Here is a 144,179-nt window from a genome sequence, read left to right as displayed (position 1 = left end):
ATATAAGCAAAAGAAGGTGGGGTGTTGGTGAGCCATATAATGAGCTCAATGCAGATGAATAGTAATTGTGTGATGGTGGGGGGAGGTTGTTTAGGAACTTGGGTGGCCATACAAAGAGAGGAATGGAGAAGGGAAGTAGAATGTAGTGTATTTTAAAAGTATTGAACTTAACATGATCTCTCATTATGTGAAACTTGCCCCCTGTTATGTGTACAATACAATGTCTACTGTTTAGCAGAAATTGTCAAGTGATAGGATGTTGAGAGAAATGTTTTGAGTCTAAGGTCATAGGAGTGCTGTGTGACTTGGTAGCATCGTTCATATTTTAATGCATCTTTTTACCCTAATATGCATCTTATTAGAACAATCTGCTTCTGCAGATTAAAATGATATGCAGGATGCCTATGTTCTGTGATCCAGTACAGGTGTATTTTCAAGAAAATCACTATGTTAAAGTGTTATAGTCACTTTTAGTATTATGTAACATAAAACATGCAGAAACACCAGAACTGGCTCACAGATTATAGAAATGCTACATATTGTTTTCATCAGCAAAAGCTGCTTGTGCTATCAAATTGATTTGCTGTTTGATTCAGATGCATTTGAATGTAAAAAGATGCATAAAAATGCTAGAACTACTGAGTCACACCATGCCATAACAGAATTGACAAACACCACCAAGTGATTTATTTTTAATCTAATAATAAAGATTAAAAAGAAAAGGAAAAAAAAACTCCCCTTCCATGATTCGAACCCCAACCCTCAAGGTACAAAGCACAGACCTTACCCACTAGCCTACACGGTCTGCCCGTGTGGAGAGCTTCACCTGTGGTGTATGTGATTTGAAGTATGCAATTAAAGCAGACAATGTGTACAGTGTCAATTGCAGGTTCAGCATGCGGCAGCATTGAATAGATGCAAAATAAGGTGGGGTGTTGGTGAGCCATAGAATGAGCTCAATGCAGATGAATAGTAATTGTGTGATGGTGGGGGGAGGTGGTTTAGGAACTTGGGTGGCCATACAAAGAGAGGAATGGAGAAGGGAAGTACAAAGTAGTGTATTTTAAAAGTACTGAACCTAACATGATCTCTCATTATGTGAAACTTGCCCCCTGTTATGTGTACAATACAATGTCTACTGTTTAGCAGAAATTGTCAAGTGATAGGATGTTGAGAGAAATGTTTTGAGTCTAAGGTCATAGGAGTGCTGTGTGACTTGGTAGCATTGTGCATATTTTAATGCATCTTTTTACCCTAAAATGCATCTTATTAGAACAATATGCTTCTGCAGATTAAAATGATATGCAGCATGCCTATGTTCTGTGATCCAGTACAGGTGTATTTTCAAGAAAATCACTACGTTAAAGTGTTATAGTCGCTAGTAGTATTACGTAACATAAAACATGCTGAAACACTTGAACTGGCTCACAGATTATAGGCATGCTGCATAATGTTTTCATCAGCAAAAGCTGCTTGTGCTATCAAAATGATTTGCTGTATGATTCAGATGCATTTGAAGGTAAAAAGATGCATAAAACTGCTCGCGCTACCGAGTCACACCATGCCATAACAGAATTGACACACACCACCAAGTTATTTATTTTTAATCTAATAATAAAGATTAAAAAGAAATGGAAAAAAAACTCCCCTTCCATGATTCGAACCCCAACCCTCAATGTACAAAGTACAAACCTTACCCACTAGCCTACACAGTCTGCCCATGTGGAGAGCTTCACCTGTTGTGTATGTGACGTGAAGTATGCAATTAAAGCAGACAATGTGTACAGTGTCAATAGCAGGCTCAGCATGCGGCAGCATTGAATAGAAGCAAAAGAAGGTTGCATGTTGGTGAGCCATATAATGAGCTCAATGCAGATGAATAGTAATTGTGTGATGGTGGGGGGAGGTGGTTTAGGAACTTGGGTGGCCATACAAAGAGAGGAATGGAGAAGGGAAGTAGAAAGTAGTGTATTTTAAAAGTATTGAACCTAACATGATCTCTCATTATGTGAAACTTGCCCCCTGTTATGTGTACAATACAATGTCTACTGTATAGCAGAAATGTCAAGTGATAGGATTTTGAGAGAAATGTTTTGAGTCTAAGGTCATAGGAGTGCTGTGTGACTTGGTAGCATTGTGCATATTTTAATGCATTTTTTTACCCTAAAATGCATCTTATTAGAACAATCTGCTTCTGCAGATTAAAATGATATGCAGGATGCCTATGTTCTGTGATCCAGTACAGGTGTATTTTCAAGAAAATCACTATGGTATAGTGTTATAGTCGCTTTTAGTGTTATGTAACATAAAACATGCAGAAACACCTGAAATGGCTCACAGATTATAGGCATGCTGCATATTGTTTTCATCAGCAAAAGCTGCTTGTGCTATCAAATTGATTTGCTGTATAATTCAGATGTATTTGAAGGTAAAAAGATGCATAAAAATGCTCGTGCAACTGAGTCACACCATGCCATAACAGAATTGACACACACCACCAAGTGATTTATTTTTAATCTAATAATAAAGATTAAAAAGAAAAGGAAAAAAAACTCCCCTTCCATGATTCGAACCCCAACCCTCAAGGTACAAAGCACAGACCATACCCACTAGCCTACACAGTCTGCACGTGTAGAGAGCTTCACCTGTTGTGAATGTGATGTGAAGAATGCAATTAAAGGAGACAATGTGTACAGTGTCAATAGCAAGCTCAGCATGCGGCAGCATTGAATAGAAGCAAAAGAAGGTGGGGTGTTGGTGAGCCATATAATGAGCTCAATGCAGATGAATAATAATTGTGAGATTGTGGGGGGAGGTGGTTTAGGAACTTGGGTGGCCATACAAAGAGAGGAATGGAGAAGGTAAGTACAAAGTAGTGTATTTTTAAAGTATTGATCCTAACATGATCTCTCATTATGTGAAACTTGCCCCCTGTTATGTGTACAATACAATGTCTACTGTATAGCAGAAATGTCAAGTGATAGGATGTTGAGAGAAATGTTTTGAGTCTAAGGTCATAGGAGTGCTGTGTGACATGGTAGCATTGTGCATATTTTAATGCATCTTTTTACCCAAAAATGCATCTTATTAGAACAATCTGCTTCTGCAGATTAAAATGATATGCAGCATGCCTATGCTCTGTGATCCAGTACAGGTGTATTTTCAAGAAAATCACTACGTTAAAGTGTTATAGTCGCTAGTAGTATTACGTAACATAAAACATGCTGAAACACTTGAACTGGCTCACAGATTATAGGCATGCTGCATAATGTTTTCATCAGCAAAAGCTGCTTGTGCTATCAAAATGATTTGCTGTATGATTCAGATGCATTTGAAGGTAAAAAGATGCTTAAAACTGCTCGCGCTACCGAGTCACACCATGCCATAACAGAATTGACACACACCACCAAGTGATTTATTTTTAATCTAAATAATAAAGATTAAAAAGAAATGGAAAAAAAACTCCCCTTCCATGATTCGAACCCCAACCCTCAATGTACAAAGTACAGACCTTACCCACTAGCCTACACAGTCTGCCCATGTGGAGAGCTTCACCTGTTGTGTATGTGACGTGAAGTATGCAATTAAAGCAGACAATGTGTACAGTGTCAATAGCAGGCTCAGCATGCGGCAGCATTGAATATAAGCAAAAGAAGGTTGCGTGTTGGTGAGCCATATAATGAGCTCAATGCAGATGAATAGTAATTGTGTGATGGTGGGGGGAGGTGGTTTAGGAACTTGGGTGGCAATACAAAGAGAGGAATGGAGAAGGGAAGTACAAAGCAGTGTATTTTAAAAGTATTGAACCTAACATGATCTCTCATTATGTGAAACTTGCCCCCTGTTATGTGTACAATACAATGTCTACTGTATAGCAGAAATGTCAAGTGATAGGATTTTGAGAGAAATGTTTTGAGTCTAAGGTCATAGGAGTGCTGTGTGACTTGGTAGCATTGTGCATATTTTAATGCATTTTTTTACCCTAAAATGCATCTTATTAGAACAATCTGCTTCTGCAGATTAAAATGATATGCAGCATGCCTATGTTCTGTGATCCAGTACAGGTGTATTTTCAAGAAAATCACTTTGTTAAAGTGTTATAGTCGCTTTTAGTGTTATGTAACATAGAACATGCAGGAACACCAGAACTGGCTCTCAGATTATAGACATGCTGCATATTGTTTTCATCAGCAAAAGCTGCTTGTGCTATCAAATTGATTTGCTGTTTGATTCAGATGCTTTTGAATGTAAAAAGATGCATAAAAATGCTAGCACTACTGAGTCACACCATGCCATAACAGAATTGACACACACCACCAAGTGATTTATTTTTAATCTAATAATAAAGATTAAAAAGAAAAGGAAAAAAAACTCCCCTTCCATGATTCAAACCCCAACCCTCAAGGTACAAAGCACAGACCTTTCCCACTAGCCTAGACAGTCTGCCCATGTGGAGAGCTTCACCTGTTGTGTATGTGATGTGAAGTATGCAATTAAAGCAGACAATGTGTACAGTGTCAATAGCAGGCTCAGCATGCGGCAGCATTGAATATAAGCAAAAGAAGGTGGGGTGTTGGTGAGCCATATAATTAGCTCAATGCAGATGAATAGTAATTGTGTGATGGTGGGGGGAGGTTGTTTAGGAACTTGGGTGGCCATACAAAGAGAGGAATGGAGAAGGGAAGTAGAATGTAGTGTATTTCAAAAGTATTGAACCTAACATGATCTCTCATTATGTGAAACTTGCCCCCTGTTATGTGTACAATACAATGTCTACTGTTTAGCAGAAATTGTCAAGTGATAGGATGTTGAGAGAAATGTTTTGAGTCTAAGGTCATAGGAGTGCTTTGTGACTTGGTAGCATTGTTCATATTTTAATGCATCTTTTTACCCTAATATGCATCTTATTAGAACAATCTGCTTCTGCAGATTAAAATGATATGCAGGATGCCTATGTTCTGTGATCCAGTACAGGTGTATTTTCAAGAAAATCACTGTTAAAGTGTTATAGTCACTTTTAGTATTATGTAACATAAAACATGCAGAAACACCAGAACTGGCTCACAGATTATAGACATGCTGCATATTGTTTTCATCAGCAAAAGCTGCTTGTGCTATCAAATTGATTTGCTGTTTGATTCAGATGCATTTGAATGTAAAAAGATGCATAAAAATGCTAGAACTACTGAGTCACACCATGCCATAACAGAATTGACAAACACCACCAAGTGATTTATTTTTAATCTAATAATAAAGATTAAAAAGAAATGGAAAAAAAACTCCCCTTCCATGATTCGAACCCCAACCCTCAAGGTACAAAGCACAGACCTTACCCACTAGCCTACACGGTCTGCCCGTGTGGAGAGCTTCACCTGTGGTGTATGTGATTTTAAGTATGCAATTAAAGCAGACAATGTGTACAGTGTCAATTGCAGGTTCAGCATGCGGCAGCATTGAATAGATGCAAAATAAGGTGGGGTGTTGGTGAGCCATAGAATGAGCTCAATGCAGATGAATAGTAATTGTGTGATGGTGGGGGGAGGTGGTTTAGGAACTTGGGTGGCCATACAAAGAGAGGAATGGAGAAGGGAAGTACAAAGTAGTGTATTTTAAAAGTACTGAACCTAACATGATCTCTCATTATGTGAAACTTGCCCCCTGTTATGTGTACAATACAATGTCTACTGTATAGCAGAAATGTCAAGTGATAGGATGTTGAGAGAAATTTTTTGAGTCTAAGGTCATAGGAGTGCTGTGTGACTTGGTAGCATTGTGCATATTTTAATGCATCTTCTTACCCTAAAATGCATCTTATTAGAACAATCTGCTTCTGCAGATTAAAATGATATGCAGCATGCCTATGTTCTGTGATCCAGTACAGGTGTTTTTTCAAGAAAATCACTACGTTAAAGTGTTATAGTTGCTATTAGTGTTACGTAACATAAAACATGCTGAAACACTTGAACTGGCTCACAGATTATAGGCATGCTGCATATTGTTTTCATCAGCAAAAGCTGCTTGTGCTATCATATTGATTTGCTGTATGATTCAGATGCATTTGAAGGTAAAAGGATGCATAAAAATGCTCGCGCTACCGAGTCACACCATGCCATAACAGAATTGAAACACACCACCAAGTGATTTATTTTAAATCTAATAATAAAGATTAAAAAGAAAAGGAAAAAAAACTCCCCTTCCATGATTCGAACCCCAAACCTCAATGTACAAAGCACAGACCATACCCACTAGCCTACACAGTCTGCCCATGTGGAGAGCTTCACCTGTTGTGTATGTGATGTGAAGTATGCAATTAAAGCAGACAATGTGTACAGTGTCAATAGCAGGCTCAGCATGCGGCAGCATTGAATATAAGCAAAAGAAGGTGGGGTGTTGGTGAGCCATATAATGAGCTCAATGCAGAAGAATAGTAATTGTGTGATGGTGGGGGGAGGTTGTTTAGGAACTTGGGTGGCCATACAAAGAGAGGAATGGAGAAGGGAAGTAGAATGTAGTGTATTTTAAATGTATTGAACCTAACATGATTTCTCATTATGTGAAACTTGCCCCCTGTTATGTGTACAATACAATGTCTTCTGTTTAGCAGAAATGTCAAGTGATAGGATGTTGAGAGAAATGTTTTGAGTCTAAGGTCATAGGAGTGCTGTGTGACATGGTAGCATCGTTCATATTTTAATGCATCTTTTTACCCTAATATGCATCTTATTAGAACAATCTGCTTCTGCAGATTAAAATGATATGCAGGATGCCTATGTTCTGTGATCCAGTACAGGTGTATTTTCAAGAAAATCACTATGTTAAAGTGTTATAGTCACTTTTAGTGTTATGTAACATAAAACATGCAGAAACACCAGAACTGGCTCACAGATTATAGACATGCTGCATATTGTTTTCATCAGCAAAAGCTGCTTGAGCTATCAAATTGATTTTCTGTTTGATTCAGATGCATTTGAATGTAAAAAGAGGCATAAAAATTCTAGCACTACTGAGTCACACCATGCCATAACAGAATTGACACACACCACCAAGTGATTTATTTTTAATCTAATAATAAAGATTAAAAAGAAAAGGAAAAAAAACTCCTCTTCCATGATTCGAACCCCAAACCTCAATGTACAATGTACAGACCATACCCACTAGCCTACACAGTCTGTCCATGTGGAGAGCTTCACCTGTTGTGTATGTGATGTGAAGTATGCAATTAAAGAAGACAATGTGTACACTGTCAATAGCAGGCTCAGCATGCGGCAGCATTGAATATAAGCAAAAGAAGGTCGGGTGTTGGTGAGCCATATAATGAGCTCAATGCAGATGAATAGTAATTGTGTGATGGTGGGGGGAGGTGGTTTAGGAACTTGGGTGGCCTTACAAAGAGAGGAATGGAGAAGGGAAGTAGAAAGTAGTGTATTTTAAAAGTATTGAACCTAACATGATCTCTCATTATGTGAAACTTGCCCCCCGTTATGTGTACAATACAATGTCTACTGTATAGCAGAAATGTCAAGTGATAGGATGTTGAGAGAAATGTTTTGAGTCTAAGGTCATAGGAGTGCTGTGTGACTTGGTAGCATCGTTCATATTTTAAAGCATCTTTTTACTCTAATATGCATCTTATTAGAACAATCTGCTTCTGCAGATTAAAATGATATGCAGGATGCCTATGTTCTGTGATCCAGTACAGGTGTATTTTCAAGAAAATCACTATGTTAAAGTGTTATAGTCGCTTTTAGTGTTATGTAACATAAAACATGTAGAAACACCAGAACTGGCTCACAGATTATAGACATGCTGCATATTGTTTTCATCAGCAAAAGCTGCTTGTGCTATCAAATTGATTTGCTGTTTGATTCAGATGCATTTGAAGGTAAAAAGATGCATAAAAATGCTCGCGCTACTGAGTCACACCATGCCATAACAGAATTGAAACACACCACCAAGTGATTTATTTTTAATCTAATAATAAAGATTAAAAAGAAAAGGAAAAAAAACTCCCCTTCCATGATTCAAACCCCAAACCTCAATGTACAGACCATACCCACTAGCCTACACAGTCTGTCCATGTGGAGAGCTTCACCTGTTGTGTATGTGATGTGAAGTATGCAATTAAAGCAGACAATGTGTACAGTATCAATAGCAGGCTCAGCATGCGGCAGCATTGAATAGAAGCAAAAGAAGGTGGGGTGTTGGTGAGCCATATAATGAGCTCAATGCAGATGAATAGTAATTGTGTGATGGTGGGGGGAGGTGGTTTTGGAACTTGCGTGGCCATACAAAGAGAGGAATGGAGAAGGTAAGTACAAAATAGTGTATTTTAAAAGTATTGAACCTAACATGATATCTCATTATGTGAAACTTGCCCCCTGTTATGTGTACAATACAATGTCTACTGTATAGCAGAAATGTCAAGTGATAGGATGTTGAGAGAAATGTTTTGAGTCTAATGTCATAGGAGTGCTGTGTGACTTGGTAGCATCGTTCATATTTTAATGCATCTTTTTACACTAATATGCATCTTATTAGAACAATCTGCTTCTGCAGATTAAAATGATAAGCAGGATGCCTATGTTCTGTGATCCAGTACAGGAGTATTTTCAAGAAAATCACTATGGTAAAGTGTTATAGTCGCTTTTAGTGTTATGTAACATAAAACATGCAGAAACACCTGACTGGCTCACAGATTATAGACAGGCTGCATATTGTTGTCATCAGCAAAAGCTGCTTGTGCTATCAAATTGATTTGCTGTATGATTCAGATGCATTTGAAGGTAAAAAGATGCATAAAAATGCTCGCGCTACTGAGTCACACCATGCCATAACAGAATTGACACACACCACCAAGTGATTTATTTTTAATCTAATAATAAAGATTAAAAAGAAAAGGAAAAAAAACTCCCCTTCCATGATTCGAACCCCAAACCTCAAGGTACAAAGCACAGACCATACCCACTAGCCTACACAGTCTGCCCGTGTGGAGAGCTTCACCTGTTGTGTATGTGATGTGAAGTATGCAATTAAAGCAGACAATGTGTACAGTGTCAATAGCAGGCTCAGCATGCAGCAGCATTGAATATAAGCAAAAGAAGGTGGGGTGTTGGTGAGCCATATAATGAGCTCAATGCAGATGAATAGTAATTGTGTGATGGTGGGGGGAGGTGGTTTTGGAACTTGTGTGGCCATACAAAGAGAGGAATTGAGAAGGGAAGTAGAAAGTAGTGTATTTTAAAAGTATTGAACCTAACATGATCTCTCATTATGTGAAACTTGCCCCCTGTTATGTGTACAATACAATATCTACTGTTTAGCAGAAATGTCAAGTGATAGGATGTTGAGAGAAATGTTTTGAGTCTAAGGTCATAGGAGTGCTGTGTGACTTGGTAGCATCGTTCATATTTTAAGGCATCTTTTTACCCTAATATGCATCTTATTAGAACAATCTGCTTCTGCAGATTAAAATGATATGCAGGATGCCTATGTTCTGTGATCCAGTACAGGTATATTTTCAAGAAAATCACTTTGTTAAAGTGTTATAGTCGCTTTTAGTGTTATGTAACTTAAAACATGCAGAAACACCTGAAATGGCTCACAGATTATAGGCATGCTGCATATTGTTTTCATCAGCAAAAGCTGCTTGTGCTATCAAATTGATTTGCTTTATAATTCAGATGCATTTGAAGGTAAAAAGATGCATAAAAATGCTCGTGCAACTGTCACACCATGCCATAACAGAATTGACACATACCACCAAGTGATTTATTTTTAATCTAATAACAAAGATTAAAAAGAAAAGGAAAAAAAACTCCCCTTCCATGATTCGAACCCCAACCCTCAAAGTACAAAGCACAGACCATACCCACTAGCCTACACAGTCTGCACGTGTAGAGAGCTTCACCTGTTGTGAATTTGATGTGAAGAATGCAAATAAAGCAGACAATGTGTACAGTGTCAATAGCAGGCTCAACATGCGGCAGCATTGAATAGAAGCAAAAGAAGGTGGGGTGTTGGTGAGCCATATAATGAGCTCAATGCAGATGAATAATAATTGTGTGATTGTGGGGGGAGGTGGTTTAGGAACTTGGGTGGCCATACAAAGAGAGGAATGGAGAAGGTAAGTACAAAGTAGTGTATTTTTAAAGTATTGATCCTAACATGATCTCTCATTATGTGAAAATTGCCCCCTGTTATGTGTACAATACAATGTCTACTGTATAGCAGAAATGTCAAGTGATAGGATGTTGAGAGAAATGTTTTGAGTCTAAGGTCATAGGAGTGCTGTGTGACTTGGTAGCATTGTGCATATTTTAATGCATCTTTTTACCCTAAAATGCATCTTATTAGAACAATCTGCTTCTGCAGATTAAAATGATATGCAGCATGCCTATGTTCTGTGATCCAGTACAGGTGTATTTTCAAGAAAATCACTACGTTAAAGTGTTATAGTCGCTAGTAGTGTTACGTAACATAAAACATGCTGAAACACTTGAACTGGCTCACAGATTATAGGCATGCTGCATAATGTTTTCATCAGCAAAAGCTGCTTGTGCTATCAAAATGATTTGCTGTATGATTCAGATGCATTTGAAGGTAAAATGATGCTTAAAAATGCTTGCGCTACTGAGTCACACCATGCCATAACAGAATTGACACACACCACCAAGTGATTTATTTTTAATCTTATAATAAAGATTAAAAAGAAATGGAAAAAAAACTCCCCTTCCATGATTCAAACCCCAACCCTCAATGTACAAAGTACAGACCTTACCCACTAGCCTACACAGTCTGCCAATGTGGAGAGCTTCACCTGTTGTGTATGTGATGTGAAGTATGCAATTAAAGCAGACAATGTGTACAGTGTCAATAGCAGGCTCAGCATGCGGCAGCATTGAATAGAAGCAAAAGAAGGTTGGGTGTTGGTGAGCCATATAATGAGCTCAATGCAGATGAATAGTAATTGTGTGATGGTGGGGGGAGGTGGTTTAGGAACTTGGGTGGCCATACAAAGAGAGGAATGGAGAAGGGATGTAGAAAGTAGTGTATTTTAAAAGTATTGAACCTAACATGATCTCTCATTATGTGAAACTTGCCCCCTGTTATGTGTACAATACAATGTCTACTGTACAGCTGAAATGTCAAGTGATAGGATGTTGAGAGAAATGTTTTGAGTCTAAGGTCATAGGAGTGCTGTGTGACTTGGTAGCATTGTGCATATTTTAATGCATCTTTTTACCCTAAAATGCATCTTATTAGAACAATCTGCTTCTGCAGATTAAAATGATATGCAGCATGCCTATGTTCTGTGATCCAGTACAGGTGTATTTTCAAGAAAATCACTACGTTAAAGTGTTATAGTCGCTAGTAGTGTTACGTAACATAAAACATGCTGAAACACTTGAACTGGCTCACAGATTATAGGCATGCTGCATAATGTTTTCATCAGCAAAAGCTGCTTGTGCTATCAAAATGATTTGCTGTATGATTCAGATGCATTTGAAGGTAAAATGATGCTTAAAAATGCTTGCGCTACTGAGTCACACCATGCCATAACAGAATTGACACACACCACCAAGTGATTTATTTTTAATCTTATAATAAAGATTAAAAAGAAATGGAAAAAAAACTCCCCTTCCATGATTCAAACCCCAACCCTCAATGTACAAAGTACAGACCTTACCCACTAGCCTACACAGTCTGCCAATGTGGAGAGCTTCACCTGTTGTGTATGTGATGTGAAGTATGCAATTAAAGCAGACAATGTGTACAGTGTCAATAGCAGGCTCAGCATGCGGCAGCATTGAATAGAAGCAAAAGAAGGTTGGGTGTTGGTGAGCCATATAATGAGCTCAATGCAGATGAATAGTAATTGTGTGATGGTGGGGGGAGGTGGTTTAGGAACTTGGGTGGCCATACAAAGAGAGGAATGGAGAAGGGATGTAGAAAGTAGTGTATTTTAAAAGTATTGAACCTAACATGATCTCTCATTATGTGAAACTTGCCCCCTGTTATGTGTACAATACAATGTCTACTGTACAGCTGAAATGTCAAGTGATAGGATGTTGAGAGAAATGTTTTGAGTCTAAGGTCATAGGAGTGCTGTGTGACTTGGTAGCATTGTGCATATTTTAATGCATTTTTTTACCCTAAAATGCATCTTATTAGAACAATCTGCTTCTGCAGATTAAAATGATATGCAGCATGCCTATGTTCTGTGATCCAGTACAGGTGTATTTTCTAGAAAATCACTACGTTAAAGTGTTATAGTCGCTATTAGTGTTAATTAACATAAAACATGCTGAAACACTTGAACTGGCTCACAGATTATAGGAATGCTGCATATTGTATTCATCAGCAAAAGCTGCTTGTGTTATCAAATTGATTTGCTGTATGATTAAGATACATTTGAAGGTAAAAAGATGCACAAAACTGCTAGCACTACTGAGTCACACCATGCCATAACAGAATTGAAACACACCACCAAGTGATTTATTTTTAATCTAATAATAAAGATTAAAAAGAAAAGGAAAAAAAACTCCCCTTCCATGATTCGAACCCCAACCCTCAAGGTACAAAGCACAGACCATACCCACTAGCCTACACAGTCTGCACGTGTAGAGAGCTTCACCTGTTGTGAATGTGATGTGAAGAATGCAATTAAAGCAGACAATGTGTACAGTGTCAATAGCAGGCTCAGCATGCGGCAGCATTGAATAGAAGCAAAAGAAGGTGGGGTGTTGGTGAGCCATATAATGAGCTCAATGCAGATGAATAATAATTGTGTGATTGTGGGGGGAGGTGGTTTAGGAACTTGGGTGGCCATACAAAGAGAGGAATGGAGAAGGTAAGTACAAAGTAGTGTATTTTTAAAGTATTGATCCTAACATGATCTCTCATTATGTGAAACTTGCCCCCTGTTATGTGTACACTACAATGTCTACTGTATAGCAGAAATGTCAAGTGATAGGATGTTGAGAGAAATGTTTTGAGTCTAAGGTCATAGGAGTGCTGTGTGACTTGGTAGCATTGTGCATATTTTAATGCATCTTTTTACCCTAAAATGCATCTTATTAGAACAATATGCTTCTGCAGATTAAAATGATATGCAGCATGCCTATGTTCTGTGATCCAGTACAGGTGTATTTTCAAGAAAATCACTACGTTAAAGTGTTATAGTCGCTAGTAGTGTTACGTAACATAAAACATGCTGAAACACTTGAACTGGCTCACAGATTATAGGCATGCTGCATAATGTTTTCATCAGCAAAAGCTGCTTGTGCTATCAAAATGATTTGCTGTATGATTCAGAAGCATTTGAAGGTAAAAAGATGCATAAAAATGCTCGCGCTACCGAGTCACACCATGCCATAACAGAATTGACACACACCACCAAGTGATTTATTTTTAATCTAATAATAAAGATTAAAAAGAAATGGAAAAAAAACTCCCCTTCCATGATTCGAACCCCAACCCTCAATGTACAAAGTACAGACCTTACCCACTAGCCTACACAGTCTGCCCATGAGGAGAGCTTCTCCTGTTGTGTATGTGATGTGAAGTATGCAATTAAAGCAGACAATGTGTACAGTGTCAATAGCAGGCTCAGCATGCGGCAGCATTGAATAGAAGCAAAAGAAGGTTGGGTGTTGGTGAGCCATATAATGAGCTCAATGCAGATGAATAGTAATTGTGTGATGGTGGGGGGAGGTGGTTTAGGAACTTGGGTGGCCATACAAAGAGAGGAATGGAGAAGGGAAGTAGAAAGTAGTGTATTTTAAAAGTATTGAACCTAACATGATCTCTCATTATGTGAAACTTGCCCCTTGTTATGTGTACAATACAATGTCTACTGTATAGCAGAAATGTCAAGTGATAGTATGTTGAGAGAAATGTTTTGAGTCTAAGGTCATAGGAGTGCTGTGTGACTTGGTAGCATTGTGCATATTTTAATGCATTTTTTTACCCTAAAATGCATCTTATTAGAACAATCTGCTTCTGCAGATTAAAATGATATGCAGCATGCCTATGTTCTGTGATCCAGTACAGGTGTATTTTCTAGAAAATCACTACGTTAAAGTGTTATAGTCGCTATTAGTGTTACGTAACATAAAACATGCTGAAACACTTGAACTGGCTCTCAGATTAGAGGAATGCTGCATATTGTTTTCATCAGCAAAAGCTGCTTGTGCTATCAAATTGATTTGCTGTATGATTAAGATGCATTTGAAGGTAAAAAGATGCACAAAAATGCTAGCACTACTGAGTCACACCATGCCATAACAGAATTGACACACACCACCAAGTGATTTATTTTTAATCTTATAATAAAGATTAAAAAGCAAAGGAAAAAAAACTCCTCTTCCATGATTCGAACCCCAACCCTCAAGGTACAAAGCACAGACAATACATACTAGCCTACACAGTCTACCCATGTGGAGAGCTTCACCTGTTGTGTATGTGATGTGAAGTATGCAATTAAAGCAGACAATGTGTACAGTGTCAATAGCAGGCTCAGCATGTGGCAGCATTGAAAAAAAGAATGTGGGGTGTTGGAGAGCCATATAATGAGCTCAATGCAGATGAATAGTAATTGTGTGATGGTGGGGGGAGGTGGTTTAAGAACTTGGGTGGCCATACAAAGAGAGGAATGGAGAAGTGAAGTAGAATGTAGTGTATTTTAAAAGTATTGAACCTAACATGATCTCTCATTATGTGAAACTTGCCCCCTGTTATGTGTACAATACAATGTCTACTGTATAGCAGAAATGTCAAGTGATAGGATATTGAGAGAAATGTTTTGAGTCTAAGGTCATAGGAGTGCTGTGTGACTTGGTAGCATCGTTCATATTTTAATGCATCTTTTTACCCTAATATGCATCTTATTAGAACAATCTGCTTCTGCAGATTAAAATGATATGCAGGATGCCTATGTTCTGTGATCCAGTACAGGTGTATTTTCAAGAAAATCACTTTGTTAAAGTGTTATAGTCGCTTTTAGTGTTATGTAAATTAAAACATGCAGAAACACCTGAAATGGCTCACAAATTATAGGCATGCTGCATATTGTTTTCATCAGCAAAAGCTGCTTGTGCTATCAAATTGGTTTGATGTATGATTCAGATGCATTTGAAGGTAAAAAGATGCATAAAAATGCTCGCGCATCTGAGTCACACCATGCCATAACAGAATTGACACACACCACCAAGTGATTTATTTTTAATCTAATAATAAAGATTAAAAAGAAAAGGAAAAAAAACTCACCTTCCATGATTCGAACACCAACCCTCAAGGAACAAAGCACAGACCATAACCACTAGACTACACAGTCTGCACGTGTAGAGTGCTTCACCTGTTGTGAATGTGATGTGAAGAATGCAATTAAAGCAGACAATGTGTACAGTGTCAATAGCAGGCTCAGCATGCGGCAGCATTGAATAGAAGCAAAAGAAGGTTGCGTGTTGGTGAGCCATATAATGAGCTCAATGCAGATGAAAAGTAATTGTGTGATGGTGGGGGGAGGTGGTTTAGGAACTTGGGTGGCCATACAAAGAGAGGAATGGAGAAGGGAAGTAGAAAGTAGTGTATTTTAAAAGTATTGAACCTAACATGATCTCTCATTATGTGAAACTTGCCCCCTGTTATGTATACAATACAATGTCTACTGTACAGCAGAAATGTCAAGTGATAGGATGTTGAGAGAAATGTTTTGAGTCTAAGGTCAAAGGAGTGCTGTGTGACTTGGTAGCATTGTGCATATTTTAATGCATTTTTTTTACCCTAAAATGCATCTTATTAGAACAATCTGCTTCTGCAGATTAAAATGATATGCAGCATGCCTATGTTCTGTGATCCAGTACAGGTGTATTTTCAAGAAAATCACTATGTTAAAGTGTTATAGTCACTTTTAGTGTTATGTAACATAAAACATGCAGAAACACCAGAACTGGCTCACAGATTATAGACATGCTGCATATTGTTTTCATCAGCAAAAGCTGCTTGAGCTATCAAATTGATTTTCTGTTTGATTCAGATGCATTTGAATGTAAAAAGAGGCATAAAAATTCTAGCACTACTGAGTCACACCATGCCATAACAGAATTGACACACACCACCAAGTGATTTATTTTTAATCTAATAATAAAGATTAAAAAGAAAAGGAAAAAAAACTCCCCTTCCATGATTCGAACCCCAAACCTCAATGTACAATGTACAGACCATACCCACTAGCCTACACAGTCTGTCCATGTGGAGAGCTTCACCTGTTGTGTATGTGATGTGAAGTATGCAATTAAAGCAGACAATGTGTACAGTATCAATAGCAGGCTCAGCATGCGGCAGCATTGAATAGAAGCAAAAGAAGGTGGGGTGTTGGTGAGCCATATAATGAGCTCAATGCAGATGAATAGTAATTGTGTGATGGTGGGGGGAGGTGGTTTTGGAACTTGTGTGGCCATACAAAGAGAGCAATTGAGAAGGGAAGTAGAAAGTAGTGTATTTTAAAAGTATTGAACCTAACATGATCTCTCATTATGTGAAACTTGCCCCCTGTTATGTGTACAATACAATATCTACTGTTTAGCAGAAATGTCAAGTGATAGGATGTTGAGAGAAATGTTTTGAGTCTAAGGTCATAGGAGTGCTGTGTGACTTGGTAGCATCATTCATATTTTAAGGCATCTTTTTACCCTAATATGCATCTTATTAGAACAATCTGCTTCTGCAGATTAAAATGATATGCAGGATGCCTATGTTCTGTGATCCAGTACAGGTGTATTTTCAAGAAAATCACTTTGTTAAAGTGTTATAGTCGCTTTTAGTGTTATGTAACTTAAAACATGCAGAAACACCTGAAATGGCTCACAGATTATAGGCATGCTGCATATTGTTTTCATCAGCAAAAGCTGCTTGTGCTATCAAATTGATTTGCTTTATAATTCAGATGCATTTGAAGGTAAAAAGATGCATAAAAATGCTCGTGCAACTGAGTCACACCATGCCATAACAGAATTGACACATACCACCAAGTGATTTATTTTTAATCTAATAACAAAGATTAAAAAGAAAAGGAAAAAAAACTCCCCTTCCATGATTCGAAACCCAACCCTCAAGGTACAAAGCACAGACCATACCCACTAGCCTACACAGTCTGGACGTGTAGAGAGCTTCACCTGTTGTGAATGTGATGTGAAGAATGCAAATAAAGCAGACAATGTGTACAGTGTCAATAGCAGGCTCAGCATGCGGCAGCATTGAATAGAAGCAAAAGAAGGTGGGGTGTTGGTGAGCCATATAATGAGCTCAATGCAGATGAATAATAATTGTGTGATTGTGGGGGGAGGTGGTTTAGGAACTTGGGTGGCCATACAAAGAGAGGAATGGAGAAGGTAAGTACAAAGTAGTGTATTTTTAAAGTATTGATCCTAACATGATCTCTCATTATGTGAAAATTGCCCCCTGTTATGTGTACAATACAATGTCTACTGTATAGCAGAAATGTCAAGTGATAGGATGTTGAGAGAAATGTTTTGAGTCTAAGGTCATAGGAGTGCTGTGTGACTTGGTAGCATTGTGCATATTTTAATGCATCTTTTTACCCTAAAATGCATCTTATTAGAACAATCTGCTTCTGCAGATTAAAATGATATGCAGCATGCCTATGTTCTGTGATCCAGTACAGGTGTATTTTCAAGAAAATCACTACGTTAAAGTGTTATAGTCGCTAGTAGTGTTACGTAACATAAAACATGCTGAAACACTTGAACTGGCTCACAGATTATAGGCATGCTGCATAATGTTTTCATCAGCAAAAGCTGCTTGTGCTATCAAAATGATTTGCTGTATGATTCAGATGCATTTGAAGGTAAAATGATGCTTAAAAATGCTTGCGCTACTGAGTCACACCATGCCATAACAGAATTGACACACACCACCAAGTGATTTATTTTTAATCTAATAATAAAGATTAAAAAGAAATGGAAAAAAAACTCCCCTTCCATGATTCAAACCCCAACCCTCAATGTACAAAGTACAGACCTTACCCACTAGCCTACACAGTCTGCCAATGTGGAGAGCTTCACCTGTTGTGTATGTGATGTGAAGTATGCAATTAAAGCAGACAATGTGTACAGTGTCAATAGCAGGCTCAGCATGCGGCAGCATTGAATAGAAGCAAAAGAAGGTTGGGTGTTGGTGAGCCATATAATGAGCTCAATGCAGATGAATAATAATTGTGTGATTGTGGGGGGAGGTGGTTTAGGAAATTGGGTGGCCATACAAAGAGAGGAATGGAGAAGGTAAGTATAAAGTAGTGTATTTTTAAAGTATTGATCCTAACATGATCTCTCATTATGTGAAAATTGCCCCCTGTTATGTGTACAATACAATGTCTACTGTATAGCAGAAATGTCAAGTGATAGGATGTTGAGAGAAATGTTTTGAGTCTAAGGTCATAGGAGTGCTGTGTGACTTGGTAGCATTGTGCATATTTTAATGCATCTTTTTACCCTAAAATGCATCTTATTGGAACAATCTGCTTCTGCAGAATAAAAAGATATGCAGCATGCCTATGTTCTGTGATCCAGTACAGGTGTATTTTCAAGAAAATCACTACGTTAAAGTGTTATAGTCGCTAGTAGTGTTACGTAACATAAAACATGCTGAAACACTTGAACTGGCTCACAGATTATAGGCATGCTGCATAATGTTTTCATCAGCAAAAGCTGCTTGTGCTATCAAAATGATTTGCTGTAAGATTCAGATGCATTTGAAGGTAAAAAGATGCATAAAAATGCTCGCGCTACTGAGTCACACCATGCCATAACAGAATTGACACACACCACCAAGTGTTTTATTTTTAATCTAATAATAAAGATTAAAAAGAAATGGAAAAAAAACTCCCCTTCCATGATTCGAACCCCAACCCTCAATGTACAAAGAAAAGACCTTACCCACTAGCCTACACAGTCTGCCCATGTGGAGACCTTCACCTGTTGTGTATGTGATGTGAAGTATGCAATTAAAGCAGACAATGTGTACAGTGTCAATAGCAGGCTCAGCATGCGGCAGCATTGAATAGAAGCAAAAGAAGGTTGCGTGTTGGTGAGCCATATAATGAGCTCAATGCAGATGAAAAGTAATTGTGTGATGGTGGGGGGAGGTGGTTTAGGAACTTGGGTGGCCATACAAAGAGAGGAATGGAGAAGGGAAGTAGAAAGTAGTGTATTTTAAAAGTATTGAACCTAACATGATCTCTCATTATGTGAAACTTGCCCCCTGTTATGTATACAATACAATGTCTACTGTACAGCAGAAATGTCAAGTGATAGGATGTTGAGAGAAATGTTTTGAGTCTATGGTCATAGGAGTGCTGTGTGACTTGGTAGCATTGTGCATATTTTAATGCATTTTTTTTACCCTAAAATGCATCTTATTAGAACAATCTGCTTCTGCAGATTAAAATGATATGCAGCATGCCTATGTTCTGTGATCCAGTACAGGTGTATTTTCTAGAAAATCACTATGTTAAAGTGTTATAGTCGCTATTAGTGTTACTTAACATAAAACATGCTGAAACACTTGAACTGGCTCACAGATTATAGGAATGCTGCATATTGTTTTCATCAGCAAAAGCTGCTTGTGTTATCAAATTGATTTGCTGTTTGATTAAGATACATTTAAAGGTAAAAAGATGCTCAAAAATGCTAGCACTACTGAGGCACACCATGCCATAACAGAATTGACACACACCACCAAGTGATTTATTTTTAATCTAATAATAAAGATTAAAAAGCAAAGGAAAAAAAACTCCTCTTCCATGATTCGAAACCCAACCCTCAAGGTACAAAGCACAGACAATACCTACTAGCCTACACAGTCTACCCATGTGGAGAGCTTCACCTGTTGTGTATGTGATGTGAAGTATGCAATTAAAGCAGACAATGTGTACAGTGTCAATAGCAGGCTCAGCATGCGGCAGCATTGAATAGAAGCAAAAGAAGGTTGCGTGTTGGTGAGCCATATAATGAGCTCAATGCAGATGAACAGTAATTGTGTGATGGTGGGGGGAGGTGGTTTAGGAACTTGGGTGGCCATACAAAGAGAGCAATGGAGAAGGGAAGTAGAAAGTAGTGTATTTTAAAAGTATTGAACCTAAAATGATCTCTCATTATGTGAAACTTGCCCCCTGTTATGTGTACAATACAATGTCTACTGTATAGCAGAAATGTCAAGTGATAGGATGTTGAGAGAAATGTTTTGAGTCTATGGTCATAGGAGTGCTGTGTGACTTGGTAGCATTGTGCATATTTTAATGCATTTTTTTACCCTAAAATGCATCTTATTAGAACAATCTGCTTCTGCAGATTAAAATGATATGCAGCATGCCTATGTTCTGTGATCCAGTACAGGTGTATTTTCAAGAAAATCACTTTGTTAAAGTGTTATAGTCGCTTTTAGTGTTATGTAACATAGAACATGCAGAAACACCAGAACTGGCTCTCAGATTATAGACATGCTGCATATTGTTTTCATCAGCAAAAGCTGCTTGTGCTATCAAATTGATTTGCTGTTTGATACAGATGCTTTTGAATGTAAAAAGATGCATAAAAATGCTAGCACTACTGAGTCACACCATGCCATAACAGAATTGACACACACCACCAAGTGATTTATTTTTAATCTAATAATAAAGATTAAAAAGAAAAGGAAAAAAAACTCCCCTTCCATGATTCAAACCCCAACCCTCAAGGTACAAAGCACAGACCTTTCCCACTAGCCTACACGGTCTACCCGTGTGGAGAGCTTCACCTGTGGTGTATGTGATGTGAAGTATGCAATTAAAGCAGACAATGTGTACAGTGTCAATAGCAGGCTCAGCATGCGGCAGCATTGAATATAAGCAAAAGAAGGTGGGGTGTTGGTGAGCCATATAATGAGCTCAATGCAGATGAATAGTAATTGTGTGATGGTGGGGGGAGGTTGTTTAGGAACTTGGGTGGCCATACAAAGAGAGGAATGGAGAAGGGAAGTAGAATGTAGTGTATTTTAAAAGTATAGAACCTAACATGATCTCTCATTATGTGAAACTTGCCCCCTGTTATGTGTACAGTACAATGTCTACTGTTTAGCAGAAATGTCAAGTGATAGGATGTTGAGAGAAATGTTTTGAGTCTAAGGTCATAGGAGTGCTGTGTGACTTGGTAGCATCGTTCATATTTTAATGCTTCTTTTTACCCTAATATGCATCTTATTAGAACAATCTGCTTCTGCAGATTAAAATGATATGCAGGATGCCTATGTTCTGTGATCCAGTACAGGTGTATTTTCAAGAAAATCACTATGTTAAAGTGTTATAGTCACTTTTAGTGTTATGTAACATAAAACATGCAGAAACACCAGAACTGGCTCACAGATTATAGACATGCTGCATATTGTTTTCATCAGCAAAAGCTGCTTGTGCTATCAAATTGATTTGCTGTTTGATTCAGATGCATTTGAAGGTAAAAAGATGCATAAAAATGCTTGCGCTACTGAGTCACACCATGACATAACAGAATTGACACACACCACCAAGTGATTTATTTTTAATCTAATAATAAAGATTAAAAAGAAAAGGAAAAAAAACTCCCCTTCCAGGATTCGAACCCCAACCCTCAAGGTACAAAGCACAGACCATACCCACTAGCCTACACAGTCTGCCCATGTGGAGAGCTTCACCTGTTGTGTATGTGATGTGAAGTATGCAATTAAAGCAGACAATGTGTACAGTGTCAATAGCAGGCTCAGCATGCAGCAGCATTGAATATAAGCAAAAGAAGGTGGGGTGTTGGTGAGCCATATAATGAGCTCAATGCAGATGAATAGTAATTGTGTGATGGTGGGGGGAGGTGGTTTTGGAACTTGTGTGGCCATACAAAGAGAGGAATTGAGAAGGGAAGTAGAAAGTAGTGTATTTTAAAAGTATTGAACCTAACATGATCTCTCATTATGTGAAACTTGCCCCCTGTTATGTGTACAATACAATGTCTACTGTTTAGCAGAAATGTCAAGTGATAGGATGTTGAGAGAAATGTTTTGAGTCTAAGGTCATAGGAGTGCTGTGTGACTTGGTAGCATCGTTCATATTTTAATGCATCTTTTTACCCTAATATGCATCTTATTAGAACAATCTGCTTCTGCAGATTAAAATTATATGCAGGATGCCTATGTTCTGTGATCCAGTACAGGTGTATTTTCAAGAAAATCACTTTGTTAAAGTGTTATAGTCGCTTTTAGTGTTATGTAACTTAAAACATGCTGAAACACTTGAACTGGCTCACAGATTATAGGCATGCTGCATAATGTTTTCATCAGCAAAAGCTGCTTGTGCTATCAAAATGATTTGCTGTATGATTCAGATGCATTTGAAGGTAAAAAGATGCATAAAACTGCTCGCACTACCGAGTCACACCATGCCATAACAGAATTGACACACACCACCAAGTGATTTATTTTTAATCTAATAATAAAGATTAAAAAGAAATGGAAAAAAAACTCCCCTTCCATGATTCGAACCCCAACCCTCAATGTACAAACCTTACCCACTAGCCTACACAGTCTGCCCATGTGGAGAGCTTCACCTGTTGTGTATGTGACATGAAGTATGCAATTAAAGCAGACAATGTGTACAGTGTCAATAGCAGGCTCAGCATGCGGCAGCATTGAATAGAAGCAAAAGAAGGTTGCGTGTTGGTGAGCCATATAATGAGCTCAATGCAGATGAATAGTAATTGTGTGATGGTGGGGGGAGGTGGTTTAGGAACTTGGGTGGCCATACAAAGAGAGGAATGGAGAAGGGAAGTAGAAAGTAGTGTATTTTAAAAGTATTGAACCTAACATGATCTCTCATTATGTGAAACTTGCCCCCTGTTATGTGTACAATACAATGTCTACTGTATAGCAGAAATGTCAAGTGATAGGATTTTGAGAGAAATGTTTTGAGTCTAAGGTCATAGGAGTGCTGTGTGACTTGGTAGCATTGTGCATATTTTAATGCATTTTTTTACCCTAAAATGCATCTTATTAGAACAATCTGCTTCTGCAGATTAAAATGATATGCAGCATGCCTATGTTCTGTGATCCAGTACAGGTGTATTTTCAAGAAAATCACTATGTTAAAGTGTTATAGTCGCTTTTAGTGTTATGTAACATAAAACATGCAGAAACACCAGAACTGGCTCACAGATTATAGACATGCTGCATATTGTTTTCATCAGCAAAAGCTGCTTGTGCTATCAAATTGATTTGCTGTTTGATTCAGATGCATTTGAAGGTAAAAAGATGCATAAAAATGCTCGCGCTACTGAGTCACACCATGCCATAACAGAATTGAAACACACCACCAAGTGATTTATTTTTAATCTAATAATAAAGATTAAAAAGAAAAGGAAAAAAAACTCCACTTCCATGATTCGAACCCCAAACCTCAATGTACAGACCATACCCACTAGCCTACACAGTCTGTCCATGTGGAGAGCTTCACCTGTTGTGTATGTGATGTGAAGTATGCAATTAAAGCAGACAATGTGTACAGTATCAATAGCAGGCTCAGCATGCGGCAGCATTGAATAGAAGCAAAAGAAGGTGGGGTGTTGGTGAGCCATATAATGAGCTCAATGCAGATGAATAGTAATTGTGTGATGGTGGGGGGAGGTGGTTTTGGAACTTGTGTGGCCATACAAAGAGAGCAATTGAGAAGGGAAGTAGAAAGTAGTGTATTTTAAAAGTATTGAACCTAACATGATCTCTCATTATGTGAAACTTGCCCCCTGTTATGTGTACAATACAATATCTACTGTTTAGCAGAAATGTCAAGTGATAGGATGTTGAGAGAAATGTTTTGAGTCTAAGGTCATAGGAGTGCTGTGTGACTTGGTAGCATCATTCATATTTTAAGGCATCTTTTTACCCTAATATGCATCTTATTAGAACAATCTGCTTCTGCAGATTAAAATGATATGCAGGATGCCTATGTTCTGTGATCCAGTACAGGTGTATTTTCAAGAAAATCACTTTGTTAAAGTGTTATAGTCGCTTTTAGTGTTATGTAACTTAAAACATGCAGAAACACCTGAAATGGCTCACAGATTATAGGCATGCTGCATATTGTTTTCATCAGCAAAAGCTGCTTGTGCTATCAAATTGATTTGCTTTATAATTCAGATGCATTTGAAGGTAAAAAGATGCATAAAAATGCTCGTGCAACTGAGTCACACCATGCCATAACAGAATTGACACATACCACCAAGTGATTTATTTTTAATCTAATAACAAAGATTAAAAAGAAAAGAAAAAAAAACTCCCCTTCCATGATTCGAAACCCAACCCTCAAGGTACAAAGCACAGACCATACCCACTAGCCTACACAGTCTGCACGTGTAGAGAGCTTCACCTGTTGTGAATGTGATGTGAAGAATGCAAATAAAGCAGACAATGTGTACAGTGTCAATAGCAGGCTCAGCATGCGGCAGCATTGAATAGAAGCAAAAGAAGGTGGGGTGTTGGTGAGCCATATAATGAGCTCAATGCAGATGAATAATAATTGTGTGATTGTGGGGGGAGGTGGTTTAGGAACTTGGGTGGCCATACAAAGAGAGGAATGGAGAAGGTAAGTACAAAGTAGTGTATTTTTAAAGTATTGATCCTAACATGATCTCTCATTATGTGAAAATTGCCCCCTGTTATGTGTACAATACAATGTCTACTGTATAGCAGAAATGTCAAGTGATAGGATGTTGAGAGAAATGTTTTGAGTCTAAGGTCATAGGAGTGCTGTGTGACTTGGTAGCATTGTGCATATTTTAATGCATCTTTTTACCCTAAAATGCATCTTATTAGAACAATCTGCTTCTGCAGATTAAAATGATATGCAGCATGCCTATGTTCTGTGATCCAGTACAGGTGTATTTTCAAGAAAATCACTACGTTAAAGTGTTATAGTCGCTAGTAGTGTTACGTAACATAAAACATGCTGAAACACTTGAACTGGCTCACAGATTATAGGCATGCTGCATAATGTTTTCATCAGCAAAAGCTGCTTGTGCTATCAAAATGATTTGCTGTATGATTCAGATGCATTTGAAGGTAAAATGATGCTTAAAAATGCTTGCGCTACTGAGTCACACCATGCCATAACAGAATTGACACACACCACCAAGTGATTTATTTTTAATCTAATAATAAAGATTAAAAAGAAATGGAAAAAAAACTCCCCTTCCATGATTCAAACCCCAACCCTCAATGTACAAAGTACAGACCTTACCCACTAGCCTACACAGTCTGCCAATGTGGAGAGCTTCACCTGTGGTGTATGTGATGTGAAGTATGCAATTAAAGCAGACAATGTGTACAGTGTCAATAGCAGGCTCAGCATGCGGCAGCATTGAATAGAAGCAAAAGAAGGTTGGGTGTTGGTGAGCCATATAATGAGCTCAATGCAGATGAATAGTAATTGTGTGATGGTGGGGGGAGGTGGTTTAGGAACTTGGGTGGCCATACAAAGAGAGGAATGGAGAAGGGATGTAGAAAGTAGTGTATTTTAAAAGTATTGAACCTAACATGATCTCTCATTATGTGAAACTTGCCCCCTGTTATGTGTACAATACAATGTCTACTGTACAGCTGAAATGTCAAGTGATAGGATGTTGAGAGAAATGTTTTGAGTCTAAGGTCATAGGAGTGCTGTGTGACTTGGTAGCATTGTGCATATTTTAATGAATTTTTTTACCCTAAAATGCATCTTATTAGAACAATCTGCTTCTGCAGATTAAAATGATATGCAGCATGCCTATGTTCTGTGATCCAGTACAGGTGTATTTTCTAGAAAATCACTACGTTAAAGTGTTATAGTCGCTATTAGTGTTAATTATCATAAAACATGCTGAAACACTTGAACTGGCTCACAGATTATAGGAATGCTGCATATTGTTTTCATCAGCAAAAGCTGCTTGTGTTATCAAATTGATTTGCTGTATGATTAAGACACATTTGAAGGTAAAAAGATGCACAAAACTGCTAGCACTACTGAGTCACACCATGCCATAACAGAATTGAAACACACCACCAAGTGATTTATTTTTAATCTAATAATAAAGATTAAAAAGAAAAGGAAAAAAAACTCCCCTTCCATGATTCGAACCCCAACCCTCAAGGAACAAAGCACAGACCATAACCACTAGCCTACACAGTCTGCACGTGTAGAGAGCTTCACCTGTTGTGAATGTGATGTGAAGAATGCAATTAAAGCAGACAATGTGTACAGTGTCAATAGCAGGCTCAGCATGCGGCAGCATTGAATAGAAGCAAAAGAAGGTGGGGTGTTGGTGAGCCATATAATGAGCTCAATGCAGATGAATAATAATTGTGTGATTGTGGGGGGAGGTGGTTTAGGAAATTGGGTGGCCATACAAAGAGAGGAATGGAGAAGGTAAGTATAAAGTAGTGTATTTTTAAAGTATTGATCCTAACATGATCTCTCATTATGTGAAAATTGCCCCCTGTTATGTGTACAATACAATGTCTACTGTATAGCAGAAATGTCAAGTGATAGGATGTTGAGAGAAATGTTTTGAGTCTAAGGTCATAGGAGTGCTGTGTGACTTGGTAGCATTGTGCATATTTTAATGCATCTTTTTACCCTAAAATGCATCTTATTGGAACAATCTGCTTCTGCAGAATAAAAAGATATGCAGCATGCCTATGTTCTGTGATCCAGTACAGGTGTATTTTCAAGAAAATCACTACGTTAAAGTGTTATTGTCGCTATTAGTGTTAAGTAAAATAAAACATGCTGAAACACTTGAACTGGCTCACAGATTATAGGCATGCTGCATAATGTTTTCATCAGCAAAAGCTGCTTGTGCTATCAAAATGATTTGCTGTAAGATTCAGATGCATTTGAAGGTAAAAAGATGCATAAAAATGCTCGCGCTACTGAGTCACACCATGCCATAACAGAATTGACACACACCACCAAGTGTTTTATTTTTAATCTAATAATAAAGATTAAAAAGAAATGGAAAAAAAACTCCCCTTCCATGATTCGAACCCCAACCCTCAATGTACAAAGAAAAGACCTTACCCACTAGCCTACACAGTCTGCCCATGTGGAGACCTTCACCTGTTGTGTATGTGATGTGAAGTATGCAATTAAAGCAGACAATGTGTACAGTGTCAATAGCAGGCTCAGCATGCGGCAGCATTGAATAGAAGCAAAAGAAGGTTGCGTGTTGGTGAGCCATATAATGAGCTCAATGCAGATGAAAAGTAATTGTGTGATGGTGGGGGGAGGTGGTTTAGGAACTTGGGTGGCCATACAAAGAGAGGAATGGAGAAGGGAAGTAGAAAGTAGTGTATTTTAAAAGTATTGAACCTAACATGATCTCTCATTATGTGAAACTTGCCCCCTGTTATGTATACAATACAATGTCTACTGTACAGCAGAAATGTCAAGTGATAGGATGTTGAGAGAAATGTTTTGAGTCTATGGTCATAGGAGTGCTGTGTGACTTGGTAGCATTGTGCATATTTTAATGCATTTTTTTTACCCTAAAATGCATCTTATTAGAACAATCTGCTTCTGCAGATTAAAATGATATGCAGCATGCCTATGTTCTGTGATCCAGTACAGGTGTATTTTCTAGAAAATCACTATGTTAAAGTGTTATAGTCGCTATTAGTGTTACTTAACATAAAACATGCTGAAACACTTGAACTGGCTCACAGATTATAGGAATGCTGCATATTGTTTTCATCAGCAAAAGCTGCTTGTGTTATCAAATTGATTTGCTGTTTGATTAAGATACATTTAAAGGTAAAAAGATGCTCAAAAATGCTAGCACTACTGAGGCACACCATGCCATAACAGAATTGACACACACCACCAAGTGATTTATTTTTAATCTAATAATAAAGATTAAAAAGCAAAGGAAAAAAAACTCCTCTTCCATGATTCGAAACCCAACCCTCAAGGTACAAAGCACAGACAATACCTACTAGCCTACACAGTCTACCCATGTGGAGAGCTTCACCTGTTGTGTATGTGATGTGAAGTATGCAATTAAAGCAGACAATGTGTACAGTGTCAATAGCAGGCTCAGCATGCGGCAGCATTGAATAGAAGCAAAAGAAGGTTGCGTGTTGGTGAGCCATATAATGAGCTCAATGCAGATGAACAGTAATTGTGTGATGGTGGGGGGAGGTGGTTTAGGAACTTGGGTGGCCATACAAAGAGAGCAATGGAGAAGGGAAGTAGAAAGTAGTGTATTTTAAAAGTATTGAACCTAAAATGATCTCTCATTATGTGAAACTTGCCCCCTGTTATGTGTACAATACAATGTCTACTGTATAGCAGAAATGTCAAGTGATAGGATGTTGAGAGAAATGTTTTGAGTCTATGGTCATAGGAGTGCTGTGTGACTTGGTAGCATTGTGCATATTTTAATGCATTTTTTTACCCTAAAATGCATCTTATTAGAACAATCTGCTTCTGCAGATTAAAATGATATGCAGCATGCCTATGTTCTGTGATCCAGTACAGGTGTATTTTCAAGAAAATCACTTTGTTAAAGTGTTATAGTCGCTTTTAGTGTTATGTAACATAGAACATGCAGAAACACCAGAACTGGCTCTCAGATTATAGACATGCTGCATATTGTTTTCATCAGCAAAAGCTGCTTGTGCTATCAAATTGATTTGCTGTTTGATACAGATGCTTTTGAATGTAAAAAGATGCATAAAAATGCTAGCACTACTGAGTCACACCATGCCATAACAGAATTGACACACACCACCAAGTGATTTATTTTTAATCTAATAATAAAGATTAAAAAGAAAAGGAAAAAAAACTCCCCTTCCATGATTCAAACCCCAACCCTCAAGGTACAAAGCACAGACCTTTCCCACTAGCCTACACGGTCTACCCGTGTGGAGAGCTTCACCTGTGGTGTATGTGATGTGAAGTATGCAATTAAAGCAGACAATGTGTACAGTGTCAATAGCAGGCTCAGCATGCGGCAGCATTGAATATAAGCAAAAGAAGGTGGGGTGTTGGTGAGCCATATAATGAGCTCAATGCAGATGAATAGTAATTGTGTGATGGTGGGGGGAGGTTGTTTAGGAACTTGGGTGGCCATACAAAGAGAGGAATGGAGAAGGGAAGTAGAATGTAGTGTATTTTAAAAGTATAGAACCTAACATGATCTCTCATTATGTGAAACTTGCCCCCTGTTATGTGTACAGTACAATGTCTACTGTTTAGCAGAAATGTCAAGTGATAGGATGTTGAGAGAAATGTTTTGAGTCTAAGGTCATAGGAGTGCTGTGTGACTTGGTAGCATCGTTCATATTTTAATGCTTCTTTTTACCCTAATATGCATCTTATTAGAACAATCTGCTTCTGCAGATTAAAATGATATGCAGGATGCCTATGTTCTGTGATCCAGTACAGGTGTATTTTCAAGAAAATCACTATGTTAAAGTGTTATAGTCACTTTTAGTGTTATGTAACATAAAACATGCAGAAACACCAGAACTGGCTCACAGATTATAGACATGCTGCATATTGTTTTCATCAGCAAAAGCTGCTTGTGCTATCAAATTGATTTGCTGTTTGATTCAGATGCATTTGAAGGTAAAAAGATGCATAAAAATGCTTGCGCTACTGAGTCACACCATGACATAACAGAATTGACACACACCACCAAGTGATTTATTTTTAATCTAATAATAAAGATTAAAAAGAAAAGGAAAAAAAACTCCCCTTCCAGGATTCGAACCCCAACCCTCAAGGTACAAAGCACAGACCATACCCACTAGCCTACACAGTCTGCCCATGTGGAGAGCTTCACCTGTTGTGTATGTGATGTGAAGTATGCAATTAAAGCAGACAATGTGTACAGTGTCAATAGCAGGCTCAGCATGCAGCAGCATTGAATATAAGCAAAAGAAGGTGGGGTGTTGGTGAGCCATATAATGAGCTCAATGCAGATGAATAGTAATTGTGTGATGGTGGGGGGAGGTGGTTTTGGAACTTGTGTGGCCATACAAAGAGAGGAATTGAGAAGGGAAGTAGAAAGTAGTGTATTTTAAAAGTATTGAACCTAACATGATCTCTCATTATGTGAAACTTGCCCCCTGTTATGTGTACAATACAATGTCTACTGTTTAGCAGAAATGTCAAGTGATAGGATGTTGAGAGAAATGTTTTGAGTCTAAGGTCATAGGAGTGCTGTGTGACTTGGTAGCATCGTTCATATTTTAATGCATCTTTTTACCCTAATATGCATCTTATTAGAACAATCTGCTTCTGCAGATTAAAATTATATGCAGGATGCCTATGTTCTGTGATCCAGTACAGGTGTATTTTCAAGAAAATCACTTTGTTAAAGTGTTATAGTCGCTTTTAGTGTTATGTAACTTAAAACATGCTGAAACACTTGAACTGGCTCACAGATTATAGGCATGCTGCATAATGTTTTCATCAGCAAAAGCTGCTTGTGCTATCAAAATGATTTGCTGTATGATTCAGATGCATTTGAAGGTAAAAAGATGCATAAAACTGCTCGCACTACCGAGTCACACCATGCCATAACAGAATTGACACACACCACCAAGTGATTTATTTTTAATCTAATAATAAAGATTAAAAAGAAATGGAAAAAAAACTCCCCTTCCATGATTCGAACCCCAACCCTCAATGTACAAACCTTACCCACTAGCCTACACAGTCTGCCCATGTGGAGAGCTTCACCTGTTGTGTATGTGACATGAAGTATGCAATTAAAGCAGACAATGTGTACAGTGTCAATAGCAGGCTCAGCATGCGGCAGCATTTAATAGAAGCAAAAGAAGGTTGCGTGTTGGTGAGCCATATAATGAGCTCAATGCAGATGAATAGTAATTGTGTGATGGTGGGGGGAGGTGGTTTAGGAACTTGGGTGGCCATACAAAGAGAGGAATGGAGAAGGGAAGTAGAAAGTAGTGTATTTTAAAAGTATTGAACCTAACATGATCTCTCATTATGTGAAACTTGCCCCCTGTTATGTGTACAATACAATGTCTACTGTATAGCAGAAATGTCAAGTGATAGGATTTTGAGAGAAATGTTTTGAGTCTAAGGTCATAGGAGTGCTGTGTGACTTGGTAGCATTGTGCATATTTTAATGCATTTTTTTACCCTAAAATGCATCTTATTAGAACAATCTGCTTCTGCAGATTAAAATGATATGCAGCATGCCTATGTTCTGTGATCCAGTACAGGTGTATTTTCAAGAAAATCACTTTGTTAAAGTGTTATAGTCGCTTTTAGTGTTATGTAACATAGAACATGCAGAAACACCAGAACTGGCTCTCAGATTATAGACATGCTGCATATTGTTTTCATCAGCAAAAGCTGCTTGTGCTATCAAATTGATTTGCTGTTTGATTCAGATGCTTTTGAATGTAAAAAGATGCATAAAAATGCTAGCACTACTGAGTCACACCATGCCATAACAGAATTGACACACACCACCAAGTGATTTATTTTTAATCTAATAATAAAGATTAAAAAGAAAAGGAAAAAAAACTCCCCTTCCATAATTCAAACCCCAACCCTCAATGTACAAACTACAGACCTTACCCACTAGCCTACACAGTCTGCCCGTGTGGAGAGTTTCAACTGTGGTGTATGTGATGTGAAGTATGCAATTAAAGCAGACAATGTGTACAGTGTCAATAGCAGGCTCAGCATGCGGCAGCATTGAATATAAGCAAAAGAAGGTGGGGTGTTGGTGAGCCATATAATTAGCTCAATGCAGATGAATAGTAATTGTGTGATGGTGGGGGGAGGTTGTTTAGGAACTTGGGTGGCCATACAAAGAGAGGAATGGAGAAGGGAAGTAGAATGTAGTGTATTTTAAAAGTATTGAACCTAACATGATCTCTCATTATGTGAAACTTGCCCCCTGTTATGTGTACAATACAATGTCTACTGTTTAGCAGAAATTGTCAAGTGATAGGATGTTGAGAGAAATGTTTTGAGTCTAAGGTCATAGGAGTGCTGTGTGACTTGGTAGCATCGTTCATATTTTAATGCATCTTTTTACCCTAATATGCATCTTATTAGAACAATCTGCTTCTGCAGATTAAAATGATATGCAGGATGCCTATGTTCTGTGATCCAGTACAGTTGTATTTTCAAGAAAATCACTATGTTAAAGTGTTATAGTCACTTTTAGTATTATGTAACATAAAACATGCAGAAACACCAGAACTGGCTCACAGATTATAGACATGCTGCATATTGTTTTCATCAGCAAAAGCTGCTTGTGCTATCAAATTGATTTGCTGTTTGATTCAGATGCATTTGAATGTAAAAAGATGCATAAAAATGTGAGAAATACTGAGTCACACCATGCCATAACAGAATTGACAAACACCACCAAGTGATTTATTTTTAATCTAATAATAAAGATTAAAAAGAAAAGGAAAAAAAAACTCCCCTTCCATGATTCGAACCCCAACCCTCAAGGTACAAAGCACAGACCTTACCCACTAGCCTACACGGTCTGCCCGTGTGGAGAGCTTCACCTGTGGTGTATGTGATTTGAAGTATGCAATTAAAGCAGACAATGTGTACAGTGTCAATTGCAGGCTCAGCATGCGGCAGCATTGAATAGATGCAAAATAAGGTGGGGTGTTGGTGAGCCATAGAATGAGCTCAATGCAGATGAATAGTAATTGTGTGATGGTGGGGGGAGGTGGTTTAGGAACTTGGGTGGCCATGCAAAGAGAGGAATGGAGAAGGGAAGTACAAAGTAGTGTATTTTAAAAGTACTGAACCTAACATGATCTCTCATTATGTGAAACTTGCCCCCTGTTATGTGTACAATACAATGTCTACTGTATAGCAGAAATGTCAAGTGATAGAATGTTGAGAGAAATGTTTTGAGTCTAAGGTCATAGGAGTGCTGTGTGACTTGGTAGCATTGTGCATATTTTAATGCATTTTTTTACCCTAAAATGCATCTTATTAGAACAATCTGCTTCTGCAGATTAAAATGATATGCAGCATGCCTATGTTCTGTGATCCAGTACAGGTGTTTTTTCAAGAAAATCACTACGTTAAAGTGTTATAGTTGCTATTAGTGTTACGTAACATAAAACATGCTGAAACACTTGAACTGGCTCACAGATTATAGGCATGCTGCATATTGTTTTCATCAGCAAAAGCTGCTTGTGCTATCATATTGATTTGCTGTATGATTCAGATGCATTTCAAGGTAAAAAGATGCATAAAAATGCTCGCGCTACCGAGTCACACAATGCCATAACAGAATTGAAACACACCACCAAGTGATTTATTTTAAATCTAATAATAAAGATTAAAAAGAAAAGGAAAAAAAACTCCCCTTCCATGATTCAAACCCCAAACCTCAATGTACAAAGCACAGACCATACCCACTAGCCTACACAGTCTGCCCATGTGGAGAGCTTCACCTGTTGTGTATGTGATGTGAAGTATGCAATTAAAGCAGACAATGTGTACAGTGTCAATAGCAGGCAGCATGCGGCAGCATTGAATAGAAGCAAAAGAAGGTTGCGTGTTGGTGAGCCATATAATGAGCTCAATTCAGATGAATAGTAATTGTGTGATGGTGGGGGGAGGTGGTTTAGGAACTTGGGTGGCCATACAAAGAGAGGAATGGAGAAGGGAAGTAGAAAGTAGTGTATTTTAAAAGTATTGAACCTAACATGATCTCTCATTATGTGAAACTTGCCCCCTGTTATGTGTACAATACAATGTCTACTGTATAGCAGAAATGTCAAGTGATAGGATGTTGAGAGAAATGTTTTGAGTCTAAGGTCATAGGAGTGCTGTGTGACTTGGTAGCATTGTGCATATTTTAATGCATCTTTTTACCCTAAAATGCATCTTATTAGAACAATCTGCTTCTTCAGATTAAAATGATATGCAGCATGCCTATGTTCTGTGATCCAGTACAGGTGTATTTTCAAGAAAATCACTACGTTAAAGTGTTATAGTCGCTAGTAGTATTACGTAACATAAAACATGCTGAAACACTTGAACTGGCTCACAGATTATAGGCATGCTGCATAATGTTTTCATCAGCAAAAAGCTGCTTGTGCTATCAAATTGATTTGCTGTATGATTCAGATGCATTTGAAGGTAAAAAGATGCATAAAAATGCTTGCGCTACTGAGTCACACCATGCCATAACAGAATTGACACACACCACCAAGTGATTTATTTTTAATCTAATAATAAAGATTAAAGAGAAAAGGAAATAAAACTCCCCTTTCCAGGATTCGAACCCCAACCCTCAAGGTACAAAGCACAGACCATACCCACTAGCCTACACAGTCTGCCCATGTGGAGAGCTTCACCTGTTGTGTATGTGATGTGAAGTATGCAATTAAAGCAGACAATGTGTACAGTGTCAATAGCAGGCTCAGCATGCAGCAGCATTGAATATAAGCAAAAGAAGGTGGGGTGTTGGTGAGCCATATAATGAGCTCAATGCAGATGAATAGTAATTGTGTGATGGTGGGGGGAGGTGGTTTTGGAACTTGTGTGGCCATACAAAGAGAGGAATTGAGAAGGGAAGTAGAAAGTAGTGTATTTTAAAAGTATTGAACCTAACATGATCTCTCATTATGTGAAACTTGCCCCCTGTTATGTGTACAATACAATGTCTACTGTTTAGCAGAAATGTCAAGTGATAGGATGTTGAGAGAAATGTTTTGAGTCTAAGGTCATAGGAGTGCTGTGTGACTTGGTAGCATCGTTCATATTTTAATGCATCTTTTTACCCTAATATGCATCTTATTAGAACAATCTGCATCTGCAGATTAAAATGATATGCAGGATGCCTATGTTCTGTGATCCAGTACAGGTGTATTTTCAAGAAAATCACTTTGTTAAAGTGTTATAGTCGCTTTTAGTGTTATGTAACTTAAAACATGCAGAAACACCTGAAATGGCTCACAGATTATAGGCATGCTGCATATTGTTTTCATCAGCAAAAGCTGCTTGTGCTATCAAATTGATTTGCTGTATAATTCAGATGCATTTGAAGGTAAAAAGATGCATAAAAATGCTCGTGCAACTGAGTCACACCATGCCATAACAGAATTGACACACATCACCAAGTGATTTATTTTTAATCTAATAATAAAGATTAAAAAGAAAAGGAAAAAAAACTCCCCTTCCATGATTCGAACCCCAACCCTCAAGGTACAAAGCACAGACCATACCCACTAGCCTACACAGTCTGCACGTGTAGAGAGCTTCACCTGTTGTGAATGTGATGTGAAGAATGCAATTAAAGCAGACAATGTGTACAGTGTCAATAGCAGGCTCAGCATGCGGCAGCATTGAATAGAAGCAAAAGAAGGTGGGGTGTTGGTGAGCCATATAATGAGCTCAATGCAGATGAATAATAATTGTGTGATTGTGGGGGGAGGTGGTTTAGGAACTTGGCTGGCCATACAAAGAGAGGAATGGAGAAGGTAAGTACAAAGTAGTGTATTTTTAAAGTATTGATCCTAACATGATCTCTCATTATGTGAAACTTGCCCCCTGTTATGTGTACAATACAATGTCTACTGTATAGCAGAAATGTCAAGTGATAGGATGTTGAGAGAAATGTTTTGAGTCTAAGGTCATAGGAGTGCTGTGTGACATGGTAGCATTGTGCATATTTTAATGCATCTTTTTACCCTAAAATGCATCTTATTAGAACAATCTGCTTCTTCAGATTAAAATGATATGCAGCATGCCTATGTTCTGTGATCCAGTACAGGTGTATTTTCAAGAAAATCACTACGTTAAAGTGTTATAGTCGCTAGTAGTATTACGTAACATAAAGCATGCTGAAACACTTGAACTGGCTCACAGATTATAGGCATGCTGCATAATGTTTTCATCAGCAAAAGCTGCTTGTGCTATCAAAATGATTTGCTGTATGATTCAGATGCATTTGAAGGTAAAAAGATGCATAAAACTGCTCGCACTACCGAGTCACACCATGCCATAACAGAATTGACACACACCACCAAGTGATTTATTTTTAATCTAATAATAAAGATTAAAAAGAAATGGAAAAAAAACTCCCCTTCCATGATTCGAACCCCAACCCTCAATGTACAAAGTGCAGACCTTACCCACTAGCCTACACAGTCTGCCCATGTGGAAAGCTTCACCTGTTGTGTATGTGACATGAAGTATGCAATTAAAGCAGACAATGTGTACAGTGTCAATAGCAGGCTCAGCATGCGGCAGCATTGAATAGAAGCAAAAGAAGGTTGCGTGTTGGTGAACCATATAATGAGCTCAATGCAGATGAATAGTAATTGTGTGATGGTGGGGGGAGGTTGTTTAGGAACTTGGGTGGCCATACAAAGAGAGGAATGGAGAAGGGAAGTAGAATGTAGTGTATTTTAAAAGTATTGAACCTAACATGATCTCTCATTATGTGAAACTTGCCCCCTGTTATGTGTACAATACAATGTCTACTGTTTAGCAGAAATTGTCAAGTGATAGGATGTTGAGAGAAATGTTTTGAGTCTAAGGTCATAGGAGTGCTGTGTGACTTGGTAGCATCGTTCATATTTTAATGCATCTTTTTACCCTAATATGCATCTTATTAGAACAATCTGCTTCTGCAGATTAAAATGATATGCAGGATGCCTATGTTCTGTGATCCAGTACAGTTGTATTTTCAAGAAAATCACTATGTTAAAGTGTTATAGTCACTTTTAGTATTATGTAACATAAAACATGCAGAAACACCAGAACTGGCTCACAGATTATAGACATGCTGCATATTGTTTTCATCAGCAAAAGCTGCTTGTGCTATCAAATTGATTTGCTGTTTGATTCAGATGCATTTGAATGTAAAAAGATGCATAAAAATGTGAGAACTACTGAGTCACACCATGCCATAACAGAATTGACAAACACCACCAAGTGATTTATTTTTAATCTAATAATAAAGATTAAAAAGAAAAGGAAAAAAAAACTCCCCTTCCATGATTCGAACCCCAACCCTCAAGGTACAAAGCACAGACCTTACCCACTAGCCTAAACGGTCTGCCCGTGTGGAGAGCTTCACCTGTGGTGTATGTGATTTGAAGTATGCAATTAAAGCAGACAATGTGTACAGTGTCAATTGCAGGCTCAGCATGCGGCAGCATTGAATAGATGCAAAATAAGGTGGGGTGTTGGTGAGCCATAGAATGAGCTCAATGCAGATGAATAGTAATTGTGTGATGGTGGGGGGAGGTGGTTTAGGAACTTGGGTGGCCATACAAAGAGAGGAATGGAAAAGGGAAGTAGAAAGTAGTGTATTTTAAAAGTATTGAACCTAACATGATCTCTCATTATGTGAAACTTGCCCCCTGTTATGTGTACAATACAATGTCTACTGTATAGCAGAAATGTCAAGTGATAGGATGTTGAGAGAAATGTTTTGAGTCTAAGGTCATAGGAGTGCTGTGTGACTTGGTAGCATCGTTCATATTTTAATGCATCTTTTTACCCTAATAAGCATCTTATTAGAACAATCTGCTTCTGCAGATTAAAATGATATGCAGGATGCCTATGTTCTGTGATCCAGTACAGGTGTATTTTCAAGAAAATCACTTTGTTAAAGTGTTATAGTCGCTTTTAGTGTTATGTAACTTAAAACATGCAGAAACACCTGAAATGGCTCACAGATTATAGGTATGCTGCATATTGATTTCATCAGCAAAAGCTGCTTGTGCTATCAAATTGATTTGCTGTATGATTCAGATGCATTTGAAGGTAAAAAGATGCATAAAAATGCTCGCGCAACTGAGTCACACCATGCCATAACAGAATTGACACACACCACCAAGTGATTTATTTTTAATCTAATAATAAAGATTAAAAAGAAAAGGAAAAAAAACTCCCCTTCCATGATTCGAACCCCAACCCTCAATGTACAAAGTACAGACCTTACCCACTAGCCTACACAGTCTGCCCATGTGGAGAGCTTCACCTGTTGTGTATGTGATGTGAAGTATGCAATTAATGCAGACAATGTGTACAGTGTCAATAGCAGGCTCAGCATGCGGCAGCATTTAATAGAAGCAAAAGAAGGTTGGGTGTTGGTGAGCCATATAATGAGCTCAATGCAGATGAAAAGTAATTGTGTGATGGTGGGGGGAGGTGGTTTAGGAACTTGGGTGGCCATGCAAAGAGAGGAATGGAGAAGGGAAGTACAAAGCAGTGTATTTTAAAAGTATTGAACCTAACATGATCTCTCATTATGTGAAACTTCCCCCTGTTATGTGTACAATACAATGTCTACTGTTTAGCAGAAATGTCAAGTGATAGGATGTTGAGAGAAATGTTTTGAGTCTAAGGTCATAGGAGTGCTGTGTGACTTGGTAGCATTGTGCATATTTTAATGCATTTTTTTACCCTAAAATGCATCTTATTAGAACAATCTGCTTCTGCAGATTAAAATGATATGCAGCATGCCTATGTTCTGTGATCCAGTACAGGTGTATTTTCTAGAAAATCACTACGTTAAAGTGTTATAGTCGCTATTAGTGTTACTTAACATAAAACATGCTGAAACACTTGAACTGGCTCACAGATTATAGGAATGCTGCATATTGTTTTCATCAGCAAAAGCTGCTTGTGCTATCAAATTGATTTGCTGTATGATTAAGATGCATTTGAAGGTAAAAAGATGCACAACAATTCTAGCACTACTGAGTCACACCATGCCATAACAGAATTGACACACACCACCAAGTGATTTATTTTTAATCTAATAATAAAGATTAAAAAGCAAAGGAAAAAAACTCGTCTTCCATGATTCGAACCCCAACCCTCAAGGTACAAAGCACAGACTATACCTTCTAGCCTACACAGTCTACCCATGTGGAGAGCTTCACCTGTTGTGTATGTGATGTGAAGTATGCAATTAAAGCAGACAATGTGTACACTGTCAATAGCAGGCTCAGCATGCGGCAGCATTGAATATAAGCAAAAGAAGGTGAGGTGTTGGTGAGCCATATAATGAGCTCAATGCAGATGAATAGTAATTGTGTGATGGTGGGGGGAGGTGGTTTAGGAATTTGGGTGGCCATACAAAGAGAGGAATGGAGAAGGGAAGTAGAAAGTAGTGTATTTTAAAAGTATTGAACCTAACATGATCTCTCATTATGTGAAACTTGCCCCCTGTTATGTGTACAATACAATGTCTACTGTATAGCAGAAATGTCAAGTGATAGGATGTTATGAGAAATGTTTTGAGTCTAAGGTCATAGGAGTGCTGTGTGACTTGGTAGCATCGTTCATATTTTAATGCATCTTTTTACCCTAATATGCATCTTATTAGAACAATCTGCTTCTGCAGATTAAAATGATATGCAGGATGCCTATGTTCTGTGATCCAGTACAGGTGTATTTTCAAGAAAATCACTATGTTAAAGTGTTATAGTCGCTTTTAGTGTTATGTAACATAAAACATGCAGAAACACCTGACTGGCTCACAGATTATAGACATGCTGCATATTGTTTTCATCAGCAAAAGCTGCTTGTGCTATCAAATTGATTTGCTGTTTGATTCAGATGCATTTGAATGTAAAAAGATGCATAAAAATGCTAGAACTACTGAGTCACACCATGCCATAACAGAATAGACAAACACCACCAAGTGATTTATTTTTAATCTAATAATAAAGATTAAAAAGAAAAGGAAAAAAAACTCCCCTTCCATGATTCGAACCCCAACCCTCAAGTTACAAAGCACAGACCTTACCCACTAGCCTACACGGTCTGCCCGTGTGGAGAGCTTCACCTGTGGTGTATGTGATGTGAAGTATGCAAATAAAACAGACAATGTGTACAGTGTCAATAGCAGGCTCAGCATGCGGCAGCATTGAATATAAGCAAAAGAAGGTGGAGTGTTGGTGAGCCATATAATGAGCTCAATGCAGAAGAATAGTAATTGTATGATGGTGGGGGGAGGTTGTTTAGGAACTTGGGTGGCCATACAAAGAGAGGAATGGAGAAGGGAAGTAGAATGTAGTGTATTTTAAAAGTATTGAACCTAACATGATTTCTCATTATGTGAAACTTGCCCCTGTTATGTGTACAATACAATGTCTACTGTTTAGCAGAAATGTCAAGTGATAGGATGTTGAGAGAAATGTTTTGAGTCTAAGGTCATAGGAGTGCTGTGTGACTTGGTAGCATCGTTCATATTTTAATGCATCTTTTAACCTAATATGCATCTTATTAGAACAATCTGCTTCTGCAGATTAAAATGATATGCAGGATGCCTATGTTCTGTGATCCAGTACAGGTGTATTTTCAAGAAAATCACTATGTTAAAGTGTTATAGTCACTTTTAGTGTTATGTAACATAAAACATGCAGAAACACCAGAACTGGCTCACAGATTATAGACATGCTGCATATTGTTTTCATCAGCAAAAGCTGCTTGTGCTATCAAATTGAATTGCTGTTTGATTAAGATGCATTTGAATGTAAAAAGATGCATAAAAATGCTAGAACTACTGAGTCACACCATGCCATAACAGAATTGACAAACACCACCAAGTGATTTATTTTTAATCTAATAATAAAGATTAAAAAGAAAAGGAAAAAAAACTCCCCTTCCATGATTCGAACCCCAACCCTGAAGGTACAAAGCACAGACATTACCCACTAGCCTACACGGTCTGCACGTGTAGAGAGCTTCACCTGTGGTGTATGTGATTTGAAGTATGCAATTAAAGCAGACAATGTGTACAGTGTCAATTGCAGGCTCAGCATGCGGCAGCATTGAATAGAAGCAAAATAAGGTGGGGTGTTGGTGAGCCATAGAATGAGCTCATTGCAGATGAATAGTAATTGTGTGATGGTGGGGGGAGGTGGTTTAGGAACTTGGGTGGCCATACAAAGAGAGGAATGGAGAAGGGAAGTACAAAGTAGTGTATTTTAAAAGTACTGAACCTAACATGATCTCTCATTATGTGAAACTTGCCCCCTGTTATGTGTACAATACAATGTCTACTGTATAGCAGAAATGTCAAGTGATAGAATGTTGAGAGAAATTTTTTGAGTCTAAGGTCATAGGAGTGCTGTGTGACTTGGTAGCATTGTGCATATTTTAATGCATCTTTTTACCCTAAAATGCATCTTATTAGAACAATCTGCTTCTGCAGATTAAAATGATATGCAGCATGCCTATGTTCTGTGATCCAGTACAGGTGTTTTTGCAAGAAAATCACTACGTTAAAGTGTTATAGTTGCTATTAGTGTTACGTAACATAAAACATGCTGAAACACTTGAACTGGCTCACAGATTATAGGCATGCTGCATATTGTTTTCATCAGCAAAAGCTGCTTGTGCTATCAAATTGATTTGCTGTATGATTCAGATGCATTTGAAGGTAAAAAGATGCATAAAAATGCTCGCGCAACTGAGTCACACCATGCCATAACAGAATTGACACACACCACCAAGTGATTTATTTTTAATCTAATAATAAAGATTAAAAAGAAATGAAAAAAAAACTCACCTTCCATGATTCGAACCCCAACCCTCAATGTACAAAGTACAGACCTTACCCACTAGCCTACACAGTCTGCCCATGTGGAGAGCTTCACCTGTTGTGTATGTGATGTGAAGTATGTAATTAAAGCAGACAATGTGTACAGTGTCAATAGCAGGCTCAGCATCCGGCAGCATTTAATAGAAGCAAAAGAAGGTTGGGTGTTGGTGAGCCATATAATGAGCTCAATGCAGATGAATAGTAATTGTGTGATGGTGGGGGGAGGTGGTTTAGGAACTTGGGTGGCCATACAAAGAGAGGAATGGAGAAGGGAAGTAGAAAGTAGTGTATTTTAAAAGTATTGAACCTAACATGATCTCTCATTATGTGAAACTTGCCCCATGTTATGTGTACAATACAATGTCTACTGTACAGCAGAAATGTCAAGTGATAGGATGTTGAGAGAAATGTTTTAAGTCTAAGGTCATAGGAGTGCTGTGTGACTTGGTAGCATTGTGCATATTTTAATGCATTTTTTTACCCTAAAATGCATCTTATTAGAACAATCTGCTTCTGCAGATTAAAATGATATGCAGCATGCCTATGTTCTGTGATCCAGTACAGGTGTATTTTCTAGAAAATCACTACGTTAAAGTGTTATAGTCGCTATTAGTGTTACTTAACATAAAACATGCTGAAACACTTGAACTGGCTCACAGATTATAGGAATGCTGCATATTGTTTTCATCAGCAAAAGCTGCTTGTGCTATCAAATTGATTTGCTGTATGATTAAGATGCATTTGAAGGTAAAAAGATGCATAAAAATGCTCGCGCAACTGAGTCACACCATGCCATAACAGAATTGACACACACCACCAAGTGATTTATTTTTAATCTAATAATAAAGATTAAAAAGAAATGGAAAAAAAACTCCCCTTCCATGATTCGAACCCCAACCCTCAATGTACAAAGTACAGACCTTACCCACTAGCCTACACAGTCTGCCCATGTGGAGAGCTTCACCTTTTGTGTATGTGATGTGAAGTATGTAATTAAAGCAGACAATGTGTACAGTGTCAATAGCAGGCTCAGCATCCGGCAGCATTTAATAGAAGCAAAAGAAGGTTGGGTGTTGGTGAGCCATATAATGAGCTCAATGCAGATGAATAGTAATTGTGTGATGATGGGGGGAGGTGGTTTAGGAACTTGGGTGGCCATACAAAGAGAGGAATGGAGAAGGGAAGTAGAAAGTAGTGTATTTTAAAAGTATTGAACCTAACATGATCTCTCATTATGTGAAACTTGCCCCATGTTATGTGTACAATACAATGTCTACTGTTTAGCAGAAATGTCAAGTGATAGGATGTTGAGAGAAATGTTTTGAGTCTAAGGTCATAGGAGTGCTGTGTGACTTGGTAGCATTGTGCATATTTTAATGCATTTTTTTACCCTAAAATGCATCTTATTAGAACAATCTGCTTCTGCAGATTAAAATGATATGCAGCATGCCTATGTTCTGTGATCCAGTACAGGTGTATTTTCTAGAAAATCACTACGTTAAAGTGTTATAGTCGCTATTAGTGTTACTTAACATAAAACATGCTGAAACACTTGAACTGGCTCACAGATTATAGGAATGCTGCATATTGTTTTCATCAGCAAAAGCTGCTTGTGCTATCAAATTGATTTGCTGTATGATTAAGATGCATTTGAAGGTAAAAAGATGCACAACAATTCTAGCACTACTGAGTCACACCATGCCATAACAGAATTGACACACACCACCAAGTGATTTATTTTTAATCTAATAATAAAGATTAAAAAGCAAAGGAAAAAAACTCGTCTTCCATGATTCGAACCCCAACCCTCAAGGTACAAAGCACAGACTATACCTTCTAGCCTACACAGTCTACCCATGTGGAGAGCTTCACCTGTTGTGTATGTGATGTGAAGTATGCAATTAAAGCAGACAATGTGTACACTGTCAATAGCAGGCTCAGCATGCGGCAGCATTGAATATAAGCAAAAGAAGGTGAGGTGTTGGTGAGCCATATAATGAGCTCAATGCAGATGAATAGTAATTGTGTGATGGTGGGGGGAGGTGGTTTAGGAACTTGGGTGGCCATACAAAGAGAGGAATGGAGAAGGGAAGTAGAAAGTAGTGTATTTTAAAAGTATTGAACCTAACATGATCTCTCATTATGTGAAACTTGCCCCCTGTTATGTGTACAATACAATGTCTACTGTATAGCAGAAATGTCAAGTGATAGGATGTTATGAGAAATGTTTTGAGTCTAAGGTCATAGGAGTGCTGTGTGACTTGGTAGCATCGTTCATATTTTAATGCATCTTTTTACCCTAATATGCATCTTATTAGAACAATCTGCTTCTGCAGATTAAAATGATATGCAGGATGCCTATGTTCTGTGATCCAGTACAGGTGTATTTTCAAGAAAATCACTATGTTAAAGTGTTATAGTCGCTTTTAGTGTTATGTAACATAAAACATGCAGAAACACCTGACTGGCTCACAGATTATAGACATGCTGCATATTGTTTTCATCAGCAAAAGCTGCTTGTGCTATCAAATTGATTTGCTGTTTGATTCAGATGCATTTGAATGTAAAAAGATGCATAAAAATGCTAGAACTACTGAGTCACACCATGCCATAACAGAATAGACAAACACCACCAAGTGATTTATTTTTAATCTAATAATAAAGATTAAAAAGAAAAGGAAAAAAAACTCCCCTTCCATGATTCGAACCCCAACCCTCAAGTTACAAAGCACAGACCTTACCCACTAGCCTACACGGTCTGCCCGTGTGGAGAGCTTCACCTGTGGTGTATGTGATGTGAAGTATGCAAATAAAACAGACAATGTGTACAGTGTCAATAGCAGGCTCAGCATGCGGCAACATTGAATATAAGCAAAAGAAGGTGGAGTGTCGGTGAGCCATATAATGAGCTCAATGCAGAAGAATAGTAATTGTATGATGGTGGGGGGAGGTTGTTTAGGAACTTGGGTGGCCATACAAAGAGAGGAATGGAGAAGGGAAGTAGAATGTAGTGTATTTTAAAAGTATTGAACCTAACATGATTTCTCATTATGTGAAACTTGCCCCTGTTATGTGTACAATACAATGTCTACTGTTTAGCAGAAATGTCAAGTGATAGGATGTTGAGAGAAATGTTTTGAGTCTAAGGTCATAGGAGTGCTGTGTGACTTGGTAGCATCGTTCATATTTTAATGCATCTTTTACCCTAATATGCATCTTATTAGAACAATCTGCTTCTGCAGATTAAAATGATATGCAGGATGCCTATGTTCTGTGATCCAGTACAGGTGTATTTTCAAGAAAATCACTATGTTAAAGTGTTATAGTCACTTTTAGTGTTATGTAACATAAAACATGCAGAAACACCAGAACTGGCTCACAGATTATAGACATGCTGCATATTGTTTTCATCAGCAAAAGCTGCTTGTGCTATCAAATTGAATTACTGTTTGATTAAGATGCATTTGAATGTAAAAAGATGCATAAAAATGCTAGAACTACTGAGTCACACCATGCCATAACAGAATTGACAAACACCACCAAGTGATTTATTTTTAATCTAATAATAAAGATTAAAAAGAAAAGGAAAAAAAACTCCCCTTCCATGATTCGAACCCCAACCCTGAAGGTACAAAGCACAGACATTACCCACTAGCCTACACGGTCTGCACGTGTAGAGAGCTTCACCTGTGGTGTATGTGATTTGAAGTATGCAATTAAAGCAGACAATGTGTACAGTGTCAATTGCAGGCTCAGCATGCGGCAGCATTGAATAGAAGCAAAATAAGGTGGGGTGTTGGTGAGCCATAGAATGAGCTCATTGCAGATGAATAGTAATTGTGTGATGGTGGGGGGAGGTGGTTTAGGAACTTGGGTGGCCATACAAAGAGAGGAATGGAGAAGGGAAGTACAAAGTAGTGTATTTTAAAAGTACTGAACCTAACATGATCTCTCATTATGTGAAACTTGCCCCCTGTTATGTGTACAATACAATGTCTACTGTATAGCAGAAATGTCAAGTGATAGAATGTTGAGAGAAATTTTTTGAGTCTAAGGTCATAGGAGTGCTGTGTGACTTGGTAGCATTGTGCATATTTTAATGCATCTTTTTACCCTAAAATGCATCTTATTAGAACAATCTGCTTCTGCAGATTAAAATGATATGCAGCATGCCTATGTTCTGTGATCCAGTACAGGTGTTTTTGCAAGAAAATCACTACGTTAAAGTGTTATAGTTGCTATTAGTGTTACGTAACATAAAACATGCTGAAACACTTGAACTGGCTCACAGATTATAGGCATGCTGCATATTGTTTTCATCAGCAAAAGCTGCTTGTGCTATCAAATTGATTTGCTGTATGATTCAGATGCATTTGAAGGTAAAAAGATGCATAAAAATGCTCGCGCAACTGAGTCACACCATGCCATAACAGAATTGACACACACCACCAAGTGATTTATTTTTAATCTAATAATAAAGATTAAAAAGAAATGGAAAAAAAACTCACCTTCCATGATTCGAACCCCAACCCTCAATGTACAAAGTACAGACCTTACCCACTAGCCTACACAGTCTGCCCATGTGGAGAGCTTCACCTGTTGTGTATGTGATGTGAAGTATGTAATTAAAGCAGACAATGTGTACAGTGTCAATAGCAGGCTCAGCATCCGGCAGCATTTAATAGAAGCAAAAGAAGGTTGGGTGTTGGTGAGCCATATAATGAGCTCAATGCAGATGAATAGTAATTGTGTGATGGTGGGGGGAGGTGGTTTAGGAACTTGGGTGGCCATACAAAGAGAGGAATGGAGAAGGGAAGTAGAAAGTAGTGTATTTTAAAAGTATTGAACCTAACATGATCTCTCATTATGTGAAACTTGCCCCATGTTATGTGTACAATACAATGTCTACTGTACAGCAGAAATGTCAAGTGATAGGATGTTGAGAGAAATGTTTTGAGTCTAAGGTCATAGGAGTGCTGTGTGACTTGGTAGCATTGTGCATATTTTAATGCATTTTTTTACCCTAAAATGCATCTTATTAGAACAATCTGCTTCTGCAGATTAAAATGATATGCAGCATGCCTATGTTCTGTGATCCAGTACAGGTGTATTTTCTAGAAAATCACTACGTTAAAGTGTTATAGTCGCTATTAGTGTTACTTAACATAAAACATGCTGAAACACTTGAACTGGCTCACAGATTATAGGAATGCTGCATATTGTTTTCATCAGCAAAAGCTGCTTGTGCTATCAAATTGATTTGCTGTATGATTAAGATGCATTTGAAGGTAAAAAGATGCATAAAAATGCTCGCGCAACTGAGTCACACCATGCCATAACAGAATTGACACACACCACCAAGTGATTTATTTTTAATCTAATAATAAAGATTAAAAAGAAATGGAAAAAAAACTCCCCTTCCATGATTCGAACCCCAACCCTCAATGTACAAAGTACAGACCTTACCCACTAGCCTACACAGTCTGCCCATGTGGAGAGCTTCACCTTTTGTGTATGTGATGTGAAGTATGTAATTAAAGCAGACAATGTGTACAGTGTCAATAGCAGGCTCAGCATCCGGCAGCATTTAATAGAAGCAAAAGAAGGTTGGGTGTTGGTGAGCCATATAATGAGCTCAATGCAGATGAATAGTAATTGTGTGATGATGGGGGGAGGTGGTTTAGGAACTTGGGTGGCCATACAAAGAGAGGAATGGAGAAGGGAAGTAGAAAGTAGTGTATTTTAAAAGTATTGAACCTAACATGATCTCTCATTATGTGAAACTTGCCCCATGTTATGTGTACAATACAATGTCTACTGTACAGCAGAAATGTCAAGTGATAGGATGTTGAGAGAAATGTTTTGAGTCTAAGGTCATAGGAGTGCTGTGTGACTTGGTAGCATTGTGCATATTTTAATGCATTTTTTTACCCTAAAATGCATCTTATTAGAACAATCTGCTTCTGCAGATTAAAATGATATGCAGCATGCCTATGTTCTGTGATCCAGTACAGGTGTATTTTCTAGAAAATCACTACGTTAAAGTGTTATAGTCGCTATTAGTGTTACTTAACATAAAACATGCTGAAACACTTGAACTGGCTCACAGATTATAGGAATGCTGCATATTGTTTTCATCAGCAAAAGCTGCTTGTGCTATCAAATTGATTTGCTGTATGATTAAGATGCATTTGAAGGTAAAAAGATGCACAAAAATGCTAGCACTACTGAGTCACACCATGCCATAACAGAATTGACACACACCACCAAGTGATTTATTTTTAATCTAATAATAAAGATTAAAAAGAAAAGGAAAAAAAACTCCCCTTCCATAATTCAAACCCCAACCCTCAAGGTACAAAGCACAGACCTTTCCCACTAGCCTACACGGTCTGCCCGTGTGGAGAGCTTCACCTGTGGTGTATGTGATGTGAAGTATGCAATTAAAGCAGACAATGTGTACAGTGTCAATAGCAGGCTCAGCATGCGGCAGCATTGAATATAAGCAAAAGAAGGTGGGGTGTTGGTGAGCCATATAATTAGCTCAATGCAGAAGAATAGTAATTGTATGATGGTGGGGGGAGGTTGTTTAGGAACTTGGGTGGCCATACAAAGAGAGGAATGGAGAAGGGAAGTAGAATGTAGTGTATTTTAAAAGTATTGAACCTAACATGATTTCTCATTATGTGAAACTTGCCCCCTGTTATGTGTACAATACAATGTCTACTGTTTAGCAGAAATGTCAAGTGATAGGATGTTGAGAGAAATGTTTTGAGTCTAAGGTCATAGGAGTGCTGTGTGACTTGGTAGCATCGTTCATATTTTAATGCATCTTTTACCCTAATATGCATCTTATTAGAACAATCTGCTTCTGCAGATTAAAATGATATGCAGCATGCCTATGTTCTGTGATCCAGTACAGGTGTATTTTCAAGAAAATCACTATGTTAAAGTGTTATAGTCACTTTTAGTGTTATGTAACATAAAACATGCAGAAACACCAGAACTGGCTCACAGATTATAGACATGCTGCATATTGTTTTCATCAGCAAAAGCTGCTTGTGCTATCAAATTGATTTGCTGTTTGATTAAGATGCATTTGAATGTAAAAAGATGCATAAAAATGCTAGAACTACTGAGTCACACCATGCCATAACAGAATTGACAAACACCACCAAGTGATTTATTTTTAATCTAATAATAAAGATTAAAAAGAAAAGGAAAAAAAACTCCCCTTCCATGATTCGAACCCCAACCCTGAAGGTACAAAGCACAGACATTACCCACTAGCCTACACGGTCTGCACGTGTAGAGAGCTTCACCTGTGGTGTATGTGATTTGAAGTATGCAATTAAAGCAGACAATGTGTACAGTTTCAATTGCAGGCTCAGCATGCGGCAGCATTGAATAGAAGCAAAATAAGGTGGGGTGTTGGTGAGCCATAGAATGAGCTCATTGCAGATGAATAGTAATTGTGTGATGGTGGGGGGAGGTGGTTTAGGAACTTGGGTGGCCATACAAAGAGAGGAATGGAGAAGGGAAGTACAAAGTAGTGTATTTTAAAAGTACTGAACCTAACATGATCTCTCATTATGTGAAACTTGCCCCCTGTTATGTGTACAATACAATGTCTACTGTATAGCAGAAATGTCAAGTGATAGAATGTTGAGAGAAATTTTTTGAGTCTAAGGTCATAGGAGTGCTGTGTGACTTGGTAGCATTGTGCATATTTTAATGCATCTTTTTACCCTAAAATGCATCTTATTAGAACAATCTGCTTCTGCAGATTAAAATGATATGCAGCATGCCTATGTTCTGTGATCCAGTACAGGTGTTTTTGCAAGAAAATCACTACGTTAAAGTGTTATAGTTGCTATTAGTGTTACGTAACATAAAACATGCTGAAACACTTGAACTGGCTCACAGATTATAGGCATGCTGCATATTGTTTTCATCAGCAAAAGCTGCTTGTGCTATCAAATTGATTTGCTGTATGATTCAGATGCATTTGAAGGTAAAAAGATGCATAAAAATGCTCGCGCAACTGAGTCACACCATGCCATAACAGAATTGACACACACCACCAAGTGATTTATTTTTAATCTAATAATAAAGATTAAAAAGAAATGGAAAAAAAACTCCCCTTCCATGATTCGAACCCCAACCCTCAATGTACAAAGTACAGACCTTACCCACTAGCCTACACAGTCTGCCCATGTGGAGAGCTTCACCTGTTGTGTATGTGATGTGAAGTATGTAATTAAAGCAGACAATGTGTACAGTGTCAATAGCAGGCTCAGCATCCGGCAGCATTTAATAGAAGCAAAAGAAGGTTGGGTGTTGGTGAGCCATATAATGAGCTCAATGCAGATGAATAGTAATTGTGTGATGGTGGGGGGAGGTGGTTTAGGAACTTGGGTGGCCATACAAAGAGAGGAATGGAGAAGGGAAGTAGAAAGTAGTGTATTTTAAAAGTATTGAACCTAACATGATCTCTCATTATGTGAAACTTGCCCCATGTTATTTGTACAATACAATGTCTACTGTACAGCAGAAATGTCAAGTGATAGGATGTTGAGAGAAATGTTTTGAGTCTAAGGTCATAGGAGTGCTGTGTGACTTGGTAGCATTGTGCATATTTTAATGCATTTTTTTACCCTAAAATGCATCTTATTAGAACAATCTGCTTCTGCAGATTAAAATGATATGCAGCATGCCTATGTTCTGTGATCCAGTACAGGTGTATTTTCTAGAAAATCACTACGTTAAAGTGTTATAGTCGCTATTAGTGTTACTTAACATAAAACATGCTGAAACACTTGAACTGGCTCACAGATTATAGGAATGCTGCATATTGTTTTCATCAGCAAAAGCTGCTTGTGCTATCAAATTGATTTGCTGTATGATTAAGATGCATTTGAAGGTACAAAGATGCACAAAAATGCTAGCACTACTGAGTCACACCATGCCATAACAGAATTGACACACACCACCAAGTGATTTATTTTTAATCTAATAATAAAGATTAAAAAGAAAAGGAAAAAAAACTCCCCTTCCATAATTCAAACCCCAACCCTCAAGGTACAAATCACAGACCTTTCCCACTAGCCTACACGGTCTGCCCGTGTGGAGAGCTTCACCTGTGGTGTATGTGATGTGAAGTATGCAATTAAAGCAGACAATGTGTACAGTGTCAATAGCAGGCTCAGCATGCGGCAGCATTGAATATAAGCAAAAGAAGGTGGGGTGTTGGTGAGCCATATAATTAGCTCAATGCAGATGAATAGTAATTGTGTGATGGTGGGGGGAGGTTGTTTAGGAACTTGGGTGGCCATACAAAGAGAGGAATGGAGAAGGGAAGTAGAATGTAGTGTATTTTAAAAGTATTCAACCTAACATGATCTCTCATTATGTGAAACTTGCCCCCTGTTATGTGTACAATACAATGTCTACTGTTTAGCAGAAATTGTCAAGTGATAGGATGTTGAGAGAAATGTTTTGAGTCTAAGGTCATAGTAGTGCTGTGTGACTTGGTAGCATCGTTCATATTTTAATGCATCTTTTTGCCCTAATATGCATCTTATTAGAACAATCTGCTTCTGCAGATTAAAATGATATGCAGGATGCCTATGTTCTGTGATCCAGTACAGGTGTATTTTCAAGAAAATCACTTTGTTAAAGTGTTATAGTCACTTTTAGTGTTATGTAACATAGAACATGCAGAAACACCAGAACTGGCTCTCAGATTATAGACATGCTGCATATTGTTTTCATCAGCAAAAGCTGCTTGTGCTATCAAATTGATTTGCTGTTTGATTCAGATGCTTTTGAATGTAAAAAGATGCATAAAATTGCTAGCACTACTGAGTCACACCATGCCATAACAGAATTGACACACACCACCAAGTGATTTATTTTTAATCTAATAATAAAGATTAAAAAGAAAAGGAAAAAAAACTCCCCTTCCATGATTCAAACCCAACCCTCAAGGTACAAAGCACAGACCTTTCCCACTAGCCTACACGGTCTGCCCGTGTGGAGAGCTTCACCTGTGGTGTATGTGATGTGAAGTATGCAATTAAAGCAGACAATGTGTACAGTGTCAATAGCAGGCTCCGCATGCGGTAGCATTGAATATAAGCAAAAGAAGGTGGGGTGTTGGTCAGCCATATAATGAGCTCAATGCAGAAGAATAGTAATTGTGTGATGGTGCGGGGAGGTTGTTTAGGAACTTGGGTGGCCATACAAAGAGAGGAATGGAGAAGGGAAGTAGAATGTAGTGTATTTTAAAAGTATTGAACCTAACATGATTTCTCGTTATGTGAAACTTGCCCCCTGTTATGTGTACAATACAATGTCTACTGTTTAGCAGAAATGTCAAGTGATAGGATGTTGAGAGAAATGTTTTGAGTCTAAGGTCATAGGAGTGCTGTGTGACTTGGTAGCATCGTTCATATTTTAATGCATCTTTTTACCCTAATATGCATCTTATTAGAACAATGTGCTTCTGCAGATTAAAATGATATGCAGGATGCCTATGTTCTGTGATCCAGTAATGGTGTATTTTCAAGAAAATCACTATGTTAAAGTGTTATAGTCACTTTTAGTGTTATGTAACATAAAACATGCAGAAACACCAGAACTGGCTCACAGAATATAGACATGCTGCATATTGTTTTCATCAGCAAAAGCTGCTTGTGCTATAAAATTGATTTGCTGTTTGATTCAAATGCATTTGAATGTAAAAAGATGCATAAAAATGCTAGAACTTCTGAGTCACACCATGCCATAACAGAATTGACAAACACCACCAAGTGATTTATTTTTAATCTAATAATAAAGATTAAAAAGAAAAGGAAAAAAAAACTCCCCTTCCATGATTCGAACCCCAACCCTCAAGGTACAAAGCACAGACCTTACCCACTAGCCTACACGGTCTGCCCGTGTGGAGAGCTTCACCTGTGGTGTATGTGATTTGAAGTATGCAATTAAAGCAGACAATGTGTACAGTGTCAATTGCAGGCTCAGCATGCGGCAGCATTGAATAGATGCAAAATAAGGTGGGGTGTTGGTGAGCCATAGAATGAGCTCAATGCAGATGAATAGTAATTGTGTGATGGTGGGGGGAGGTGGTTTAGGAACTTGGGTGGCCATGCAAAGAGAGGAATGGAGAAGGGAAGTACAAAGTAGTGTATTTTAAAAGTACTGAACCTAACATGATCTCTCATTATGTGAAACTTGCCCCCTGTTATGTGTACAATACAATGTCTACTGTATAGCAGAAATGTCAAGTGATAGAATGTTGAGAGAAATTTTTTGAGTCTAAGGTCATAGGAGTGCTGTGTGACTTGGTAGCATTGTGCATATTTTAATGCATCTTTTTACCCTAAAATGCATCTTATTAGAACAATCTGCTTCTGCAGATTAAAATGATATGCAGCATGCCTATGTTCTGTGATCCAGTACAGGTGTTTTTTCAAGAAAATCACTACGTTAAAGTGTTATAGTTGCTATTAGTGTTACGTAACATAAAACATGCTGAAACACTTGAACTGGCTCACAGATTATAGGCATGCTGCATATTGTTTTAATCAGCAAAAGCTGCTTGTGCTATCAAATTGATTTGCTGTATGATTCAGATGCATTTGAAGGTAAAAAGATGCATAAAAATGCTCGCGCAACTGAGTCACACCATGACATAACAGAATTGACACACACCACCAAGTGATTTATTTTTAATCTAATAATAAAGATTAAAAAGAAATGGAAAAAAAACTCCCCTTCCATGATTCGAACCCCAACCCTCAATGTACAAAGTACAGACCTTACCCACTAGCCTACACAGTCTGCCCATGTGGAGAGTTTCACCTGTTGTGTATGTGATGTGAAGTATGCAATTAAAGCAGACAATGTGTACAGTGTCAATAGCAGGCTCAGCATGCGGCAGCATTTAATAGAAGCAAAAGAAGGTTGGGTGTTGGTGAGCCATATAATGAGCTCAATGCAGATGAATAGTAATTGTGTGATGGTGGGGGGAGGTGGTTTAGGAACTTGGGTGGCCATACAAAGAGAGGAATGGAGAAGGGAAGTAGAAAGTAGTGTATTTTAAAAGTATTGAACCTAACATGATCTCTCATTATGTGAAACTTGCCCCATGTTATTTGTACAATACAATGTCTACTGTACAGCAGAAATGTCAAGTGATAGGATGTTGAGAGAAATGTTTTGAGTCTAAGGTCATAGGAGTGCTGTGTGACTTGGTAGCATTGTGCATATTTTAATGCATTTTTTTACCCTAAAATGCATCTTATTAGAACAATCTGCTTCTGCAGATTAAAATGATATGCAGCATGCCTATGTTCTGTGATCCAGTACAGGTGTATTTTCTAGAAAATCACTACGTTAAAGTGTTATAGTCGCTATTAGTGTTACTTAACATAAAACATGCTGAAACACTTGAACTGGCTCACAGATTATAGGAATGCTGCATATTGTTTTCATCAGCAAAAGCTGCTTGTGCTATCAAATTGATTTGCTGTATGAGTAAGATGCATTTGAAGGTACAAAGATGCACAAAATTGCTAGCACTACTGAGTCACACCATGCCATAACAGAATTGACACACACCACCAAGTGATTTATTTTTAATCTAATAATAAAGATTAAAAAGAAAAGGAAAAAAAACTCCCCTTCCATAATTCAAACCCCAACCCTCAAGGTACAAAGCACAGACCTTTCCCACTAGCCTACACGGTCTGCCCGTGTGGAGAGCTTCACCTGTGGTGTATGTGATGTGAAGTATGCAATTAAAGCAGACAATGTGTACAGTGTCAATAGCAGGCTCAGCATGCGGCAGCATTGAATATAAGCAAAAGAAGGTGGGGTGTTGGTGAGCCATATAATGAGCTCAATGCAGATGAATAGTAATTGTGTGATGGTGGGGGGAGGTTGTTTAGGAACTTGGGTGGCCATACAAAGAGAGGAATGGAGAAGGGAAGTAGAATGTAGTGTATTTTAAAAGTATTGAACCTAACATGATCTCTCATTATGTGAAACTTGCCCCCTGTTATGTGTACAATACAATGTCTACTGTTTAGCAGAAATTGTCAAGTGATAGGATGCTGAGAGAAATGTTTTGAGTTTAAGGTCATAGGAGTGCTGTGTGACTTGGTAGCATCGTTCATATTTTAATGCATCTTTTTACCCTAATATGCATCTTATTAGAACAATCTGCTTCTGCAGATTAAAATGATATGCAGGATGCCTATGTTCTGTGATCCAGTACAGGTGTATTTTCAAGAAAATCACTATGTTAAAGTGTTATAGTCACTTTTAGTATTATGTAACATAAAACATGCAGAAACACCAGAACTGGCTCACAGATTATAGACATGCTGCATATTGTTTTCATCAGCAAAAGCTGCTTGTGCTATCAAATTGATTTGCTGTTTGATTCAGATGCATTTGAATGTAAAAAGATGCATAAAAATGCTAGAACTTCTGAGTCACACCATGCCATAACAGAATTGACAAACACCACCAAGTGATTTATTTTTAATCTAATAATAAAGATTAAAAAGAAAAGGAAAAAAAAACTCCCCTTCCATGATTCGAACCCCAACCCTCAAGGTACAAAGCACAGACCTTACCCACTAGCCTACACGGTCTGCCCGTGTGGAGAGCTTCACCTGTGGTGTATGTGATTTGAAGTATGCAATTAAAGCAGACAATGTGTACAGTGTCAATTCCAGGCTCAGCATGCGGCAGCATTGAATAGATGCAAAATAAGGTGGGGTGTTGGTGAGCCATAGAATGAGCTCAATGCAGATGAATAGTAATTGTGTGATGGTGGGGGGAGGTGGTTTAGGAACTTGGGTGGCCATGCAAAGAGAGGAATGGAGAAGGGAAGTACAAAGTAGTGTATTTTAAAAGTACTGAACCTAACATGATCTCTCATTATGTGAAACTTGCCCCCTGTTATGTGTACAATACAATGTCTACTGTATAGCAGAAATGTCAAGTGATAGAATGTTGAGAGAAATTTTTTGAGTCTAAGGTCATAGGAGTGCTGTGTGACTTGGTAGCATTGTGCATATTTTAATGCATCTTTTTACCCTAAAATGCATCTTATTAGAACAATCTGCTTCTGCAGATTAAAATGATATGCAGCATGCCTATGTTCTGTGATCCAGTACAGGTGTATTTTCAAGAAAATCACTTTGTTAAAGTGTTATAGTCGCTTTTAGTGTTATGTAAAATAGAACATGCAGAAACACCAGAACTGGCTCTCAGATTATAGACATGCTGCATATTGTTTTCATCAGCAAAAGCTGCTTGTGCTATCAAATTGATTTGCTGTTTGATTCAGATGCATTTGAATGTAAAAAGATGCATAAAAATGCTAGAACTACTGAGTCACACCATGCCATAACAGAATTGACAAACACCACCAAGTGATTTATTTTTAATCTAATAATAAAGATCAAAAAGAAAAGGAAAAAAAACTCCCCTTCCATGATTCGAACCCCAACCTTTAAGGTACAAAGAACAAACCTTACCCACTAGCCTACACGGTCTGCCCGTGTGGAGAGCTTCACCTGTGGTGTATGTGATTTGAAGTATGCAATTAAAGCAGACAATGTGTACAGTGTCAATAGCAGGCTCAGCATGCGGCAGCATTTAATAGAAGCAAAAGAAGGTTGGGTGTTGGTGAGCCATATAATGAGCTCAATGCAGATGAATAGTAATTGTGTGATGGTGGGGGGAGGTGGTTTAGGAACTTGGGTGGCCATACAAAGAGAGGAATGGAGAAGGGAAGTAGAAAGTAGTGTATTTTAAAAGTATTGAACCTAACATGATCTCTCATTATGTGAAACTTGCCCCATGTTATGTGTACAATACAATGTCTACTGTACAGCAGAAATGTCAAGTGATAGGATGTTGAGAGAAATGTTTTGAGTCTAAGGTCATAGGAGTGCTGTGTGACTTGGTAGCATTGTGCATATTTTAATGCATTTTTTTACCCTAAAATGCATCTTATTAGAACAATCTGCTTCTGCAGATTAAAATGATATGCAGCATGCCTATGTTCTGTGATCCAGTACAGGTGTATTTTCTAGAAAATCACTACGTTAAAGTGTTATAGTCGCTATTAGTGTTACTTAACATAAAACATGCTGAAACACTTGAACTGGCTCACAGATTATAGGAATGCTGCATATTGTTTTCATCAGCAAAAGCTGCTTGTGCTATCAAATTGATTTGCTGTATGATTAAGATGCATTTGAAGGTAAAAAGATGCACAAAAATGCTAGCACTACTGAGTCACACCATGCCATAACAGAATTGACACACACCACCAAGTGATTTATTTTTAATCTAATAATAAAGATTAAAAAGAAAAGGAAAAAAAACTCCCCTTCCATAATTCAAACCCCAACCCTCAAGGTACAAAGCACAGACCTTTCCCACTAGCCTACATGGTCTGCCCGTGTGGAGAGCTTCACCTGTGGTGTATGTGATGTGAAGTATGCAATTAAAGCAGACAATGTGTACAGTGTCAATAGCAGGCTCAGCATGCGGCAGCATTGAATATAAGCAAAAGAAGGTGGGGTGTTGGTGAGCCATATAATGAGCTCAATGCAGATGAATAGTAATTGTGTGATGGTGGGGGGAGGTTGTTTAGGAACTTGGGTGGCCATACAAAGAGAGGAATGGAGAAGGGAAGTAGAATGTAGTGTATTTTAAAAGTATTGAACCTAACATGATCTCTCATTATGTGAAACTTGCCCCCTGTTATGTGTACAATACAATGTCTACTGTTTAGCAGAAATTGTCAAGTGATAGGATGTTGAGAGAAATGTTTTGAGTCTAAAGTCATAGGAGTGCTGTGTGACTTGGTAGCATCGTTCATATTTTAATGCATCTTTTTACTCTAATATGCATCTTATTAGAACAATCTGCTTCTGCAGATTAAAATGATATGCAGGATGCCTATGTTCTGTGATCCAGTACAGGTGTATTTTCAAGAAAATCACTATGTTAAAGTGTTATAGTCACTTTTAGTATTATGTAACATAAAACATGCAGAAACACCAGAACTGGCTCACAGATTATAGACATGCTGCATATTGTTTTCATCAGCAAAAGCTGCTTGTGCTATCAAATTGATTTGCTGTTTGATTCAGATGCATTTGAATGTAAAAAGATGCATAAAAATGCTAAAACTTCTGAGTCACACCATGCCATAACAGAATTGACAAACACCACCAAGTGATTTATTTTTAATCTAATAATAAAGATTAAAAAGAAAAGGAAAAAAAAACTCCCCTTCCATGATTCGAACCCCAACCCTCAAGGTACAAAGCACAGACCTTACCCACTAGCCTACACGGTCTGCCCGTGTGGAGAGCTTCACCTGTGGTGTATGTGATTTGAAGTATGCAATTAAAGCAGACAATGTGTACAGTGTCAATTCCAGGCTCAGCATGCGGCAGCATTGAATAGATGCAAAATAAGGTGGGGTGTTGGTGAGCCATAGAATGAGCTCAATGCAGATGAATAGTAATTGTGTGATGGTGGGGGGAGGTGGTTTAGGAACTTGGGTGGCCATGCAAAGAGAGGAATGGAGAAGGGAAGTACAAAGTAGTGTATTTTAAAAGTACTGAACCTAACATGATCTCTCATTATGTGAAACTTGCCCCCTGTTATGTGTACAATACAATGTCTACTGTATAGCAGAAATGTTAAGTGATAGAATGTTGAGAGAAATTTTTTGAGTCTAAGGTCATAGGAGTGCTGTGTGACTTGGTAGCATTGTGCATATTTTAATGCATCTTTTTACCCTAAAATGCATCTTATTAGAACAATCTGCTTCTGCAGATTAAAATGATATGCAGCATGCCTATGTTCTGTGATCCAGTACAGGTGTATTTTCAAGAAAATCACTTTGTTAAAGTGTTATAGTCGCTTTTAGTGTTATGTAACATAGAACATGCAGAAACACCAGAACTGGCTCTCAGATTATAGACATGCTGCATATTGTTTTCATCAGCAAAAGCTGCTTGTGCTATCAAATTGATTTGCTGTTTGATTCAGATGCATTTGAATGTAAAAAGATGCATAAAAATGCTAGAACTACTGAGTCACACCATGCCATAACAGAATTGACAAACACCACCAAGTGATTTATTTTTAATCTAATAATAAAGATCAAAAAGAAAAGGAAAAAAAACTCCCCTTCCATGATTCGAACCCCAACCTTTAAGGTACAAAGAACAAACCTTACCCACTAGCCTACACGGTCTGCCCGTGTGGAGAGCTTCACCTGTGGTGTATGTGATTTGAAGTATGCAATTAAAGCAGACAATGTGTACAGTGTCAATAGCAGGCTCAGCATGCGGCAGCATTTAATAGAAGCAAAAGAAGGTTGGGTGTTGGTGAGCCATATAATGAGCTCAATGCAGATGAATAGTAATTGTGTGATGGTGGGGGGAGGTGGTTTAGGAACTTGGGTGGCCATACAAAGAGAGGAATGGAGAAGGGAAGTAGAAAGTAGTGTATTTTAAAAGTATTGAACCTAACATGATCTCTCATTATGTGAAACTTGCCCCATGTTATGTGTACAATACAATGTCTACTGTACAGCAGAAATGTCAAGTGATAGGATGTTGAGAGAAATGTTTTGAGTCTAAGGTCATAGGAGTGCTGTGTGACTTGGTAGCATTGTGCATATTTTAATGCATTTTTTTACCCTAAAATGCATCTTATTAGAACAATCTGCTTCTGCAGATTAAAATGATATGCAGCATGCCTATGTTCTGTGATCCAGTACAGGTGTATTTTCTAGAAAATCACTACGTTAAAGTGTTATAGTCGCTATTAGTGTTACTTAACATAAAACATGCTGAAACACTTGAACTGGCTCACAGATTATAGGAATGCTGCATATTGTTTTCATCAGCAAAAGCTGCTTGTGCTATCAAATTGATTTGCTGTATGATTAAGATGCATTTGAAGGTAAAAAGATGCACAAAAATGCTAGCACTACTGAGTCACACCATGCCATAACAGAATTGACACACACCACCAAGTGATTTATTTTTAATCTAATAATAAAGATTAAAAAGAAAAGGAAAAAAAACTCCCCTTCCATAATTCAAACCCCAACCCTCAAGGTACAAAGCACAGACCTTTCCCACTAGCCTACATGGTCTGCCCGTGTGGAGAGCTTCACCTGTGGTGTATGTGATGTGAAGTATGCAATTAAAGCAGACAATGTGTACAGTGTCAATAGCAGGCTCAGCATGCGGCAGCATTGAATATAAGCAAAAGAAGGTGGGGTGTTGGTGAGCCATATAATGAGCTCAATGCAGATGAATAGTAATTGTGTGATGGTGGGGGGAGGTTGTTTAGGAACTTGGGTGGCCATACAAAGAGAGGAATGGAGAAGGGAAGTAGAATGTAGTGTATTTTAAAAGTATTGAACCTAACATGATCTCTCATTATGTGAAACTTGCCCCCTGTTATGTGTACAATACAATGTCTACTGTTTAGCAGAAATTGTCAAGTGATAGGATGTTGAGAGAAATGTTTTGAGTCTAAGGTCATAGGAGTGCTGTGTGACTTGGTAGCATCGTTCATATTTTAATGCATCTTTTTACCCTAATATGCATCTTATTAGAACAATCTGCTTCTGCAGATTAAAATGATATGCAGGATGCCTATGTTCTGTGATCCAGTACAGGTGTATTTTCAAGAAAATCACTATGTTAAAGTGTTATAGTCACTTTTAGTATTATGTAACATAAAACATGCAGAAACACCAGAACTGGCTCACAGATTATAGACATGCTGCATATTGTTTTCATCAGCAAAAGCTGCTTGTGCTATCAAATTGATTTGCTGTTTGATTCAGATGCATTTGAAGGTAAAAAGATGCATAAAAATGCTTGCGCTACTGAGTCACACCATGCCATAACAGAATTGACCCACACCACCAAGTGATTTATTTTTAATCTAATAATAAAGATTAAAAAGAAAAGGAAAAAAAAACTCCCCTTCCATGATTCGAACCCCAACCCTCAAGGTACAAAGCACAGACCTTACCTACTAGCCTACAAGGTCTGCCTGTGTGGAGAGCTTCACCTGTGGTGTATGTGATTTGAAGTATGCAATTAAAGCAGACAATGTGTACAGTGTCAATTGCAGGCTCAGAATGCGGCAGCACTGAATAGATGCAAAATAAGGTGGGGTGTTGGTGAGCCATAGAATGAGCTCAATGCAGATGAATAGTAATTGTGTGATGGTGGGGGGAGGTGGTTTAGGAACTTGGGTGGCCATGCAAAGAGAGGAATGGAGAAGGGAAGTACAAAGTAGTGTATTTTAAAAGTACTGAACCTAACATGATCTCTCATTATGTGAAACTTGCCCCCTGTTATGTGTACAATACAATGTCTACTGTATAGCAGAAATGTCAAGTGATAGAATGTTGAGAGAAATGTTTTGAGTCTAAGGTCATAGGAGTGCTGTGTGACTTGGTAGCATTGTGCATATTTTAATGCATCTTTTTACCTTAAAATGCATCTTATTAGAACAATCTGCTTCTGCAGATTAAAATGATATGCAGCATGCCTATGTTCTGTGATCCAGTACAGGTGTATTTTTAAGAAAATCACTTTGTTAAAGTGTTATAGTCGCTTTTAGTGTTATGTAACATAGAACATGCAGAAACACCAGAACTGGCTCTCAGATTATAGACATGCTGCATATTGTTTTCATCAGCAAAAGCTGCTTGTGCTATCAAATTGATTTGCTGTATGATTCAGATGCATTTGAATGTAAAAAGATGCATAAAAATGCTAGAACTACTGAGTCACACCATGCCATAACAGAATTGACAAACACCACCAAGTGATTTATTTTTAATCTAATAATAAAGATCAAAAAGAAAAGGAAAAAAAACTCCCCTTCCATGATTCAAACCCCAACCCTCAAGGTACAAAGCACAAACCTTACCCACTAGCCTACACGGTCTGCCCGTGTGGAGAGCTTCACCTGTGGTGTATGTGATTTGAAGTATGCAATTAAAGCAGACAATGTGTACAGTGTCAATAGCAGGCTCAGCATGCGGCAGCATTTAATAGAAGCAAAAGAAGGTTGGATGTTGGTGAGCCATATAATGAGCTCAATGCAGATGAATAGTAATTGTGTGATGGTGGGGGGAGGTGGTTTAGGAACTTGGGTGGCCATACAAAGAGTGGAATGGAGAAGGGAAGTAGAAAGTAGTGTATTTTAAAAGTATTGAACCTAACATGATCTCTCATTATGTGAAACTTGCCCCATGTTATGTGTACAATACAATGTCTACTGTACAGCAGAAATGTCAAGTGATAGGATGTTGAGAGAAATGTTTTGAGTCTAAGGTCATAGGAGTGCTGTGTGACTTGGTAGCATTGTGCATATTTTAATGCATTTTTTTACCCTAAAATGCATCTTATTAGAACAATCTGCTTCTGCAGATTAAAATGATATGCAGCATGCCTATGTTCTGTGATCCAGTACAGGTGTATTTTCTAGAAAATCACTACGTTAAAGTGTTATAGTCGCTATTAGTGTTACTTAACATAAAACATGCTGAAACACTTGAACTGGCTCACAGATTATAGGAATGCTGCATATTGTTTTCATCAGCAAAAGCTGCTTGTGCTATCAAATTGATTTGCTGTATGATTAAGATGCATTTGAAGGTAAAAAGATGCACAAAAATGCTAGCACTACTGAGTCACACCATGCCATAACAGAATTGACACACACCACCAAGTGATTTATTTTTAATCTAATAATAAAGATTAAAAAGAAAAGGAAAAAAAACTCCCCTTCCATAATTCAAACCCCAACCCTCAAGGTACAAAGCACAGACCTTTCCCACTAGCCTACACGGTCTGCCCGTGTGGAGAGCTTCACCTGTGGTGTATGTGATGTGAAGTATGCAATTAAAGCAGACCATGTGTACAGTGTCAATAGCAGGCTCAGCATGCGGCAGCATTGAATATAAGCAAAAGAAGGTGGGGTGTTGGTGAGCCATATAATGAGCTCAATGCAGATGAATAGTAATTGTGTGATGGTGGGGGGAGGTTGTTTAGGAACTTGGGTGGCCATACAAAGAGAGGAATGGAGAAGGGAAGTAGAATGTAGTGTATTTTAAAAGTATTGAACCTAACATGATCTCTCATTAAGTGAAACTTGCCCCCTGTTATGTGTACAATACAATGTCTACTGTTTAGCAGAAATTGTCAAGTGATAGGATGTTGAGAGAAATGTTTTGAGTCTAAGGTCATAGGAGTGCTGTGTGACTTGGTAGCATCGTTCATATTTTAATGCATCTTTTTACCCTAATATGCATCTTATTAGAACAATCTGCTTCTGCAGATTAAAATGATATGCAGGATGCCTATGTTCTGTGATCCAGTACAGGTGTATTTTCAAGAAAATCACTATGTTAAAGTGTTATAGTCACTTTTAGTATTATGTAACATAAAACATGCAGAAACACCAGAACTGGCTCACAGATTATAGACATGCTGCATATTGTTTTCATCAGCAAAAGCTGCTTGTGCTATCAAATTGATTTGCTGTTTGATTCAGATGCATTTGAATGTAAAAAGATGCATAAAAATGCTAGAACTTCTGAGTCACACCATGCCATAACAGAATTGACAAACACCACCAAGTGATTTATTTTTAATCTAATAATAAAGATTAAAAAGAAAAGGAAAAAAAAACTCCCCTTCCATGATTCGAACCCCAACCCTCAAGGTACAAAGCACAGACCTTACCTACTAGCCTACACGGTCTGCCTGTGTGGAGAGCTTCACCTGTGGTGTATGTGATTTGAAGTATGCAATTAAAGCAGACAATGTGTACAGTGTCAATTGCAGGCTCAGCATGCGGCAGCATTGAATAGATGCAAAATAAGGTGGGGTGTTGGTGAGCCATAGAATGAGCTCAATGCAGATGAATAGTAATTGTGTGATGGTGGGGGGAGGTGGTTTAGGAACTTGGGTGGCCATGCAAAGAGAGGAATGGAGAAGGGAAGTACAAAGTAGTGTATTTTAAAAGTACTGAACCTAACATGATCTCTCATTATGTGAAACTTGCCCCCTGTTATGTGTACAATACAATGTCTACTGTATAGCAGAAATGTCAAGTGATAGAATGTTGAGAGAAATTTTTTGAGTCTAAGGTCATAGGAGTGCTGTGTGACTTGGTAGCATTGTGCATATTTTAATGCATCTTTTTACCCTAAAATGCATCTTATTAGAACAATCTGCTTCTGCAGATTAAAATGATATGCAGCATGCCTATGTTCTGTGATCCAGTACAGGTGTATTTTTAAGAAAATCACTTTGTTCAAGTGTTATAGTCGCTTTTAGTGTTATGTAACATAGAACATGCAGAAACACCAGAACTGGCTCTCAGATTATAGACATGCTGCATATTGTTTTCATCAGCAAAAGCTGCTTGTGCTATCAAATTGATTTGCTGTTTGATTCAGATGCTTTTGAATGTAAAAAGATGCATAAAATTGCTAGCACTACTGAGTCACACCATGCCATAAGAGAATTGACACACACGACCAAGTGATTTATTTTTAATCTAATAATAAAGATTAAAAAGAAAAGGAAAAAAAACTCCCCTTCCATGATTCGAACCCCAACCCTCAAGGTACAAAGCACAGACCATACCCACTAGCCTACACAGTCTGCACATGTAGAGAGCTTCACCTGTTGTGAATGTGATGTGAAGAATGCAATTAAAGCAGACAATGTGTACAGTGTCAATAGCAGGCTCAGCATGCGGCAGCATTGAATAGAAGCAAAAGAAGGTGGGGTGTTGGTGAGCCATATAATGAGCTCAATGCAGATGAATAATAATTGTGTGATTGTGGGGGGAGGTGGTTTAGGAACTTGGGTGGCCATACAAAGAGAGGAATGGAGAAGGTAAGTACAAAGTAGTGTATTTTTAAAGTATTAATCCTAACATGATCTCTCATTATGTGAAAATTGCCCCCTGTTATGTGTACAATACAATGTCTACTGTATAGCAGAAATGTCAAGTGATAGGATGTTGAGAGAAATGTTTTGAGTCTAAGGTCATAGGAGTGCTGTGTGACTTGGTAGCATTGTGCATATTTTAATGCATCTTTTTACCCTAAAATGCATCTTATTGGAACAATCTGATTCTGCAGATTAAAATGATATGCAGCATGCCTATGTTCTGTGATCCAGTACAGGTGTATTTTCAAGAAAATCACTACGTTAAAGTGTTATAGTCGCTATTAGTGTTACTTAACATAAAACATGCTGAAACACTTGAACTGGCTCACAGATTATAGGCATGCTCCATAATGATTTCATCAGCAAAAGCTGCTTGTGCTATCAAAATAATTTGCTGTATGATTCAGATGCATTTGAAGGTAAAAAGATGCATAAAAATGCTCGCGCTACTGAGTCACACCATGCCATAACAGAATTGACACACACCACCAAGTGATTTATTTTTAATCTAATAATAAAGATTAAAAAGAAATGCAAAAAAAACTCCCCTTCCATGATTTGAACCCCAACCCTCAATGTACAAAGTACAGACCTTACCCACTAGCCTACACAGTCTGCCCATGTGGAGAGCTTCACCTGTTGTGTATGTGATTTGAAGTATGCAATTAATGCAGACAATGTGTACAGTGTCAATAGCAGGCTCAGCATGCGGCAGCATTTAATAGAAGCAAAAGAAGGTTGGGTTTTGGTGAGCCATATAATGAGCTCAATGCAGATGAAAAGTAATTGTGTGATGGTGGGGGGAGGTGGTTTAGGAACTTGGGTGGCCATGCAAAGAGAGGAATGGAGAAGGGAAGTACAAAGCAGTGTATTTTAAAAGTATTGAACCTAACATGATCTCTCATTATGTGAAACTTCCCCCTGTTATGTGTACAATACAATGTCTACTGTTTAGCAGAAATGTCAAGTGATAGGATGTTGAGAGAAATGTTTTGAGTCTAAGGTCATAGGAGTGCTGTGTGACTTGGTAGCATTGTGCATATTTTAATGCATTTTTTTACCCTAAAATGCATCTTATTAGAACAATCTGCTTCTGCAGATTAAAATGATATGCAGCATGCCTATGTTCTGTGATCCAGTACAGGTGTATTTTCTAGAAAATCACTACGTTAAAGTGTTATAGTCGCTATTAGTGTTACTTAACATAAAACATGCTGAAACACTTGAACTGGCTCACAGATTATAGGAATGCTGCATATTGTTTTCATCAGCAAAAGCTGCTTGTGCTATCAAATTGATTTGCTGTATGATTAAGATGCATTTGAAGGTAAAAAGATGCACAAAAATGCTAGCACTACTGAGTCACACCATGCCATAACAGAATTGACACACACCACCAAGTGATTTATTTTTAATCTAATAATAAAGATTAAAAAGAAAAGGAAAAAAAACTCCCCTTCCATAATTCAAACCCCAACCCTCAAGGTACAAAGCACAGACCTTTCCCACTAGCCTACACGGTCTGCCCATGTGGAGAGCTTCACCTGTGGTGTATGTGATGTGAAGTATGCAATTAAAGCAGACAATGTGTACAGTGTCAATAGCAGGCTCAGCATGCGGCAGCATTGAATATAAGCAAAAGAAGGTGGGGTGTTGGTGAGCCATATAATGAGCTCAATGCAGATGAATAGTAATTGTGTGATGGTGGGGGGAGGTTGTTTAGGAACTTGGGTGGCCATACAAAGAGAGGAATGGAGAAGGGAAGTAGAATGTAGTGTATTTTAAAAGTATTGAACCTAACATGATCTCTCATTATGTGAAACTTGCCCCCTGTTATGTGTACAATACAATGTCTACTGTTTAGCAGAAATTGTCAAGTGATAGGATGTTGAGAGAAATGTTTTGAGTCTAAGGTCATAGGAGTGCTGTGTGACTTGGTAGCATCGTTCATATTTGAATGCATCTTTTTACCCTAATATGCATCTTATTAGAACAATCTGCTTCTGCAGATTAAAATGATATGCAGGATGCCTATGTTCTGTGATCCAGTACAGGTGTATTTTCTAGAAAATCACTACGTTAAAGTGTTATAGTCGCTATTAGTGTTACTTAACATAAAACATGCTGAAACACTTGAACTGGCTCACAGATTATAGGAATGCTGCATATTGTTTTCATCAGCAAAAGCTGCTTGTGCTATCAAATTGATTTGCTGTATGATTAAGATGCATTTGAAGGTAAAAAGATGCACAAAAATGCTAGCACTACTGAGTCACACCATGCCATAACAGAATTGACACACACCACCAAGTGATTTATTTTTAATCTAATAATAAAGATTAAAAAGAAAAGGAAAAAAAACTCCCCTTCCATAATTCAAACCCCAACCCTCAAGGTACAAAGCACAGACCTTTCCCACTAGCCTACACGGTCTGCCCATGTGGAGAGCTTCACCTGTGGTGTATGTGATGTGAAGTATGCAATTAAAGCAGACAATGTGTACAGTGTCAATAGCAGGCTCAGCATGCGGCAGAATTGAATAGAAGCAAAAGAAGGTTGCGTGTTGGTGAGCCATATAATGAGCTCAATGCAGATGAATAGTAATTGTGTGATGGTGGGGGAGGTGGTTTAGGAACTTGGGTGGCCATACAAAGAGAGGAATGGAGAAGGGAAGTAGAAAGTAGTGTATTTTAAAAGTATTGAACCTAACATGATCTCTCATTATGTGAAACTTGCCCCCTGTTATGTGTACAATACAATGTCTACTGTATAGCAGAAAAGTCAAGTGATAGGATGTTGAGAGAAATGTTTTGAGTCTAAGGTCATAGGAGTGCTGTGTGACTTGGTAGCATTGTGCATATTTTAATGCATTTTTTTACCCTAAAATGCATCTTATTAGAACAATCTGCATCTGCAGATTAAAATGATATGCAGCATGCCTATGTTCTGTGATCCAGTACAGGTGTATTTTCAAGAAAATCACTTTGTTAAAGTGTTATAGTCGCTTTTAGTGTTATGTAACATAGAACATGCAGAAACACCAGAACTGGCTCTCAGATTATAGACATGCTGCATATTGTTTTCATCAGCAAAAGCTGCTTGTGCTATCAAATTGATTTGCTGTTTGATCAGATGCTTTTGAATGTAAAAAGATGCATAAAATTGCTAGCACTACTGAGTCACACCATGCCATAACAGAATTGACACACACCACCAAGTGATTTATTTTTAATCTAATAATAAAGATTAAAAAGAAAAGGAAAAAAAACTCCCCTTCCATGATTCAAACCCCAACCCTCAAGGTACAAAGCACAGACCTTTCCCACTAGCCTACACGGACTGCCCGTGTGGAGAGCTTCACCTGTGGTGTATGTGATGTGAAGTATGCAATTAAAGCAGACAATGTGTACAGTGTCAATAGCAGGCTCAGCATGCGGCAGCATTGAATATAAGCAAAAGAAGGTGGGGTGTTGGTGAGCCATATAATGAGCTCAATGCAGAAGAATAGTAATTGTGTGATGGTGCGGGGAGGTTGTTTAGGAACTTGTGTGGCCATGCAAAGAGAGGAATGGAGAAGGGAAGTAGAATGTAGTGTATTTTAAAAGTATTGAACCTAACATGATTTCTCATTATGTGAAACTTGCCCCCTGTTATGTGTACAATACAATGTCTACTGTTTAGCAGAAATGTCAAGTGATAGGATGTTGAGAGAAATGTTTTGAGTCTAAGGTCATAGGAGTGCTGTGTGACTTGGTAGCATCGTTCATATTTTAATGCATCTTTTTACCCTAATATGCATCTTATTAGAACAATCTGCTTCTGCAGATTAAAATGATATGCAGGATGCCTATGTTCTGTGATCCAGTACAGGTGTATATTCAAGAAAATCACTATGTTAAAGTGTTATAGTCGCTTTTAGTGTTATGTAACATAAAACATGCAGAAACACCTGACTGGCTCACAGATTATAGACATGCTGCATATTGTTTTCATCAGCAAAAGCTGCTTGTGCTATCAAATTGATTTGCTGTATGATTCAGATGCATTTGAAGGTAAAAAGATGCATAAAAATGCTCACGCTACTGAGTCACACCATGCCATAACAGAATTGACACACACCACCAAGTGATTTATTTTTAATCTAATAATAAAGATTGAAAAGAAAAGGAAAAAAAACTCCCCTTCCATGATTCGAACCCCAACCCTCAAGGTACAAAGCACAGACCATACCCACTAGCCTACACAGTCTGCCCGTGTGGAGAGCTTCACCTGTTGTGTATGTGATGTGAAGTATGCAATTAAAGCTGACAATGTGTACACTGTCAATAGCAGGCTCAGCATGCGGCAGCATTGAATATAAGCAAAAGAAGGTGAGGTGTTGGTGAGCCATATAATGAGCTCAATGCAGATGAATAGTAATTGTGTGATGGTGGGGGGAGGTGGTTTAGGAACTTGGGTGGCCATACAAAGAGAGGAATGGAGAAGGGAAGTAGAATGTAGTGTATTTTAAAAGTATTGAACCTAACATGATTTCTCATTATGTGAAACTTGCCCCCTGTTATGTGTACAATACAATGTCTACTGTTTAGCAGAAATGTCAAGTGATAGGATGTTGAGAGAAATGTTTTGAGTCTAAGGTCATAGGAGTGCTGTGTGACTTGGTAGCATCGTTCATATTTTAATGCATCTTTTACCCTAATATGCATCTTATTAGAACAATATTCTTCTGCAGATTAAAATGATATGCAGGATGCCTATGTTCTGTGATCCAGTACAGGTGTATTTTCAAGAAAATCACTATGTTAAAGTGTTAAAGTCACTTTTAGTGTTATGTAACATAAAACATGCAGAAACACCAGAACTGGCTCTCAGATTATAGACATGCTGCATATTGTTTTCATCAGCAAAAGCTGCTTGTGCTATCAAATTGATTTGCTGTTTGATCAGATGCTTTTGAATGTAAAAAGATGCATAAAATTGCTAGCACTACTGAGTCACACCATGCCATAACAGAATTGACACACACCACCAAGTGATTTATTTTTAATCTAATAATAAAGATTAAAAAGAAAAGGAAAAAAAACTCCCCTTCCATGATTCAAACCCCAACCCTCAAGGTACAAAGCACAGACCTTTCCCACTAGCCTACACGGTCTGCCCGTGTGGAGAGCTTCACCTGTGGTGTATGTGATGTGAAATATGCAATTAAAGCAGACAATGTGTACAGTGTCAATAGCAGGCTCAGCATGCGGCAGCATTGAATATAAGCAAAAGAAGGTGGGGTGTTGGTGAGCCATATAATGAGCTCAATGCAGAAGAATAGTAATTGTGTGATGGTGCGGGGAGGTTGTTTAGGAACTTGTGTGGCCATGCAAAGAGAGGAATGGAGAAGGGAAGTAGAATGTAGTGTATTTTAAAAGTATTGAACCTAACATGATTTCTCATTATGTGAAACTTGCCCCCTGTTATGTGTACAATACAATGTCTACTGTTTAGCAGAAATGTCAAGTGATAGGATGTTGAGAGAAATGTTTTGAGTCTAAGGTCATAGGAGTGCTGTGTGACTTGGTAGCATCGTTCATATTTTAATGCATCTTTTTACCCTAATATGCATCTTATTAGAACAATCTGCTTCTGCAGATTAAAATGATATGCAGGATGCCTATGTTCTGTGATCCAGTACAGGTGTATTTTCAAGAAAATCACTATGTTAAAGTGTTATAGTCGCTTTTAGTGTTATGTAACATAAAACATGCAGAAACACCTGACTGGCTCACAGATTATAGACATGCTGCATATTGTTTTCATCAGCAAAAGCTGCTTGTGCTATCAAATTGATTTGCTGTATGATTCAGATGCATTTGAAGGTAAAAAGATGCATAAAAATGCTCGCGCTACTGAGTCACACCATGCCATAACAGAATTGACACACACCACCAAGTGATTTATTTTTAATCTAATAATAAAGATTAAAAAGAAAAGGAAAAAAAACTCCCCTTCCATGATTCGAACCCCAACCCTCAAGGTACAAAGCACAGACCATACCCACTAGCCTACACAGTATGCCCGTGTGGAGAGCTTCACCTGTTGTGTATGTGATGTGAAGTATGCAATTAAAGCTGACAATGTGTACACTGTCAATAGCAGGCTCAGCATGCGGCAGCATTGAATATAAGCAAAAGAAGGTGAGGTGTTGGTGAGCCATATAATGAGCTCAATGCAGATGAATAGTAATTGTGTGATGGTGGGGGGAGGTGGTTTAGGAACTTGGGTGGCCATACAAAGAGAGGAATGGAGAAGGGAAGTAGAATGTAGTGTATTTTAAAAGTATTGAACCTAACATGATTTCTCATTATGTGAAACTTGCCCCCTGTTATGTGTACAATACAATGTCTACTGTTTAGCAGAAATGTCAAGTGATAGGATGTTGAGAGAAATGTTTTGAGTCTAAGGTCATAGGAGTGCTGTGTGACTTGGTAGCATCGTTCATATTTTAATGCATCTTTTACCCTAATATGCATCTTATTAGAACAATCTTCTTCTGCAGATTAAAATGATATGCAGGATGCCTATGTTCTGTGATCCAGTACAGGTGTATTTTCAAGAAAATCACTATGTTAAAGTGTTAAAGTCACTTTTAGTGTTATGTAACATAAAACATGCAGAAACACCAGAACTGACTCACAGATTATAGACATGCTGCATATTGTTTTCATCAGCAAAAGCTGCTTGTGCTATCAAATTGATTTGCTGTTTGATTCAGATGCATTTGAATGTAAAAAGATGCATAAAAATGCTAGAACTACTGAGTCACACCATGCCATAACAGAATTGACAAACACCACCAAGTGATTTATTTTTAATCTAATAATAAAGATTAAAAAGAAAAGGAAAAATAACTCCCCTTCCATGATTCGAACCCCAACCCTCAAGGTACAAAGCACAGACCATACCCACTAGCCTACACAGTCTGCCCATGTGGAGAGCTTCACCTGTTGTGTATGTGATGTGAAGTATGCAATTAAAGCAGACAATGTGTACAGTATCAATAGCAGGCTCAGCATGCGGCAGCATTGAATAGAAGCAAAAGAAGGTGGGGTGTTGGAGAGCCATATAATGAGCTCAATGCAGATGAATAGTAATTGTGTGATGGTGGGGGGAGGTGGTTTAGGAACTTGGGTGGCCATACAAAGAGAGGAATGGAGAAGGGAAGTAGAAAGTAGTGTATTTTAAAAGTATTGAACCTAACATGATCTCTCATTATGTGAAACTTGCCCCATGTTATGTGTACAATACAATGTCTACTGTACAGCAGAAATGTCAAGTGATAGGATGTTGAGAGAAATGTTTTGAGTCTAAGGTCATAGGAGTGCTGTGTGACTTGGTAGCATTGTGCATATTTTAATGCATTTTTTTACCCTAAAATGCATCTTATTAGAACAATCTGCTTCTGCAGATTAAAATGATATGCAGCATGCCTATGTTCTGTGATCCAGTACAGGTGTATTTTCTAGAAAATCACTACGTTAAAGTGTTATAGTCGCTATTAGTGTTACTTAACATAAAACATGCTGAAACACTTGAACTGGCTCACAGATTATAGGAATGCTGCATATTGTTTTCATCAGCAAAAGCTGCTTGTGCTATCAAATTGATTTGCTGTATGATTAAGATGCATTTGAAGGTAAAAAGATGCACAAAAATGCTAGCACTACTGAGTCACACCATGCCATAACAGAATTGACACACACCACCAAGTGATTTATTTTTAATCTAATAATAAAGATTAAAAAGAAAAGGAAAAAAAACTCCCCTTCCATAATTCAAAACCCAACCCTCAAGGTACAAAGCACAGACCTTTCCCACTAGCCTACACGGTCTGCCCATGTGGAGAGCTTCACCTGTGGTGTATGTGATGTGAAGTATGCAATTAAAGCAGATAATGTGTACAGTGTCAATAGCAGGCTCAGCATGCGGCAGCATTGAATATAAGCAAAAGAAGGTGGGGTGTTGGTGAGCCATATAATGAGCTCAATGCAGATGAATAGTAATTGTGTGATGGTGGGGGGAGGTTGTTTAGGAACTTGGGTGGCCATACAAAGAGAGGAATGGAGAAGGGAAGTAGAATGTAGTGTATTTTAAAAGTATTGAACCTAACATGATCTCTCATTATGTGAAACTTGCCCCCTGTTATGTGTACAATACAATGTCTACTGTTTAGCAGAAATTGTCAAGTGATAGGATGTTGAGAGAAATGTTTTGAGTCTAAGGTCATAGGAGTGCTGTGTGACTTGGTAGCATCGTTCATATTTGAATGCATCTTTTTACCCTAATATGCATCTTATTAGAACAATCTGCTTCTGCAGATTAAAATGATATGCAGGATGCTTTTGTTCTGTGATCCAGTACAGGTGTATTTTCTAGAAAATCACTACGTTAAAGTGTTATAGTCGCTATTAGTGTTACTTAACATAAAACATGCTGAAACACTTGAACTGGCTCACAGATTATAGGAATGCTGCATATTGTTTTCATCAGCAAAAGCTGCTTGTGCTATCAAATTGATTTGATGTATGATTAAGATGCATTTGAAGGTAAAAAGATGCACAAAAATGCTAGCACTACTGAGTCACACCATGCCATAACAGAATTGACACACACCACCAAGTGATTTATTTTTAATCTAATAATAAAGATTAAAAAGAAAAGGAAAAAAAACTCCCCTTCCATAATTCAAACCCCAACCCTCAAGGTACAAAGCACAGACCTTTCCCACTAGCCTACACGGTCTGCCCATGTGGAGAGCTTCACCTGTGGTGTATGTGATGTGAAGTATGCAATTAAAGCAGACAATGTGTACAGTGTCAATAGCAGGCTCAGCATGCGGCAGCATTGAATATAAGCAAAAGAAGGTGGGGTGTTGGTGAGCCATATAATGAGCTCAATGCAGATGAATAGTAATTGTGTGATGGTGGGGGGAGGTTGTTTAGGAACTTGGGTGGCCATACAAAGAGAGGAATGGAGAAGGGAAGTAGAATGTAGTGTATTTTAAAAGTATTGAACCTAACATGATCTCTCATTATGTGAAACTTGCCCCCTGTTATGTGTACAATACAATGTCTACTGTTTAGCAGAAATTGTCAAGTGATAGGATGTTGAGAGAAATGTTTTGAGTCTAAGGTCATAGGAGTGCTGTGTGACTTGGTAGCATCGTTCATATTTGAATGCATCTTTTTACCCTAATATGCATCTTATTAGAACAATCTGCTTCTGCAGATTAAAATGATATGCAGGATGCCTATGTTCTGTGATCCAGTACAGGTGTATTTTCAAGAAAATCACTATGTTAAAGTGTTATAGTCACTTTTAGTATTATGTAACATAAAACATGCAGAAACACCAGAACTGGCTCACAGATTATAGACATGCTGCATATTGTTTTCATCAGCAAAAGCTGCTTGTGCTATCAAATTGATTTGCTGTTTGATTCAGATGCATTTGAATGTAAAAAGATGCATAAAAATGCTAGAACTACTGAGTCACACCATGCCATAACAGAATTGACAAACACCACCAAGTGATTTATTTTTAATCTAATAATAAAGATTAAAAAGAAAAGGAAAAAAAACTCCCCTTCCATGATTCGAACCCCAACCCTCAAGGTACAAAGCACAGACCATACCCACTAGCCTACACAGTCTGCCCATGTGGAGAGCTTCACCTGTTGTGTATGTGATGTGAAGTATGCAATTAAAGCAGACAATGTGTACAGTATCAATAGCAGGCTCAGCATGCGGCAGCATTGAATAGAAGCAAAAGAAGGTGGGGTGTTGGAGAGCCATATAATGAGCTCAATGCAGATGAATAGTAATTGTGTGATGGTGGGGGGAGGTGGTTTAGGAACTTGGGTGGCCATACAAAGAGAGGAATGGAGAAGGGAAGTAGAAAGTAGTGTATTTTAAAAGTATTGAACCTAACATGATCTCTCATTATGTGAAACTTGCCCCATGTTATGTGTACAATACAATGTCTACTGTACAGCAGAAATGTCAAGTGATAGGATGTTGAGAGAAATGTTTTGAGTCTAAGGTCATAGGAGTGCTGTGTGACTTGGTAGCATTGTGCATATTTGAATGCATTTTTTTACCCTAAAATGCATCTTATTAGAACAATCTGCTTCTGCAGATTAAAATGATATGCAGCATGCCTATGTTCTGTGATCCAGTACAGGTGTATTTTCTAGAAAATCACTACGTTAAAGTGTTATAGTCGCTATTAGTGTTACTTAACATAAAACATGCTGAAACACTTGAACTGGCTCACAGATTATAGGAATGCTGCATATTGTTTTCATCAGCAAAAGCTGCTTGTGCTATCAAATTGATTTGCTGTATGATTAAGATGCATTTGAAGGTAAAAAGATGCACAAAAATGCTAGCACTACTGATTCACACCATGCCATAACAGAATTGACACACACCACCAAGTGATTTATTTTTAATCTAATAATAAAGATTAAAAAGAAAAGGAAAAAAAACTCCCCTTCCATAATTCAAACCCCAACCCTCAAGGTACAAAGCACAGACCTTTCCCACTAGCCTACACGGTCTGCCCATGTGGAGAGCTTCACCTGTGGTGTATGTGATGTGAAGTATGCAATTAAAGCAGACAATGTGTACAGTGTCAATAGCAGGCTCAGCATGCGGCAGCATTGAATATAATTAAAAGAAGGTGGGGTGTTGGTGAGCCATATAATGAGCTCAATGCAGATGAATAGTAATTGTGTGATGGTGGGGGGAGGTTGTTTAGGAACTTGGGTGGCCATACAAAGAGAGGAATGGAGAAGGGAAGTAGAATGTAGTGTATTTTAAAAGTATTGAACCTAACATGATCTCTCATTATGTGAAACTTGCCCCCTGTTATGTGTACAATACAATGTCTACTGTTTAGCAGAAATTGTCAAGTGATAGGATGTTGAGAGAAATGTTTTGAGTCTAAGGTCATAGGAGTGCTGTGTGACTTGGTAGCATCGTTCATATTTGAATGCATCTTTTTACCCTAATATGCATCTTATTAGAACAATCTGCTTCTGCAGATTAAAATGATATGCAGGATGCCTATGTTCTGTGATCCAGTACAGGTGTATTTTCAAGAAAATCACTATGTTAAAGTGTTATAGTCACTTTTAGTATTATGTAACATAAAACATGCAGAAACACCAGAACTGGCTCACAGATTATAGACATGCTGCATATTGTTTTCATCAGCAAAAGCTGCTTGTGCTATCAAATTGATTTGCTGTTTGATTCAGATGCATTTTAATGTAAAAAGATGCATAAAAATGCTAGAACTTCTGAGTCACACCATGCCATAACAGAATTGACAAACACCACCAAGTGATTTATTTTTAATCTAATAATAAAGATTAAAAAGAAAAGGAAAAAAAAACTCCCCTTCCATGATTCGAACCCCAACCCTCAAGGTACAAAGCACAGACCTTACCCACTAGCCTACACGGTCTGCCCGTGTGGAGAGCTTCACCTGTGGTGTATGTGATTTGAAGTATGCAATTAAAGCAGACAATGTGTACAGTGTCAATTGCAGGCTCAGCATTCGGCAGCATTGAATAGATGCAAAATAAGGTGGGGTGTTGGTGAGCCATAGAATGAGCTCAATGCAGATGAATAGTAATTGTGTGATGGTGGGGGGAGGTGGTTTAGGAACTTGGGTGGCCATGCAAAGAGAGGAATGGAGAAGGGAAGTACAAAGTAGTGTATTTTAAAAGTACTGAACCTAACATGATCTCTCAATATGTGAAACTTGCCCCCTGTTATGTGTACAATACAATGTCTACTGTATAGCAGAAATGTCAAGTGATAGAATGTTGAGAGAAATTTTTTGAGTCTAAGGTCATAGGAGTGCTGTGTGACTTGGTAGCATTGTGCATATTTTAATGCATCTTTTTACCCTAAAATGCATCTTATTAGAACAATCTGCTTCTGCAGATTAAAATGATATGCAGCATGCCTATGTTCTGTGATCCAGTACAGGTGTATTTTCAAGAAAATCACTTTGTTAAAGTGTTATAGTCGCTTTTAGTGTTATGTAACATAGAACATGCAGAAACACCAGAACTGGCTCTCAGATTATAGACATGCTGCATATTGTTTTCATCAGCAAAAGCTGCTTGTGCTATCAAATTGATTTGCTGTTTGATTCAGATGCTTTTGAATGTAAAAAGATGCATAAAATTGCTAGCACTACTGAGTCACACCATGCCATAACAGAATTGACACACCACCAAGTGATTTATTTTTAATCTAATAATAAAGATTAAAAAGAAAAGGAAAAAAAACTCCCCTTCCATGATTCAAACCCCAACCCTCAAGGTACAAAGCACAGACCTTTCCCACTAGCCTACACGGTCTGCCCGTGTGGAGAGCTTCACCTGTGGTGTATGTGATGTGAAGTATGCAATTAAAGCAGACAATGTGTACAGTGTCAATAGCAGGCTCCGCATGCGGTAGCACTGAATATAAGCAAAAGAAGGTGGGGTGTTGGTGAGCCATATAATGAGCTCAATGCAGAAGAATAGTAATTGTGTGATGGTGCGGGGAGGTTGTTTAGGAACTTGGGTGGCCATACAAAGAGAGGAATGGAGAAGGGAAGTAGAATGTAGTGTATTTTAAAAGTATTGAACCTAACATGATTTCTCATTATGTGAAACTTGCCCCCTGTTATGTGTACAATACAATGTCTACTGTTTAGCAGAAATGTCAAGTGATAGGATGTTGAGAGAAATGTTTTGAGTCTAAGGTCATAGGAGTGCTGTGTGACTAGGTAGCATCGTTCATATTTTAATGCATCTTTTTACCCTAATATGCATCTTATTAGAACAATCTGCTTCTGCAGATTAAAATGATATGCAGGATGACTATGTTCTGTGATCCAGTACAGGTGTATTTTCAAGAAAATCACTTTGTTAAAGTGTTATAGTCGCTTTTAGTGTTATGTAACTTAAAACATGCAGAAACAGTTGAAATGGCTCACAGATTATAGGTATGCTGCATATTGTTTTCATCAGCAAAAGCTGCTTGTGCTATCAAATTGATTTGCTGTATGATTCAGATGCATTTGAAGGTAAAAAGATGCATAAAAATGCTCGCGCAACTGAGTCACACCATGCCATAACAGAATTGACACACACCACCAAGTGATTTATTTTTAATCTAATAATAAAGATTAAAAAGAAAAGGAAAAAAAACTCCCCTTCCATGATTCGAACCCCAACCCTCAAGGTACAAAGCACAGACCATACCCACTAGCCTACACAGTCTGCTCGTGTAGAGAGCTTCACCTGTTGTGAATGTGATGTGAAGAATGCAATTAAAGCAGACAATGTGTACAGTGTCAATAGCAGGCTCAGCATGCGGCAGCATTGAATAGAAGCAAAAGAAGGTGGTGTGTTGGTGAGCCATATAATGAGCTCAATGCAGATGAATAATAATTGTGTGATTGTGGGGGGAGGTGGTTTAGGAACTTGGGTGGCCATACAAAGAGAGGAATGGAGAAGGTAAGTACAAAGTAGTGTATTTTTAAAGTATTAATCCTAACATGATCTCTCATTATGTGAAAATTGCCCCCTGTTATGTGTACAATACAATGTCTACTATATAGCAGAAATGTCAAGTGATAGGATGTTGAGAGAAATGTTTTGAGTCTAAGGTCATAGGAGTGCTGTGTGACTTGGTAGCATTGTGCATATTTTAATGCATCTTTTTACCCTAAAATGCATCTTATTAGAACAATCTGCCTCTGCAGATTAAAATGATATGCAGCATGCCTATGTTCTGTGATCCAGTACAGGTGTATTTTCAAGAAAATCACTTTGTTAAAGTGTTATAGTCGCTTTTAGTGTTATGTAACATAGAACATGCAGAAACACCAGAACTGGCTCTCAGATTATAGACATGCTGCATATTGTTTTCATCAGCAAAAGCTGCTTGTGCTATCAAATTGATTTGCTGTTTGATTCAGATGCTTTTGAATGTAAAAAGATGCATAAAATTGCTAGCACTACTGAGTCACACCATGCCATAACAGAATTGACACACACCACCAAGTGATTTATTTTTAATCTAATAATAAAGATTAAAAAGAAAAGGAAAAAAAACTCCCCTTCCATGATTCAAACCCCAACCCTCAAGGTACAAAGCACAGACCTTTCCCACTAGCCTACACGGTCTGCCCGTGTGGAGAGCTTCACCTGTGGTGTATGTGATGTGAAGTATGCAATTAAAGCAGACAATGTGTACAGTGTCAATAGCAGGCTCCGCATGCGGTAGCATTGAATATAAGCAAAAGAAGGTGGGGTGTTGGTGAGCCATATAATGAGCTCAATGCAGAAGAATAGTAATTGTGTGATGGTGCGGGGAGGTTGTTTAGGAACTTGGGTGGCCATACAAAGAGAGGAATGGAGAAGGGAAGTAGAATGTAGTGTATTTTAAAAGTATTGAACCTAACATGATTTCTCATTATGTGAAACTTGCCCCCTGTTATGTGTACAATACAATGTCTACTGTTTAGCAGAAATGTCAAGTGATAGGATGTTGAGAGAAATGTTTTGAGTCTAAGGTCATAGGAGTGCTGTGTGACTTGGTAGCATCGTTCATATTTTAATGCATCTTTTTACCCTAATATGCATCTTATTAGAACAATCTGCTTCTGCAGATTAAAATGATATGCAGGATGACTATGTTCTGTGATCCAGTACAGGTGTATTTTCAAGAAAATCACTTTGTTAAAGTGTTATAGTCGCTTTTAGTGTTATGTAACTTAAAACATGCAGAAACAGCTGAAATGGCTCACAGATTATAGGTATGCTGCATATTGTTTTCATCAGCAAAAGCTGCTTGTGCTATCAAATTGATTTGCTGTATGATTCAGATGCATTTGAAGGTAAAAAGATGCATAAAAATGCTCGCGCAACTGAGTCACACCATGCCATAACAGAATTGACACACACCACCAAGTGATTTATTTTTAATCTAATAATAAAGATTAAAAAGAAATGCAAAAAAAACTCCCCTTCCATGATTCGAACCCCAACCCTCAATGTACAAAGTACAGACCTTACCCACTAGCCTACACAGTCTGCCCATGTGGAGAGCTTCACCTGTTGTGTATGTGATGTGAAGTATGCAATTAATGCAGACAATGTGTACAGTGTCAATAGCAGGCTCAGCATGCGGCAGCATTTAATAGAAGCAAAAGAAGGTTGGGTGTTGGTGAGCCATATAATGAGCTCAATGCAGATGAAAAGTAATTGTGTGATGGTGGGGGGAGGTGGTTTAGGAACTTGGGTGGCCATGCAAAGAGAGGAATGGAGAAGGGAAGTACAAAGCAGTGTATTTTAAAAGTATTGAACCTAACATGATCTCTCATTATGTGAAACTTCCCCCTGTTATGTGTACAATACAATGTCTACTGTTTAGCAGAAATGTCAAGTGATAGGATGTTGAGAGAAATGTTTTGAGTCTAAGGTCATAGGAGTGCTGTGTGACTTGGTAGCATTGTGCATATTTGAATGCATTTTTTTACCCTAAAATGCATCTTATTAGAACAATCTGCTTCTGCAGATTAAAATGATATGCAGCATGCCTATGTTCTGTGATCCAGTACAGGTGTATTTTCTAGAAAATCACTACGTTAAAGTGTTATAGTCGCTATTAGTGTTACTTAACATAAAACATGCTGAAACACTTGAACTGGCTCACAGATTATAGGAATGCTGCATATTGTTTTCATCAGCAAAAGCTGCTTGTGCTATCAAATTGATTTGCTGTATGATTAAGATGCATTTGAAGGTAAAAAGATGCACAAAAATTCTAGCACTACTGAGTCACACCATGCCATAACAGAATTGACACACACCACCAAGTGATTTATTTTTAATCTAATAATAAAGATTAAAAAGCAAAGGAAAAAAAACTCCTCTTCCATGATTCGAACCCCAACCCTCTAGGTACAAAGCACAGACTATACCTTCTAGCCTACACAGTCTACCCATGTGGAGAGCTTCACCTGTTGTGTATGTGATGTGAAGTATGCAATTAAAGCAGACAATGTGTACAGTGTCAATAGCAGGCTCAGCATGCGGCAGCATTGAATATAAGCAAAAGAATGTGGGGTGTTGGTGAGCCATATAATGAGCTCAATGCAGATGAATAGTAATTGTGTGATGGTGGGGGGAGGTGGTTTAGGAACTTGGGTGGCCATACAAAGAGAGGAATGGAGAAGGGAAGTAGAATGTAGTGTATTTTAAAAGTATTGAACCTAACATGATCTCTCATTATGTGAAACTTGCCGCCTGTTATGTGTACAATACAATGTCTACTGTTTAGCAGAAATGTCAAGTGATAGGATGTTGAGAGAAATGTTTTGAGTCTAAGGTCATAGGAGTGCTGTGTGACTTGGTAGCATCGTTCATATTTTAATGCATCTTTATACCCTAATATGCAGCTTATTAGAACAATCTGCTTCTGCAGATTAAAATGATATGCAGGATGCCTATGTTCTGTGTTCCAGTACAGGTGTATTTTCAAGAAAATCACTTTGTTAAAGTGTTATAGTCGCTTTTAGTGTTATGTAACATAGAACATGCAGAAACACCAGAACTGGCTCACAGATTATAGACATGCGGCATATTGTTTTCATCAGCAAAAGCTGCTTGTGCTATCAAATTGATTTGCTGTTTGATTCAGATGCATTTGAATGTAAAAAGATGCATAAAAATGCTAGCACTACTGAGTCACACCATGCCATAACAGAATTGACACACACCACCAAGTGATTTATTTTTAATCTAATAATAAAGATAAAAAAGAAAAGAAAAAAAAACTCCCCGTCCATGATTCGAACCCCAAACCTCAATGTACAGACCATACCCACTAGCATACACTGTCTGTCCATGTGGAGAGCTTCACCTGTTGTGTATGTGATGTGAAGTATGCAATTAAAGCAGACAATGTGTACAGTGTCAATAGCAGGCTCAGCATGCGGCAGCATTGAATAGAAGCAAAAGAAGGTGGGGTGTTGGTGATCCATATAATGAGCTCAATGCAGATGAAAAGTAATTGTGTGATGGTGGGGGGAGGTGGTTTAGGAACTTGGGTGGCCATACAAAGAGAGGAATGGAGAAGGTAAGTACAAAGTAGTGTATTTTTAAAGTATTAATCCTAACATGATCTCTCATTATGTGAAAATTGCCCCCTGTTATGTGTACAATACAATGTCTACTGTATAGCAGAAATGTCAAGTGATAGGATGTTGAGAGAAATGTTTTGAGTCTAAGGTCATAGGAGTGCTGTGTGACTTGGTAGCATTGTGCATATTTTAATGCATCTTTTTACCCTAAAATGCATCTTATTGGAACAATCTGCTTCTGCAGATTAAAATGATATGCAGCATGCCTATGTTCTGTGATCCAGTACAGGTGTATTTTCAAGAAAATCACTACATTAAAGTGTTATAGTTGCTATTAGTGTTACTTAACATAAAACATGCTGAAACACTTGAACTGGCTCACAGATTATAGGCATGCTGCATAATGTTTTCATCAGCAAAAGCTGCTTGTGCTATCAAAATAATTTGCTGTATGATTCAGATGCATTTGAAGGTAAAAAGATGTATAAAAATGCTCGCGCTACTGAGTCACACCATGCCATAACAGAATTGACACACACCACCAAGTGATTTATTTTTAATCTAATAATAAAGATTAAAAAGAAATGCAAAAAAAACTCCCCTTCCATGATTCGAACCCCAACCCTCAATGTACAAAGTACAGACCTTACCCACTAGCCTACACAGTCTGCCCATGTGGAGAGCTTCACCTGATGTGTATGTGATGTGAAGTATGCAATTAATGCAGACAATGTGTACAGTGTCAATAGCAGGCTCAGCATGCGGCAGCATTTAATAGAAGCAAAAGAAGGTTGGGTGTTGGTGAGCCATATAATGAGCTCAATGCAGATGAAAAGTAATTGTGTGATGGTGGGGGGAGGTGGTTTAGGAACTTGGGTGGCCATGCAAAGAGAGGAATGGAGAAGGGAAGTACAAAGCAGTATATTTTAAAAGTATTGAACCTAACATGATCTCTCATTATGTGAAACTTCCCCCTGTTATGTGTACAATACAATGTCTACTGTTTAGCAGAAATGTCAAGTGATAGGATGTTGAGAGAAATGTTTTGAGTCTAAGGTCATAGGAGTGCTGTGTGACTTGGTAGCATTGTGCATATTTTAATGCATTTTTTTACCCTAAAATGCATCTTATTAGAACAATCTGCTTCTGCAGATTAAAATGATATGCAGCATGCCTATGTTCTGTGATCCAGTACAGGTGTATTTTCTAGAAAATCACTACGTTAAAGTGTAATAGTCGCTATTAGTGTTACTTAACATAAAACATGCTGAAACACTTGAACTGGCTCACAGATTATAGGAATGCTGCATATTGTTTTCATCAGCAAAAGCTGCTTGTGCTATCAAATTGATTTGCTGTATGATTAAGATGCATTTGAAGGTAAAAAGATGCACAAAAATTCTAGCACTACTGAGTCACACCATGCCATAACAGAATTGACACACACCACCAAGTGATTTATTTTTAATCTAATAATAAAGATTAAAAAGCAAAGGAAAAAAAACTCCTCTTCCATGATTCGAACCCCAACCGTCAAGGTATAAAGCACAGACTATACCTTCTAGCCTACACAGTCTACCCATGTGGAGAGCTTCACCTGTTGTGTATGTGATGTGAAGTATGCAATTAAAGCAGACAATGTGTACAGTGTCAATAGCAGGCTCAGCATGCGGCAGCATTGAATATAAGCAAAAGAATGTGGGGTGTTGGTGAGCCATATAATGAGCTCAATGCAGATGAATAGTAATTGTGTGATGGTGGGGGGAGGTGGTTTAGGAACTTGGGTGGCCATACAAAGAGAGGAATGGAGAAGGGAAGTAGAATGTAGTGTATTTTAAAAGTATTGAACCTAACATGATCTCTCATTATGTGAAACTTGCCGCCTGTTATGTGTACAATACAATGTCTACTGTTTAGCAGAAATGTCAAGTGATAGGATGTTGAGAGAAATGTTTTGAGTCTAAGGTCATAGGAGTGCTGTGTGACTTGGTAGCATCGTTCATATTTTAATGCATCTTTTTACCCTAATATGCAGCTTATTAGAACAATCTGCTTCTGCAGATTAAAATGATATGCAGGATGCCTATGTTCTGTGTTCCAGTACAGGTGTATTTTCAAGAAAATCACTTTGTTAAAGTGTTATAGTCGCTTTTAGTGTTATGTAACATAGAACATGCAGAAACACCAGAACTGGCTCACAGATTATAGACATGCTGCATATTGTTTTCATCAGCAAAAGCTGCTTGTGCTATCAAATTGATTTGCTGTTTGATTCAGATGCATTTGAATGTAAAAAGATGCATAAAAATGCTAGCACTACTGAGTCACACCATGCCATAACAGAATTGACACACACCACCAAGTGATTTATTTTTAATCTAATAATACAGATAAAAAAGAAAAGAAAAAAAAACTCCCCGTCCATGATTCGAACCCCAAACCTCAATGTACAGACCATACCCACTAGCATACACAGTCTGTCCATGTGGAGAGCTTCACCTGTTGTGTATGTGATGTGAAGTATGCAATTAAAGCAAACAATGTGTACAGTGTCAATAGCAGGCTCAGCATGCGGCAGCATTGAATAGAAGCAAAAGAAGGTGGGGTGTTGGTGAGCCATATAATGAGCTCAATGCAGATGAAAAGTAATTGTGTGATGGTGGGGGGAGGTGGTTTAGGAACTTGGGTGGCCATACAAAGAGAGGAATGGAGAAGGGAAGTAGAATGTAGTGTATTTTAAAAGTATTGAACCTAACATGATCTCTCATTATGTGAAACTTGCCCCCTGTTATGTGTACAATACAATGTCTACTGTTTAGCAGAAATTGTCAAGTGATAGGATGTTGAGAGAAATGTTTTGAGTCTAAGGTCATAGGAGTGCTGTGTGACTTGGTAGCATCGTTCATATTTTAATGCATCTTTTTACCCTAATATGCATCTTATTAGAACAATCTGCTTCTGCAGATTAAAATGATATGCAGGATGCCTATGTTCTGTGATCCAGTACAGGTGTATTTTCAAGAAAATCACTATGTTAAAGTGTTATAGTCACTTTTAGTATTATGTAACATAAAACATGCAGAAACACCAGAACTGGCTCACAGATTATAGACATGCTGCATATTGTTTTCATCAGCAAAAGCTGCTTGTGCTATCAAATTGATTTGCTGTTTGATTCAGATGCATTTGAATGTAAAAAGATGCATAAAAATGCTAGAACTACTGAGTCACACCATGCCATAACAGAATTGACAAACACCACCAAGTGATTTATTTTTAATCTAATAATAAAGATTAAAAAGAAAAGGAAAAAAAAACTCCCCTTCCATGATTCAAACCCCAAACCTCAATGTACAAAGCACAGACCATACCCACTAGCCTACACGGTGTGCCCGTGTGGAGAGCTTCACCTATTGTGTATGTGATGTGAAGTATGCAATTAAAGCAGACAATGTGTACAGTGTCAATAGCAGGCTCAGCATGCGGCAGCATTGAATAGAAGCAAAAGAAGGTTGCGTGTTGGTGAGCCATATAATGAGCTCAATGCAGAAGAATAGTAATTGTGTGATGGTGCGGGGAGGTTGTTTAGGAACTTGTGTGGCCATACAAAGAGAGGAATGGAGAAGGGAAGTAGAATGTAGTGTATTTTAAAAGTATTGAACCTAACATGATTTCTCATTATGTGAAACTTGCCCCCTGTTATGTGTACAATACAATGTCTACTGTTTAGCAGAAATGTCAAGTGATAGGATGTTGAGAGAAATGTTTTGAGTCTAAGGTCATAGGAGTGCTGTGTGACTTGGTAGCATCGTTCATATTTTAATGCATCTTTTTACCCTAATATGCATCTTATTAGAACAATCTGCTTCTGCAGATTAAAATGATATGCAGGATGCCTATGTTCTGTGATCCAGTACAGGTGTATTTTCAAGAAAATCACTATGTTAAAGTGTTATAGTCGCTTTTAGTGTTATGTAACATAAAACATGCAGAAACACCTGACTGGCTCACAGATTATAGACATGCTGCATATTGTTTTCATCAGTAAAAGCTGCTTGTGCTATCAAATTGATTTGCTGTATGATTCAGATGCATTTGAAGGTAAAAAGATGCATAAAAATGCTCGCGCTACTGAGTCACACCATGCCATAACAGAATTGACACACACCACCAAGTGATTTATTTTTAATCTAATAATAAAGATTGAAAAGAAAAGGAAAAAAAACTCCCCTTCCATGATTCGAACCCCAACCCTCAAGGTACAAAGCACAGACCATACCCACTAGCCTACACAGTCTGCCCGTGTGGAGAGCTTCACCTGTTGTGTATGTGATGTGAAGTATGCAATTAAAGCAGACAATGTGTACACTGTCAATAGCAGGCTCAGCATGCGGCAGCATTGAATATAAGCAAAAGAAGGTGAGGTGTTGGTGAGCCATATAATGAGCTCAATGCAGATGAATAGTAATTGTGTGATGGTGGGGGGAGGTGGTTTAGGAACTTGGGTGGCCATACAAAGAGAGGAATGGAGAAGGGAAGTAGAATGTAGTGTATTTTAAAAGTATTGAACCTAACATGATTTCTCATTATGTGAAACTTGCCTTCTGTTATGTGTACAATACAATGTCTACTGTTTAGCAGAAATGTCAAGTGATAGGATGTTGAGAGAAATGTTTTGAGTCTAAGGTCATAGGAGTGCTGTGTGACTTGGTAGCATCGTTCATATTTTAATGCATCTTTTACCCTAATATGCATCTTATTAGAACAATCTGCTTCTGCAGATTAAAATGATATGCAGGATGCCTATGTTCTGTGATCCAGTACAGGTGTATTTTCAAGAAAATCACTATGTTAAAGTGTTAAAGTCACTTTTAGTGTTATGTAACATAAAACATGCAGAAACACCAGAACTGGCTCACAGATTATAGACATGCTGCATATTGTTTTCATCAGCAAAAGCTGCTTGTGCTAACAAATTGATTTGCTGTTTGATTCAGATGCATTTGAATGTAAAAAGATGCATAAAAATGCTAGAACTACTGAGTCACACCATGCCATAACAGAATTGACAAACACCACCAAGTGATTTATTTTTAATCTAATAATAAAGATTAAAAAGAAAAGGAAAAAAAACTACCCTTCCATGATTCGAACCCCAACCCTCAAGGTACAAAGCACAGACCATACCCACTAGCCTACACAGTCTGCCCATGTGGAGAGCTTCACCTGTTGTGTATGTGATGTGAAGTATGCAATTAAAGCAGACAATGTGTACAGTATCAATAGCAGGCTCAGCATGCGGCAGCATTGAATAGAAGCAAAAGAAGGTGGGGTGTTGGAGAGCCATATAATGAGCTCAATGCAGATGAATAGTAATTGTGTGATGGTGGGGGGAGGTGGTTTTGGAACTTGCGTGGCCATACAAAGAGAGGAATGGAGAAGGTAAGTACAAAATAGTGTATTTTAAAAGTATTGAACCTAACATAATCTCTCATTATGTGAAACTTACCCCCTGTTATGTGTACAATACAATGTCTACTGTATAGCAGAAATGTCGTGATAGGATGTTGAGAGAAATGTTTTGAGTCTAAGGTCATAGGAGTGCTGTGTGACTTGGTAGCATCGATAATATTTTAATGCATCTTTTTACCCTAATATGCATCTTATTAGAACATTCTGCTTCTGCAGATTAAAATGATATGCAGGATGCCTATGTTCTGTGATCCAGTACATGTGTATTTTCAAGAAAATCACTATGTTAAAGTGTTATAGTCGCTTTTAGTGTTATGTAACATAAAACATGCAGAAACACCTGACTGGCTCACAGATTATAGACATGCTGCATATTGTTTTCATCAGCAAAAGCTGCTTGTGCTATCAAATTGATTTGCTGAATGATTCAGATGCATTTGAAGGTAAAAAGATGCATAAAAATGCTTGCGCTACTGAGTCACACCATGCCATAACAGAATTGACACACACCACAAAGTGATTTATTTTTAATCTAATAATAAAGATAAAAAAGAAAAGAAAAAAAAACTCCCCGTCCATGATTCGAACCCCAAACCTCAATGTACAGACCATACCCACTAGCATACACAGTCTGTCCATGTGGAGAGCTTCACCTGTTGTGTATGTGATGTGAAGTATGCAATTAAAGCAGACAATGTGTACAGTGTCAATAGCAGGCTCAGCAGGCGGCAGCATTGAATAGAAGCAAAAGAAGGTGGGGTGTTGGTGAGCCATATAATGAGCTCAATGCAGATGAAAAGTAATTGTGTGATGGTGGGGGGAGGTGGTTTAGGAACTTGGGTGGCCATGCAAAGAGAGGAATGGAGAAGGGAAGTACAAAGCAGTGTATTTTAAAAGTATTGAACCTAACATGATCTCTCATTATGTGAAACTTGCCCCCTGTTATGTGTACAATACAATGTCTACCGTATAGCAGAAATGTCAAGTGATAGGATGTTGAGAGAAATGTTTTGAGTCTAAGGTCATAGGAGTGCTGTGTGACTTGGTAGCATCGTTCATATTTTAATGCATCTTTTTACCCTAATATGCATCTTATTAGAACAATCTGCTTCTGCAGATTAAAATGATATGCAGGATGCCTATGTTCTGTGATCCAGTACAGGTGTATTTTCAAGAAAATCACTATGTTAAAGTGTTATAGTCGCTTTTAGTGTTATGTAACATAAAACATGCAGAAACACCTGACTGGCTCACAGATTATAGACATGCTGCATATTGTTTTCATCAGCAAAAGCTGCTTGTGCTATCAAATTGATTTGCTGTATGATTCAGATGCATTTGAAGGTAAAAAGATGCATAAAAATGCTCGCGCTACTGAGTCACACCATGCCATAACAGAATTGACACACACCACCAAGTGATTTATTTTAAATCTAATAATAAAGATTAAAAAGAAAAGGAAAAAAAACTCCCCTTCCATGATTCGAACCCCAAACCTCAATGTACAGACCATACCCACTAGCCTACACAGTCTGTCCATGTGGAGAGCTTCACCTGTTGTGTATGTGATGTGAAGAATGCAATTAAAGCAGACAATGTGTACAGTATCAATAGCAGGCTCAGCATGCGGCAGCATTGAATAGAAGCAAAAGAAGGTGGGGTGTTGGAGAGCCATATAATGAGCTCAATGCAGATGAATAGTAATTGTGTGATGGTGGGGGGAGGTGGTTTTGGAACTTGCGTGGCCATACAAAGAGAGGAATGGAGAAGGTAAGTACAAAGTAGTGTATTTTAAAAGTATTGAACCTAACATGATCTCTCATTATGTGAAACTTACCCCCTGTTATGTGTACAATACAATGTCTACTGTATAGCAGAAATATCAAGTGATAGGATGTTGAGAGAAATGTTTTGAGTCTAAGGTCATAGGAGTGCTGTGTGACTTGGTAGCATTGTGCATATTTTAATGCATTTTTTTACCCTAAAATGCATCTTATTAGAACAATCTGCTTCTGCAGATTAAAATGATATGCAGCATGCCTATGTTCTGTGATCCAGTACAGGTTTATTTTCAAGAAAATCACTTTGTTAAAGTGTTATAGTCGCTTTTAGTGTTATGTAACATAGAACATGCAGAAACACCAGAACTGGCTCTCAGATTATAGACATGCTGCATATTATTTTCATCAGCAAAATCTGCTTGTGCTATCAAATTGATTTGCTGTTTGATTCAGATGCTTTTGAATGTAAAAAGATGCATAAAAATGCTAGCACTACTGAGTCACACCATGCCATAACAGAATTGACACACACCACCAAGTGATTTATTTTTAATCTAATAATAAAGATTAAAAAGAAAAGGAAAAAAAACTCCCCTTCCATGATTCAAACCCCAACCCTCAAGGTACAAAGCACAGACCTTTCCCACTAGCCTACACGGTCTGCCCGTGTGGAGAGCTTCACCTGTGGTGTATGTGATGTGAAGTATGCAATTAAAGCAGACAATGTGTACAGTGTCAATAGCAGGTTCAGCATGCGGCAGCATTGAATATAAGCAAAAGAAGGTGGGGTGTTGGTGAGCCATATAATTAGCTCAATGCAGATGAATAGTAATTGTGTGATGGTGGGGGGAGGTTGTTTAGGAACTTGGGTGGCCATACAAAGAGAGGAATGGAGAAGGGAAGTAGAATGTAGTGTATTTTAAAAGTATTGAACCTAACATGATCTCTCATTATGTGAAACTTGCCCCCTGTTATGTGTACAATACAATGTCTACTGTTTAGCAGAAATTGTCAAGTGATAGGATGTTGAGAGAAATGTTTTGAGTCTAAGGTCATAGGAGTGCTGTGTGACTTGGTAGCATCGTTCATATTTTAATGCATCTTTTTACCCTAATATGCATCTTATTAGAACAATCTGCTTCTGCAGATTAAAATGATATGCAGGATGCCTATGTTCTGTGATCCAGTACAGGTGTATTTTCAAGAAAATCACTATGTTAAAGTGTTATAGTCACTTTTAGTGTTATGTAACATAAAACATGCAGAAACACCAGAACTGGCTCACAGATTATAGACATGCTGCATATTGTTTTCATCAGCAAAAGCTGCTTGTGCTATCAAATTGATTTGCTGTTTGATTCAGAAGCATTTGAATGTAAAAAGATGCATAAAAATGCTAGAACTACTGAGTCACACCATGCCATAACAGAATTGACAAACACCACCAAGTGATTTATTTTTAATCTAATAATAAAAATTAAAAAGAAAAGGAAAAAAAACTCCCCTTCCATGATTCGAACCCCAACCCTCAAGGTACAAAGCACAGACCATACCCACTAGCCTACACAGTCTGCCCATGTGGAGAGCTTCACCTGTTGTGTATGTGATGTGAAGTATGCAATTAAAGCAGACAATGTGTACAGTATCAATAGCAGGCTCAGCATGCGGCAGCATTGAATAGAAGCAAAAGAAGGTGGGGTGTTGGAGAGCCATATAATGAGCTCAAAGCAGATGAATAGTAATTGTGTGATGGTGGGGAGAGGTGGTTTTGGAACTTGCGTGGCCATACAAAGAGAGGAATGGAGAAGGTAAGTACAAAATAGTGTATTTTAAAAGTATTGAACCTAACATAATCTCTCATTATGTGAAACTTACCCCCTGTTATGTGTACAATACAATGTCTACTGTATAGCAGAAATGTCGTGATAGGATGTTGAGAGAAATGTTTTGAGTCTAAGGTCATAGGAGTGCTGTGTGACTTGGTAGCATCGATAATATTTTAATGCATCTTTTTACCCTAATATGCATCTTATTAGAACATTCTGCTTCTGCAGATTAAAATGATATGCAGGATGCCTATGTTCTGTGATCCAGTACATGTGTATTTTCAAGAAAATCACTATGTTAAAGTGTTATAGTCGCTTTTAGTGTTATGTAACATAAAACATGCAGAAACACCTGACTGGCTCACAGATTATAGACATGCTGCATATTGTTTTCATCAGCAAAAGCTGCTTGTGCTATCAAATTGATTTGCTGTATGATTCAGATGCATTTGAAGGTAAAAAGATGCATAAAAATGCTTGCGCTACTGAGTCACACCATGCCATAACAGAATTGACACACACCACCAAGTGATTTATTTTTAATCTAATAATAAAGATAAAAAAGAAAAGGAAAAAAAACTCCCCGTCCATGATTCAAACCCCAAACCTCAATGTACAGACCATACCCACTAGCATACACAGTCTGTCCATGTGGAGAGCTTCACCTGTTGTGTATGTGATGTGAAGTATGCAATTAAAGCAGACAATGTGTACAGTGTCAATAGCAGGCTCAGCATGCGGCAGCATTGAATAGAAGCAAAAGAAGGTGGGGTGTCGGTGAGCCATATAATGAGCTCAATGCAGATGAAAAGTAATTGTGTGATGGTGGGGGGAGGTGGTTTAGGAACTTGGGTGGCCATGCAAAGAGAGGAATGGAGAAGGGAAGTACAAAGCAGTGTATTTTAAAAGTATTGAACCTAACATGATCTCTCATTATGTGAAACTTGCCCCCTGTTATGTGTACAATACAATGTCTACCGTATAGCAGAAATGTCAAGTGATAGGATGTTGAGAGAAATGTTTTGAGTCTAAGGTCATAGGAGTGCTGTGTGACTTGGTAGCATCGTTCATATTTTAATGCATCTTTTTACCCTAATATGCATCTTATTAGAACAATCTGCTTCTGCAGATTAAAATGATATGCAGGATGCCTATGTTCTGTGATCCAGTACAGGTGTATTTTCAAGAAAATCACTATGTTAAAGTGTTATAGTCGCTTTTAGTGTTATGTAACATAAAACATGCAGAAACACCTGACTGGCTCACAGATTATAGACATGCTGCATATTGTTTTCATCAGCAAAAGCTGCTTGTGCTATCAAATTGATTTGCTGTATGATTCAGATGCATTTGAAGGTAAAAAGATGCATAAAAATGCTCGCGCTACTGAGTCACACCATGCCATAACAGAATTGACACACACCACCAAGTGATTTATTTTAAATCTAATAATAAAGATTAAAAAGAAAAGGAAAAAAAACTCCCCTTCCATGATTCGAACCCCAAACCTCAATGTACAGACCATACCCACTAGCCTACACAGTCTGTCCATGTGGAGAGCTTCACCTGTTGTGTATGTGATGTGAAGAATGCAATTAAAGCAGACAATGTGTACAGTATCAATAGCAGGCTCAGCATGCGGCAGCATTGAATAGAAGCAAAAGAAGGTGGGGTGTTGGAGAGCCATATAATGAGCTCAATGCAGATGAATAGTAATTGTGTGATGGTGGGGGGAGGTGGTTTTGGAACTTGCGTGGCCATACAAAGAGAGGAATGGAGAAGGTAAGTACAAAGTAGTGTATTTTAAAAGTATTGAACCTAACATGATCTCTCATTATGTGAAACTTACCCCCTGTTATGTGTACAATACAATGTCTACTGTATAGCAGAAATATCAAGTGATAGGATGTTGAGAGAAATGTTTTGAGTCTAAGGTCATAGGAGTGCTGTGTGACTTGGTAGCATTGTGCATATTTTAATGCATTTTTTTACCCTAAAATGCATCTTATTAGAACAATCTGCTTCTGCAGATTAAAATGATATGCAGCATGCCTATGTTCTGTGATCCAGTACAGGTTTATTTTCAAGAAAATCACTTTGTTAAAGTGTTATAGTCGCTTTTAGTGTTATGTAACATAGAACATGCAGAAACACCAGAACTGGCTCTCAGATTATAGACATGCTGCATATTATTTTCATCAGCAAAATCTGCTTGTGCTATCAAATTGATTTGCTGTTTGATTCAGATGCTTTTGAATGTAAAAAGATGCATAAAAATGCTAGCACTACTGAGTCACACCATGCCATAACAGAATTGACACACACCACCAAGTGATTTATTTTTAATCTAATAATAAAGATTAAAAAGAAAAGGAAAAAAAACTCCCCTTCCATGATTCGAACCCCAACCCTCAAGGTACAAAGCACAGACCATACCCACTAGCCTACACAGTCTGCCCGTGTGGAGAGCTTCACCTGTTGTGTATGTGATGTGAAGTATGCAATTAAAGCAGACAATGTGTACACTGTCAATAGCAGGCTCAGCATGCGGCAGCATTGAATATAAGCAAAAGAAGGTGAGGTGTTGGTGAGCCATATAATGAGCTCAATGCAGATGAATAGTAATTGTGTGATGGTGGGGGGAGGTGGTTTAGGAACTTGGGTGGCCATACAAAGAGAGGAATGGAGAAGGGAAGTAGAATGTAGTGTATTTTAAAAGTATTGAACCTAACATGATTTCTCATTATGTGAAACTTGCCCCCTGTTATGTGTACAATACAATGTCTACTGTTTAGCAGAAATGTCAAGTGATAGGATGTTGAGAGAAATGTTTTGAGTCTAAGGTCATAGGAGTGCTGTGTGACTTGGTAGCATCGTTCATATTTTAATGCATCTTTTACCCTAATATGCATCTTATTAGAACAATCTGCTTCTGCAGATTAAAATGATATGCAGGATGCCTATGTTCTGTGATCCAGTACAGGTGTATTTTCAAGAAAATCACTATGTTAAAGTGTTAAAGTCACTTTTAGTGTTATGTAACATAAAACATGCAGAAACACCAGAACTGGCTCACAGATTATAGACATGCTGCATATTGTTTTCATCAGCAAAAGCTGCTTGTGCTAACAAATTGATTTGCTGTTTGATTCAGATGCATTTGAATGTAAAAAGATGCATAAAAATGCTAGAACTACTGAGTCACACCATGCCATAACAGAATTGACAAACACCACCAAGTGATTTATTTTTAATCTAATAATAAAGATTAAAAACTAAAGGAAAAAAAACTCCCCTTCCATGATTCGAACCCCAACCCTCAAGGTACAAAGCACAGACCATACCCACTAGCCTACACAGTCTGCCCATGTGGAGAACTTCACCTGTTGTGTATGTGATGTGAAGTATGCAATAAAAGCAGACAATGTGTACAGTATCAATAGCAGGCTCAGCATGCGGCAGCATTGAATAGAAGCAAAAGAAGGTGGGGTGTTGGAGAGCCATATAATGAGCTCAATGCAGATGAATAGTAATTGTGTGATGGTGGGGGGAGGTGGTTTTGGAACTTGCGTGGCCATACAAAGAGAGGAATGGAGAAGGTAAGTACAAAATAGTGTATTTTAAAAGTATTGAACCTAACATAATCTCTCATTATGTGAAACTTACCCCCTGTTATGTGTACAATACAATGTCTACTGTATAGCAGAAATGTCGTGATAGGATGTTGAGAGAAATGTTTTGAGTCTAAGGTCATAGGAGTGCTGTGTGACTTGGTAGCATCGATAATATTTTAATGCATCTTTTTACCCTAATATGCATCTTATTAGAACATTCTGCTTCTGCAGATTAAAATGATATGCAGGATGCCTATGTTCTGTGATCCAGTACATGTGTATTTTCAAGAAAATCACTATGTTAAAGTGTTATAGTCGCTTTTAGTGTTATGTAACATAAAACATGCAGAAACACCTGACTGGCTCACAGATTATAGACATGCTGCATATTGTTTTCATCAGCAAAAGCTGCTTGTGCTATCAAATTGATTTGCTGTATGATTCAGATGCATTTGAAGGTAAAAAGGTGCATAAAAATGCTTGCGCTACTGAGTCACACCATGCCATAACAGAATTGACACACACCACCAAGTGATTTATTTTTAATCTAATAATAAAGATAAAAAAGAAAAGAAAAAAAAACTCCCCGTCCATGATTCGAACCCCAAACCTCAATGTACAGACCATACCCACTAGCATACACAGTCTGTCCATGTGGAGAGCTTCACCTGTTGTGTATGTGATGTGAAGTATGCAATTAAAGCAGACAATGTGTACAGTGTCAATAGCAGGCTCAGCATGCGGCAGCATTGAATAGAAGCAAAAGAAGGTGGGGTGTTGGTGAGCCATATAATGAGCTCAATGCAGATGAAAAGTAATTGTGTGATGGTGGGGGGAGGTGGTTTAGGAACTTGGGTGGCCATGCAAAGAGAGGAATGGAGAAGGGAAGTACAAAGCAGTGTATTTTAAAAGTATTGAACCTAACATGATCTCTCATTATGTGAAACTTGCCCCCTGTTATGTGTACAATACAATGTCTACCGTATAGCAGAAATGTCAAGTGATAGGATGTTGAGAGAAATGTTTTGAGTCTAAGGTCATAGGAGTGCTGTGTGACTTGGTAGCATCGTTCATATTTTAATGCATCTTTTTACCCTAATATGCATCTTATTAGAACAATCTGCTTCTGCAGATTAAAATGATATGCAGGATGCCTATGTTCTGTGATCCAGTACAGGTGTATTTTCAAGAAAATCACTATGTTAAAGTGTTATAGTCGCTTTTAGTGTTATGTAACATAAAACATGCAGAAACACCTGACTGGCTCACAGATTATAGACATGCTGCATATTGTTTTCATCAGCAAAAGCTGCTTGTGCTATCAAATTGATTTGCTGTATGATTCAGATGCATTTGAAGGTAAAAAGATGCATAAAAATGCTCGCGCTACTGAGTCACACCATGCCATAACAGAATTGAAACACACCACCAAGTGATTTATTTTAAATCTAATAATAAAGATTAAAAAGAAAAGGAAAAAAAACTCCCCTTCCATGATTCGAACCCCAAACCTCAATGTACAGACCATACCCACTAGCCTACACAGTCTGTCCATGTGGAGAGCTTCACCTGTTGTGTATGTGATGTGAAGAATGCAATTAAAGCAGACAATGTGTACAGTATCAATAGCAGGCTCAGCATGCGGCAGCATTGAATATAAGCAAAAGAAGGTGGGGTGTTGGAGAGCCATATAATGAGCTCAATGCAGATGAATAGTAATTGTGTGATGGTGGGGGGAGGTGGTTTTGGAACTTAGGTGGCCATACAAAGAGAGGAATGGAGAAGGTAAGTACAAAGTAGTGTATTTTAAAAGTATTGAACCTAACATGATCTCTCATTATGTGAAACTTACCCCCTGTTATGTGTACAATACAATGTCTACTGTATAGCAGAAATATCAAGTGATAGGATGTTGAGAGAAATGTTTTGAGTCTAAGGTCATAGGAGTGCTGTGTGACTTGGTAGCATTGTGCATATTTTAATGCATTTTTTTACCCTAAAATGCATCTTATTAGAACAATCTGCTTCTGCAGATTAAAATGATATGCAGCATGCCTATGTTCTGTGATCCAGTACAGGTTTATTTTCAAGAAAATCACTTTGTTAAAGTGTTATAGTCGCTTTTAGTGTTATGTAACATAGAACATGCAGAAACACCAGAACTGGCTCTCAGATTATAGACATGCTGCATATTATTTCATCAGCAAAATCTGCTTGTGCTATCAAATTGATTTGCTGTTTGATTCAGATGCTTTTGAATGTAAAAAGATGCATAAAAATGCTAGCACTACTGAGTCACACCATGCCATAACAGAATTGACACACACCACCAAGTGATTTATTTTTAATCTAATAATAAAGATTAAAAAGAAAAGGAAAAAAAACTCCCCTTCCATGATTCAAACCCCAACCCTCAAGGTACAAAGCACAGACCTTTCCCACTAGCCTACACGGTCTGCCCGTGTGGAGAGCTTCACCTGTGGTGTATGTGATGTGAAGTATGCAATTAAAGCAGACAATGTGTACAGTGTCAATAGCAGGTTCAGCATGCGGCAGCATTGAATATAAGCAAAAGAAGGTGGGGTGTTGGTGAGCCATATAATTAGCTCAATGCAGATGAATAGTAATTGTGTGATGGTGGGGGGAGGTTGTTTAGGAACTTGGGTGGCCATACAAAGAGAGGAATGGAGAAGGGAAGTAGAATGTAGTGTATTTTAAAAGTATTGAACCTAACATGATCTCTCATTATGTGAAACTTGCCCCCTGTTATGTGTACAATACAATGTCTACTGTTTAGCAGAAATTGTCAAGTGATAGGATGTTGAGAGAAATGTTTTGAGTCTAAGGTCATAGGAGTGCTGTGTGACTTGGTAGCATCGTTCATATTTTAATGCATCTTTTTACCCTAATATGCATCTTATTAGAACAATCTGCTTCTGCAGATTAAAATGATATGCAGGATGCCTATGTTCTGTGATCCAGTACAGGTGTATTTTCAAGAAAATCACTATGTTAAAGTGTTAAAGTCACTTTTAGTGTTATGTAACATAAAACATGCAGAAACACCAGAACTGGCTCACAGATTATAGACATGCTGCATATTGTTTTCATCAGCAAAAGCTGCTTGTGCTAACAAATTGATTTGCTGTTTGATTCAGATGCATTTGAATGTAAAAAGATGCATAAAAATGCTAGAACTACTGAGTCACACCATGCCATAACAGAATTGACAAACACCACCAAGTGATTTATTTTTAATCTAATAATAAAGATTAAAAACTAAAGGAAAAAAAACTCCCCTTCCATGATTCGAACCCCAACCCTCAAGGTACAAAGCACAGACCATACCCACTAGCCTACACAGTCTGCCCATGTGGAGAGCTTCACCTGTTGTGTATGTGATGTGAAGTATGCAATAAAAGCAGACAATGTGTACAGTATCAATAGCAGGCTCAGCATGCGGCAGCATTGAATAGAAGCAAAAGAAGGTGGGGTGTTGGAGAGCCATATAATGAGCTCAATGCAGATGAATAGTAATTGTGTGATGGTGGGGGGAGGTGGTTTTGGAACTTGCGTGGCCATACAAAGAGAGGAATGGAGAAGGTAAGTACAAAATAGTGTATTTTAAAAGTATTGAACCTAACATAATCTCTCATTATGTGAAACTTACCCCCTGTTATGTGTACAATACAATGTCTACTGTATAGCAGAAATGTCGTGATAGGATGTTGAGAGAAATGTTTTGAGTCTAAGGTCATAGGAGTGCTGTGTGACTTGGTAGCATCGATAATATTTTAATGCATCTTTTTACCCTAATATGCATCTTATTAGAACATTCTGCTTCTGCAGATTAAAATGATATGCAGGATGCCTATGTTCTGTGATCCAGTACATGTGTATTTTCAAGAAAATCACTATGTTAAAGTGTTATAGTCGCTTTTAGTGTTATGTAACATAAAACATGCAGAAACACCTGACTGGCTCACAGATTATAGACATGCTGCATATTGTTTTCATCAGCAAAAGCTGCTTGTGCTATCAAATTGATTTGCTGTATGATTCAGATGCATTTGAAGGTAAAAAGGTGCATAAAAATGCTTGCGCTACTGAGTCACACCATGCCATAACAGAATTGACACACACCACCAAGTGATTTATTTTTAATCTAATAATAAAGATAAAAAAGAAAAGAAAAAAAAACTCCCCGTCCATGATTCGAACCCCAAACCTCAATGTACAGACCATACCCACTAGCATACACAGTCTGTCCATGTGGAGAGCTTCACCTGTTGTGTATGTGATGTGAAGTATGCAATTAAAGCAGACAATGTGTACAGTGTCAATAGCAGGCTCAGCATGCGGCAGCATTGAATAGAAGCAAAAGAAGGTGGGGTGTTGGTGAGCCATATAATGAGCTCAATGCAGATGAAAAGTAATTGTGTGATGGTGGGGGGAGGTGGTTTAGGAACTTGGGTGGCCATGCAAAGAGAGGAATGGAGAAGGGAAGTACAAAGCAGTGTATTTTAAAAGTATTGAACCTAACATGATCTCTCATTATGTGAAACTTGCCCCCTGTTATGTGTACAATACAATGTCTACCGTATAGCAGAAATGTCAAGTGATAGGATGTTGAGAGAAATGTTTTGAGTCTAAGGTCATAGGAGTGCTGTGTGACTTGGTAGCATCGTTCATATTTTAATGCATCTTTTTACCCTAATATGCATCTTATTAGAACAATCTGCTTCTGCAGATTAAAATGATATGCAGGATGCCTATGTTCTGTGATCCAGTACAGGTGTATTTTCAAGAAAATCACTATGTTAAAGTGTTATAGTCGCTTTTAGTGTTATGTAACATAAAACATGCAGAAACACCTGACTGGCTCACAGATTATAGACATGCTGCATATTGTTTTCATCAGCAAAAGCTGCTTGTGCTATCAAATTGATTTGCTGTATGATTCAGATGCATTTGAAGGTAAAAAGATGCATAAAAATGCTCGCGCTACTGAGTCACACCATGCCATAACAGAATTGAAACACACCACCAAGTGATTTATTTTAAATCTAATAATAAAGATTAAAAAGAAAAGGAAAAAAAACTCCCCTTCCATGATTCGAACCCCAAACCTCAATGTACAGACCATACCCACTAGCCTACACAGTCTGTCCATGTGGAGAGCTTCACCTGTTGTGTATGTGATGTGAAGAATGCAATTAAAGCAGACAATGTGTACAGTATCAATAGCAGGCTCAGCATGCGGCAGCATTGAATATAAGCAAAAGAAGGTGGGGTGTTGGAGAGCCATATAATGAGCTCAATGCAGATGAATAGTAATTGTGTGATGGTGGGGGGAGGTGGTTTTGGAACTTGCGTGGCCATACAAAGAGAGGAATGGAGAAGGTAAGTACAAAGTAGTGTATTTTAAAAGTATTGAACCTAACATGATCTCTCATTATGTGAAACTTACCCCCTGTTATGTGTACAATACAATGTCTACTGTATAGCAGAAATATCAAGTGATAGGATGTTGAGAGAAATGTTTTGAGTCTAAGGTCATAGGAGTGCTGTGTGACTTGGTAGCATTGTGCATATTTTAATGCATTTTTTTACCCTAAAATGCATCTTATTAGAACAATCTGCTTCTGCAGATTAAAATGATATGCAGCATGCCTATGTTCTGTGATCCAGTACAGGTTTATTTTCAAGAAAATCACTTTGTTAAAGTGTTATAGTTGCTTTTAGTGTTATGTAACATAGAACATGCAGAAACACCAGAACTGGCTCTCAGATTATAGACATGCTGCATATTATTTTCATCAGCAAAATCTGCTTGTGCTATCAAATTGATTTGCTGTTTGATTCAGATGCTTTTGAATGTAAAAAGATGCATAAAAATGCTAGCACTACTGAGTCACACCATGCCATAACAGAATTGACACACACCACCAAGTGATTTATTTTGAATCTAATAATAAAGATTAAAAAGAAAAGGAAAAAAAACTCCCCTTCCATGATTCAAACCCCAACCCTCAAGGTACAAAGCACAGACCTTTCCCACTAGCCTACATGGTCTGCCCGTGTGGAGAGCTTCACCTGTGGTGTATGTGATGTGAAGTATGCAATTAAAGCAGACAATGTGTACAGTGTCAATAGCAGGTTCAGCATGCGGCAGCATTGAATATAAGCAAAAGAAGGTGGGGTGTTGGTGAGCCATATAATTAGCTCAATGCAGATGAATAGTAATTGTGTGATGGTGGGGGGAGGTTGTTTAGGAACTTGGGTGGCCATACAAAGAGAGGAATGGAGAAGGGAAGTAGAATGTAGTGTATTTTAAAAGTATTGAACCTAACATGATCTCTCATTATGTGAAACTTGCCCCCTGTTATGTGTACAATACAATGTCTACTGTTTAGCAGAAATTGTCAAGTGATAGGATGTTGAGAGAAATGTTTTGAGTCTAAGGTCATAGGAGTGCTGTGTGACTTGGTAGCATCGTTCATATTTTAATGCATCTTTTTACCCTAATATGCATCTTATTAGAACAATCTGCTTCTGCAGATTAAAATGATATGCAGGATGCCTATGTTCTGTGATCCAGTACAGGTGTATTTTCAAGAAAATCACTATGTTAAGTGTTATAGTCACTTTTAGTGTTATGTAACATAAAACATGCAGAAACACCAGAACTGGCTCACAGATTATAGACATGCTGCATATTGTTTTCATCAGCAAAAGCTGCTTGTGCTATCAAATTGATTTGCTGTTTGATTCAGATGCATTTGAATGTAAAAAGATGCATAAAAATGCTAGAACTACTGAGTCACACCATGCCATAACAGAATTGACAAACACCACCAAGTGATTTATTTTTAATCTAATAATAAAGATTAAAAAGAAAAGGAAAAAAAACTCCCCTTCCATGATTCGAACCCCAACCCTCAAGGTACAAAGCACAGACCATACCCACTAGCCTACACAGTCTGCCCATGTGGAGAGCTTCACCTGTTGTGGATGTGATGTGAAGTATGCAATTAAAGCAGACAATGTGTACAGTATCAATAGCAGGCTCAGCATGCGGCAGCATTGAATAGAAGCAAAAGAAGGTGGGGTGTTGGAGAGCCATATAATGAGCTCAATGCAGATGAATAGTAATTGTGTGATGGTGGGGGGAGGTGGTTTTGGAACTTGCTTGGCCATACAAAGAGAGGAATGGAGAAGGTAAGTACAAAATAGTGTATTTTAAAAGTATTGAACCTAACATAATCTCTCATTATGTGAAACTTACCCCCTGTTATGTGTACAATACAATGTCTACTGTATAGCAGAAATGTCGTGATAGGATGTTGAGAGAAATGTTTTGAGTCTAAGGTCATAGGAGTGCTGTGTGACTTGGTAGCATCGATAATATTTTAATGCATCTTTTTACCCTAATATGCATCTTATTAGAACATTCTGCTTCTGCAGATTAAAATGATATGCAGGATGCCTATGTTCTGTGATCCAGTACATGTGTATTTTCAAGAAAATCACTATGTTAGTGTTATAGTCGCTTTTAGTGTTATGTAACATAAAACATGCAGAAACACCTGACTGGCTCACAGATTATATACATGCTGCATATTGTTTTCTTCAGCAAAAGCTGCTTGTGCTATCAAATTGATTTGCTGTATGATTCAGATGCATTTGAAGGTAAAAAGATGCATAAAAATGCTTGCGCTACTGAGTCACACCATGCCATAACAGAATTGACACACACCACCAAGTGATTTATTTTAAATCTAATAATAAAGATTAAAAAGAAAAGGAAAAAAAACTCCCCTTCCATGATTCGAACCCCAAACCTCAATGTACAGACCATACCCACTAGCCTACACAGTCTGTCCATGTGGAGAGCTTCACCTGTTGTGTATGTGATGTGAAGAATGCAATTAAAGCAGACAATGTGTACAGTATCAATAGCAGTCTCAGCATGCGGCAGCATTGAATAGAAGCAAAAGAAGGTGGGGTGTTGGAGAGCCATATAATGAGCTCAAAGCAGATGAATAGTAATTGTGTGATGGTGGGGGGAGGTGGTTTTGGAACTTGCGTGGCCATACAAAGAGAGGAATGGAGAAGGTAAGTACAAAGTAGTGTATTTTAAAAGTATTGAACCAAACATGATCTCTCATTATGTGAAACTTACCCCCTGTTATGTGTACAATACAATGTCTACTGTATAGCAGAAATATCAAGTGATAGGATGTTGAGAGAAATGTTTTGAGTCTAAGGTCATAGGAGTGCTGTGTGACTTGGTAGCATTGTGCATATTTTAATGCATTTTTTTACCCTAAAATGCATCTTATTAGAACAATCTGCTTCTGCAGATTAAAATGATATGCAGCATGCCTATGTTCTGTGATACAGTACAGGTTTATTTTCAAGAAAATCACTTTGTTAAAGTGTTATAGTCGCTTTTAGTGTTATGTAACATAGAACATGCAGAAACACCAGAACTGGCTCTCAGATTATAGACATGCTGCATATTATTTTCATCAGCAAAATCTGCTTGTGCTATCAAATTGATTTGCTGTTTGATTCAGATGCTTTTGAATGTAAAAAGATGCATAAATATGCTAGCACTACTGAGTCACACCATGCCATAACAGAATTGACACACACCACCAAGTGATTTATTTTTAATCTAATAATAAAGATTAAAAATAAAAGGAAAAAAAACTCCCCTTCCATGATTCAAACCCCAACCCTCAAGGTACAAAGCACAGACCTTTCCCACTAGCCTACACGGTCTGCCCGTGTGGAGAGCTTCACCTGTGGTGTATGTGATGTGAAGTATGCAATTAAAGCAGACAATGTGTACAGTGTCAATAGCAGGTTCAGCATGCGGCAGCATTGAATATAAGCAAAAGAAGGTGGGGTGTTGGTGAGCCATATAATTAGCTCAATGCAGATGAATAGTAATTGTGTGATGGTGGGGGGAGGTTGTTTAGGAACTTGGGTGGCCATACAAAGAGAGGAATGGAGAAGGGAAGTAGAATGTAGTGTATTTTAAAAGTATTGAACCTAACATGATCTCTCATTATGTGAAACTTGCCCCCTGTTATGTGTACAATACAATGTCTACTGTTTAGCAGAAATTGTCAAGTGATAGGATGTTGAGAGAAATGTTTTGAGTCTAAGGTCATAGGAGTGCTGTGTGACTTGGTAGCATCGTTCATATTTTAATGCATCTTTTTACCCTAATATGCATCTTATTAGAACAATCTGCTTCTGCAGATTAAAATGATATGCAGGATGCCTATGTTCTGTGATCCAGTACAGGTGTATTTTCAAGAAATCACTATGTTAAAGTGTTATAGTCACTTTTAGTGTTATGTAACATAAAACATGCAGAAACACCAGAACTGGCTCACAGATTATAGACATGCTGCATATTGTTTTCATCAGCAAAAGCTGCTTGTGCTATCAAATTGATTTGCTGTTTGATTCAGATGCATTTGAATGTAAAAAGATGCATAAAAATGCTAGAACTACTGAGTCACACCATGCTAAAACAGAATTGAAAAACACCACCAAGTGATTTATTTTTAATCTAATAATAAAGATTAAAAAGAAAAGGAAAAAAAACTCCCCTTCCATGATTCGAACCCCAACCCTCAAGGTACAAAGCACAGACCATACCCACGAGCCTACACAGTCTGCCCATGTGGAGAGCTTCACCTGTTGTGTATGTGATGTGAAGTATGCAATTAAAGCAGACAATGTGTACAGTATCAATAGCAGGCTCAGCATGCGGCAGCATTGAATAGAAGCAAAAGAAGGTGGGGTGTTGGAGAGCCATATAATGAGCTCAATGCAGATGAATAGTAATTGTGTGATGGTGGGGGGAGGTGGTTTTGGAACTTGCGTGGCCATACAAAGAGAGGAATGGAGAAGGTTAGTACAAAATAGTGTATTTTAAAAGTATTGAACCTAACATAATCTCTCATTATGTGAAACTTACCCCCTGTTATGTGTACAATACAATGTCTACTGTATAGCAGAAATGTCGTGATAGGATGTTGAGAGAAATGTTTTGAGTCTAAGGTCATAGGAGTGCTGTGTGACTTGGTAGCATCGATAATATTTTAATGCATCTTTTTACCCTAATATGCATCTTATTAGAACATTCTGCTTCTGCAGATTAAAATGATATGCAGGATGCCTATGTTCTGTGATCCAGTACATGTGTATTTTCAAGAAAATCACTATGTTAAAGTGTTATAGTCGCTTTTAGTGTTATGTAACATAAAACATGCAGAAACACCTGACTGGCTCACAGATTATAGACATGCTGCATATTGTTTTCATCAGCAAAAGCTGCTTGTGCTATCAAATTGATTTGCTGTATGATTCAGATGCATTTGAAGGTAAAAAGATGCATAAAAATGCTTGCGCTACTGAGTCACACCATGCCATAACAGAATTGACACACACCACCAAGTGATTTATTTTTAATCTAATAATAAAGATAAAAAAGAAAAGAAAAAAAAACTCCCCGTCCATGATTCGAACCCCAAACCTCAATGTACAGACCATACCCACTAGCATACACAGTCTGTCCATGTGGAGAGCTTCACCTGTTGTGTATGTGATGTGAAGTATGCAATTAAAGCAGACAATGTGTACAGTGTCAATAGCAGGCTCAGCATGCGGCAGCATTGAATAGAAGCAAAAGAAGGTGGGGTGTCGGTGAGCCATATAATGAGCTCAATGCAGATGAAAAGTAATTGTGTGATGGTGGGGGGAGGTGGTTTAGGAACTTGGGTGGCCATGCAAAGAGAGGAATGGAGAAGGGAAGTACAAAGCAGTGTATTTTAAAAGTATTGAACCTAACATGATCTCTCATTATGTGAAACTTGCCCCCTGTTATGTGTACAATACAATGTCTACCGTATAGCAGAAATGTCAAGTGATAGGATGTTGAGAGAAATGTTTTGAGTCTAAGGTCATAGGAGTGCTGTGTGACTTGGTAGCATCGTTCATATTTTAATGCATCTTTTTACCCTAATATGCATCTTATTAGAACAATCTGCTTCTGCAGATTAAAATGATATGCAGGATGCCTATGTTCTGTGATCCAGTACATGTGTATTTTCAAGAAAATCACTATGTTAAAGTGTTATAGTCGCTATTTGTGTTATGTAACATAAAACATGCAGAAACACCTGACTGGCTCACAGATTATAGACATGCTGCATATTGTTTTCATCAGCAAAAGCTGCTTGTGCTATCAAATTGATTTGCTGTATGATTCAGATGCATTTGAAGGTAAAAAGATGCATAAAAATGCTCGCGCAACTGAGTCACACCATGCCATAACAGAATTGACACACACCACCAAGTGATTTATTTTTAATCTAATAATAAAGATTAAAAAGAAAAGGAAAAAAAACTCCCCTTCCATGATTCGCACCCCAAACCTCAATGTACAAAGCACAGACCATACCCTCTAGCCTAGACAGTCTGCCCATGTGGAGAGCTTCACCTGTTGTGTATGTGATGTGAAGTATGCAATTAAAGCAGACTATGTGTACAGTGTCAATAGCAGGCTCAGCATGCAGCAGCATTGAATATAAGCAAAAGAAGGTGGGGTTTTGGTGAGCCATATAATGAGCTCAATGCAGATGAATAGTAATTGTGTGATGGTGGGGGGAGGTGGTTTTGGAACTTGTGTGGCCATACAAAGAGAGGAATTGAGAATTGAAGTAGAAAGTAGTGTATTTTAAAAGTATTGAACCTAACATGATCTCTCATTATGTGAAACTTGCCCCCTGTTATGTGTACAATACAATGTCTACTGTTTAGCAGAAATGTCAAGTGATAGGATGTTGAGAGAAATGTTTTGAGTCTAAGGTCATAGGAGTGCTGTGTGACTTGGTAGCATTGTGCATATTTTAATGCATCTTTTTACCCTAAAATGCATCTTATTGGAACAATCTGCTTCTGCAGATTAAAATGATATGCAGCATGCCTATGTTCTGTGATCCAGTACAGGTGTATTTTCAAGAAAATCACTACGTTAAAGTGTTATAGTCGCTATTAGTGTTACGTAACATAAAACATGCTGATACACTTGAACTGGCTCACAGATTATAGGCATGCTGCATATTGTTTTCATCAGCAAAAGCTGCTTGTGCTATCAAATTGATTTGCTGTATGATTCAGATGCATTTGAAGGTAAAAAGATGCATAAAAATGCTCGCGCAACTGAGTCACACCATGCCATAACAGAATTGACACACACCACCAAGTGATTTATTTTTAATCTAATAATAAAGATTAAAAAGAAAAGGAAAAAAAACTCCCCTTCCATGATTCGAACCCCAAACCTCAATGTACAAAGCACAGACCATACCCTCTAGCCTACACAGTCTGCCCATGTGAAGAGCTTCACCTGTTGTGTATGTGATGTGAAGTATGCAATTAAAGCAGACAATGTGTACAGTGTCAATAGCAGGCTCAGCATGCAGCAGCGTTGAATATAAGCAAAAGAAGGTGGGGTGTTGGTGAGCCATATAACGAGCTCAATGCAGATGAATAGTAATTGTGTGATGGTGGGGGGAGGTGGTTTTGGAACTTGTGTGGCCATACAAAGAGAGGAATTGAGAATTGAAGTAGAAAGTAGTGTATTTTAAAAGTATTGAACCTAACATGATCTCTCATTATGTGAAACTTGCCCCCTGTTATGTGTACAATACAATGTCTACTGTTTAGCAGAAATGTCAAGTGATAGGATGTTGAGAGAAATGTTTTGAGTCTAAGGTCATAGGAGTGCTGTGTGACTTGGTAGCATCGATAATATTTTAATGCATCTTTTTACCCTAATATGCATCTTATTAGAACATTCTGCTTCTGCAGATTAAAATGATATGCAGGATGCCTATGTTCTGTGATCCAGTACATGTGTATTTTCAAGAAAATCACTATGTTAAAGTGTTATAGTCGCTTTTAGTGTAATGTAACATAAAACATGCAGAAACACCTGACTGGCTCACAGATTATAGACATGCTGCATATTGTTTTCATCAGCAAAAGCTGCTTGTGCTATCAAATTGATTTGCTGTATGATTCAGATGCATTTGAAGGTAAAAAGATGCATAAAAATGCTTGCGCTACTGAGTCACACCATGCCATAACAGAATTGACACACACCACCAAGTGATTTATTTTTAATCTAATAATAAAGATAAAAAAGAAAAGAAAAAAAAACTCCCCGTCCATGATTCGAACCCCAAACCTCAATGTACAGACCATACCCACTAGCATACACAGTCTGTCCATGTGGAGAGCTTCACCTGTTGTGTATGTGATGTGAAGTATGCAATTAAAGCAGACAATGTGTACAGTGTCAATAGCAGGCTCAGCATGCGGCAGCATTGAATAGAAGCAAAAGAAGGTGGGGTGTTGGTGAGCCATATAATGAGCTCAATGCAGATGAAAAGTAATTGTGTGATGGTGGGGGGAGGTGGTTTAGGAACTTGGGTGGCCATGCAAAGAGAGGAATGGAGAAGGGAAGTACAAAGCAGTGTATTTTAAAAGTATTGAACCTAACATGATCTCTCATTATGTGAAACTTGCCCCCTGTTATGTGTACAATACAATGTCTACCGTATAGCAGAAATGTCAAGTGATAGGATGTTGAGAGAAATGTTTTGAGTCTAAGGTCATAGGAGTGCTGTGTGACTTGGTAGCATCGTTCATATTTTAATGCATCTTTTTACCCTAATATGCATCTTATTAGAACAATCTGCTTCTGCAGATTAAAATGATATGCAGGATGCCTATGTTCTGTGATCCAGTACAGGTGTATTTTCAAGAAAATCACTATGTTAAAGTGTTATAGTCGCTTTTAGTGTTATGTAACATAAAACATGCAGAAACACCTGACTGGCTCACAGATTATAGACATGCTGCATATTGTTTTCATCAGCAAAAGCTGCTTGTGCTATCAAATTGATTTGCTGTATGATTCAGATGCATTTGAAGGTAAAAAGATGCATAAAAATGCTCGCGCTACTGAGTCACACCATGCCATAACAGAATTGACACACACCAACAAGTGATTTATTTTTAATCTAATAATAAAGATTAAAAAGAAAAGGAAAAAAAAACTCCCCTTCCATGATTCGAACCCCAACCCTCAAGGTACAAAGCACAGACCATACCCACTAGCCTACACAGTCTGCCCATGTGGAGAGCATCACCTGTTGTGTATGTGATGTGAAGTATGCAATTAAAGCAGACAATGTGTACAGTATCAATAGCAGGCTCAGCATGCGGCAGCATTGAATAGAAGCAAAAGAAGGTGAGGTGTTGGTGAGCCATATAATTAGCTCAATGCAGATGAAAAGTAAATGTGTGATGGTGGGGGGAGGTGGTTTAGGAACTTGGGTGGCCATACAAAGAGAGGAATGGAGAAGGGAAGTAGAAAGTAGTGGATTTTAAAAGTATTGAACCTAACATGATCTCTCATTATGTGAAACTTGCCCACTGTTATGTGTACAATACAATGTCTACTGTATAGCAGAAATATCAAGTGATAGGATGTTGAGAGAAATGTTTTGAGTCTAAGGTCATAGGAGTGCTGTGTGACTTGGTAGCATCGTCCATATTTTAAAGCATCTTTTTACCCTAATATGCATCTTATTAGAACAATCTGCTTCTGCAGATTAAAATGATATGCAGGATGCCTATGTTCTGTGATCCAGTACATGTGTATTTTCAAGAAAATCACTCTGTTAAAGTGTTATAGTCGCTTTTAGTGTTATGTAACATAAAACATGCAGAAACACCAGAACTGGCTCACAGATTATAGACATGCTGCATATTGTTTTCATCAGCAAAAGCTGCTTGTGCTATCAAATTGATTTGCTGTATGATTCAGATGCATTTGAAGGTAAAAAGATGCATAAAAATGCTCGCGCTACTGAGTCACACCATGCCATAACAGAATTGAAACACACCACCAAGTGATTTATTTTAAATCTAATAATAAAGATTAAAAAGAAAAGGAAAAAAAACTCCCCTTCCATGATTCGAACCCCAAACCTCAATGTACAGACCATACCCACTAGCCTACACAGTCTGTCCATGTGGAGAGCTTCACCTGTTGTGTATGTGATGTGAAGAATGCAATTAAAGCAGACAATGTGTACAGTATCAATAGCAGGCTCAGCATGCGGCAGCATTGAATAGAAGCAAAAGAAGGTGGGGTGTTGGAGAGCCATATAATGAGCTCAATGCAGATGAATAGTAATTGTGTGATGGTGGGGGGAGGTGGTTTTGGAACTTGCGTGGCCATACAAAGAGAGGAATGGAGAAGGTAAGTACAAAGTAGTGTATTTTAAAAGTATTGAACCTAACATGATCTCTCATTATGTGAAACTTACCCCCTGTTATGTGTACAATACAATGTCTACTGTATAGCAGAAATATCAAGTGATAGGATGTTGAGAGAAATGTTTTGAGTCTAAGGTCATAGGAGTGCTGTGTGACTTGGTAGCATTGTGCATATTTTAATGCATTTTTTTACCCTAAAATGCATCTTATTAGAACAATCTGCTTCTGCAGATTAAAATGATATGCAGCATGCCTATGTTCTGTGATCCAGTACAGGTTTATTTTCAAGAAAATCACTTTGTTAAAGTGTTATAGTCGCTTTTAGTGTTATGTAACATAGAACATGCAGAAACACCAGAACTGGCTCTCAGATTATAGACATGCTGCATATTGTTTTCATCAGCAAAAGCTGCTTGTGCTATCAAATTGATTTGCTGTTTGATTCAGATGCTTTTGAATGTAAAAAGATGCATAAAAATGCTAGCACTACTGAGTCACACCATGCCATAACAGAATTGACAAACACCACCAAGTGATTTATTTTTAATCTAATAATAAAGATTAAAAAGAAAAGGAAAAAAAACTCCCCTTCCATGATTCGAACCCCAACCCTCAAGGTACAAAGCACTGACCTTACCCACTAGCCTACACGGTCTGCCCGTGTGGAGAGCTTCACCTGTGGTGTATGTGATTTGAAGTATGCAATTAAAGCAGACAATGTGTACAGTGTCAATAGCAGGCTCAGCATGCGGCAGCATTGAATAGAAGCAAAATAAGGTGGGGTGTTGGTGAGCCATAGAATGAGCTCATTGCAGATGAATAGTAATTGTGTGATGGTGGGGGGAGGTGGTTTAGCAACTTGGTTGGCCATACAAAGAGAGGAATGGAGAAGGGAAGTACAAAGTAGTGTATTTTAAAAGTACTGAACCTAACATGATCTCTCATTATGTGAAACTTGCCCCCTGTTATGTGTACAATACAATGTCTACTGTATAGCAGAAATGTCAAGTGATAGAATGTTGAGAGAAATTTTTTGAGTCTAAGGTCATAGGAGTGCTGTGTGACTTGGTAGCATTGTGCATATTTTAATGCATCTTTTTACCCTAAAATGCATCTTATTAGAACAATCTGCTTCTGCAGATTAAAATGATATGCAGCATGCCTATGTTCTGTGATCCAGTACAGGTGTTTTTTCAAGAAAATCACTACGTTAAAGTGTTATAGTTGCTATTAGTGTTACGTAACATAAAACATGCTGAAACACTTGAACTGGCTCACAGATTATAGGCATGCTGCATATTGTTTTCATCAGCAAAAGCTGCTTGTGCTATCAAATTGATTTGCTGTATGATTCAGATGCATTTGAAGGTAAAAAGATGCATAAAAATGCTCGCGCAACTGAGTCACACCATGCCATAACAGAATTGACACACACCACCAAGTGATTTATTTTTAATCTAATAATAAAGATTAAAAAGAAAAGGAAAAAAAACTCCCCTTCCATGATTCGAACCCCAAACCTCAATGTACAAAGCTCAGACCATACCCTCTAGCCTACACAGTCTGCCCATGTGGAGAGCTTCACCTGTTGTGTATGTGATGTGAAGTATGCAATTAAAGCAGACAATGTGTACAGTGTCAATAGCAGGCTCAGCATGCGGCAGCATTGAATAGAAGCAAAATAAGGTGGGGTGTTGGTGAGCCATAGAATGAGCTCATTGCAGATGAATAGTAATTGTGTGATGGTGGGGGGAGGTGGTTTAGCAACTTGGTTGGCCATACAAAGAGAGGAATGGAGAAGGGAAGTACAAAGTAGTGTATTTTAAAAGTACTGAACCTAACATGATCTCTCATTATGTGAAACTTGCCCCCTGTTATGTGTACAATACAATGTCTACTGTATAGCAGAAATGTCAAGTGATAGAATGTTGAGAGAAATTTTTTGAGTCTAAGGTCATAGGAGTGCTGTGTGACTTGGTAGCATTGTGCATATTTTAATGCATCTTTTTACCCTAAAATGCATCTTATTAGAACAATCTGCTTCTGCAGATTAAAATGATATGCAGCATGCCTATGTTCTGTGATCCAGTACAGGTGTTTTTTCAAGAAAATCACTACGTTAAAGTGTTATAGTTGCTATTAGTGTTACGTAACATAAAACATGCTGAAACACTTGAACTGGCTCACAGATTATAGGCATGCTGCATATTGTTTTCATCAGCAAAAGCTGCTTGTGCTATCAAATTGATTTGCTGTATGATTCAGATGCATTTGAAGGTAAAAAGATGCATAAAAATGCTCGCGCAACTGAGTCACACCATGCCATAACAGAATTGACACACACCACCAAGTGATTTATTTTTAATCTAATAATAAAGATTAAAAAGAAAAGGAAAAAAAACTCCCCTTCCATGATTCGAACCCCAAACCTCAATGTACAAAGCTCAGACCATACCCTCTAGCCTACACAGTCTGCCCATGTGGAGAGCTTCACCTGTTGTGTATGTGATGTGAAGTATGCAATTAAAGCAGACAATGTGTACAGTGTCAATAGCAGGCTCAGCATGCAGCAGCATTGAATATAAGCAAAAGAAGGTGGGGTGTTGGTGAGCCATATAATGAGCTCAATGCAGATGAATAGTAATTGTGTGAGGGTGGGGGGAGGTGGTTTTGGAACTTGTGTGGCCATACAAAGAGAGGAATTGAGAATTGAAGTAGAAAGTAGTGTATTTTAAAAGTATTGAACCTAACATGATCTCTCATTATGTGAAACTTGCCCCCTGTTATGTGTTCAATACAATGTCTACTGTTTAGCAGAAATGTCAAGTGATAGGATGTTGAGAGAAATGTTTTGAGTCTAAGGTCATAGGAGTGCTGTGTGACTTGGTAGCATCGTTCATATTTTAATGCATCTTTTTACACTAATATGCAACTTATTAGAACAATCTGCTTCTGCAGATTAAAATTATATGCAGGATGCCTATGTTCTGTGATTCGGTACATGTGTATTTTCAAGAAAATCACTTTGTTAAAGTGTTATAGTCGCTTTTAGTGTTATGTAACTTAAAACATGCAGAAACACCAGAAATGGCTCACAGATTATAGGCATGCTGCATATTGTTTTCATCAGCAAATGCTGCTTGTGCTATCAAATTGATTTGCTGTATGACTCAGATGCATTTGAAGGTAAAAAGATGCATAAAAATGCTCGCGCAACTGAGTCACACCATGCCATAACAGAATTGACACACACCACCAAGTGATTTATTTTTAATCTAATAATAAAGATTAAAAAGAAAAGGAAAAAAAACTCCCCTTCCATGATTCAAACCCCAACCCTCAAGGTACAAAGCACAGACCATACCCACTAGCCTACACAGTCTGCACGTGTAGAGAGCTTCACCTGTTGTGAATGTGATGTGAAGAATGCAATTAAAGCAGACAATGTGTACAGTGTCAATAGCAGGCTCAGCATGCGGCAGCAATGAATAGAAGCAAAAGAAGGTGGGGTGTTGGTGAGCCATATAATGAGCTCAATGCAGATGAATAATAATTGTGTGATTGTGGGGGGAGGTGGTTTAGGAACTTGGGTGGCCATACAAAGAGAGGAATGGAGAAGGTAAGTACAAAGTAGTGTATTTTTAAAGTATTGATCCTAACATGATCTCTCATTATGTGAAAATTGCCCCCTGTTATGTCTACAATACAGTGTCTACTGTATAGCAGAAATGTCAAGTGATAGGATGTTGAGAGAAATGTTTTGAGTCTAAGGTCATAGGAGTGCTGTGTGACTTGGTAGCATTGTGCATATTATAATGCATTTTTTTACCCTAAAATGCATCTTATTAGAACAATCTGCTTCTGCAGATTAAAATGATATGCAGCATGCCTATGTTCTGTGATCCAGTACAGGTGTATTTTCAAGAAAATCACTACGTTAAAGTGTTATAGTCGCTATTAGTGTTACGTAACATAAAACATGCTGAAACACTTGAACTGGCTCACAGATTATAGGCATGCTGCATATTGTTTTCATCAGCAAAAGCTGCTTGTGCTATCAAATTGATTTGCTGTATGATTCAGATGCATTTGAAGGTAAAAAGATGCATAAAAATGCTCGCGCAACTGAGTCACACCATGCCATAACAGAATTGACACACACCACCAAGTGATTTATTTTTAATCTAATAATAAAGATTAAAAAGAAAAGGAAAAAAAACTCCCCTTCCATGATTCGAACCCCAAACCTCAATGTACAAAGCACAGACCATACACTCTAGCCTACACAGTCTGCCCATGTGGAGAGCTTCACCTGTTGTGTATGTGATGTGAAGTATGCAATTAAAGCAGACAATGTGTACAGTGTCAATAGCAGGCTCAGCATGCAGCAGCATTGAATATAAGCAAAAGAAGGTGGGGTGTTGGTGAGCCATATAATGAGCTCAATGCAGATGAATAGTAATTGTGTGATGGTGGGGGGAGGTGGTTTAGGAACTTGTGTGGCCATACAAAGAGAGGAATTGAGAATTGAAGTAGAAAGTAGTGTATTTTAAAAGTATTGAACCTAACATGATCTCTCATTATGTGAAACTTGCCCCCTGTTATGTGTACAATACAATGTCTACTGTTTAGCAGAAATGTCAAGTGATAGGATGTTGAGAGAAATGTTTTAAGTCTAAGGTCATAGGAGTGCTGTGTGACTTGGTAGCATCGATAATATTTTAATGCATCTTTTTACCCTAATATGCATCTTATTAGAACATTCTGCTTCTGCAGATTAAAATGATATGCAGGATGCCTATGTTCTGTGATCCAGTACATGTGTATTTCAAGAAAATCACTATGTTAAAGTGTTATAGTCGCTTTTAGTGTTATGTAACATAAAACATGCAGAAACACCTGACTGGCTCACAGATTATAGACATGCTGCATATTGTTTTCATCAGCAAAAGCTGCTTGTGCTATCAAATTGATTTGCTGTATGATTCAGATGCATTTGAAGGTAAAAAGATGCATAAAAATGCTTGCGCTACTGAGTCACACCATGCCATAACAGAATTGACACACACCACCAAGTGATTTATTTTTAATCTAATAATAAAGATAAAAAAGAAAAGAAAAAAAAACTCCCCGTCCATGATTCGAACCCCAAACCTCAATGTACAGACCATACCCACTAGCATACACAGTCTGTCCATGTGGAGAGCTTCACCTGTTGTGTATGTGATGTGAAGTATGCAATTAAAGCAGACAATGTGTACAGTGTCAATAGCAGGCTCAGCATGCGGCAGCATTGAATAGAAGCAAAAGAAGGTGGGGTGTTGGTGAGCCATATAATGAGCTCAATGCAGATGAAAAGTAATTGTGTGATGGTGGGGGGAGGTGGTTTAGGAACTTGGGTGGCCATGCAAAGAGAGGAATGGAGAAGGGAAGTACAAAGCAGTGTATTTTAAAAGTATTGAACCTAACATGATCTCTCATTATGTGAAACTTGCCCCCTGTTATGTGTACAATACAATGTCTACCGTATAGCAGAAATGTCAAGTGATAGGATGTTGAGAGAAATGTTTTGAGTCTAAGGTCATAGGAGTGCTGTGTGACTTGGTAGCATCGTTCATATTTTAATGCATCTTTTTACCCTAATATGCATCTTATTAGAACAATCTGCTTCTGCAGATTAAAATGATATGCAGGATGCCTATGTTCTGTGATCCAGTACAGGTGTATTTTCAAGAAAATCACTATGTTAAAGTGTTATAGTCGCTTTTAGTGTTATGTAACATAAAACATGCAGAAACACCTGACTGGCTCACAGATTATAGACATGCTGCATATTGTTTTCATCAGCAAAAGCTGCTTGTGCTATCAAATTGATTTGCTGTATGATTCAGATGCATTTGAAGGTAAAAAGATGCATAAAAATGCTCGCGCTACTGAGTCACACCATGCCATAACAGAATTGACACACACCAACAAGTGATTTATTTTTAATCTAATAATAAAGATTAAAAAGAAAAGGAAAAAAAACTCCCCTTCCATGATTCGAACCCCAACCCTCAAGGTACAAAGCACAGACCATACCCACTAGCCTACACAGTCTGCCCATGTGGAGAGCATCACCTGTTGTGTATGTGATGTGAAGTATGCAATTAAAGCAGACAATGTGTACAGTATCAATAGCAGGCTCAGCATGCGGCAGCATTGAATAGAAGCAAAAGAAGGTGAGGTGTTGGTGAGCCATATAATTAGCTCAATGCAGATGAAAAGTAATTGTGTGATGGTGGGGGGAGGTGGTTTAGGAACTTGGGTGGCCATACAAAGAGAGGAATGGAGAAGGGAAGTAGAAAGTAGTGGATTTTAAAAGTATTGAACCTAACATGATCTCTCATTATGTGAAACTTGCCCCCTATTATGTGTACAATACAATGTCTACTGTATAGCAGAAATATCAAGTGATAGGATGTTGAGAGAAATGTTTTGAGTCTAAGGTCATAGGAGTGCTGTGTGACTTGGTAGCATCGTCCATATTTTAAAGCATCTTTTTACCCTAATATGCATCTTATTAGAACAATCTGCTTCTGCAGATTAAAATGATATGCAGGATGCCTATGTTCTGTGATCCAGTACATGTGTATTTTCAAGAAAATCACTCTGTTAAAGTGTTATAGTCGCTTTTAGTGTTATGTAACATAAAACATGCAGAAACACCAGAACTGGCTCACAGATTATAGACATGCTGCATATTGTTTTCATCAGCAAAAGCTGCTTGTGCTATCAAATTGATTTGCTGTATGATTCAGATGCATTTGAAGGTAAAAAGATGCATAAATATGCTCGCGCTACTGAGTCACACCATGCCATAACAGAATTGAAACACACCACCAAGTGATTTATTTTAAATCTAATAATAAAGATTAAAAAGAAAAGGAAAAAAAACTCCCCTTCCATGATTCGAACCCCAAACCTCAATGTACAGACCATACCCACTAGCCTACACAGTCTGTCCATGTGGAGAGCTTCACCTGTTGTGTATGTGATGTGAAGAATGCAATTAAAGCAGACAATGTGTACAGTATCAATAGCAGGCTCAGCATGCGGCAGCATTGAATAGAAGCAAAAGAAGGTGGGGTGTTGGAGAGCCATATAATGAGCTCAATGCAGATGAATAGTAATTGTGTGATGGTGGGGGGAGGTGGATTTGGAACTTGCGTGGCCATACAAAGAGAGGAATGGAGAAGGTAAGTACAAAGTAGTGTATTTTTAAAGTATTGAACCTAACATGATCTCTCATTATGTGAAACTTACCCCCTGTTATGTGTACAATACAATGTCTACTGTATAGCAGAAATATCAAGTGATAGGATGTTGAGAGAAATGTTTTGAGTCTAAGGTCATAGGAGTGCTGTGTGACTTGGTAGCATTGTGCATATTTTAATGCATTTTTTTACCCTAAAATGCATCTTATTAGAACAATCTGCTTCTGCAGATTAAAATGATATGCAGCATGCCTATGTTCTGTGATCCAGTACAGGTTTATTTTCAAGAAAATCACTTTGTTAAAGTGTTATAGTCGCTTTTAGTGTTATGTAACATAGAACATGCAGAAACACCAGAACTGGCTCTCAGATTATAGACATGCTGCATATTGTTTTCATCAGCAAAAGCTGCTTGTGCTATCAAATTGATTTGCTGTTTGATTCAGATGCTTTTGAATGTAAAAAGATGCATAAAAATGCTAGCACTACTGAGTCACACCATGCCATAACAGAATTGACACACACCACCAAGTGATTTATTTTTAATCTAATAATAAAGATTAAAAAGAAAAGGAAAAAAAACTCCCCTTCCATGATTCAAACCCCAACCCTCAAGGTACAAAGCACAGACCTTTCCCACTAGCCTACACGGTCTGCCCGTGTGGAGAGCTTCACCTGTGGTGTATGTGATGTGAAGTATGCAATTAAAGCAGACAATGTGTACAGTGTCAATATCAGGTTCAGCATGCGGCAGCATTGAATATAAGCAAAAGAAGGTGGGGTGTTGGTGAGCCATATAATTAGCTCAATGCAGATGAATAGTAATTGTGTGATGGTGGGGGGAGGTTGTTTAGGAACTTGGGTGGCCATACAAAGAGAGGAATGGAGAAGGGAAGTAGAATGTAGTGTATTTTAAAAGTATTGAACCTAACATGATCTCTCATTATGTGAAACTTGCCCCCTGTTATGTGTACAATACAATGTCTACTGTTTAGCAGAAATGTCAAGTGATAGGATGTTGAGAGAAATGTTTTGAGTCTAAGGTCATAGGAGTGCTGTGTGACTTGGTAGCATCGTTCATATTTTAATGCATCTTTTTACACTAATATGCAACTTATTAGAACAATCTGCTTCTGCAGATTAAAATTATATGCAGGATGCCTATGTTCTGTGATCCGGTACATGTGTATTTTCAAGAAAATCACTTTGTTAAAGTGTTATAGTCGCTTTTAGTGTTATGTAACTTAAAACATGCAGAAACACCAGAAATGGCTCACAGATTATAGGCATGCTGCATATTGTTTTCATCAGCAAATGCTGCTTGTGCTATCAAATTGATTTGCTGTATGACTCAGATGCATTTGAAGGTAAAAAGATGCATAAAAATGCTCGCGCAACTGAGTCACACCATGCCATAACAGAATTGACACACACCACCAAGTGATTTATTTTTAATCTAATAATAAAGATTAAAAAGAAAAGGAAAAAAAACTCCCCTTCCATGATTCAAACCCCAACCCTCAAGGTACAAAGCACAGACCATACCCACTAGCCTACACAGTCTGCACGTGTAGAGAGCTTCACCTGTTGTGAATGTGATGTGAAGAATGCAATTAAAGCAGACAATGTGTACAGTGTCAATAGCAGGCTCAGCATGCGGCAGCAATGAATAAAAGCAAAAGAAGGTGGGGTGTTGGTGAGCCATAAAATGAGCTCAATGCAGATGAATAATAATTGTGTGATTGTGGGGGGAGGTGGTTTAGGAACTTGGGTGGCCATACAAAGAGAGGAATGGAGAAGGTAAGTACAAAGTAGTGTATTTTTAAAGTATTGATCCTAACATGATCTCTCATTATGTGAAAATTGCCCCCTGTTATGTCTACAATACAGTGTCTACTGTATAGCAGAAATGTCAAGTGATAGGATGTTGAGAGAAATGTTTTGAGTCTAAGGTCATAGGAGTGCTGTGTGACTTGGTAGCATTGTGCATATTTTAATGCATTTTTTTACCCTAAAATGCATCTTATTAGAACAATCTGCTTCTGCAGATTAAAATGATATGCAGCATGCCTATGTTCTGTGATCCAGTACAGGTGTATTTTCAAGAAAATCACTACGTTAAAGTGTTATAGTCGCTATTAGTGTTACGTAACATAAAACATGCTGAAACACTTGAACTGGCTCACAGATTATAGGCATGCTGCATATTGTTTTCATCAGCAAAAGCTGCTTGTGCTATCAAATTGATTTGCTGTATGATTCAGATGCATTTGAAGGTAAAAAGATGCATAAAAATGCTCGCGCAACTGAGTCACACCATGCCATAACAGAATTGACACACACCACCAAGTGATTTATTTTTAATCTAATAATAAAGATTAAAAAGAAAAGGAAAAAAAACTCCCCTTCCATGATTCGAACCCCAAACCTCAATGTACAAAGCACAGACCATACCCTCTAGCCTACACAGTCTGCCCATGTGGAGAGCTTCACCTGTTGTGTATGTGATGTGAAGTATGCAATTAAAGCAGACAATGTGTACAGTGTCAATAGCAGGCTCAGCATGCAGCAGCATTGAATATAAGCAAAAGAAGGTGGGGTGTTGGTGAGCCATATAATGAGCTCAATGCAGATGAATAGTAATTGTGTGATGGTGGGGGGAGGTGGTTTTGGAACTTGTGTGGCCATACAAAGAGAGGAATTGAGAATTGAAGTAGAAAGTAGTGTATTTTAAAAGTATTGAACCTAACATGATCTCTCATTATGTGAAACTTGCCCCCTGTTATGTGTACAATACAATGTCTACTGTTTAGCAAAAATGTCAAGTGATAGGATGTTGAGAGAAATGTTTTGAGTCTAAGGTCATAGGAGTGCTGTGTGACTTGGTAGCATCGATAATATTTTAATGCATCTTTTTACCCTAATATGCATCTTATTAGAACATTCTGCTTCTGCAGATTAAAATGATATGCAGGATGCCTATGTTCTGTGATCCAGTACATGTGTATTTCAAGAAAATCACTATGTTAAAGTGTTATAGTCGCTTTTAGTGTTATGTAACATAAAACATGCAGAAACACCTGACTGGCTCACAGATTATAGACATGCTGCATATTGTTTTCATCAGCAAAAGCTGCTTGTGCTATCAAATTGATTTGCTGTATGATTCAGATGCATTTGAAGGTAAAAAGATGCATAAAAATGCTTGCGCTACTGAGTCACACCATGCCATAACAGAATTGACACACACCACCAAGTGATTTATTTTTAATCTAATAATAAAGATAAAAAAGAAAAGAAAAAAAAACTCCCCGTCCATGATTCGAACCCCAAACCTCAATGTACAGACCATACCCACTAGCATACACAGTCTGTCCATGTGGAGAGCTTCACCTGTTGTGTATGTGATGTGAAGTATGCAATTAAAGCAGACAATGTGTACAGTGTCAATAGCAGGCTCAGCATGCGGCAGCATTGAATAGAAGCAAAAGAAGGTGGGGTGTTGGTGAGCCATATAATGAGCTCAATGCAGATGAAAAGTAATTGTGTGATGGTGGGGGGAGGTGGTTTAGGAACTTGGGTGGCCATGCAAAGAGAGGAATGGAGAAGGGAAGTACAAAGCAGTGTATTTTAAAAGTATTGAACCTAACATGATCTCTCATTATGTGAAACTTGCCCCCTGTTATGTGTACAATACAATGTCTACCGTATAGCAGAAATGTCAAGTGATAGGATGTTGAGAGAAATGTTTTGAGTCTAAGGTCATAGGAGTGCTGTGTGACTTGGTAGCATCGTTCATATTTTAATGCATCTTTTTACCCTAATATGCATCTTATTAGAACAATCTGCTTCTGCAGATTAAAATGATATGCAGGATGCCTATGTTCTGTGATCCAGTACAGGTGTATTTTCAAGAAAATCACTATGTTAAAGTGTTATAGTCGCTTTTAGTGTTATGTAACATAAAACATGCAGAAACACCTGACTGGCTCACAGATTATAGACATGCTGCATATTGTTTTCATCAGCAAAAGCTGCTTGTGCTATCAAATTGATTTGCTGTATGATTCAGATGCATTTGAAGGTAAAAAGATGCATAAAAATGCTCGCGCTACTGAGTCACACCATGCCATAACAGAATTGACACACACCACCAAGTGATTTATTTTTAATCTAATAATAAAGATTAAAAAGAAAAGGAAAAAAAACTCCCCTTCCATGATTCGAACCCCAACCCTCAAGGTACAAAGCACAGACCATACCCACTAGCCTACACAGTCTGCCCGTGTGGAGAGCATCACCTGTTGTGTATGTGATGTGAAGTATGCAATTAAAGCAGACAATGTGTACAGTATCAATAGCAGGCTCAGCATGCGGCAGCATTGAATAGAAGCAAAAGAAGGTGGGGTGTTGGTGAGCCATATAATGAGCTCAATGCAGATGAATAATAATTGTGTGATTGTGGGGGGAGGTGGTTTAGGAACTTGGGTGGCCATACAAAGAGAGGAATGGAGAAGGTAAGTACAAAGTAGTGTATTTTTAAAGTATTGATCCTAACATGATCTCTCATTATGTGAAAATTACCCCCTGTTATGTGTACAATACAGTGTCTACTGTATAGCAGAAATGTCAAGTGATAGGATGTTGAGAGAAATGTTTTGAGTCTAAGGTCATAGGAGTGCTGTGTGACTTGGTAGCATTGTGCATATTTTAATGCATTTTTTTACCCTAAAATGCATCTTATTAGAACAATCTGCTTCTGCAGATTAAAATGATATGCAGCATGCCTATGTTCTGTGATCCAGTACAGGTGTATTTTCAAGAAAATCACTACGTTAAAGTGTTATTGTCGCTATTAGTGTTACGTAACATAAAACATGCTGAAACACTTGAACTGGCTCACAGATTATAGGCATGCTGCATATTGTTTTCATCAGCAAAAGCTGCTTGTGCTATCAAATTGATTTGCTGTATGATTCAGATGCATTTGAAGGTAAAAAGATGCATAAAAATGCTTGCGCTACTGAGTCACACCATGCCATAACAGAATTGACACACACCACCAAGTGATTTATTTTTAATCTAATAATAAAGATTAAAAAGAAAAGGAAAAAAAACTCCCCTTCCATGATTCGAACCCCAAACCTCAATGTACAAAGCACAGACCATACCCACTAGCCTACACAGTCTGCCCATGTGGAGAGCTTCACCTGTTGTGTATGTGATGTGAAGTATGCAATTAAAGCAGACAATGTGTACAGTGTCAATAGCAGGCTCAGCATGCAGCAGCATTGAATATAAGCAAAAGAAGGTGGGGTGTTGGTGAGCCATATAATGAGCTCAATGCAGATGAATAGTAATTGTGTGATGGTGGGGGGAGGTGGTTTTGGAACTTGTGTGGCCATACAAAGAGAGGAATTGAGAATTGAAGTAGAAAGTAGTGTATTTTAAAAGTATTGAACCTAACATGATCTCTCATTATGTGAAACTTGCCCCCTGTTATGTGTACAATACAATGTCTACTGTTTAGCAGAAATGTCAAGTGATAGGATGTTGAGAGAAATGTTTTGAGTCTAAGGTCAAAGGAGTGCTGTGTGACTTGGTAGCATCGTTCATATTTTAATGCATCTTTTTACACTAATATGCAACTTATTAGAACAATCTGCTTCTGCAGATTAAAATTATATGCAGGATGCCTATGTTCTGTGATCCAGTACAGGTGTATTTTCAAGAAAATCACTTTGTTAAAGTGTTATAGTCGCTTTTAGTGTTATGTAACTTAAAACATGCAGAAACACCTGAAATGGCTCACAGATTATAGGCATGCTGCATATTGTTTTCATCAGCAAAAGGTGCTTGTGCTATCAAATTGATTTGCTGTATGATTCAGATGCATTTGAAGGTAAAAAGATGCATAAAAATGCTCGCGCAACTGAGTCACACCATGCCATAACAGAATTGACACACACCACCAAGTGATTTATTTTTAATCTAATAATAAAGATTAAAAAGAAAAGGAAAAAAAACTCCCCTTCCATGATTCGAACCCCAACCCTCAATGTACAAAGCACAGACCATACCCACTAGCCTACACAGTCTGCACGTGTAGAGAGCTTCACCTGTTGTGAATGTGATGTGAAGAATGCAATTAAAGCAGACAATGTGTACAGTGTCAATAGCAGGCTCAGCATGCGGCAGCATTGAATAGAAGCAAAAGAAGGTGGGGTGTTGGTGAGCCATATAATGAGCTCAATGCAGATGAAAAGTAATTGTGTGATGGTGGGGGGAGGTGGTTTAGGAACTTGGGTGGCCATGCAAAGAGAGGAATGGAGAAGGGAAGTACAAAGCAGTGTATTTTAAAAGTATTGAACCTAACATGATCTCTCATTATGTGAAACTTGCCCCCTGTTATGTGTACAATACAATGTCTACCGTATAGCAGAAATGTCAAGTGATAGGATGATGAGAGAAATGTTTTGAGTCTAAGGTCATAGGAGTGCTGTGTGACTTGGTAGCATCGTTCATATTTTAATGCATCTTTTTACCCTAATATGCATCTTATTAGAACAATCTGCTTCTGCAGATTAAAATGATATGCAGGATGCCTATGTTCTGTGATCCAGTACAGGTGTATTTTCAAGAAAATCACTATGTTAAAGTGTTATAGTCGCTTTTAGTGTTATGTAACATAAAACATGCAGAAACACCTGACTGGCTCACAGATTATAGACATGCTGCATATTGTTTTCATCAGCAAAAGCTGCTTGTGCTATCAAATTGATTTGCTGTATGATTCAGATGCATTTGAAGGTAAAAAGATGCATAAAAATGCTCGCGCTACTGAGTCACACCATGCCATAACAGAATTGACACACACCAACAAGTGATTTATTTTTAATCTAATAATAAAGATTAAAAAGAAAAGGAAAAAAAACTCCCCTTCCATGATTCGAACCCCAACCCTCAAGGTACAAAGCACAGACCATACCCACTAGCCTACACAGTCTGCCCATGTGGAGAGCATCACCTGTTGTGTATGTGATGTGAAGTATGCAATTAAAGCAGACAATGTGTACAGTATCAATAGCAGGCTCAGCATGCGGCAGCATTGAATATAAGCAAAAGAAGGTGGGGTGTTGGAGAGCCATATAATGAGCTCAATGCAGATGAATAGTAATTGTGTGATGGTGGGGGGAGGTGGTTTTGGAACTTGCGTGGCCATACAAAGAGAGGAATGGAGAAGGTAAGTACAAAGTAGTGTATTTTAAAAGTATTGAACCTAACATGATTTCTCATTATGTGAAACTTACCCCCTGTTATGTGTACAATACAATGTCTACTGTATAGCAGAAATGTCAAGTGATAGGATGTTGAGAGAAATGTTTTGAGTCAAAGGTCATAGGAGTGCTGTGTGACTTGGTAGCATCGTTAATATTTTAATGCATCTTTTTACCCAAATATGCATCTTATTACAACAATCTGCTTCTGCAGATTAAAATGATATGCAGGATGCCTATGTTCTGTGATCCAGTACATGTGTATTTTCAAGAAAATCACTATGTTAAAGTGTTATAGTCGCTTTTAGTGTTATGTAACATAAAACATGCAGAAACACCTGACTGGCTCACAGATTATAGACATGCTGCATATTGTTTTCATCAGCAAAAGCTGCTTGTGCTATCAAATTGATTTGCTGTATGATTCAGATGCATTTGAAGGTAAAAAGATGCATAAAAATGCTTGCGCTACTGAGTCACACCATGCCATAACAGAATTGACACACACCACCAAGTGATTTATTTTTAATCTAATAATAAAGATTAAAAAGAAAAGGAAAAAAAACTCCCCTTTCATGATTCGAACCCCAACTCTTAAGGTACAAAGCACAGACCATACCCACTAGCCTACACAGTCTGTCCGTGTGGAGAGTTTCTCCTGTTGTGCATGTGATGTGAAGTATGCAATTATAGCAGACAATGTGTACAGTGTCAATGGCAGGCTCAGCATGCGGCAGCATTAAATAGAAGCAAAAGAAGGTGGGGTGTTGGTGAGCCATATAATGAGCTCAAAGCAGATGAATAGTAATTGTGTGATGGTGGGGGGAGGTGGTTTAGGAACTTGGGTTGCCATACAATGAGAGGAATGGAGAAGGGAAGTACAAAGTAGTGTATTTTAAAAGTACTGAACCTAACATGATCTCTCATTATGTGAAACTTGCCCCCTGTTATTTGTACAATATAATGTCTACTGTATAGCAGAAATGTCAAGTGAAAGGATGTTGAGTGAAATGTTTTGAGTCTAAGGTCATAGGAGTGCTGTGTGACTTGGTAGCATTGTTCATATTTTAATGCATCTTTTTACCCTAAAATGCATCTTATTAGAACAATCTGCTTCTGCAGATTAAAATGATGTGCAGCATGACTATGTTCTGTGATCCAGTACAGGTGTATTTTCAAGAAAATCACTCTGTTAAAGTGTTATAGTCGCTTTTAGTGTTATGTAACATAAAACATGCAGAAACACCAGAACTGGCTCACAGATTATAGACATGCTGCATATTGTTTTCATCAGCAAAAGCTGCTTGTGCTATCAAATTGATTTGCTGTATGATTCAGATGCATTTGAAGGTAAAAAGATGCATAAAAATGCTCGCGCTACTGAGTCACACCATGCGATAACAGAATTGAAACACACCACCAAGTGATTTATTTTAAATCTAATAATAAAGATTAAAAAGAAAAGGAAAAAAAACTCCCCTTCCATGATTCGAATCCCAAACCTCAATGTACAGACCACACCCACTAGCCTACACAGTCTGTCCATGTGGAGAACTTCACCTGTTGTGTATGTGATGTGAAGTATGCAATTAAAGCAGACAATGTGTACAGTATCAATAGCAGGCTCAGCATGCGGCAGCATTGAATAGAAGCAAAAGAAGGTGGGGTGTTGGAGAGCCATATAATGAGCTCAATGCAGATGAATAGTAATTGTGTGATGGTGGGGGGAGGTGGTTTTGGAACTTGCGTGGCCATACAAAGAGAGGAATGGAGAAGGTAAGTACAAAGTAGTGTATTTTAAAAGTATTGAACCTAACATGATTTCTCATTATGTGAAACTTTCCCCTTGTTATGTGTACAATACAATGTCTACTGTATAGCAGAAATGTCAAGTGATAGGATGTTGAGAGAAATGTTTTGAGTCTAAGGTCATAGGAGTGCTGTGTGACTTGGTAGCATCGTTAATATTTTAATGCATCTTTTTACCCAAATATGCATCTTATTACAACAATCTGCTTCTGCAGATTAAAATGATATGCAGGATGCCTATGTTCTGTGATCCAGTACATGTGTATTTTCAAGAAAATCACTATGTTAAAGTGTTATAGTCGCTTTTAGTGTTATGTAACATAAAACATGCAGAAACACCTGACTGGCTCACAGATTATAGACATGCTGCATATTGTTTTCATCAGCAAAAGCTGCTTGTGCTATCAAATTGATTTGCTGTATGATTCATATGCATTTGAAGGTAAAAATATGCATAAAAATGCTTGCGCTACTGAGTCACACCATGCCATAACAGAATTGACACAAACCACCAAGTGATTTATTTTTAATCTAATAATAAAGATTAAAAAGAAAAGGAAAAAAACCTCCCCTTTCATGATTCGAACCCCAACTCTTAAGGTACAAAGTACAGACCATAACCACTAGCCTACACAGTCTGTCCGTGTGGAGAGCTTCTCCTGTTGTGCATGTGATGTGAAGTATGCAATTATAGCAGACAATGTGTACAGTGTCAATGGCAGGCTCAGCATGCGGCAGCATTAAATAGAAGCAAAAGAAGGTGGGGTGTTGGTGAGCCATATAATGAGCTCAAAGCAGATGAATAGTAATTGTGTGATGGTGGGGGGAGGTGGTTTAGGAACTTGGGTTGCCATACAATGAGAGGAATGGAGAAGGGAAGTACAAAGTAGTGTATTTTAAAAGTACTGAACCTAACATGATCTCTCATTATGTGAAACTTGCCCCCTGTTATTTGTACAATATAATGTCTACTGTATAGCAGAAATGTCAAGTGAAAGGATGTTGAGAGAAATGTTTTGAGTCTAAGGTCATAGGAGTGCTGTGTGACTTGGTAGCATTGTTCATATTTTAATGCATCTTTTTACCCTAAAATGCATCTTATTAGAACAATCTGCTTCTGCAGATTAAAATGATGTGCAGCATGCCTATGTTCTGTGATCCAGTACAGGTGTATTTTCAAGAAAATCACTACGTTAAAGTGTTATAGTCGCTATTAGTGTTACGTAACATAAAACATGCTGAAACACTTGAACTGGCTCACAGATTATAGGCATGCTGCGTATTGTTTTCATCAGCAAAAGCTGCTTGTGCTATCAAATTGATTTGCTGTATGATTCAGATGCATTTAAAGGTAAAAAGATGCAGAAAAATGCTCGTGCTACCGAGTCACACCATGCCATAACAGAATTGACACACACCACCAAGTGATTTATTTTTAACCTAATAATAAAGATTAAAAAGAAAAGGAAAAAAAACTCCCCTTTCATGATTCAAACCCCAACCCTCAAGGTACAAAGCACAGACCATACCCACTAGCCTACACAGTCTGTTCGTGTGGAGAGCTTCACCTGTTGTGTATGTGATGTGAAGTATGCAATTAAGGCAGACAATGTGTACAGTTTCAATAGCAGGCTCAGCATGCGGCAGCACTGAATAAATGCAAAAGAAGGTGGGGTGTTGGTGAGCCATATAATGAGCTCAATGCAGATGAATAGTAATTGTGTGATGGTGGGGGGAGGAGGTTTTGGAACTTGGGTGGCCATACAAAGAGAGGAATGGAGAAGGGAAGTACAAAGTAGTGTATTTTAAAAGTATTGAACCTAACATGATCTCTCATTATGTGAAACTTGCCCCCTGTTATGTGTACAATACAATGTCTACTGTATAGCAGAAATGTCAAGTGATAGGATGTTGAGAGAAATGTTTTGAGTCTAAGGTCATAGGAGTGCTGTGTGACTTGGTAGCATCGTGCATATTTTAATGCATCTTTTTACCCTAATATGCATCTTATTAGAACAATCTGCTTCTGCAGATTAAAATGATATGCAGGATGCCTATGTTCTGTGATCCAGTACAGGAGTATTTTCAAGAAAATCACTATGTTAAAGTGTTATAGTCGCTATTAGTGTTATGTACCATAAAACATGCAGAAACACCTGAACTGGCTCACAGATTATAGGCATGCTGCATATTGTTTTCATCAGCAAAAGCTGCTTGTGCTATCAAATTGATTTGCTGTATGATTCAGATGCATTTGAAGGTAAAAAGATGCATAAAAATGCTCGCGCTACTGAGTCACACCATGCCATAACAGAATTGAAACACACCACCAAGTGATTTATTTTTAATCTAATAATAAAGATTAAAAATAAAAGGAAAAAAAAACTCCCCTTCCATGATTCGAACCCCAACCCTCAGGGTACAAAGCACAGACCATACCCACTAGCCTACACAGTCTGCCCATGTATAGAGATTCACCTGTTGTGTATGTGATGTGAAGTATGCAATTAAAGCAGACAATGTGTACAGTGTCAATAGCAGGCTCAGCATGCGGCAGCATTGAATAGAAGCAAAAGAAGGTGGGGTGTTGGTGAGCCATATAATGAGCTCAATGCAGATGAATAATAATTGTGTGATGGTGGGGGGAGGTGGTTTAGGAACTTGGGTGGCCATACAAAGAGAGGAATGGAGAAGGTAAGTACAAAGTAGTGTATTTTTAAAGTATTGATCCTAACATGATCTCTCATTATGTGAAAATTGCCGCCTGTTATGTGTACAATACAGTGTCTACTGTATAGCAGAAATGTCAAGTGATAGGATGTTGAGAGAAATGTTTTGAGTCTAAGGTCATAGGAGTGCTGTGTGACTTGGTAGCATTGTGCATATTTTAATGCATCTTTTTAACCTAAAATGCATCTTATTGGAACAATCTGCTTCTGCAGATTAAAATGATATGCAGCATGCCTATGTTCTGTGATCCAGTACAGGTGTATTTTCAAGAAAATCACTACGTTAAAGTGTTATAGTCGCTATTAGTGTTACGTAACATAAAACATGCTGAAACACTTGAACTGGCTCACAGATTATAGGCATGCTGCATAATGTTTTCATCAGCAAAAGCTGCTTGTGCTATCAAAATGATTTGCTGTATGATTCAGATGCATTTGAAGGTAAAAAGATGCATAAAAATGCTCGCGCTACTGAGTCACACCATGCCATTACAGAATTGACACACACCACCAAGTGATTTATTTTTTAATCTAATAATAAAGATTAAAAAGAAATGGAAAAAAAACTCCCCTTCCATGATTCGAACCCCAACCCTCAATGTACAAAGTACAGACCTTACCCACAAGCCTACACAGTCTGCCCATGTGGAGAGCTTCACCTGTTGTGTATGTGATGTGAAGTATGCAATTAAAGCAGACAATGTGTACAGTATCAATAGCAGGCTCAGCATGCGGCAGCATTGAATATAAGCAAAAGAAGGTGGGGTGTTGGAGAGCCATATAATGAGCTCAATGCAGATGAATAGTAATTGTGTGATGGTGGGGGGAGGTGGTTTTGGAACTTGCGTGGCCATACAAAGAGAGGAATGGAGAAGGTAAGTACAAAGTAGTGTATTTTAAAAGTATTGAACCTAACATGATTTCTCATTATGTGAAACTTACCCCCTGTTATGTGTACAATACAATGTCTACTGTATAGCAGAAATGTCAAGTGATAGGATGTTGAGAGAAATGTTTTGAGTCAAAGGTCATAGGAGTGCTGTGTGACTTGGTAGCATCGTTAATATTATAATGCATCTTTTTACCCAAATATGCATCTTATTACAACAATCTGCTTCTGCAGATTAAAATGATATGCAGGATGCCTATGTTCTGTGATCCAGTACATGTGTATTTTCAAGAAAATCACTATGTTAAAGTGTTATAGTCGCTTTTAGTGTTATGTAACATAAAACATGCAGAAACACCTGACTGGCTCACAGATTATAGACATGCTGCATATTGTTTTCATCAGCAAAAGCTGCTTGTGCTATCAAATTGATTTGCTGTATGATTCAGATGCATTTGAAGGTAAAAAGATGCATAAAAATGCTTGCGCTACTGAGTCACACCATGCCATAACAGAATTGACACACACCACCAAGTGATTTATTTTTAATCTAATAATAAAGATTAAAAAGAAAAGGAAAAAAAACTCCCCTTTCATGATTCGAACCCCAACTCTTAAGGTACAAAGCACAGACCATACCCACTAGCCTACACAGTCTGTCCGTGTGGAGAGCTTCTCCTGTTGTGCATGTGATGTGAAGTATGCAATTATAGCAGACAATGTGTACAGTGTCAATGGCAGGCTCAGCATGCGGCAGCATTAAATAGAAGCAAAAGAAGGTGGGGTGTTGGTGAGCCATATAATGAGCTCAAAGCAGATGAATAGTAATTGTGTGATGGTGGGGGGAGGTGGTTTAGGAACTTGGGTTGCCATACAATGAGAGGAATGGAGAAGGGAAGTACAAAGTAGTGTATTTTAAAAGTGCTGAACCTAACATGATCTCTCATTATGTGAAACTTGCCCCCTGTTATTTGTACAATATAATGTCTACTGTATAGCAGAAATGTCAAGTGAAAGGATGTTGAATGAAATGTTTTGAGTCTAAGGTCATAGGAGTGCTGTGTGACTTGGTAGCATTGTTCATATTTTAATGCATCTTTTTACCCTAAAATGCATCTTATTAGAACAATCTGCTTCTGCAGATTAAAATGATGTGCAGCATGACTATGTTCTGTGATCCAGTACAGGTGTATTTTCAAGAAAATCACTCTGTTAAAGTGTTATAGTCGCTTTTAGTGTTATGTAACATAAAACATGCAGAAACACCAGAACTGGCTCACAGATTATAGACATGCTGCATATTGTTTTCATCAGCAAAAGCTGCTTGTGCTATCAAATTGATTTGCTGTATGATTCAGATGCATTTGAAGCTAAAAAGATGCATAAAAATGCTCGCGCTACTGAGTCACACCATGCCATAACAGAATTGAAACACACCACCAAGTGATTTATTTTAAATCTAATAATAAATATTAAAAAGAAAAGGAAAAAAAACTCCCCTTCCATGATTCGAATCCCAAACCTCAATGTACAGACCATACCCACTAGCCTACACAGTCTGTCCATGTGGAGAACTTCACCTGTTGTGTATGTGATGTGAAGTATGCAATTAAAGCAGACAATGTGTACAGTATCAATAGCAGGCTCAGCATGCGGCAGCATTGAATAGAAGCAAAAGAAGGTGGGGTGTTGGAGAGCCATATAATGAGCTCAATGCAGATGAATAGTAATTGTGTGATGGTGGGGGGAGGTGGTTTTGGAACTTGCGTGGCCATACAAAGAGAGGAATGGAGAAGGTAAGTACAAAGTAGTGTATTTTAAAAGTATTGAACCTAACATGATTTCTCATTATGTGAAACTTACCCCCTGTTATGTGTACAATACAATGTCTACTGTATAGCAGAAATGTCAAGTGATAGGATGTTGAGAGAAATGTTTTGAGTCTAAGGTCATAGGAGTGCTGTGTGACTTGGTAGCATCGTTAATATTTTAATGCATCTTTTTACCCAAATATGCATCTTATTACAACAATCTGCTTCTGCAGATTAAAATGATATGCAGGATGCCTATGTTCTGTGATCCAGTACATGTGTATTTTCAAGAAAATCACTATGTTAAAGTGTTATAGTCGCTTTTAGTGTTATGTAACATAAAACATGCAGAAACACCTGACTGGCTCACAGATTATAGACATGCTGCATATTGTTTTCATCAGCAAAAGCTGCTTGTGCTATCAAATTGATTTGCTGTATGATTCAGATGCATTTGAAGGTAAAAATATGCATAAAAATGCTTGCGCTACTGAGTCACACCATGCCATAACAGAATTGACACACACCACCAAGTGATTTATTTTTAATCTAATAATAAAGAATAAAAAGAAAAGGAAAAAAACCTCCCCTTTCATGATTCGAACCCCAACTCTTAAGGTACAAAGCACAGACCATACCCACTAGCCTACACAGTCTGTCCGTGTGGAGAGCTTCTCCTGTTGTGCATGTGATGTGAAGTATGCAATTATAGCAGACAATGTGTACAGTGTCAATGGCAGGCTCAGCATGCGGCAGCATTAAATAGAAGCAAAAGAAGGTGGGGTGTTGGTGAGCCATATAATGAGCTCAAAGCAGATGAATAGTAATTGTGTGATGGTGGGGGGAGGTGGTTTAGGAACTTGGGTTGCCATACAATGAGAGGAATGGAGAAGGGAAGTACAAAGTAGTGTATTTTAAAAGTACTGAACCTAACATGATCTCTCATTATGTGAAACTTGCCCCCTGTTATTTGTACAATATAATGTCTACTGTATAGCAGAAATGTCAAGTGAAAGGATGTTGAGAGAAATGTTTTGAGTCTAAGGTCATAGGAGTGCTGTGTGACTTGGTAGCATTGTTCATATTTTAATGCATCTTTTTACCCTAAAATGCATCTTATTAGAACAATCTGCTTCTGCAGATTAAAATGATGTGCAGCATGCCTATGTTCTGTGATCCAGTACAGGTGTATTTTCAAGAAAATCACTACGTTAAAGTGTTATAGTCGCTATTAGTGTTACGTAACATAAAACATGCTGAAACACTTGAACTGGCTCACAGATTATAGGCATGCTGCGTATTGTTTTCATCAGCAAAAGCTGCTTGTGCTATCAAATTGATTTGCTGTATGATTCAGATGCATTTAAAGGTAAAAAGATGCAGAAAAATGCTCGTGCTACCGATTCACACCATGCCATAACAGAATTGACACACACCACCAAGTGATTTATTTTTAACCTAATAATAAAGATTAAAAAGAAAAGGAAAAAAAACTCCCCTTTCATGATTCAAACCCCAACCCTCAAGGTACAAAGCACAGACCATACCCACTAGCCTACACAGTCTGTTCGTGTGGAGAGCTTCACCTGTTGTGTATGTGATGTGAAGTATGCAATTAAGGCAGACAATGTGTACAGTTTCAATAGCAGGCTCAGCATGCGGCAGCACTGAATAAATGCAAAAGAAGGTGGGGTGTTGGTGAGCCATATAATGAGCTCAATGCAGATGAATAGTAATTGTGTGATGGTGGGGGGAGGAGGTTTTGGAACTTGGGTGGCCATACAAAGAGAGGAATGGAGAAGGGAAGTACAAAGTAGTGTATTTTAAAAGTATTGAACCTAACATGATCTCTCATTATGTGAAACTTGCCCCCTGTTATGTGTACAATACAATGTCTACTGTATAGCAGAAATGTCAAGTGATAGGATGTTGAGAGAAATGTTTTGAGTCTAAGGTCATAGGAGTGCTGTGTGACTTGGTAGCATCGTGCATATTTTAATGCATCTTTTTACCCTAATATGCATCTTATTAGAACAATCTGCTTCTGCAGATTAAAATGATATGCAGGATGCCTATGTTCTGTGATCCAGTACAGGAGTATTTTCAAGAAAATCACTATGTTAAAGTGTTATAGTCGCTATTAGTGTTATGTACCATAAAACATGCAGAAACACCTGAACTGGCTCACAGATTATAGGCATGCTGCATATTGTTTTCATCAGCAAAAGCTGCTTGTGCTATCAAATTGATTTGCTGTATGATTCAGATGCATTTGAAGGTAAAAAGATGCATAAAAATGCTCGCGCTACTGAGTCACACCATGCCATAACAGAATTGAAACACACCACCAAGTGATTTATTTTTAATCTAATAATAAAGATTAAAAATAAAAGGAAAAAAAAAACTCCCCTTCCATGATTCGAACCCCAACCCTCAGGGTACAAAGCACAGACCATACCCACTAGCCTACACAGTCTTCCCGTGTATAGAGATTCACCTGTTGTGTATGTGATGTGAAGTATGCAATTAAAGCAGACAATGTGTACAGTGTCAATAGCAGGCTCAGCATGCGGCAGCATTGAATAGAAGCAAAAGAAGGTGGGGTGTTGGTGAGCCATATAATGAGCTCAATGCAGATGAATAATAATTGTGTGATTGTGGGGGGAGGTGGTTTAGGAACTTGGGTGGCCATACAAAGAGAGGAATGGAGAAGGTAAGTACAAAGTAGTGTATTTTTAAAGTATTGATCCTAACATGACCTCTCATTATGTGAAAATTGCCCCCTGTTATGTGTACAATACAGTGTCTACTGTATAGCAGAAATGTCAAGTGATAGGATGTTGAGAGAAATGTTTTGAGTCTAAGGTCATAGGAGTGCTGTGTGACTTGGTAGCATTGTGCATATTTTAATGCATCTTTTTAACCTAAAATGCATCTTATTGGAACAATCTGCTTCTGCAGATTAAAATGATATGCAGCATGCCTATGTTCTGTGATCCAGTACAGGTGTATTTTCAAGAAAATCACTACGTTAAAGTGTTATAGTCGCTATTAGTGTTACGTAACATAAAACATGCTGAAACACTTGAACTGGCTCACAGATTATAGGCATGCTGCATAATGTTTTCATCAGCAAAAGCTGCTTGTGCTATCAAAATGATTTGCTGTATGATTCAGATGCATTTGAAGGTAAAAAGATGCATAAAAATGCTCGCGCTACTGAGTCACACCATGCCATTACAGAATTGACACACACCACCAAGTGATTTATTTTTTAATCTAATAATAAAGATTAAAAAGAAATGGAAAAAAAACTCCCCTTCCATGATTAGAACCCCAACCCTCAATGTACAAAGTACAGACCTTACCCACAAGCCTACACAGTCTGCCCATGTGGAGAGCTTCACCTGTTGTGTATGTGATGTGAAGTATGCAATTAAAGCAGACAATGTGTACAGTATCAATAGCAGGCTCAGCATGCGGCAGCATTGAATATAAGCAAAAGAAGGTGGGGTGTTGGAGAGAAATATAATGAGCTCAATGCAGATGAATAGTAATTGTGTGATGGTGGGGGGAGGTGGTTTTGGAACTTGCGTGGCCATACAAAGAGAGGAATGGAGAAGGTAAGTACAAAGTAGTGTATTTTAAAAGTATTGAACCTAACATGATTTCTCATTATGTGAAACTTACCCCCTGTTATGTGTACAATACAATGTCTACTGTATAGCAGAAATGTCAAGTGATAGGATGTTGAGAGAAATGTTTTGAGTCAAAGGTCATAGGAGTGCTGTGTGACTTGGTAGCATCGTTAATATTTTAATGCATCTTTTTACCCAAATATGCATCTTATTACAACAATCTGCTTCTGCAGATTAAAATGATATGCAGGATGCCTATGTTCTGTGATCCAGTACATGTGTATTTTCAAGAAAATCACTATGTTAAAGTGTTATAGTCGCTTTTAGTGTTATGTAACATAAAACATGCAGAAACACCTGACTGGCTCACAGATTATAGACATGCTGCATATTGTTTTCATCAGCAAAAGCTGCTTGTGCTATCAAATTGATTTGCTGTATGATTCAGATGCATTTGAAGGTAAAAAGATGCATAAAAATGCTTGCGCTACTGAGTCACACCATGCCATAACAGAATTGACACACACCACCAAGTGATTTATTTTTAATCTAATAATAAAGATTAAAAAGAAAAGGAAAAAAAACTCCCCTTTCATGATTCGAACCCCAACTCTTAAGGTACAAAGCACAGACCATACCCACTAGCCTACACAGTCTGTCCGTGTGGAGAGCTTCTCCTGTTGTGCATGTGATGTGAAGTATGCAATTATAGCAGACAATGTGTACAGTGTCAATGGCAGGCTCAGCATGCGGCAGCATTAAATAGAAGTAAAAGAAGGTGGGGTGTTGGTGAGCCATATAATGAGCTCAAAGCAGATGAATAGTAATTGTGTGATGGTGGGGGGAGGTGGTTTAGGAACTTGGGTTGCCATACAATGAGAGGAATGGAGAAGGGAAGTACAAAGTAGTGTATTTTAAAAGTACTGAACCTAACATGATCTCTCATTATGTGAAACTTGCCCCCTGTTATTTGTACAATATAATGTCTACTGTATAGCAGAAATGTCAAGTGAAAGGATGTTGAGAGAAATGTTTTGAGTCTAAGGTCATAGGAGTGCTGTGTGACTTGGTAGCATCGTGCATATTTTAATGCATCTTTTTACCCTAATATGCATCTTATTAGAACAATCTGCTTCTGCAGATTAAAATGGTATGCAGGATGCCTATGTTCTGTGATCCAGTACAGGAGTATTTTCAAGAAAATCACTATGTTAAAGTGTTATAGTCGCTATTAGTGTTATGTACCATAAAACATGCAGAAACACCTGAACTGGCTCACAGATTATAGGCATGCTGCATATTGTTTTCATCAGCAAAAGCTGCTTGTGCTATCAAATTGATTTGCTGTATGATTCAGATGCATTTGAAGGTAAAAAGATGCATAAAAATGCTCGCGCTACTGAGTCACACCATGCCATAACAGAATTGAAACACACCACCAAGTGATTTATTTTTAATCTAATAATAAAGATTAAAAATAAAAGGAAAAAAAAACTCCCCTTCCATGATTCGAACCCCAACCCTCAGGGTACAAAGCACAGACCATACCCACTAGCCTACACAGTCTGCCCGTGTATAGAGATTCACCTGTTGTGTATGTGATGTGAAGTATGCAATTAAAGCAGACAATGTGTACAGTGTCAATAGCAGGCTCAGCATGCGGCAGCATTGAATAGAAGCAAAATAAGGTGGGGTGTTGGTGAGCCATATAATGAGCTCAATGCAGATGAATAGTAATTGTGTGATGGTGGGGGGAGGTGGTTTAGGAACTTGGGTTGCCATACAAAGAGAGGAATGGAGAAGGGAAGTACAAAGTAGTGTATTTTAAAAGTATTGAACCTAACATGATCTCTCATTATGTGAAACTTGCCCCCTGTTATGTGTACAATATAATGTCTACTGTATAGCAGAAATGTCAAGTGATAGGATGTTGAGAGAAATGTTTTGAGTCTAAGGTCATAGGAGTGCTGTGTGACTTGATAGCATTGTGCATATTTTAATGCATCTTTTTACCCTAAAATGCATCTTATTAGAACAATCTGCTTCTGCAGATTAAAATGAAATGCAGCATGCCTATGTTCTGTGATCCAGTACAGGTGTATTTTCAAGAAAATCACTACGTTAAAGTGTTATAGTCGCTATTAGTGTTATGTAACATAAAACAAGCTGAAACACTTGAACTGGCTCACAGATTATAGGCATGCTGCATATTGTTTTCATCAGCAAAAGCTGCTTGTGCTATCAAATTGATTTACAGTATGATTCAGATGCATTTGAATGTAAAAAGATGCTTAAAAATGCTGGCGCTACCGAGTCACACCATACCATAACAGAATTGACACACACCACCAAGTGATTTATTTTTAATCTAATAATAAAGATAAAAAAGAAAAGGAAAAAAAACTACCCTTCCATGATTCAAACCCCAACCCTCAAAGTACAGAGCACAGTCCATACCCACTAGCCTACACAGTCTATCCATGTGGAGAGCTTCACCTGTTGTGTATGTGATGTGAAGTATGCAATTAAAGCAGACAATGTGCACAGTTTCAATAGCAGGCTCAGCATGCGGCAGCATTGAATAGAAGCAAAAGAAGGTTGGGGTGTTGGTGAGCCATATAATGAGCTCAATGCAGATGAATAATAATTGTGTGATTGTGGGGGGAGGTGGTTTAGGAACTTGGGTGGCCATACAAAGAGAGGAATGAAGAAGGTAAGTACAAAGTAGTGTATTTTTAAAGTATTGATCCTAACATGATCTCTCATTATGTGAAAATTGCCCCCTGTTATGTGTACAATACAATGTCTACTGTACAGCAGAAATGTCAAGTGATAGGATGTTGAGAGAAAAATATTTTGAGTCTAAGGTCATAGGAGTGCTGTGTGACTTGGTAGCATCGTGCATATTTTAATGCATCGTTTTACCCTAAAATGCATCTTATCTGAACAATCTGCTTCTGCAGATTAAAATGATGTGCAGGATGCCTATGTTCTGTGATCCAGTACAGGTGTATTTTCAAGAAAATCACTATGTTAAAGTGTTATAGTCGCTTTTAGTGTTCCGTAACATAAAACATGCTGAAACTCTTGAACTGGCTCACAGATTATAGGCATGCTGCATATTGTTTTCATCAGCAAAAGCTGCTTGTGCTATCAAATTGATTTGCTGCTTGATTCAGATGCATTTGAATGTAAAATTTGTATAAAAGATGCTCGCTCTACAAAGTCACACCATGATATAACAGAATTCACACACCACCAAGTGATTTATTTTTAATCTAATAACAAATATTAAAAATTAAAGGAAAAAAAGTCCACTTCCATGATTCAAACCCCAGATCTCAAGGTACAAAGCGCAGACCATCCCCACTAGCCTACACAGTCTGTCCGTGTGGAGAGCTTTACCTGTTGTGTATGTTATGTGAAGTATGCAATTAAAGCAGACAATGTGTACAGTGTCAATAGCAGGCTCAGCATGCGGCAGCATTGAATAGAAGCAAAAGAAGGTGGGGTGTTGGTGAGCCATATAATGAGCTCAATGCAGATGAATAGTAATTGTGTGATGGTGGGGGGAGGAGGTTTTGGAACATGGGTGGCCATACAAAGAGAGGAATGGAGAAGGGAAGTACAAAGTAGTGTATTTTAAAAGTATTGAACGTAACATGATCTCTCATTATATGAAACTTGCCCCCTGTTATGTGTACAATACAATGTCTACTGTATAGCAGAAATGTCAAGTGATAGGATGTTGAGAGAAATGTTTTGAGTCTAAGGTCATAGGAGTGCTGTGTGACTTGGTAGCATCGTGCATATTTTAATGCATCTTTTGACCCTAATATGCATCTTATTAGAACAATCTGCTTCTGCAGATTAAAATGATATGCAGGATGCCTATGTTCTGTGATCCAGTACAGGAGTATTTTCAAGAAAATCACTATGTTAAAGTGTTATAGTCGCTATTAGTGTTATGTACCATAAAACATGCAGAAACACCTGAACTGGCTCACAGATTATAGGCATGCTGCATATTGTTTTCATCAGCAAAAGCTGCTTGTGCTATCAAATTGATTTGCTGTATGATTCAGATGCATTTAAAGGTAAAAAGATGCATAAAAATGCTCGCGCTACTGGTCACACCATGCCATAACAGAATTGAAACACACCACCAAGTGATTTATTTTTAATCTAATAATAAAGATAAAAAAGAAAAGGAAAAATCTCCCCTTCCATGATTCGAACCCCAACCCTCTAGGTACAAAGTACAGACCATGCCCACTAGCCTTCACAGTCTGTCCATGTGGAGAGCTTCACCTGTTGTATATGTGATGTGAAGTATGCAATTAAAGCAGACAATGTGAACAGAGTCAATAGCAGGCTCAGCATGCGGCAGCATTGAATAGAAGCAAAAGAAGGTGAGGTGTTGGTGAGCCATATAATGAGCTCAATGCAGATGAAAAGTAATTGTGTGATGGTGGGGGGAGGTGGTTTAGGAACTTGGGTGGCCATACAAAGAGAGGAATGGAGAAGGTAAGTACAGAGTAGTGTATTTTAAAAGTATTGAACCCAACATGATCTCTCATTATGTGAAACTTGCCCCCTGTTATGTGTACAATACAATGTCTACTGTACAGCAGAAATGTCAAGTGATAGGATGTTGAGAGAAATGTTTTGAGTCTAAGGTCATAGGAGTGCTGTGTGACTTGGTAGCATCGTGCATATTTTAATGCATTGTTTTACCATAATATGCATCTTATTAGAACAATCTGCTTCTGCAGATTAAAATGATATGCAGGATGCCTATGTTCTGTGATCCAGTACAGGTGTATTTTCTAGAAAATCACTATGGTAAAGTGTTATAGGCGCTATTAGTGTTATGTAACATAAAACATGCAGAAACACATGAACTGACTCACAGATTATAGGCATGCTGCATATTGTTTTCATCAGCAAAAGCTGTTTGTGCTATCAAATTGATTTGCTGTTTGATTCAGATGCATTTGAATGTAAAATTTGCATAAAAGATGCAAGCTCTACAAAGTCACACCATGACATAACAGAATTGACACACACCACCAAGTGATTTATTTTTAATCTAATAATAAATATTAAAAATAAAAGGAAAAAAAAGTCCACTTCCATGATTCAAACCCCAGATCTCAAGGTACAAAGCGCAGACCATCTCCACTAGCCTACACAGTCTGTCCATGTTGAGAGCTTCGCCTGTTGTGTATGTGATGTGAAGAATGCAATTAAAGCAGACAATGTGCACAGTGTCAATAGCAGGCTCAGCATGTGGCAGCATTGAATAGATTCAAAAGAAGGTGGGGTGTTGGTGAGCCATATAATGAGCTCAATGCAGATGAAAAGTAATTGTGTGATGGTGGGGGGAGGTGGTTTTGGAACTTGGGTGGCCATACAAAGAGAGGAATGGAGAAGGGAAGTACAAAGTAGTGTATTTTAAAAGTATTGAACGTAACATGATCTCTCATTATGTGAAACTTGCCCCCTGTTATGTGTTCAATACAATGTCTACTGTATAGCAGAAATGTCAAGTGATAGGATGTTGAGAGAAATGTTTTCAGTCTAAGGTCATAGGAGTGCTGTGTGACTTGGTAGCATTGTGCATATTTTAATGCTTCTTTTTACCCTAAAATGCATCTTATTAGAACAATCTGCTTCTGCAGATTAAAATGATATGCAGCATGCCTATGTTCTGTGATCCAGTACAGATGTATTTTCAAGAAAATCACTATGGTAAAGTGTTATAGGCGCTATTAGTGTTATGTAACATAAAACATGCAGAAACACCTGAACTGGCTCACAGATTATAGGCATGCTGCATATTGTTTTCATCAGCAAAAGCTGCTTGTGCTATCAAATTGATTTGCTGTATGATTCAGATGCATTTGAATGTAAAATTTGCATAAAAGATGCTCACTCTACAAAGTCACACCATGCCATAACAGAATTGACACACACCACCAAGTGATTTATTTTTAATCTAATAATAAAGATTAAAAAGAAAAGGAAAAAAAACTCCCCTTCCATGATTCGAACCCCAACCCACAAAGTACAAAGCACAGACCTTACACACTAGTCTACAAGGTCTGCCCATGTGGAGAGCTTCACCTGTGGTGTATGTGAAGTGAAGCATGCAATTAAAGCAGACAATGTGTACAGTGTCAATAGCAGGCTCAGCATGCGGCAGCATTGAATAGAAGCAAAATAAGGTGGGGTGTTGGTGAGCCATAGAATGAGCTCAATGCAGATGAATAGTAATTGTGTGATGGTGGGGGGAGGTTGTTTAGGATCTTGGGTGGCCATACAAAGAGAGGAATGGAGAAGGGAAGTACAAAGTAGTGTATTTTAAAAGTACTGAACCTAACATGATCTCTCATTATGTGAAACTTGCCCCCTGTTATGTGTACAATACAATGTATACTGTATAGCAGAAATGTCAAGTGATAGGATGTTGAGAGAAATTTTTTGAGTCTAAGGTCATTGGAGTGCTGTGTGACTTGGTAGCATTGTGCATATTTTAATGCATATTTTTACCCTAAAATGCATCTTATTAGAACAATCTGCTTCTGCTAATTAAAATGATATGCAGGAGGCCTATGTTCTGTGATCCAGTACAGGTGTTTTTTCAAGAAAATCACTACGTTAAAGTGTTATAGTTGCTATTAGTGTTACGTAACATAAAACATGCTGAAACACTTGAACTGGCTCACAGATTATAGGCATGCTGCATTGTGTTTTCATCAGCAAAAGCTGCTTGTGCTATCAAATTGATTTGCTGTATGATTCAGATGCATTTGAAGGTAAAAAGATGCATAAAAATGCTTGCGCTACTGAGTCACACCATGCCATAACAGAATTGACACACACCACCAAGTGATTTATTTTAAATCTAATAATAAAGATTAAAAAGAAAAGGAAAAAAAACTCCCCTTCCATGATTCGAACCCCAAACCTCAATGTACAGACCATACCCACTAGCATACACAGTCTGTCCATGTGGAGAGCTTCACCTGTTGTGTATGTGATGTGATGTATGCAATTAAAGCAGACAATGTCTACAGTGTCAATAGCAGGCTCAGCATGCGGCAGCATTGAATAGAAGCAAAAGAAGGTCGGGTGTTGGTGAGCCATATAATGAGCTCAATGCAGATGAATAGTAATTGTGTGATGGTGGGGGGAGGTGGTTTAGGAACTTGGGTGGCCATACAAAGAGAGGCATGGAGAAGGTAAGTACAAAGTAGTGTATTTTAAAAGTATTGAACCTAACATGATCTCTCATTATGTGAAACTTGCCCCCTGTTATGTGTATAATACAATGTCTACTGTATAGCAGAAATGTCAAGTGATAGGATGTTGAGAGAAATGTTTTGAGTCTTAGGTCATAGGAGTGCTGTGTGACTTGGCAGCATCGTGCATATTTTAATGCATCGTTTTACCATAATATGCATCTTATTAGAACAATCTGCTTCTGCCAATTAAAATGATATGCAGGATGCCTATGTTCTGTGATCCAGTACAGGTGTATTTTCAAGAAAATCACTATGGTAAAGTGTTATAGGCGCTATTAGTGTTATGTAACATAAAACATGCAGAAACACCTGAACTGGCTCACAGATTATAGACATGCTGCATATTGTTTTCATCAGCAAAAGCTGTTTGTGCTATCAAATTGATTTGCTGTTTGATTCAGATGCATTTGAATGTAAAATTTGCATAAAAGATGCACGCTCATCAAAGTCACACCATGACATAACAGAATTGACACACACCACCAAGTGATTTATTTTTAATCTAATAATAAAGATTAAAAAGAAAAGGAAAAAAAGTCCACTTCCATGATTCAAACCCCAGATCTCAAGGTACAAAGCGCAGACCATCCCCACTAGCCTACACAGTCTGTCCATGGTGAGAGCTTCACCTGTTGTGTATGTGATGTGAAGTATGCAATTAAAGCAGACAATGTGCACAGTGTCAATAGCAGGCTCAGCATGTGGCAGCATTGAATAGATTCAAAAGAAGGTTGGGTGTTGGTGAGCCATATAATGAGCTCAATGCAGATGAATAGTAATTGTGTGATGGTGGGGGGAGGTGGTTTAGGAACTTGGGTGGCCATACAAAGAGAGGAATGGAGAAGGGAAGTACAAAGTAGTGTATTTTAAAAGTATTGAACGTAACATGATCTCTCATTATGTGAAACTTGCCCCCTGTTATGTGTTCAATACAATGTCTACTGTATAGCAGAAATGTCAAGTGATAGGATGTTGAGAGAAATGTTTTCAGTCTAAGGTCATAGGAGTGCTGTGTGACTTGGTAGCATTGTGCATATTTTAATGCTTCTTTTTACCCTAAAATGCATCTTATTAGAACAATCTGCTTCTGCAGATTAAAATGATATGCAGCATGCCTATGTTTTGTGATCCAGTACAGATGTATTTTCAAGAAAATCACTATGGTAAAGTGTTATAGGCGCTATTAGTGTTATGTAACATAAAACATGCAGAAACACCTGAACTGGCTCACAGATTATAGGCATGCTGCATATTGTTTTCATCAGCAAAAGCTGCTTGTGCTATCAAATTGATTTGCTGTATGATTCAGATGCATTTGAAGGTAAAAAGATGCATAAAAATGCTCGCGCTACTGAGACACACCATGCCATAACAGAATTGAAACACACCACCAAGTGATTTATTTTAAATCTAATAATAAAGATTAAAAAGAAAAGGAAAAAAAACTCCCCTTCCATGATTCGAACCCCAACCCTCAAGGTA

Source organism: Taudactylus pleione, unplaced genomic scaffold (genome assembly GCF_031769625.1).
Source record: "Taudactylus pleione unplaced genomic scaffold, aTauple2 ptg000399l, whole genome shotgun sequence".
Classification (NCBI taxonomy): Eukaryota; Metazoa; Chordata; class Amphibia; order Anura; family Myobatrachidae; genus Taudactylus; species Taudactylus pleione.
This window is presented reverse-complemented; position numbering follows the sequence as displayed.